This window comes from Drosophila ananassae, chromosome XR (assembly GCF_017639315.1).
Source record: "Drosophila ananassae strain 14024-0371.13 chromosome XR, ASM1763931v2, whole genome shotgun sequence".
NCBI lineage: Eukaryota > Metazoa > Arthropoda > Insecta > Diptera > Drosophilidae > Drosophila > Drosophila ananassae.
Window position 1 is genome coordinate 8,462,301 of NC_057932.1, and position 143,635 is coordinate 8,605,935.

The 143,635-nt window shown below is 35.7% G+C and overlaps 11 protein-coding genes and 4 long non-coding RNA genes across 29 annotated transcripts; 9 read left to right on the plus strand and 6 right to left on the minus strand.

The window, feature by feature from the left end:
• Positions 1-15,866: 15,866 nt before the first annotated feature.
• On the minus strand, positions 15,867-36,486 carry LOC6502391 (katanin p80 WD40 repeat-containing subunit B1). 4 transcript variants are annotated; one of them, XM_001967147.4, is made up of 11 exons: positions 36,116-36,482; positions 33,533-33,660; positions 33,258-33,475; positions 27,203-27,541; positions 26,987-27,122; positions 26,084-26,423; positions 25,353-25,996; positions 25,170-25,285; positions 18,943-19,032; positions 18,798-18,872; positions 15,867-18,739 (listed from the first exon to the last, which is right to left on the minus strand). In XM_001967147.4, exons 1-11 carry the CDS (start codon positions 36,147-36,149, stop codon positions 18,505-18,507), a joined length of 2,355 nt encoding a protein of 784 aa, XP_001967183.1. In that variant the 5' UTR covers positions 36,150-36,482; the 3' UTR covers positions 15,867-18,504. The 4 variants fall into 4 exon arrangements, with proteins under 4 accessions (XP_001967183.1, XP_014759387.1, XP_044573379.1 ...); XM_014903901.3 differs by having other exon boundaries at positions 25,353-26,423; XM_044717444.1 differs by lacking the exons at positions 33,258-33,475; positions 33,533-33,660; positions 36,116-36,482 and adding an exon at positions 27,814-27,930 and having other exon boundaries at positions 25,353-26,423.
• LOC6501789 (peroxisomal multifunctional enzyme type 2) lies at positions 28,563-31,516 on the plus strand. The gene is made up of 3 exons (XM_001967148.4): positions 28,563-28,706; positions 29,140-29,896; positions 30,263-31,516. The coding sequence occupies exons 2-3, from the start codon at positions 29,188-29,190 to the stop codon at positions 31,342-31,344; spliced, it is 1,791 nt and encodes a 596-aa protein (XP_001967184.1). The 5' UTR covers positions 28,563-28,706; positions 29,140-29,187; the 3' UTR covers positions 31,345-31,516.
• A 286-nt stretch (positions 36,487-36,772) lies between the features above and the next one.
• Positions 36,773-38,022, plus strand: LOC6501793 (proteasome subunit alpha type-7-1). The gene is made up of 3 exons (XM_001967146.4): positions 36,773-36,978; positions 37,043-37,272; positions 37,339-38,022. The coding sequence occupies exons 1-3, from the start codon at positions 36,877-36,879 to the stop codon at positions 37,754-37,756; spliced, it is 750 nt and encodes a 249-aa protein (XP_001967182.1). The 5' UTR covers positions 36,773-36,876; the 3' UTR covers positions 37,757-38,022.
• A 6,279-nt stretch (positions 38,023-44,301) lies between these two features.
• Positions 44,302-45,906, minus strand: LOC26513648. 3 transcript variants are annotated; one of them, XR_006507774.1, is made up of 4 exons: positions 45,742-45,905; positions 45,498-45,630; positions 45,166-45,443; positions 44,302-45,106 (listed from the first exon to the last, which is right to left on the minus strand). It is a non-coding gene; the product is annotated as an uncharacterized LOC26513648 (long non-coding RNA). The 3 variants fall into 3 exon arrangements; XR_001408253.3 differs by having other exon boundaries at positions 44,302-45,443; positions 45,502-45,630; positions 45,742-45,906; XR_001408251.3 differs by having other exon boundaries at positions 44,302-45,443.
• A 413-nt stretch (positions 45,907-46,319) lies between these two features.
• LOC6501795 (ethanolamine kinase) lies at positions 46,320-61,339 on the plus strand. Of its 4 annotated transcripts, XR_006507772.1 has the most exons (6): positions 46,320-46,588; positions 51,940-52,273; positions 53,736-54,286; positions 54,352-54,801; positions 55,416-55,556; positions 61,109-61,242. XR_006507772.1 is itself a non-coding variant. In XM_014903879.3 (5 exons), the coding sequence occupies exons 2-5, from the start codon at positions 51,941-51,943 to the stop codon at positions 61,209-61,211; spliced, it is 1,437 nt and encodes a 478-aa protein (XP_014759365.1). In that variant the 5' UTR covers positions 46,321-46,650; position 51,940; the 3' UTR covers positions 61,212-61,339. The 4 variants fall into 4 exon arrangements, 3 of the variants coding, with proteins under 3 accessions (XP_014759365.1, XP_014759364.1, XP_001967181.1); XM_014903879.3 differs by lacking the exon at positions 55,416-55,556 and having other exon boundaries at positions 46,321-46,650; positions 61,109-61,339; XM_014903878.3 differs by lacking the exon at positions 55,416-55,556 and having other exon boundaries at positions 46,321-46,588; positions 61,109-61,339.
• Positions 61,340-63,119: 1,780 nt separating this feature from the next.
• Positions 63,120-64,183, minus strand: LOC26514609. Of its 2 annotated transcripts, none has more exons than XM_044717514.1 (2): positions 63,819-63,901; positions 63,120-63,642 (listed from the first exon to the last, which is right to left on the minus strand). In XM_044717514.1, exons 1-2 carry the CDS (start codon positions 63,835-63,837, stop codon positions 63,191-63,193), a joined length of 471 nt encoding a protein of 156 aa, XP_044573449.1. In that variant the 5' UTR covers positions 63,838-63,901; the 3' UTR covers positions 63,120-63,190. The 2 variants fall into 2 exon arrangements, 1 of the variants encoding a protein (XP_044573449.1); XR_006507773.1 differs by lacking the exon at positions 63,819-63,901 and adding an exon at positions 63,913-64,183.
• Positions 64,184-64,258: 75 nt separating this feature from the next.
• On the plus strand, positions 64,259-67,122 carry LOC6501796 (vesicle transport protein GOT1B). Its single transcript, XM_001967143.4, has 5 exons — positions 64,259-64,483; positions 64,540-64,631; positions 64,691-64,869; positions 65,912-65,993; positions 66,939-67,122. The coding sequence occupies exons 1-5, from the start codon at positions 64,459-64,461 to the stop codon at positions 66,981-66,983; spliced, it is 423 nt and encodes a 140-aa protein (XP_001967179.1). The 5' UTR covers positions 64,259-64,458; the 3' UTR covers positions 66,984-67,122.
• LOC6502386 (cytochrome b-c1 complex subunit 7) lies at positions 66,116-66,802 on the minus strand. The gene is made up of 3 exons (XM_001967144.4): positions 66,644-66,802; positions 66,499-66,546; positions 66,116-66,427 (listed from the first exon to the last, which is right to left on the minus strand). Exons 1-3 carry the CDS (start codon positions 66,681-66,683, stop codon positions 66,180-66,182), a joined length of 336 nt encoding a protein of 111 aa, XP_001967180.1. The 5' UTR covers positions 66,684-66,802; the 3' UTR covers positions 66,116-66,179.
• Positions 67,123-70,692: 3,570 nt separating the features above from the next.
• On the plus strand, positions 70,693-72,198 carry LOC116656450. The gene is made up of 2 exons (XR_004311401.2): positions 70,693-70,893; positions 71,180-72,198. It is a non-coding gene; the product is annotated as an uncharacterized LOC116656450 (long non-coding RNA).
• A 4,690-nt stretch (positions 72,199-76,888) lies between these two features.
• Positions 76,889-97,549, plus strand: LOC6501798 (RNA-binding protein cabeza). The gene is made up of 7 exons (XM_001967142.4): positions 76,889-77,050; positions 77,114-77,245; positions 77,304-77,382; positions 92,470-92,504; positions 93,208-93,350; positions 93,416-93,849; positions 96,996-97,549. The coding sequence occupies exons 1-7, from the start codon at positions 77,044-77,046 to the stop codon at positions 97,288-97,290; spliced, it is 1,125 nt and encodes a 374-aa protein (XP_001967178.1). The 5' UTR covers positions 76,889-77,043; the 3' UTR covers positions 97,291-97,549.
• A 1,389-nt stretch (positions 97,550-98,938) lies between these two features.
• On the plus strand, positions 98,939-99,947 carry LOC116656442. The gene is made up of 3 exons (XR_004311399.2): positions 98,939-99,128; positions 99,214-99,368; positions 99,453-99,947. It is a non-coding gene; the product is annotated as an uncharacterized LOC116656442 (long non-coding RNA).
• Positions 99,948-102,340: 2,393 nt separating this feature from the next.
• Positions 102,341-110,075, minus strand: LOC6502382 (endoplasmic reticulum resident protein 44). The gene is made up of 7 exons (XM_001967141.4): positions 109,850-110,075; positions 109,558-109,639; positions 103,704-103,795; positions 103,202-103,595; positions 102,858-103,124; positions 102,590-102,788; positions 102,341-102,532 (listed from the first exon to the last, which is right to left on the minus strand). The coding sequence occupies exons 1-7, from the start codon at positions 109,898-109,900 to the stop codon at positions 102,388-102,390; spliced, it is 1,230 nt and encodes a 409-aa protein (XP_001967177.1). The 5' UTR covers positions 109,901-110,075; the 3' UTR covers positions 102,341-102,387.
• Positions 105,104-107,339, plus strand: LOC116656433 (E3 SUMO-protein ligase ZBED1-like). 2 transcript variants are annotated; one of them, XM_032456030.2, is made up of 3 exons: positions 105,104-105,294; positions 105,377-106,751; positions 106,810-107,339. In XM_032456030.2, the coding sequence occupies exons 1-2, from the start codon at positions 105,261-105,263 to the stop codon at positions 106,225-106,227; spliced, it is 885 nt and encodes a 294-aa protein (XP_032311921.1). In that variant the 5' UTR covers positions 105,104-105,260; the 3' UTR covers positions 106,228-106,751; positions 106,810-107,339. The 2 variants fall into 2 exon arrangements, with proteins under 2 accessions (XP_032311921.1, XP_032311922.1); XM_032456031.2 differs by having other exon boundaries at positions 105,119-105,294; positions 106,294-106,751.
• Positions 110,076-112,341: 2,266 nt separating the features above from the next.
• On the plus strand, positions 112,342-135,228 carry LOC6501799 (myotubularin-related protein 4). 5 transcript variants are annotated; one of them, XM_032456006.2, is made up of 15 exons: positions 112,342-112,433; positions 113,118-113,241; positions 113,298-114,226; positions 118,135-118,325; positions 118,387-118,582; positions 122,392-122,577; positions 122,630-122,794; positions 122,866-122,995; positions 123,050-123,155; positions 123,223-123,551; positions 125,184-125,733; positions 126,983-127,139; positions 127,196-127,300; positions 133,862-134,064; positions 134,885-135,228. In XM_032456006.2, the coding sequence occupies exons 2-15, from the start codon at positions 113,130-113,132 to the stop codon at positions 135,072-135,074; spliced, it is 3,549 nt and encodes a 1,182-aa protein (XP_032311897.1). In that variant the 5' UTR covers positions 112,342-112,433; positions 113,118-113,129; the 3' UTR covers positions 135,075-135,228. The 5 variants fall into 5 exon arrangements, with proteins under 5 accessions (XP_032311897.1, XP_032311901.1, XP_032311898.1 ...); XM_032456007.2 differs by having other exon boundaries at positions 112,363-112,433; positions 113,108-113,241; XM_032456008.2 differs by having other exon boundaries at positions 112,386-112,740; positions 113,108-113,241.
• On the minus strand, positions 123,584-125,538 carry LOC116656429. Its single transcript, XR_004311389.2, has 2 exons — positions 125,400-125,538; positions 123,584-125,334 (listed from the first exon to the last, which is right to left on the minus strand). It is a non-coding gene; the product is annotated as an uncharacterized LOC116656429 (long non-coding RNA).
• Positions 135,229-143,635: the final 8,407 nt, after the last annotated feature.

A 143,635-nucleotide genomic window follows, 5' to 3' on the forward strand; every position in this document is an offset into this window, starting at 1 on the left:
AATTTTCTTTAGAGAGCTTCTGACTTCCGGGAATTCACCAAAAATTGATCGTAACAGTGTGATCATAATAAAAAAGTATAGTTTTCCCATAATATGTTATGTTTATATCAATTAAAATCGATATCCTCAAAAAAAAAAATTCACACCTATTATTTTGTCCATGAGTGTATGTGGAAAGTCCCAACCCAACTTAAAAAACAACGAAGTTATGGCATTTCCGATTAATCAGTTATATGGCAGCTATAGGATATAGTCGACCGATCCCGGCCGTTCCGACTTATATACTACCTGCAGGGAAAAAAAAGATGTGTGCAAAGTTTCAACTCGATAGCTCCAAAACTGAGAGACTAGTTTGCGTAGAAACCGACAGACAGACAGACAGACAGACGGACAGACAGACGGACAGACGGACATGCTCATATCGACTCAGAAGGTGATCCTGATCAAGAATATATATACTTTATAGGGTCGGAGATGTCTCCTTCACTGCGTTGCACACTTTTGACCAAAATTATAATACCCTCTGCAAGGGTATAAAAAGGCAAATGTTAACTTTTTGATTTTTTTATATTTGGCGCCAAGGTACTAAGTTTAGATTGCCGATTAGGTAAACTAAGATTTGCCATCTGAGATGCAGCCTCTTATCAGCTGTTACAGCTATGCACTGGAAATCTGCATTTACCTATCATGGCGAATTTAACGTAGATTTCCGCTCTGGATGTTAAAGTTCTTTTCGATCGAACCACCAGAGAAGGAAGACTTACCCAAGTAAGTTCCTTGCCCTGGCATGTGGGCGTCATTGCTCACTAGGGTTAAATATTTTATTTGGGTTATTTTTATTTTTACCCAGATTAACCCGCCAGTTATATTCCGCCAACCCATTCCCGCGGAATTTGAAGAAGGAAGACAGGGATAATAGGAACCCATTGGAGACACCGGCTTTATCTTGGAGAACCCACCTCTACGTGGATCATCCATCGGCCCGGCGTTCAGGCAGAGCAAGCCCTAAGCCGGCCCAGCGACCCGCTAGTGTCCCGCGGAGCGCCCAATCATTCCCATCGAGGGATCGGCAACTCCGCGGGCCAACAAATTTTGTTTCGGATGTGAAAGTGGCCAAAAAGCCCAGTGAAGAAATGTGAAAATTTAACCTAAAGCCCCAAACCACGTGCACTCTGAAAGAAAATATCTAAGACGAGAATGTATAGTGGAAAACATATCAAATAATAAAGATCAATGCGAGTTCTAAAAAAAAACCGAAATACATTTTTTTTTTGGTTATATATAAAATTTTTTCCGAGTGATATACACTGCGAACAACGAAGTGAACTTTTAAAAAAATAAACCTTAAAATATAATGTAGCGAGAACAGTGCTAAAATTATCAATGCTCAAAATTATAATACCCTCTGCAAGGGTATAAAAACTGCGATATAATTACACAGTGCTACCAAACAAAAAAGTGAATGACATTTTAAAGATTTTTTTTTTTTTAAAGATATCACTGTGGACGGAAGTTTACGAGGTGACGACCTGCATGCCTTGGCGTGCGCGAGGAAACTCTACATATAGCCGAAGAATTAAAAATTTTCTGTAGGCAACCGATCTAAATGAATTATATACCAATCGAAAGGTATTGTTTCAATTAGACAATTTTTGTCGAAACATATTCCAAAAAGTTATTTGGTTTGGGAGAAATTAGGGTGAAAGTAAAAAAAATTTTATTCACTAAAGTGGGGCTGGTGGACACATTTTAGTCCCCAGATAGAATATTTTTATATATTCGCATTCTAGAGCTAAATACGCGTCGATTGGTACCTCAATCGACCCGACATTTCATTCAGAAGTTATTCGAAAAATTCGATTTTTTCTTCTTCTTCAAAATGAAGACAGTTGTCGGTTTGTCGGTTTGTCTGTTTGCACTATTTTTTTCTTAAAAATCCTGAAAAAAATTGGAAAATGTTTGTTACTATCATATGAGCAACTATTGTTCTACAACTTTTTCAAATACCTTAAGCTTACGTCAAAAAATTAAAAAAACTTTGTTAATGAAAAAATTCATAACTTTATAATTAAGAAAGATATTAAAAAGAGCTTTACACCGTTGAAAGGGTTTTTTAAATATCTATTTCACTTTATTTGGGACCAAACGTCTATATAGTACCCAAAAAAAACACACTGAAAATAAACTTGTTTTAAAAAAAAAAAATTATTTTTCAAAATTAGCTCGATTGATCCTTTTTACATTGCACGTGGAGATAGCTTTTGAGATGACGCAACTTTTTATATATCGCTCATATCTGGCGAAATCCGTTAACTCAAGATATAGTCCTGTAAGTGCAGCTACCAATTTTGTCCAGCCTCCTGTAAAGCTTGCATTTACTTATACATGTGTGTGTATTTGACTGGCAACTTTGCTTTTAGGAGTCTGCATATATTTGGTCAATACCCTAAGAAATATGGAGTATATCTTTTCAGATTTTAGTTTATTTATTTAAAAATAAAATCCAAATAAACAAGAAGGGAAAGCTAACTTCGGGCGGAGCCGAAGTTGATATACTCTTGCAGTTCAGTCGCAGTCCGCTAGGTGGCGCCACGCATCTCATATTATTAGATATATAGTGGATCGTATATAGTCGGCCGATCCTTATGAAATTTGGCAGATCGGATTGTTTTTCCCAAAATAGAATCTGTACCAAATACCATCTTTCTAACTTAAAAAACACCAAAGTTATGCCAATTCCGATCGTTGTATGAAAGCTATAGGATATAGTCGGCCGATCCTTATGAAATTTTGTACATAAGACATGTTGGTCAAATATAACATATGTGGAAGGTCCCAACCCTCTAACTTAAAAAACAACGAAGTTATGGCATTTCCAATTAATCAGTTATATGGCAGCTATAGGATATAGTCGACCGATCCCGGCCGTTCCGACTTATGTACTACCTGCAAGGAAAAGAAGGATGTGTGCAAAGTTTCAACTCGATAGCTCCAAAGCTGAGAGACTAGTTTGCGTAGAAACCGACAGACAGACGGACAGACGGACATGCTCATATCGACTCAGGAGGTGATCCTGATCAAGAATATATATACTTTATAGGGTCGGAGATGTCTCCTTTACTGCGTTGCACACTTTTGACCAAAATTATAATACCCTCTGCAAAGGTATAAAAAGTAAAACATAAAAACATTGCCTCAACTAGGACTCGAACCCAGGCCCTCCGTGAAAGGAATCACGACGCTCTCCACTCGGCCAACTTCGAACTTTGTTGCTTGATGGCAAATTTTGATGTAATTCTGCTTTGAGTTTCAGTGCCTCATGTCTTAATGAGAAGACTCACAAATGCACAATTTTACGAGTAAAAAGGTTTATATGCATATGCCCCCACTGAACATATAATGCATATAAATAAAACACTGCTTTACTTAAATTACAGCCACCAACCGTTTTTGGGCCAAATCATGGATTAAAGGCTAAAAAAAAAACTAGGCAAACCAATTCCGCCAATACTTTTCTAATATTTATTATACCCTTGCAGAGGGTATTATAATTTTGGTCAAAAGTGTGCAACGCAGTGAAGGAGACATCTCCGACCCTATAAAGTATATATATTTTTGATCAGGATCACCTCCTGAGTCGATATGAGCATGTCCGTCTGTCCGTCTGTCCGTCTGTCCGTCTGTCTGTCTGTCTGTCTGTTTCTACGCAAACTAGTCTCTCAGTTTTAAAGCTATCGAGTTGAAACTTTGCATACACCCTTCTTTCTGTTGCAGGCAGTACATAAGTCGGAACGGCCGGGATCGGTCGACTATATCCTATAGCTGCCATATAACTGATTGATCGGAAATGCCATAACTTTGGTGTTTTTTAAGTTAGAGGGTTGGGACTTTCCACACATGTTATGTTTGACCAAAATATCTTATGTACAAAATTTCATAAGGATCGGCCGACTATATCCTATAGCTGTCATAGAACGATCGAAATTGGCATAACTTTGGTGTTTTTTAAGTTAGAAAGATGGGATTTAGTACAGATTCTATTTTGGGAAAAACAATCTGATCTTTTCATAAGGATCGGCCGACTATATACGATCTTCTATATATCTAATAATATAAGATGCGTGGCGCCACCTAGCGGACTGCGACTGAACTGCAAGGGTATATTAACTTCGGCTCCGCCCGAAGTTAGCTTTCCTTTCTTGTTTTATTTTATATCGCACGCCCAAAATAAAGCGTTACATTCAACAATTGGTTTAACTAAACAAGAAATGAAAGCTAACTTCGGGCGGAGCCGAAGTTTATATACCCTTGCAGTTGAGTCGCAGTCCGCTAGGTTGCGCCACGCATCTTATATTATTAGATATATAGCGGATCGTATATAGTTGGCCGATCCATATGAAACTTGGCAAATCGAATTATTTTGCCAAAAGAGGAATCCATTGAAACTCCCATCCTTCTAACTTAAAAAACAACGAAGTTATAGCATTTCCGATCAATCAGTTATATGACAGCTATAGGATATAGACGGCCGATCCTGATGACATTTAGCAGATCATATAAGTTGGCCCAAATTAGAATGCACAGAAAGTCCCATCCTTCTAACTTGAAAAACAACGCAGTTATAGCATTTCCGATCAATCAGTTATATGGCAGCTATAGGATATAGTTGGCCGATCCTTATGAAATTCGACAAATCAGATTGCTTTTCCCAAAATAGAATCTCTACCAAATCCCATCTTTATAACTTAAAAAACACCAAAGTTATGCCAATGCCGATCCTTCTATGACAGCTATAGGATATAGTCGGCCGATCCTTATGAAATTTTGTAGATAAGATCTTTTGGCCAAATATAACATGTGTGGAACGTCCCAACTCTCTAACTTAAAAAACAACAAAGTTATGTCATTTCCGATCAATCAGTTATATGGCAGCTATAGGATATAGTCGACCGATCCCGGCCGTTCCGACTTATATACTGCCTGCAAAGAAAAGAAGGGTGTGTGCAAAGTTTCAACTCGATAGCTCTAAAACCGAGAGACTAGTTTGCGTAGAAACAGACAGACGGACCGACGGACAGACGGACAGACGGACAGACGGGCAGACGGACATGCTCATATCAACTCAGGAGGTGATCCTGATCAAGAATATATATACTTTATAGGGTCGGAGATGTCTCCTTCACTGCGTTGCACACTTTTGACCAAAATTATAATACCCTCTGCAAGGGTATAATAAAATCCAAATAAAACAAGAGAGGAAAGCTAACTTCGGGCGGATCCGAAGTTGATATACATACCCTTGCAGTTATATAATACCCTTGCAGTATATATAATAATATAAGCCACGCATCTTATATTATTATATATATAGAAGATCGTATATAGTCGGCCGATCCTTATGAAATTTGGCAAATCAGATTATTTTGTCCAAAATAGAATCTGTACCAAGTCCCATCTTTCGAACTTGAGTGCCATAACTTGGTTGTTTTTCAAGCTAGAATGATGGGAGTTGCAATGGATTCCTCGTTCGGCAAAATAATTCGAAATGCCAAATTTCATAAGGATCGGTCGACTATATATGATCCGCTATATATCTAAAATTATAAGATGTCGCCACCTAGCGGATCTATCGACTGCCGATAGCGATTTTGCCGAAAGAGGAATCCATTGCAACTCCCATCCTTCTAGCTTGAAAAACAACCAAGTTATGGCACTCAATATCAATCAGTTATATGACAGCTATAGAATATAGACGACCGATCCTTATTTGGCAGATCAGGTAAGTTTGCCCAAATTAGAATGCATAGAAAGTCCCATCCTTCTAACTTGGAAAACAACGAAGTTATGGCATTTCCGATCAATCAGTTATATGGATATAGGATATAGTCGACCGATCCCGGCCGTTCCGACTTATATACTGCCTGCAAAGGAAAGAAGGATGTGTGCAAAGTTTCAACTCGATAGCTTTAAAACTGAGAGACTAGTTTGCGTAGAAACGGACAGACAGACAGACGGACATGCTTATATCGACTCTGGAGGTGATCCTGATCAAGAATATATGTACTTTATAGGTTCAGAGATGTCTCCTTCACTGCGTTGCACACTATTGACCAAAATTATAATACCCTCTGCAAGGGTATAATTATGAAAATTGTTGAAGTTATAACGCTTTTCCCAAAAAAAGTCAATTCAACCTAGCACTGTGTGCACTGTGTTATTACATTAACAGGCAATTCTCGAAATTTAACGATGCATATAATAGAGCCGAGCGAAATATTGATATGCCTACTTTTCAACAAGAAACGAAACCCTAACAGTTATGTAGCAGCTTATATTATTATATATATTGTATATCCTTATGAAAGTTTAACCATCAAATCAGTTTACTAAAAAAAATATTGGAAACGGCCCCAATATCTTTAAAACTAGCAAGGTTGTGCCATTTTCAATCGTTCAGTTATATGGCATCTATGGGATATAGTCGGCCGATCCTTATGAAATTTGGCAGAACGGATTCCCAACGGATTTCCCAAAATGGAATCTATACCAAGTCCCATCTTTCTAACTTAAAAAACACCAAAGTTATGCCCATTCCGATCTTCCGTAGAAAGTCTCATCATTCTAGCTTAAAAAACGCCAAAGTTATGGCAATTCCGATCGTTCAGTTATATGTCAGCTATAGCATATAGTCGGCTGATCCTTATAAAATTTTGGAAATCGGATTACTTTGTCCAAAATGGAATCTGTAACAAGTCCCAAGTTTTTCTAACCTAAAAAACACCAAAGTTATGCCCATTCCGATCTTCCAATGAGAGCTATAGGATATAGTCGGCCGATCGTTATAAAATTTTGTCCATCAAATAATTTGGCCAAATATACTATGTGTGTAAAGTCATGTATGGAAAAAACACCAAAGCTACAGCATTGCCGATCAATCAGTTATATGGCAGCTTTAGGATATAGTCGAACGATCCCTGCCGTTCCGACTTGTAGTATCTAAGAAAATTAAGGATGTGAGCAAAGTTTCAACTCGATAGCTCCAAAACTGAGAGTCTAGTTTGCGAAGAAACCGACAGACAGACGGACAGACTGACATGCTTATAACGACTCAGGAGGTGATCTTGATCAAGGATATATATACTTTATCATATAAAAAAACCTCTTGACGAGGTAAAGTACTGGTGACGAACCTGCATGCGAAACCCAAAATATCTGATATCAATTTTAGTGACGAAAATATGCTATATAGGTGTACAAAATTGCATATAAAAAATATTCTTGTTCGGCACGTGCAAGAAAAACAAACAAAAAATCAGTCACGTGCCGAACAAGAATATTTTTTATATGCATTTTTGTACACCTATATAGCATATTTTCGTCACTAAAATTGATATCAGATATTTTGGGTTTCGCATGCAGGTTCTTCACCGGTACTTTACCTCGTCAAGAGGTTTTTATACCCTTGCAGAGGGTATTATAATTTTGGTCAAAAGTGTGCAACGCAGTGAAGGAGACATCTCCGACCCTATAAAGTATATATATTCTTGATCAGGATCACCTCCTGAGTCGATATGAGCATGTCCGTCTGTCCGTCTGTCCGTTTCTACGCAAACTAGTCTCTCAGTTTTAAAGCTATCGAGTTGAAACTTTGCACACACCCTTCTTTCCTTTTCAGGCAGTATATAAGTCGGAACGGCCGGGATCGGTCGACTATATCCTATAGCTGCCATATAACTGATTGATCGGAAATGCCATAACTTTGGTGTTTTTTAAGTTAGAAGGTTGGGACTTTATGCACATGTTATATTTGACGAAAATATGTTATGTACAAAATTTCATAAGGATCGGCCAACTATATCCTATAGCTGTCATAGAACGATCGGAATTGGCATAACTTTGGTGTTTTTTAAGTTAGAAAGATGAGACTTGGTACAGATTCTATTTTGGGAAAAACAATCTGATTTTCCAAATTTCATAAGGATCGGCCGCCTATATACGATCCGCTATATATTTAATAATATAAGATGCGTGGCGCCACCTAGCGGACTGCGACTGAACTGCAAGGGTATATCAACTTCGGCTCCGCCCGAAGTTAGCTTTCCTTTCTTGTTTTTCCTTAAGTTTGCCATAATAGTGATAAGTCGTCAAAACTAGGGTCAACCCAAAAAACAACATTTTTTTAATACTAAAAACAAATTTAAAATAAAAATTGGTATGCACTTTTATTAACATACCATCAGTTAACTTGTTAAAAAAAAATTGGGCGAATCCGCAATCATATAATGAAACCACAGGACCCGAAAGTTACAAATTCGTAAGCCTTCAAAGTGCGGCTTTTTTTGTGGCGCTGACTGTAATTAAGGCCGTTGCGACTGCGCTGGTGGAGTTGCAGCAGATGACGTAAAGCTGAGCGGATGTTTTGCCACAGCCGTTGCCCGCCCTTCCATGATCACCAGTTCCGCGAAATAATTACACTGTGCGACAAAAAAAAAACGATATACACTTGGGAAACGAGATAGTGTAGGTTGTTAATCTGGTCGAAGAAAACTCAAAAATATTTTTTTTATATTTTTGGAACCCTCCAATTTTTATTTATTTTAAAAAAAACCGTTTTTCGGGACTTTTTTGCGCTTAAAAATTCCTGAACCCGTTTTTTTCAACCGGTGTTTTTCAATAGTGAAATGTTGTAGCTTTTGACAAAACAAAAATATATCTTCGATTTTGTTGAACAAAAAGGACAAAATTTTTACACCTGAAACTAAAGTTTTCGACTTTTATTCGTGTTTTTCGGATTTTGATGCCAGTTTTTCGGTAAAACTTACTAAAATTCTGTCATTTTTGCCACATATCAATGTTGTCTCTGTCATTCTGAATAAAACGAGACAAATTTCATAAAAAAATAATGAAAATTGGTGAAGTTATAACGCTTTTCCCAAAAAAAGTCAATTCAACCTTGCGTGCGCTCCGCTTTGGTAATGGTATTTTAATGGAAAACCGTATGGTTCGATTTCACCGTTTGGGAACTAAAAATCTTTCAGGTAAAGCTTTTAGTACACTGAGAAAAATCGGCCTAACCACAAACACTTTTTAATTTGGGGTAGTGTGTGTTTTTTTTTCACTTAAATCGAGTTTATTTTCCACGTCCAAAAGATCTTTTGTCGGGTTGAGCGATAAATTTAGGGCTTAAAGGTTATTTTTATGTATGTATGTATCTATATATATATTCACCAAACTATTTAATATTTCCGAAAAATTCATTTTTAGTATTTAAGTACATAATTAAATAGGAAATACAAAATTAAGGGAACTGGAAACGTTATTTTCTTACATTATTAACGCCAAGCTCCAAAAAAATAAATACTACCAAAATAAAAATAACTAAATCAATTCAATAATTCCAGAAATCAATATGGGACAGGCGAAACTGTCTTGGGGCGATGAGTGACGTCATTGGACGGTGAGAATAATTCGGGTGCATATGCTGGCCATTGGCGGGTTTTAGTTAATGAGGGAAAATTATTGGCACATGCACCTTACTTCCAAAGAAAATGGTATCTCTCACACTAATTAATAATGCGTATGGCGCTGCGAGCCCTTCTTAGAGTAAAACTGGCTAGTTGGGGACTTATAAACTTTTTCCCAATGTAGGAACAATAAAAAATGGGTTCTTACTTGGTGCCAATTCGACCTAAACAAAATAAGTCGAATTAAACAAAAAAAACACGTGAGGCCGAAAACAAAGGTTTTATTTACCTTAAATTGGCACCACAAAAATGTAATTCACTTTTAATGCACTGAGCGCTGCTCACTTCCCTCGGCGTTTAAGTTTTGGGAAACTTATGTGGAAATTTCCCGCCACGTGTCTTTTTTTTCCGGGGATTAAATATGTATGTATATACTTGAGTTTACCCGCGAGCGATGCGCTTATCTTAGCAGCCACAAGAGAAAAGAACTTGGCCGCTGCTTATTCTATTCTTAGACCGATACTTAAATGATCAATTCTAGGTGGATAATTGATTATCAATAGATAAGGAACTTTAAGCTTAACCAACCTTTTTGTTTTTGTTTTGAATTTTTGCCAAAAAAAATTGTTTAGTTATTCCAAGCTTAACTAAATGGGGTTTACATTCAGGCATTTGGTTTTTTTTTTTTTTTATATAAGTTACAACAAGCGCATTACAAATTGGATACGTTTGTAAAAGGATTGTAGCGTTTTGAGTAAATTACAAACGCATTAAATCTTCAATTCTCCAATATCAATCTGATTGGTTGAATGAAATATGCGACCAATCATCATCAAAAAATCCTGACCGTGGATGACCCAAAGCAGATTTTAAAAAAGCTTCTAACCGGACAAACCGACATAAAATTGCTGAGCTGTAAAAACCCGGCAAGTCTATTGCTACTATATTACGCTCATGCTATTTATCTTAACAAACGCTTACAGAATTTTATGTACATAGATGAAGTCTTATTACTCTTTCTTGATATAAATATGAAATATTAAGAACATTAATATTTGCTTATTCGTAGTTTTGTTAATAGTAAGACTTCCTTCAACTTAATACCAAGTTACGTAAAACTTCTGGTTGGGATTACGGATGGGAATTATTTAGTCATTACAATTTAACCAACGTTTGTATTAAAAGGTCATACATTTAATTTAGTATTGAAACGAAAAATAATTTTATTAAAGGTCGCGCCATTTGTTTGTATGGAAACTATATGATACAATTTTTTTACAGTGTGTTTAGAATATTTTTATAGATATTTAGACAAAATTTCATTGCGACATCACTACTAAAAATATTTTTGGCCGCGACTCCATACAAACCCAACCACTGTGCGTTGTAGTTTCTAATACAGAGGGCCTCAGTTCTAGTCGTAGTTGAGCCAATTGTTTCTATTTTACTATTTAACCCTTTTTATACCCTTGCAGAGGGTATTATAATTTTGGTCAAAAGTGTGCAACGCAGTGAAGGAGACATCTCCGACCCTATAAAGTATATATATTCTTGATCAGGAGCACCTCCTGAGTCGATATAAGCATGTCCGTCTGTCTGTTTCTACGCAAACTAGTCTCTCAGTTTTAGAGCTATCGAGTGCAAACTTTGCACACATCCTTCTTTTCCTTGCAGGCAGTATATAAGTCGGAACGGGCGGGATCGGTCGACTATATCCTATAGCTGCCATATAACTGATTGATCGGAAATGCCATAACTTGTTGTTTTTTAAGTTAGAAGGATGGGACTTTCCACACATGTATTTATTTGACCAAAATATCTTATGTACAAAATTTCGTAAGGATCGGCTCACTATATCCTATAGCTGTCATAGAACGATCGGAATTGGCATAACTTTGGTGTTTTTTAAGTAAGAAAGATGGGACTTAGTACAGATTCCTCTTTGGGCAAAATAATTCAATATGCCAAATTTCATAAGGATCGGCCGACTATATACGATCCGCTATATATCTAATAATATAAGATATGTGGCGCCACCTAGCGGACTGCGACTCAACTGCAAGGGTATATCAACTTCGGCTCCGCCCGAAGTTAGCTTTCCTTTCTTGTTTTTTTTGTTTTTCTTGCACGTGCCGAACAAGAATATTTTTTATATGCAATTTTGTACACCTATATAGCATATTTTCGTCACTAAAATTGATATCAGATATTTGGGGCCGTCAAGAGGTTTTTTTATATGATTTTAAAAAGTTTTAATATTTGACATGTCTTTTGGCCACATTTATTTGCGGCCAAATTATGTGGCCAAATTATCAATTTTATTTGCGTGCAAAACAAGCCAATTTCGGCCGGAAAAGAAATAGCTTAACAAACGGACAGTCAAGAAAAAAAATAGTAATCCCACGTTACACACCCCTATATGATAATGGGGTGTCTTTAGCCCACCCTACCATGGCCAGTATGTTTCCTACGCGATCCTGCATCAAGCCCCTTTTTATTGAAGAGCCTACGGCGGCTCCTGGATCGGCATGGAGTTAAAACAGGGTATTTTACTCTGTCATTATAATGTTTACGTATTTATTAAACATAGGAAAGACATAAATTTTTAGAGTTAAAGCCTATATTTTTGTTTTCAAAACAACTGATTTATAGACTTAAATATATAAGGACAAAAGATAATAATTTTATATGTATTTAGGTGGGGGTTTTGAAGTATTTTCGGGATTCATTAACATTAATATTAATCAATAGAAATTTAGAAATATAAATATAATATTCATTTGTAGCATTTAATAAGAATTATTTTAAAATTTCATTATTCAAACCTTTTTTTTTGTGGTGCGATTATTTATTTTCCCTATTCATTGGCTTTCTTTTTTTCAACTTTATTTTCTTATTTGAGACGTTAATTTTATTCTTATTGTTTTGATTTCATTATACCCTTGCAGGGGGTATTATAATTTTGGTCAAAAGTGTGCAACGCAGTGAAGAAGACATCTCCGACTCTATAAAGTATATATATTCTTGATCAGGATCACTGTCTGTCTGTCTGTCTGTCTGTCTATCGGTTTCTACGCAAACTAGTCTCTCAGTTTTGGAGCTATCGAGTTGAAACTTTGCACACATCCTTCTTTTCCTTGCAGGCAGTATATAAGTCGGAACGGGGGATCGGGATCGGTCAACTATATCCTATAGCTGCCATATAACTGATTGATCGGAAATGCCATAACTTGTTGTTTTTTAAGTTAGAAGGATGGGACTTTCTATGCATTCTAATTTGGGCAAACTTATATGATCTGCCATTTCGTAAAGATAGGCCGTCTATATCCTATAGCTGCCATATAACTGATTGATCGGAAATGCCATAACTTTGGTGTTTTTTAAGTTAGAAAGATGGGATTTGGTACAGATTCTATTTTGGGAAAAACAATTCAATATGCCAAATTTCATAAGGATCGGCCGACTATATACGATCCGCTACATATCTAATAATATAAGATGCGTGGCGCCACCTAGCGGACTGCGACTGAACTGCAAGGGTATATCAACTTCGGCTCCGCCCGAAGTTAGCTTTCCTTTCTTGTTTTTATTTGAATTTTATTTATTTAAAGAAACTAAAAGCTGAAAAGATTTACTCGATATTTTCTAGGGTATTGCCCAAATACATGCAGACTCTAAAAAGCAAAGTTGCCAAGTAAATACACACTCATGTGTACATAACGCCAAGCTTGACAAGCGACTTTTTTTAAATGTTTGGACAAAATTTATCTAAAGAAAACAATACCTTTCGATTGGTATAAAATTCATTCAGATTAGATGCAGTGGCGTAGATAGCTTTTTGATATGGGGGGGATATGACTCAGAATAATATCCTGTTTTTTTGTAAGTTTTATTTCACACTGCGATAATAATCCGCAATCTGCGATAATAATAATAATAATGCTGTACTGCACAGTCAATCAAATGGTCGCAAAATTTAGTGGATTTAAAGAAAAACTCGAAATAATTTTATTGAATTTATTATAGTTAAACAAAACTCATATTTTCAAAAAGTCAGGGCTATCTACAATTTCTGTAAAGCTATACTAAACCAGCTGAGCCTGCAATAGATACGATTTGAACATAGAAACAGTTTTAGATAGCTATGACTTTTTGAAAATATCAGATTAAAAACACCAATTTAATTGACGAAAATATTGTTTAACCACCTATAATAAATTCAATAAAATTATTTGGAGTTTTCCCTTAAATCCAAAATAAAAACATGGTATGATCTACTGATTTCAATAAGAAAACAAGAAAGGAAAGCTAACTTCGGGCGGAGCCGAAGTTTATATACCCTTGCAGTTCAGTCGCAGTCCGCTAGGTGGCGCCACGCATCTTATATTATTAGATATATAGCGGATCGTATATAGTCGGCCGATCCTTATGAAATTTGGCATATTGAATTATTTTGCCCAAAGAGTAATCAGTACCAAGTCCCATCTTTCTAACTTAAAAAACACCAAAGTTATGCCAAGTCCGAGCGTTCTATGACAGCTATAGGATATAGTCGGCCGATCCTTATGAAATTTTGTCAAATATAAAGAAACATATTTTGGTCAAATATAACATGTGTGGAAAGTCTCAACCCTCTAACTTAAAAAACACCAAAGATATGGCATTTCCGATCAATCAGTTATATGGCAGCTATAGGATATAGTCAACCGATCCCGGCCGTTCCGGACGGACAGACGGACATGCTCATATCGACTCAGGAGGTGATCCTGATCAAGAATATATACACTTTATAGGGTCGGAGATGTCTCCTTCACTGCGTTGCACACTTTTGACCAAAATTATAATACCCTCTGCAAGGGTATAACAAGAAAGGAAAGCTAACTTCGGGCGGAGCTGAAGTTTATATATCCTTGCAGTTGAGTCGCAGTCCGCGCCACGCATCTTATATTATTAGATAATAGCGGATCGTATATAGTTGACCGATCCTTATGAAATTTGGCATATCGAATTATTTTGCCCAAAGAGGAATCCACTGAAACTCCCATCCTTCTAACTTGAAAATCAACCAAGTTATGGCATTTCCGATCAATCAGTTATATGGCAGCTATAGGATATAGTTGACCGATCCCGATCCCCCGTTCCGACTTATATACTGCCTGCAAAGGAAAGAAGGGTGTGTGCAAAGTTTCAACTCGATACCTTTAAAACTGAGAGACTAGTTTGCGTAGAAACAGACAGACGGACATGCTCATATCGACTCAGGAGGTGATCCTGATCAAGAATATATGGGGCCGATCAAGTATTACATGACACTCATGGTAGTGGGGGGTTTTCTCAAAATGATCATAAACTATCACACTGGGGGAGGGAGGGAGTCGAAGCCCATGGTCACGTGATATTATAATCCTTTCACAAAATAACTTTTTTCAATAAATTGACCTTTTATGTACTGTTCAAGAATTTCAAACAGCGCGGCAATGGGAATTTCGTTTGTTAAGTTGGCAGAATTTTATACCTTTGTGTATTTTTGTTCTGGAGTTTGGTTCAGGGGAGCTTAAAGGTTATGGAGCAGATGAAATTATGTGTGGAGATTTTTTGCTGTTGGCCTGTTTTATTTGTGCCCGAAACACAAATAAAGTTTCTTGACAACTCTACAATTGAAATTTTCAGACTGCTTTGTTAATATTAAAATACCATATTCCAGCTTAATGTCATCTGAATCAAAGCTTAATCACAGCTGAATCATACAGCTAAAAACTTCTACAGGGTGCGCCATCTAGACAGGACCTATTGAAATGTTTAATAACTCCGCAATTTTTTAGCCTATTTTGACAAGCCAGCCAGATTCTAAAACGTCAGTCTATGCCATTTTAGACATGGATCGACTCACAGCAAAAAATCGGGCTGAAATTGTAGCGCTGTACATCGAAAGCAATCGTTCAATTGTGGCCTCCTCGTTCGCCGGATTTGACGGCACCGTACTTTTTTCTGTGGGGCTACTTGAAGAGTAAGGTGTATGTCAGCAAACGGAAGACTATTGAACAACTAAAAGCTAATATCAAAGGGGAAATTGCTGCTATTACGCCCGAAATGTTGCGAAATGCCCAAAAAAGGGCCGCTTTTTGTGTTTCTAATGAAGGTGGTCATTTGATCGATATTGTATTCTGATTAAATTTTCACTAAATGACAATCTATACCCTAAATGAATCTTGTTTATTTTCCAAAATGGTCTAAAAAATGGAGGAGTTAGTCAACATTTCATTAGGTTCTGTCTAGATGGCGCATCCTTTAGGAGAAATTGGCTGTATCAGAACTGAAAGAAATTTATGAGTTTTCGAGTGGAACCCTTGATAATCAAGACACATGTTGCTTAAGTAATTTTATTTAAAAAATAATAAAAAATATGAAATAATAATTTATTAAAGATTAAAGAAACCCTAAACATTTCCTACGTACATTTCCTTCCTTACGTACCTACGCAAAACAGCAGATATTTTATATATTGTAATTATATTATTATTAGGCAGCATATAATATTGAAAGGTACAAGTTACAATATTGGCGCCCTTCAATGAAGTCGCTCAGAAATTTCTGTGATTGCCTGCCACTTCTTATGATAGATAAGATAATGTTTATGAATATAAATCACAATATTTTAATAATGTTTCGGAACTTTATAGAAAATGATCTCAGTTATAAGTTTGCTAAGTTATTTTTATGAGTTCATGATGTTTTTATGATGCCATACATCGATGTTTTTGCACCTCTACAGACGACTGCTCAAGTCACTCAAAAACACGCTCATTGACTTTTCTTTGACCTTTTGCATCGTTGTGCTGATGGAGGGCCCCTATGCTTGACAGTTTACACTCTTCAAAAGGTGTCCATGCTGATCCATGGGTCTTTTGTCATATGTAAGACCGACTCCTAATAGGAAAAGCACGCCCTCAATGGCTAATCTTTTTTGTGGAAAATTGAGATACAACTTCATCCAGAACCGAAGGTGAAATACCCTTGCAGTCAAGTAGCAGTACATATTATTGTCAAAAAAGTATTGCTGTATTTTTATTGAATTTTGAATTGTTCATAAAATTGGTTATAATAATGCGGTTTAAGTCAAATATGCGCCGTTTTGTTCGATGACGAGTTCCCAACGAGATGCCAACTTCATAATGCCTCGCTTATAGAAGCTCGGTTTCCTATAACTCGGAGAGCCAATTTTCAAAGGACTCTCTTGTGGCCAACTTCCGACTACCAAGCTCGTTTGCCATGGACAGAAATAGATGGTAATCACTTGGTGCGAGATCCGGACTATACGGTGGATGCAAAAGAACCTCCCATCCGAGCTCCCGGAGCTTCCTGCGTGTCATCAAAGATGTGTGTGCCCTGGCGTTGTCCTGATGGAAGACAATTCGGCCTCTGTTGATCAAAGATGGCCTCTTCTGCATGAGTGCTGCATTCAAGCGGTCCAGTTGTTGGGAGTACAGGTCCAAAGAACGAATACGTTGAAACCATCGTTGTGCGGTGGAAATGGAAACTGCATAAATGCAGCGGTGGGTCCATAAACTACACAAATTTTATTTTCAGAATGAGTTGCATTTTTGCCTTTATCATAGTAGTAATGTAAAATATGCCGTATTTTCTCTTTATTTTGCTCCATGTTTGCGACATTATAACTCACGAACGACTCAAAACAAACAAAATAAATAAAACACTTGTTAGCGTGAAAAGCTTTCCAAAAAGGTAATGCATGAACCAATGCGACGAATAGAACTGGAACTACGCGCTTGCAAAGACACCTATCGGAAATACCGCAAGACATTTTGGACAACCTTATATATATCGGATCGGATATCTGGCCGATCCTTATGAGAGTGTCACTAAATACTTAATTTTAAATAAAAAAAAATTGGTCAAGTCCCAAGCTTCTATCTTAAAAAATACCAAGGTTGTGGCATAGCAGTATATGGCAGGCATAGGATATAGTCCCGCACGGGTAATAATGCGTGCAAAAGAAAGAAGAAAGGGTGCAAGATTTGGCAGAAAAATTGAGGCAGACATAAAGAACGACAAACATGCTTATAGCGACTTAAGAGGTGATCCTGATCAAGAAAATATATTCTTTATAAGGTCCTTTATGCATTTACTACACTCTGCAAGGGTATAAAACCGGGAAAAATTTATTTCTTGAATAAATTCTGAACGAAATGTCTGATCGGGGTTAAGTCACAATTAAAAATATTAGGATAGTACATTTATTAGGATTAGTAAATTTAATCAAAGAAAAAAGAAAATATTTTTTCTGGTGACTAATGCTCGCAGTGCAAACATATATACGCTGAGTCCTTTATCAAATATATTATTTTCCAATTCCAAAATGAAATTGTTCATTATGCCAAATATATACAAATCTGTGGGGCTTTATAGAAAGAAAAAGCGTGTGGAGCCAAACAGAAAAGTACCGGGTATATGTATGTACATATATAGTCGAATGTGGTGGTCTTTTTTTTCATTCCAAACCAAAGACGTTTTAAGATTCCAATCTTTGTATTCTATCCTGAACGCAAAATTAGATTATGATATTCAATGGATTTCTATAGAATGACGGCCACCAAACAGGTGGATTTGGTCTTTCTAACTCTGATTGCCCCCATATTTCAAGATCAGTACACTAAAGCCCGAAAGATTCATTCCTCAGGTTAAAAACTGTCATAAATTGATAATTTTACAAGTATTTTTATAACTTTTTACTTATATAATAATTTTATAAATTAGTTGAATTCTATAAATCATTTAATGACTTAAATTTTTAGTGCTGACCAACAGGGTTCGGAAGAGTTCGCTTCCGAACAACTATTCTAAATCATTAATTGTTTTAAATTCTTTTTGGCAGCTTAGAGCGACAAATGAGGCAACTCCCTTTAACTCTGTTTCTACGCAGTTTACAGGAAGCTGGTGGTTTTCTTTTTTTGACTATTATTAAAATGATCAAATGCCCGAAGAACCCGAAGGATAATTCACAGATACATGTGCGTAGACCTTAAAAAATAATTATGTTTTGAAGCTGGGACAACGTAGTCCCCAAATGGATGCTTTCGGGCAAGTTTTTGATCTGAAGCAGCCACCGTTGGCACTCGACGCACTTTCGTTGACGATCCTCACGGGTCACATCGACACCAAGGCCATTTGCAGCCCAAGAATCTAAGTTTTCTTGGATGGTTGGCAAGAAATTTGAAAGAATTATGCGCAGTGCATCGCAGGCTCTTGTGAAGTGGCTAGAATTAATGGTTGAGTTAGTTGACTACGTTTTTTGCCACAGAACGGTATTCTTACAACTTATGTTGGCTTTGTAAAAGCTCATAAATCTCTGGTAACACAAACATGCAGAAATCTAAATTCCATGAGGATCTGAAAGAAATTTCGTATATTTAATTACATATGGTCATTAGATACTTTGTTATTTTACACAATATCTTACGGTTTTTCAAGAATGGCTCCAAGCAAATCTATAAAAATAGATCTTCCGGTATTCTTTGCTTGCCTCAAAGCACCCAGAACATCGTGGGACCTATAAAACAATTCAAAAATACACATTTAATTGATACACATTAATAGGTTTACTTTATATTCAATTAGAAGCTATTTTCATCAACTTCAATAGTGAAATATCCTTTTTTTGGGTCCTTCTTGCTGTCAATGTATAGCTACTCTATGAAAAAAATATGACAAGAAACTCATCAGATTTTAAAGACACAACTGAATTTGTGAGGCAACAGCTTATTCAGATTGTTTAAAATACAGCGCCATCTATACAAAACAATGTATTTTTTTTTTTTGTTTATGAAGCTTTAAGCTTTATTGTTATCACTGTGGAAGAGCCTTGGCGTGCGCGAGGAGACTCTATATGTATATAGCCAAAGAATTACAAATTTTCTGTAGGCAACCGGTTAAATGAATTACATACCCATCGAAAGGTATTGTTTTAATTAGATAATTTTTGTCCAAACATTTTTTAAATGTTATTTGGTTTGGGAGAAATTGGGGTGAAAGTAAAAAATTTTGAATCATTAAATTGGAGCTGGTGGCTGGTGGAATATTCGTATTCTAATGCTAAATACGCGTCGATTGGTACCTCAACCGACCCGATCCGATTTTTCGATTCAAAATTCAATTTTTAAAGCTTTTTCAAAATGAAGCCAATGTGTCTGTTTTTCTGGTTGTCTATTTGCACTATTTTTTTCTTGGCAATCCTGAAAAAAATTGGAGATGTTTGTTATCATATGAACAACTATTGTTATACAACTTTTTGAAACACCTTAAGCTTACGTAAAAAAAAATTTGGTAATTAAAAAAATCATAACTTTATAATCAAGAAAGATATTAAAACGTACTTTACTCTGTTGAGAAGGTTTTTTATATATCTATTTCACTTTCTTTAAGACCAAACGTCTTAATAGTACACAACAAAAAAAAAACTGAAAATAAATTTTTGTTTTAAGAAAAAAAATTATTTTTAAAAATTTGCTCATTTGATCCTTTTTATATTGCACGTGGAGATAGTCCTTGAGATGACGCAACTTTTGATATATAGCTTATATCTGGCAAAATTCGTCAACTTAAGATATAGTCCTATAAGTGTAGCTACCAATTTTGTGCAGCCACTTGTGAAGCTTAAGCTTGGTGGTGTAACACCACTTGGTGTTACGTACACATACATACAGTGTACATACATATGTACATATGTGGATGTCCATATTTGATGGGGAATATTTTTTTGAGCTTGTTCATGTATGTGTGCAATAAACTTGAAAATATAGAGTAAATTCTTTCAACTTTTACTTTATTTGTCTATCGGACGACTATAGCCTATAGCTGCCATATAACTGATTGATCGGAAATGCCATAACTTTGGTGTTTTTTAAGTTGGAGGGTTGGGACTTTCCACACATGTTATATTTGGCCAAAACATCTTGTGGGCAAACTTCATAAGAATCGGTCGGCTATATCCTATAGCTGTCATATGTTGGGCATGTTTTTTTAAGTTAGAAAGATGCGACTTAGTACAGATTGCATTTTGGGCAATCTTATCCGATTTGCAAAATTTTATTAGGATAATTGGCTTAACTTAGTTGTTTTTGAAGCTATAATGATGAAACTATCTGCGGTTTCCGTTTTAGGCAATCTAATCCTATGTTTCATAAGGATCGGCCGACTATATCCTATACCTGCCATATAACTGATCGATCGGAAATGACAAAACCTTGCTATTGTTAAAGATGCTTGGGGCTGTTTTCAATATTTTTATTAGACATTTTTTTGAAGGAGAAATTTTCATAAGGATATACATAATATATATATAATAATAATATATATATAATAATAAAAAAAGTATAATATATATATAATAATAATATATATATAATAATAATATAAGCTTCTGCTTAACTGCAAGAGTATATCAACATCGGCTCTGCTCGAAGTTAGCTTTCCTTTCTTGTTTTTTTTTTGATAATTTATTATATAGTGAAATTCTAATAAGGATAGATAGGAAGGATAAGGACCTCTCATCTGTTAATTTGTTTAAACAATTTGGTTTCCCACAACTACGAAACAATTTTGGATTTTAAATAGAATTTTGGGAAAATTTTTAATTAACATTTTTAAACTAACAAAATTTCAAAACCTTTGTAAATTAAAAATACGTATAACTTCAGAACAACTGAAGCTATCGAAAAGTACTGGTGACGAACCTGCATGCGAAACTCAAAATATCTGATATCAATTTTAGTGACGAAAATATGCTATATAGGTGTACAGAATTGCATATAAAAAATATTCTTGTTCGGCACGTGCAAGGAAAACAAAACAAAAAATTCAGAGGAACAAAGGATTAAGGATTAGATTGCCCAAAACGGAAACCGTAGATAGTCTCATCATTCTAGCTTCAAAAACAACAAAGTTAAGTCAATTTTCCTAATAAAATTTTGCAAATCGGATAAGATTGCCTTATGCAGATTGCCAAAATGCAATCTGTACTAACAAAGTTTGAGGTTGGCCGAGTGGAGAGCGTCGTGGTTCCTAACACGGAGGGCCTGAGTTCTAGTCTTAGTTGATTTAATGTTTATGTTTTACTTTTTAAGCCCTTTTTTATTTGGATTTTATTTTAAAATAAATAAACTAAAAGCTGAAAAGATATACTCCTTATTTTTTAGGGTATTGACCAAATATATGCAGACTCCAAAAAGCAAAGTTTGCAATCAAATACACACACATATATAAGTAAATGCAAGCTTCACAGGAGGCTGCCCAAAATGGGTAGCTGCACTTACTTGAGTTAAAGGATTTTGCTAGATATGAGCAATATATCAAAAGTTGCGTCATCTCAAAAGCTATCTCCACGTGCAATATAAAAAGGATCAATCGAGCAAATTTTGAAAAATAATTTTAATATCTTTCTTAATTATAAAGTTATGAATTTTTTAATTAACAAAGTCTTTTTAATTTTTTGACGTAAGCTTAAGGTATTTCAAAAAGTTGTAGAACAATAGTTGCTCATGACAGTAACAAAAATTTTCAAATTTTTTTCAGGATTGTTAAGAAAACAAGAAAGGAAAGCTAACTTCGGGTGTAGCCGAAGTTGATATACCCTTGCAGTTGAGTCCCAGTCCGCTAGGTGGCGCCACGCATCTTATATTATTAGATATATAGCGGATCGTATATAGTCGGTTGATCCTTATGAAATTTGGCATATCGAATTATTTTGCCAAAAGAAGAATCCATTGAAACTCCCATGCTTCTAACTTGAAAAACAACGAAGTTATAGCATTTCCGATCAATCAGTTATATGACAGCTATAGGATATAGTTGGCCGATCCTTATGAAATTCGACAAATCAGATTGTTTTTTTCCAAAATAGAATCTGTACCAAATCCCATCTTTCTAACTTAAAAAACAACAAAGTAATGCCAATTTCGATCGTTCTATGACGCTATAGGAGCTATAGGATATAGTCGGCCGATCCTCATGAAATTTTGAGGATTATGCCAATTCTGGACGCTTCTGGTCGATCGCCTGCTTCAAGCGGTCCAGTTGTTCGCAGTAGATGGTAGAATTAAGCGTCTGGCCATATGGGAGCAGCTCATAGTGGATGATTCCCTTCCAATCCCACAAAACACACAGCAAAACCTTCCTGGCCGTCAATCCCGGCTTGGCCACTGTATGGGACGATTCACCGGCCTTCGACCACGACCGTTTTCGCTTGATATTGTCGTATGTGATCTATTTTTCGTCGCCAGTCACCATCCGCTTCAAGAATGGGTCGAGTTCGTTCCGTTTCAGCAGCATATCGCAGGCGTTGATTCGGTCCAGAAGGTTTTTTTGCGTCAAATCATGCGGCACCCAAACATCAAGCTTTTTTTTGTATCCAGCCTTCTGCAGATGGTTTAAAATGGTTTGGTGACTAAATCCCATCTCCTGGGCGATGTCACGAGATGCCAAATGCCGGTCTAACTCGATGTATTCCATGATTTGATCGGTATTTGTCGTCACAAAAAGGCGGAAGGGAGATATTTGACAACCTTATATATATAAATGAATTGCTGTTCGTTAGTCTCACTAAAACTCGAGAACGGCTGAACGGATTTATCTTATCTTGGTCTTGAATTATTCGTGGAGATCAAGAGAAGGTTTAAAAGGTGAAAAAAATTCGAATAATTGCCGGGAAAATCCTCAAATAGCATTTTTCTATTTCCCATAGAAACGTTTTCTAAATAAAATGGAGAGTCAATTTGTAATTTATTACCGCTGCATGAAGTTCAAATTTGCGTGCGCGTTAGAGGATCTAATATTACGTTCCGAAACTCAATCTATATATATAAAAATGTTGTGTCCGTATCTCCGACCTCTATACATTAAAAAAGTACTGAACTATTCAAGCTCCAATTTTGACACACTATAGAGTCAGGTTTGGGCTTGGTTTTAATCCAATTTTCATGGTAATTATATACCCGCGATGGCGAATAAAATAATTTTTACGATTCTCTATGCATCGACCGCAGTATGCTTTTTATATTTAAAAATATTATTGACAGTTTTTGTCCTAAAGTCCTAGTCACAAACGAAATACTGCCTCCCAAAAAATCCAAATCGGGTCGTCGTACTCACAACGCAGTAACAATAAGAAGGAAGGTTTCTAATAGGACTGAGCAACAGCAGAAATTGGTGCGAGAGACGGATCGGTTGAGACAAAGGCAGAGGAATATCATGGAACCAGCAGAAAGGCGTGGATTTAGGCTTGAGGATCAACGATTGCGAACACGACAGTCGCGTTCGGCAGCAACAGATTTAATTCGCTCGCAACGATATGAACACGATAGAGCAAGGTCTGTTGAATTCTGTACACAGATAACAGTAGATCGAAATCAGCAATACAATCGTCTTGCATTTCGATATGATCCAGCTGTTGATTATAGCTCCAATCGCCATGTCGTCATTGGCCAGATGAGCCATGTCTGCACTTGATCTGAAGTTCAATAATGAAACGAAAGGAATGTGTTGTTCTGGCGGAAAAATCCAATTACCTCAACTTGAAACACCACCAGAGCCACTGCGAACTCTGCTCACTGGAACCACTGCTGAATCGATGCATTTTCTATCAAGCATTATGTAATAAATAATTCTTCCAAATGACGTAATTTGGTGTGAAAATTGTAACTCACCAATTCATGCCAACTTTCAAAATCAAAGGGAAAATCTATCACAAAGCTGGCGCCCTGCTCCCGTTTCCAGACAGTGAACATAAATATCTTCAAATGTACTTCAGCATCAGGTATAGGAAAAATCCTGCGAGCATGTAAACTCATTGTTTGGGATGAATGTACCACACAACGGCACACAAAAAAGCGTGTCTGTCGTGTTCTTCATTTCTTGAACGTCCAACCACAATACGCCACAGAGAAGCGCGGCAGGGTACATCTAGATTTCTAATAAAAATGTTGAAAACAGCCCCAAGCATCTTTAAAAAAATAGCAAGGTTGTGCCATTTCCCATCGTTCAGTTACATGGCAGCTATAGGATATAGTCAGTCGATCCTTATGATCCTTATTTGGTAGATCGGATTACGTTGTTCAAAATCAGTCAATAGAAAGTTTTATCTATCTAGCTTAAAAAACAACAAAGGGCCAATTCCGATCGTTAAGTTATATGACAGCTATTGGATACACATTTAGAATATAAAATATAAACATTTTTAATGTCTAAATTTTTTATACATATATTGCAGTTTTTTGTCACCAAAATCGATATTTTGAGCGTGGCATGCGGGTTCGCCAACGTTATGTTACCTCGTCAACAAGTTTTTTTTATTTGATTATATTTAGCCGTATTTTTTTACTTTTCTTCAAAAAATATAAAATCATAAAGGAACAGGAAAGATAGCAAACTCTGTGCAAATTAAAAAAAACTGCAAGGTTATAATAACTTTAGCTGTGGCCGATGTTATCTTACCCATTACAAAACTTGACTTATGTCAAAATAGAAGCGAGAAACGAATGCGAGAAAAGTGATAAGACAAAATAGAGCGAATGCTTAGTCCTTGTGTTTTTCTCACGTTTGTCCGCTTTTCACTTTCATTCTGATAAGACCCTTAGTATATTTTTTGTTGGCTTAATTGACTTTACGTCGTTAGGAGATGAACTGCGAACATACCGTGTGGAATTGCGCAGCCTATCCAGACTGGTCTGGCGGTAGCTGAGTTCCTGCAGTACAGCATCGTGGGATCTCGAAAGCATATCAAAGTCATTATGATCGTGGCTTAATGTCGACTAGGAATATAATAAATTATAATTAGTTAAGAAAATTAGTAGAGTAAAACCGTGCTAGGATACTTACACTAATATGCTTTTCCAGAGCTTTGTTTGGACGTGGCGCGCGCATGTCGAAAGTGGTGCGAGACCGGATCGGTTTCGTGATAATTTCCTCGTTTATGTTCTTTTGCTGACTATTTTCCTTATACAGTTGAGAGCCTATTGAACGCTTGTTTCTATTGACCACGCTCGACGAAGAAGACTTCTTTAGGACCATGTTGTCGTCTAGTTTATGCAACTCCATCGAACTAACCGATGATACTTGACTAAGCTTGTTGCCACCAAAAATACCTGTAGTCGTCTGCTTGTTGCTGACCATACTGTTTGTTGTTCTTTTGTGAAAATTATTCGTGCTTTTCTTAATAGACTTTGACGATGCATTAATGGTTGAGGTGGTAGACCCGGGTTTGCAATTGTTGCTGTTTAGATTTTGGTTGACCGGAAAGTCTTCGACTATATCATAGTTATCATAGTTAAAGAGTATTGGAGGGTTGCTCTCGTTCAAGTTGATTTCCACATGCTGTTCTTCTGCCTCAGTCTCAACTTTTTTTCCAAGGGAGTATATATTGTAGTTATCTGGTGCATGAAGGGAGTTTGGTCCGGCCATTCTTAAATATCGACTGGATCCACCAACTTCCATACCATAGTTGTCGTTGTGCGGCAGGCTATCTGAAAAATGAGTCAGTTTTCCGTGCCTTAATGAAGAGTCTATCCCGCCGCAGAAAGCATGTGGATGTGCGAGGTCCGATGACGTACCCACAGGCAGAGGCAAATTAACAGGAGGAAGCGAATACATCGGCGACGTCTCTCCAGACTCTAACACTGTCTCACTTACCACCTCAAGACTCAAAGTAGGCGACAAAAGCCCGTCAAAGCCTTGCTCTTTGATGCCCTCATGCTCTTCTTGAACCGGTTCGGTCTTTGAGCCTCCTTGGAGAGACAGCAGAATCTTTTGGTTCCCACGTGAAAAACTCTTTCTGTTAGTCGAGCTATGCTTAAATGTGGGAATCGCCTTCGCCGATTGATAAAACGGATTCAAACGATCTAAGCTGATGGTGTTGACTGAAACTATGTCTTCCTCATGACATCCGGTAATCTTTAACGGCAATAAATAAGGATTATAACAGTTAAAAAAAGAAAGAAAAGCTAACTTCGTGCGGAGTCGAAGTTTATATACCCTTGCAGTTAGGTAGCAGCTTATATTATTATATATATATCGGATCGTATATAGTAGGCCGATCATTGTGAGAATTTAACATCGAATAAATTTTCAAATAAAAATGTTGAAAACCACCCCAATCATCTTTAAAAATAGCAAAGTTGTGCCATTTCCGATCAATCAGTTATATGGCAGCTATAGGATATAGTCGACCCATCCCGGCCGTTCCGACTTATATACTACCTGCAAGAAAATACATTACTGACGCATTACATTACATTAAGCATTACAGACACACAGATGGACATGGTTTAAACGAATATGGTCTGGTTGTCGTCTTCACTCCCTCTCCCAAATTTGTATCCACCTAATGGTAGAATTCAAAATTAAAATTTCCTTAGCAAGGGTACAAAAATAAGATTTAAGCTCTGCAGATTTGTATGTTAGGTGTTTGCATATTGAAATTAAGTGTTATTTTGTATAAAAAGTATTCTTCTTACGAGCTTATTGTTAACCACTTTCATGTCACCCAAAGATGTCCAAATGCTCTTAATATGATCTAGCTCACGATCAGGCTCCCAACCAATGACTGAAATGCCTGAAGCACTGCCGACAAAAAGGCATTCTCCATCTTCACTACAATATAAAAATATAATATTTAATAAAATACATGATAAACACTCCATAAATTCTTTGAAAACATTTCATAAGCTTACCTAAAGGTTATGCATTTAATAGACTCGCCGAATTGTGAAGTTTGCGACACAAGCTGTTGATGTTCAAGGTCATAGATGGACACAGTACCATCCACTCGTCCAGCAGCCAAGAGAAATTCAAATGGATGAAATTGAATGCAGGTAATAGCCTTGACCGGCGGCTCAGCTAGGAATTCCATGATCTGTTTGCTCTTTCGTATGTCCCAGATAATTATGGATCCCTCCAAGCCCGCTGAGGCGATCCATAGTCCATCCGGAGAGAACTTTACTGAGTTAACATACGATATGTGTCCCCTGCACACCTTGATGCAATTATTTTCATTCTGCACGTCCCAAAGTCTGAGAATATTTAAAAATACACAAAACACAATTATATACGCTAGAAAAATTATTCAAAATTTTAAAAAGAAATTAATAGTGGAATTTTTTGCAAATCTCTGTTCAGGGTTGACACCCTGACACAAAAAAAATCTATTCTATAAGAATATAAATTAGAATAATAAATAAAAAATTAATTTACACAAAATATTATTATTTTTTTAAAATATATATTTAATATGAAATCGATAAAATTTAATAATATTTTTGCAAAAATATCTTCCTATACATACATATACATACGAGAAAAACTCGTTTAATGATGTAGTTTAAAATTGATAACACAGTGTAACAGTGATTCTGAACTTTTGAAGTGACATGGTAGGAATTGTTCATTGGGTCGAGTATATCACAAAACCATTTTTGAAATATTTCTAACACCCTCAAAAACTTGATTTATGGTTAAAAACCCGTTTTTCGGGACTTGTTTGCGCTTAAGAATTCCTGTACGCGTTTTTTTCAACCGATTTAAAAATTTTTGGTGTTTTTTAATAGTGAAATGTTGTAGCTTTTGAAAAAAAAATATATCTTCGATTTTGTTAAACAAAAAGAACAAAATTTTTACATCTGAAACTGAAGTTTTCGACTTTTGTTCGTGTTTTTCGGATTTTAATGCCAGTTTTTCGGTACAACTTACAAAAATTCTGTCATTTTTGCCACATATCAATGTCGTCTCATTAATTCTGAATAAAATGAGACAAATTTCATCAAAAAATAATGAAAATTGGTGAAGTTATAACGCTTTTCCCAAAAAAAGTCAATTCAACCTAGCGAACGCTCCGGAGTAACAATAAATCAAGATTTTGAGGGTTTTAGAAATATTTCAAAAATGGTTTTGTGATATACTCGACCCATAGAACAATTCCCACTATGTCACTTCAAAAGTTCATTCACTTTTGTCATTTTTGTAACACTGTGTAATCAGTTCACGGTTTAACGCATCGAATATTGTAAACAATGAATTAGAGTGACCGTTGGTGTTTAGTACAAAAGATACCACCAGCTCCTCAGCTAATATTTTGTTTCGCATACTTGCTTCGGAATTGTATTTTTTTAGGCTTAACAGTTTATGGTCACACAACATTGACTTCACTCGTTCGCTCTTATCTGGATCAAAAAAAGGGGGGTATGTACTTTGCACCTAAGATACAAAGAAATCGATTTTGTTTATTTGCTTTTGGAGAAACTACTTGCACATGGAGACCTCACAAAAGAACACATTCACAAATTCAGATGCCAAATTTACTGTTCTATGGAATAAAGTTGATAATCTTTTGTGGTGCACCTTCTGATGCATTGTGGCTGTGTTCGAGTTGGTGCCATTTGCACCAAGTATTGAACCTGAACCCTTGGACTCCGATCGGACCGCACCACACCAGCTAAACTCTCTTGAATCTCGATTCTCTCTCTACTCTAAGTCCGCTATCGTGGTTCACTCGAGATTACCATGATTGCAACGCTGTTGTCGGCCAACTATTAACAGACGGACCACTTATCAGTTTATTTCATTCCTTAACCACAAGCGGTACAGTAACAACGAAATTTTTAACTTTTTTCAGCCATCAACTACGTTTGTGCAATAAAACCTGTTCTAAGCTGAACCAGTCATGTCCTCATCTGACAGAAAACTGCGCTTCGATAATCGCGTGGCGGTGGTAACTGGAGCCGGCGCTGGATTAGGGCGTGAATACGCTCTTTTACTGGCTGAACGCGGCGCCAAGGTTGTAGTTAACGACTTGGGAGGATCCCACTCAGGGGAAGGTGCTTCCCAACGCGCTGCCGATATCGTGGTCGAGGAGATCCGACGTGCTGGAGGAGAGGCGGTTGCCGACTATAATTCGGTTATTGATGGGGCAATGGTCATCGAAACAGCCCTAAAGGCATTTGGCCGCGTCGATATTTTGATCAATAATGCCGGCATCCTCCGTGATCGTAGCCTGGCTAAGACCAGTGAGCAAGACTGGAACCTGGTGAACGATGTTCACTTAAAGGGTAGCTTCAAGTGCACTCAAGCCGCGTTCCCGCACATGAAGGCTCAGAGGTATGGTCGCATCATCATGACTTCATCTAATTCTGGCATTTACGGGAACTTTGGCCAGGCCAATTATTCAGCGGCCAAGATGGGTCTCGTCGGCCTGGCCAATACAGTGGCCATTGAAGGCGCTCGGAACAACGTTTTGTGTAATGTGATCATCCCTACGGCGGCCAGTCGCATGACTGAGGGTATTCTTCCAGACATACTTTTCAACGAACTAAAACCTAAACTTATCGCTCCAGTTGTGGCTTATTTGTGTCATGAGTCCTGCCAGGATAATGGTGAGTGATCGAAACTATTAGAAAAGCAAATTATAAAAGGTTCACGCTTTATTTTTATTTATTTATTTTTTTTTTTATCGTAACACTGAAGCTTTTTTAGAGCTATGTAGATGAATTTTGATTATTTCCTTATAAAAAAAATAATCAATGCATTGAAAGGGTTAGAATCAGTAAATTCGCACACCATATGCAATATAAATATGTTCCTCCATTTTCAATTTTCAAGTTTATTAAGCGCCTTTTTACTTTTCCCTCACTTGGTTTAAGATTAAACTTATTTAGCCTTATCGGTATTGCTTATCTGTACCGTTATCTTTTCACGACTTTGCTCTTTAATTAACTCTCTTCTCCATTTGCGTTCCACAGGAAGCTATATTGAGAGTGCCGCCGGTTGGGCCACGAAAGTACACACTGTGCGAGGAAAAGGAGCCGTTCTACGCCCCTCGCTGATAGACACCGTAACCCCAGAGTACGTTAAAAATGTCTGGTCTAATGTGACGGATATGTCCAAGGCTAAACACTTAAACGCCATCGGAGAGGCTTCCGGTTACCTCCTGGAAGTGCTCGAGAAGATGAAGGAAGGCGACACAATAGAGGACTACTTTGAATTTGACAACAAGCAGCTCATCTTGTACGCACTTGGCATCGGTGCATCAGTGAAAAACACTGAAGAAATGCGATTCCTTTACGAAAATGATTCGAATTTCGCACCCATTCCATCTTTTTTCGTTCTACCTGGCTTATTACTCCAAATGTCCTCCGATAAACTGATCAGCAAAGCCCTACCCGGCAAGCAAGTGGACTTTTCAAACATTTTGCACGGCGAGCAGTACCTTGAAATCGTCGACGAATTGCCTACCAGCGGCACTCTGCTCACAACTGGCAAAGTGTTTGACGTAATGGATAAGGGCTCCGGAGCCGTGGTCGTCACGAACACCGAATCCTTTGATGAAAATGGTCGATTGCTGGTTCGCAACCAGAGCAGCACCTTTGTCGTCGGTGCTGGAAAATTTGGAGGCAAAAAGGATCCGATTGCTGGAGTTTTCCCATTGCAGCCAAATCCCAAAGGCGAGCCAGACGCTTTTGTACAGTATGTCACAAACTATGATCAAGCCGTACTCTATCGCCTTTCTGGCGACCGAAACCCACTGCACATCGATCCCCAAATGGCTCTTTTGGCTGGATTTAAGACACCTATTTTGCACGGACTATGCACTTTGGGCTACTCTGTGCGCGCTGTACTTTCCCAGTATGCAGAAAATAATCCAACTCTTTTTAAGGCTGTAAAAGTTCGCTTTTCGGGACCCGTACTCCCAGGCCAGACTTTGCGAGTGGACATGTGGCTAAGGGGCACAAGAGTCCACTTCCGCACTGTCGTCGTTGAAACAGGCAAAGAGGTTATCTCGGGCGCCTACTTGGATCTTAAAAGCACTAAAGCCAAACTATAAGCGCATCTTAGGGTCTTCAGACTATGAAGTACCTCAACATGAGGAATTAACTTTGTACAGCTGTTACGATTTGGTAATCAAATTTTATTTGAAAACTGTGCAATAGCTACGGTGGTAGTTTAGTTTTACTGTATATTTTTATATTCATCAATAAATATTTCCACAAAATTAACTTGAAGTTTTGCAGTAGTACAGCAGATATCGGATATAGGCCGATCATTGTGGTATTTTTAATTTCAGACAAATTTCTTACACGTATCTGTAGTTATGGCATCACGGGGGTAACGAAATTTCCGATAGATCAATTATTTGGCAGCCATAGGACATATAGAAATTTGTAAAGTGGATCACTTGACCAGAAGTGGAAGCCGTGAAAAGTTTCAGCCTTATAGTGAAACTTTACACTTTAGAGTCTTTTGCTTCAATTAGTAAGCGCAGCAACAGAAAGACGGTCTGACGGACATGCTTATACATATCGTTTTAGAAGGTTATTCTGCTCAAGAATGTATGACCTATATAGGATTTGAGATTTTTCCTTCAATTATTTAAAATTAGGCTTTGTTACAGTAATTTGTCGTGAAGAATCTTTTATGGCAAAAATAAATTTAAAACAAGAAAGGAAAGCTAACTTCGGGCGGAGCCGAAGTTGATATACCCTTGCAGTTGTGCCAATTCCGATCGTTCAGTTATATGGCAGCTATAGAATATAGTCGGCCGATCCTTATGAAATTTGGCAAATCAAATTATTTTTTTCAAAATAGAACTGTACCAAGTCCCATCCTTCTATCTTTTAAAACACCAAAGTTATGCCAATTCCAATCGCTCTAAGACAGCTATAGGATATAGTCAGCCGATCCTTATGAAATTTTGTACACAAGATATTTTGGTCAAACATAACATGTGTGGAAAGTCCCAACCTCTAACTTAAACAAGAAAGGAAAGCTAACTTCGGGCAGAGCCGAAGTTGATATACCCTTGCAGTTCAGTCGCAGTCCGCTAGGTGGCGCCACGCATCTTATATTATTAGATATATAGAAGATCGTATATAGTCGGCCGATCCTTATGAAATTTGGCAAATCAGATTACTTTGTCCAAAATAGAATCTGTACCAAGTCCCATCTTTCTAACTTAAAAAGCACCAAAGTTATGCCAATTTCGATCGTTCTATGACAGCTATAGGATATAGTCGGCCAAACATAACATGTGTGTAAAGTCCCAACCCTCTAACTTAAAAAACACCAAGTTTTTTAAGTTAAACACCAAGTTTTTTAAGTTAGTTACAACACCAGTTATGGCATTTCCGATCAATCAGTTATATGGCAGCTATAGGATATAGTCGACCGATCCCGGCCGTTCCGACTTATGTACTGCCTGCAAATAAAATAAGGATGTGTGCAAAGTTTCAACTCGATAGCTTTAAAACTGAGAGACTAGTTTGCGTAGAAACAGACAGACAGACAGACAGACAGACAGACGGACAGACGGACATGCTCATATCGACTCAGGAGGTGATCCTGATCAAGAATATATATACTTTATAGGGTCGGAGATGTCTCCTTCACTGCGTTGCACACTTTTGACCAAAATTATAATACCCTCTGCAAGGGTATAATAATGGAGAAAATTTTTATGTTAGTAGTTGATGTAAAAGTAACAACTAAAATAGTTATAATTTTTAGAACTTACGTTTTTTAGAATTTTTATCTAAACCTATTTTTTGTAGATATGTAAATGTTTCTAAAGATGTTCTGGTTCACATATTTCCCTAAAATGAATATGCCCTCATTACCCACAATGATAAAGGCAAAACTGTAAAGGTTGGGAAATCTTTTTGAAAAAGAGAGATCAAATAATATTGCCATCTTTCTTTAATCCAAAAGAGTGCTTTCAAACACTATCGCATCTTAGCTTACCTGACAGTTGTATCATTGCTGCCGGATACCACGTACTCCCCAGATGGGTTGAAATCTAAGGTACGAACACTTTTCATGTGCCCGTTAAGCGTGGAGTAGATTTTTTGGGCATTTAAGTCCCATCTTCGAATAATTCCGATGTCGTCTGCTGAGTAGACGAAATTATCCTTATAGGCGAAGCGAACGCAGTCAATGGACCGGTTGTGTCCCGTCAAAGACTGCAAAAAAAAGGCATAAAAATATTTTGATCCGTTATTCAACACCTTGCCACTCACCATAAAGCACTCATTCTGGCCAATTGCCCACAAGTTGACATTGCGATCCTCGCCCCCGGTAACCAGCACGCGTCCCGTTTCGCCCAAATCAAGGCTTGTGACTCTGCCATCGTGTGCCTTAATGTCATCTACAAAGGAAACAACAGCTCGTTAATATTTTACGCCAAGCAATGACTATTATGCAGCTTTATGCTTATTTAAATAAGATATTATCTGCGTATTTATATAATTTTAAAATTGGTTGTGGCAATTTTAGAGTTCTAACTCTATAGACACATACTCTATATGTACATACAGTTGCGAAAAAAATAATAGATATTTTATCAATATCTGCTTCGTATCTGTACCTTGGAAACTGTGGGTGATGAACCCCATGTTTGTTCTGGACTTTGGTTTAGGGGACCCTAAAGGTTATGGAGCAGTTGAAATTTTTCGTGAAGGAAAAAAAATTGGAAATTGTCGGCCGTGTTATTGTAGTCAACAGAGTAGTGCGTCAAGGCAAGGTCGTTAGCTAAAGTCAGCTTCAAGCTTGAAAATTGTTTTATCACTGTGGACGGCAGTCCGAGGTGACGACCTGCATGCCTTGGTGTGCACGAGGAGATTCTATATAGGCATCCGATCTGAATGAATTATATACCAATCAAAAGGTATTGTTTTAATTAGATAATTTTTTTTCAAAAAGTTTTCCAAAAGTCGTTTGGTTTGGAGACATTAGGGTGAAAGTCAAAAAAATTTTGAATCACTAAATTGGGGCTGGTGGAGACATTCTTTCAACTTTTACTTTATTTGAATAAATAAAATCGAAAGTTTGGCGGAGGAATTTTTAGATTATTTATATATATTTATACCCTTGCAGAGGGTATTATAATTTTGGGTCAAAAGTGTGCAACGCAGTGAAGGAGACATCTCCGACCCTATAAAGTATATATATTCTTGATCAGGATCACCTCCTGAGTCGATATGAGCATGTCCGTCTGTCCGTCTGTCTGTCGGTTTCTACGCAAACTAGTCTCTCAGCTTTGGAGCTATCGAGTTGAAACTTTGCACACATCCTTATATTCCTTGCATGTTGTATATAAGTAGAAGCGGTCGACTGTATCCTATAGCTGCCATATAACTGATTGATCGGAAATGCCATAACATTGGTGTTTTTCAAGTTAGAGGGTTGGGACTTTCCACACATGTTATATTTGGCCAAATATGTACAAAATTTCATAAGGATCGGCCGACTATATCGTATAGCTGTCATAGAACGATCGGAAATGGCATATCTTTGGTGTTTTTTAAGCTAGAATAATGGGACTTTCTACGGATTCTATTTTGGGCAATATACTTTCAAATTATATAATGCAAAATTTCATAAGGATCAGCCGACTATATCCTATAGACCTATGTATATCCAAGGGTATATCATATTCGGCTCCGTCCGAAGTAAACTTCCCTATCTTGTTTTTCTTAAAAATGTCTTACAGTTTCTTAAATGTATTGAGTGTTCTCAAAAGGTAATGTTACGGTATAATAAAACGGTGACCATTTAAACATCCCTAGTGCTAGTGATGCTATATTAATTTGTTCATGTATACATATCTGAAAATTTGTATATTATTGTAAACCACAAGCTTGTCATCTCTACTTGGTCTAAATTATACCGCTTATTTAAAACTAAACAATTTATAGTATCTCTCATCAAATAATCTTTTATTATATTTAGTAGTATTATATTTAGTTTTCCATTTAATAAATATTTAATAAGCGGTCTATTTACAAGACACCAACGTCTTGTAAGAGATTCAAAATATATTACGTACATATAACACAACAGTTCGCATTTATTTACTAACCAAGAAAGATAAGCTAACCCAAAGTAGCGTTATTTCAGATCATTCAGTTAAGAAATTGAGTGGATCGGATCAATTGGTCCAAATTGAATCCGTAGAAACTGAAAAATCACCAAAGTTATGGCTTTCCCGATCAATCAGTTGTATGGCAGCTATACGTATTAGTTAATCGATCCTCGCCGCTACGCCTGATATACAACTGAACGCAGGATGTGCGCAAAGTTTGAATTCAATAGCTTTAAGACTGGGAGACAAGCTTGCGTAGAAATAGAAAGACAAACAGACGAATATCGACTCAGGTGATCCTGATATAGAATATATATACTTTATAAGGTCGAAGATGTCTCCTCCACTGCACACTGCACTGCCGTTTCCCAATTTTCACCCGAGTTATAATACCCTCTGCAAGGGTATGAAAACTATAATAATCATATTGTTTCGGCTGGTACAGGCCGAGCAGTCTAGCTATTTTTTTACTTTAATGGTAACCACAATATCTGTAGAGTCAGTTGTTCTGACCAATAGGCTAAAAAATTATCAGATAATATCTCTTGAATTCATCTCTCGTATGTATACATCTTTATTCTTCGTATGTCCGAAATTCTACATGTAAAAAAAGTACAACAAAAACATTTTACATATGTATGTATAAACATCCATACATACATAGATCTATGCACATCAAAATCTTTCCAAATATGTAAGAAAAATTCTACGGTACTTTAAAGCATATCGGTGTACTTACAGATCTTTGATATAAGATTTCTGGGCAACGCCATTATCAAATTCGGTTTATATGAAAAGGCTTACAGCAATAAAAATGTCTTCTCAACCCACTTTGATAAATAATTCTCTATTATTCGAAGCAGGTGTGAGGCAGTCAGTGATCAGCTGTCTGGGGTTTTTTTATAATCCAGCTGAACAGTAATTTCTTGCTTCCAACCAAAAACGAATATGAAAATGAAGCGATTTCACGGAAGCTTTACATTCTTGCAAGTACGATCACGTTAAAGAAAGGAAATAAATAGCTTCCAACGCTGACAAATCTTATAGACAAAAACAAATGCACATTAAAGTTCCATTCACGACGAGGGGTGCGTAAACTATGCCCACGGTTTTTAGGGCTGAAAGCAAAATGAAATAAAAAATGTGAATCCAATTTTTGATCGTTAATATTTAATTAACAACATTCTAAAAAAAATTTGCTATATGAAACTAAATTTTATTTTTTTTTGAATTTTCAATATATGTATATTTTGTTCGTAATTTACGAAAAAGCAAGCCTTATATTACAGTTTCTGTTTTAAGTACAGTATTATAGTATTGTACGATATATACTGAACTGGCAGTACAAAAAATACTAATATGATGGAATTGGAAATCTCACCGTCTTTTAGCTGGTCATACTATCATTAAAAAAGCATCATCATTGCCCCATTGAGACGAAAAGCGAAAAGTTTGTATTTCAAAACTAGAGGTTGACATTGCTTAGCGAATTTTTTAAAGATGTCATCGCGGTACGATCGGGCTGTTACCATTTTCTCGCCGGACGGCCACTTACTTCAGGTGGAGTACGCCCAGGAAGCCGTTCGCAAAGGCTCGACTGCGGTAAGACTTTTGAAGATTGAAAAGCCGCACAACTTACATACTAAAAACCCCGGTTACTATATAGGTTGGTGTTCGCGGTTCTAACTGTGTCGTTTTGGGTGTGGAGAAAAAATCGGTGGCAAAATTACAGGAAGATCGTACAGTGCGTAAGATTTGCATGCTCGACCACCACGTTGTAATGGCCTTTGCCGGTCTAACAGCCGACGCTCGCATTTTAATAAACCGCGCTCAAGTTGAATGCCAGAGCCATCGTTTAAATGTTGAGGACCCTGTGACCCTTGAGTACATAACTAGGTATGGATCGTGAAGCTTGTCTTCTTTCGTACCTTTTAAAATTCATCTTTGCTTTCCGACTTCTAGGTACATAGCTCAGCTAAAACAGAAATACACGCAGAGCAATGGTCGTCGTCCCTTTGGTATTTCCTGCCTTATTGGAGGCTTTGACGCGGATGGGTCTCCTCACCTGTTCCAAACGGAGCCATCTGGTATATTTTACGAGTACAAAGCAAACGCCACTGGACGTTCGGCCAAGACGGTACGCGAGTTTTTCGAGAAATCGTATTCCGCCAATGAAGTGAGCACCCAGAATGGAACTGTCAAGCTTGCTATTCGTGCCCTCCTTGAGGTGGCGCAGTCTGGCCAAAACAATTTAGAGGTAGCTATCATGGAAAACGACAAGCCTCTAAAAATGCTTGACAGCAAAGACATTGCCGAGTATGTGAAAATCATTGAAAAGGAGAAGGAGGAAGAACTTGAGAAGAAGAAGCAGAAAAAGTAACCCGCAGAAACACAATATAATTTTTGAAACTTTTTCTTGATTGGGACTGTAGGACAGTCTCACTTAATTTTTCCGATCCTTAGTTAATAGCTCTTTAATAGCTGTAACTTCTACGTTTTAACGGCTTCGTTTCGAAAAAGCTTCAAAAATTAGCTTCGGTCAACCGAATGTTCAATATTAATAATCATTTTATATAAATCATTCTTCGGAATGTTAAAGGGATTGAAAATAATTCTTTGTATAAAATACATGGCCACTGAAACACACTTAATTTATTTTTAATTTTACACGATATTGTAGAATTGGAACTCGATAAATATTATTTAAAGGTATAAAGGGTCTTACTTGATTGCCTTTGAAGGAATATACAGTGGGTCGCAGCTTATTTCATGCAGGGGAATAAAAAATGTTTAAGTCGCTATTGCCGCTAAACGAATGAGGATATTTCAAAAATTTAAACGCAATATTTTCGTTAGGGATATTAACATATTTAATAACTACAAAATAAGTTCATAAACATAAAAACAAAAAAGTTACATACCAAAAACCAAATTAACAGTCATTTTCGAGGCCGCAGCTTATTTCGTGCAGCATATTTATATACCAAAAATATTGAATTTTAAGCCAAACTCCCTATTTTCTTTTTTTGCTTTTTGGTATTATATAACTTTAACTATTTATATAATCTACATCTCGGGAATTGATCACTCTAAATGCAGAAGATTATGGGGAAAAACTGAAATGGCACCAGGTACAACAATAGAGCAGCTAGAACTCGTCCTGCACCACTTCAAAATGGCAAAAGTGGCGTGCCATTGATGAGATCGTATCCTTAAGTCCTAGTAGTGTACAGTATATCATCCAGCGATTTGTTCGGAAGGATAGGATAGAGGACAAGGGCCGAAATGCGCCAAACAAATTTTTTACGAACACGAGGAGCGCCGGATAGTTCTAAAAATTAAGGAGAGCCCGAAGTTATGCGCCTCAAAAATTGTGGCTGAAGTTGCCCAAGAAATGAGGAAAAAGTTCAGTGCTGATACGGTGCGCCGCGTGTTACTCGATCACAACTTTAATGGTCGTGTAGCACGGAAGAAGCCCTTAATTAGTAAGAAGAATATAGCGGCTCGGTTAAAATGTTCGAAGGAGCATCTCCTTCATCCCATTTCCTTTTGGGATGACGTTATATTCGCGGACGAATCCAAATTCAATCTGTTTGGATCGGATGGGAGACAATTTGATTGGCGGCGACCGAATACGGAGCTCGACAATAAGCCCCTAAAAGCTACCACGGAGCATGGTGGAGGTTATGTTATGGTTTGGGCCTGTATGGCAGCCTTAGGAGCCGGAAACTTAGTTTTCATCGACGGCATTATGGATGCCAAAATGTATTTAAGCATCTTGAAGGAAATTCTGCTTCAAAGTGCTGATAATTTGGGCATACGGGACAGATTTAGATAGTACCAGGACAATGATCCGAAGCATTCAGCCAGCATTGTGAAGACTTGGCTCGTCTGGGATTGTTCCCAAGTGGTTATAACACCAGCCCAATCCCCAGACTTAAACGTTATAGAAAATTTGTGAGAAATATTGGACCAGGATATCCGTAAAAGGAAGATTTCCAATAAAAATGACTTAAAAACGGCGCTGTTGGAAGAATGGGGAAAATTTCCCGTGGAAATGACAAAAAAATATTTTTTTTTCATGGCCAACCCGACTGACTGCTGTCCAGAACCAGAAGGGAGGACATACTAAATATTAAATTATAAAATAAGAGTTTTATGTTAAGCCTAATTAAGTGCACGAAATAAGCTGCGGCCTCGAAAATGACTGTTAATTTGGTTTTTGGTATGTAACTTTTTTGTTTTTATTATTTGAACTTATTTGAACTTATTTTTTAGTTATTAAATGTGTTAATATCCCTAACGAAAATATTGCGTTTAAATTTTTGAAATATCCCTATTCATTTAGCGGCAATAGCGACTTAAACATTTTTTATTCCCATACACGAAATAAGCTGCGACCCACTGTATATACACAAAATGTCTTGACATGAATCTGCAGAAAAATATGTTTATTCAAAAAATGTTCTATTTTCACATAATTTTTATTGGGTATCGATCATTTAAATTATTTTTCTCTGTTGATGTCCTGTGGAAAGAACCAAGGATAATAAGCAATATATAATACAATAATACATTTCTGCGCATTTTAATTGCTTCCGATTAGTCTACTGAAGATTGGACGAATGCGGTTCATCACTGTGGACGGTAGTCCACGGGGTGACGAACCGCATACCTTAGTATGCTTGTTGGGCTAAGCAGCCACCAGATAGGCTAATTAGAATATTGATAATTTTTTTATCTGCAGCAGTTTTTAATTTTCTCTTTTGTCTCCCAGAGTCGCAAGCACTTTGTTGTCATTTGTAGCGCATGCGCTTTTGGGAGCTTTGGAAGAGCTTCTGCGCCAAAGATGTTCTTCTTCTTGTTATATTTTTGCGAGTTGTTGACGGGCCGCTATTTTGTTTTACTGCGCGGAATTAGCTCTCAATAAATTGAATATAAAAATTGAATCTCGTCTTATTAATTCGGTCGCTATCAAAACGCATGATAGCTCAACATTTGGTGACCCCGACGTGATCGCGCCCGAAGTTCAATCAGTTTAATTGACCCAGAAACTGAAAAAACTGCGGTACTAAAAACAAACAAAACAAACATCTCTTGGTTTTCGATTTGCATCACTCGCGCTGGAAATTCACGGGATGGTGTCTGGATGTGGGACTATTGGATCTGCTGTCGCAAGACGGGAAAGGATGCTGCGGAGAAGAGCAGAGGTGACCTGCCAGGAGATGGAGGCTCTGCATCATAAGGTGAAGGCTGCAGCGCGGAATGAGGATGGCACCATTATGGTGCTGGAGTCAGTGGAGAAGCTTTTGCGTGAGCGGTTCACCGCGCTTCAAGAAGAGTTGGAGGAGCTTAATTTCAGCGAGATCGGGAGTGAGCAACTCATGTGCAGGTTGACATTCAGGTGGAGGTTGCCAAGCACTCCATGAGAATCGCTGCCCACTCGACGGTGCCGGTGTCTCACCCATGCCATACACGCCAGCCCCCTCCTCGCCACCGTTGCCGATTCCAACATTTATGCCGGATGCCGGATTTCTTCGCCCTTTTTAAGACCACGATTGACAGCCATCCTCACCTAACAAAAATAGAAAAGCTCCGGTGGCTCATTTTATGCCTGCGGGAGACAGCCTTGGAGACGGTAAGAGCGCTGGAAATTACTGACGCGAACTACGACGTGGACCTTGACCTATTGCGCAATCGTTTTAGTAATCGGCGTTTAATTTTCCAGTCTCACATCAACGAGATCCTGCAGCTTCGTGTGGTCGAGCCAGGGTCTGTTGCTACGTTGCGGGAGCTATCGGATCGGTTCAATGGGCATATGCGGGCTCTCATGAGTTCCGGATCAGCTGCCAAGATCCAAGGATGCTTGCTCATGCAGATTGTCCTTCAAAAGTTGGATCCTGATACAAAAACCAAGTGGGAAGACACTCTCTCCGGAAACAACGACAGCCTTCTTGGGAGTCCATGGCACAATTCTTGGAGCAAAGGTGCCCGACTCTTGAATACGTCGACTTTTCTTTGGCTGCGTATCCACCAGCTAACCAAGTGGGCCGAGGGAGATCTTCGCAAAACCGATCTTCGTGCATGAATATCAACGCACGTCCAGCTCTATGCGCCCTGTGTGGTGTTTTGGCGCACGCGCTTCCTACTTGTCCAAGCTTCATTGCCTTGCCAATTAGTCAACGGTACGACGAATCCACCAGCTAACCGACGGCTGACCCACTGTTTTGTATGTTTTGGAGGCTGGTTATTTTGCACGCGGATGTTCAGCTTCCCGTTGCCCAACGTGCAATCGCCGACATCATGCCTTGTTGCACCATTGCGGGCAGCTGTCCAGCCCTATCAATTCCCCACCACTACGAGGCTTGGTTTCCGCCGCTGGTGTTGCCGTTGCTACCCCACCTTCCCTCATCTATGGTCGATCAGATGCCTTTCTGCCTTGCAGAGTGTTATTGGACTCTGGTTCACAAGTTCACCTTATCTCACCGCGGCTGGCAACTTCAGCTTCGTCGCACCAAAAGCTGTGTAGCGGTCGCCGGTCTCAGCGGCATTGAATTTGCTACGGTTGGAATTTCCGTTAATATGTGTGTGAAGTCTCGACTAAGCACATATTGTGCGAATCTAGAGGCGATTATTGTGTCTCATATTGCGGACTGTCAGCCCAGCCTTGAAATTTCGAAATGGAAGATTCCTCACGAATAGCACGGAGGCTGGACTACCACGGGAGGCTGGATTACCCTATGCAGAAGAAGTAGTTTCATTAAGAAGATTAAGAACTCGTGCAGGGCGAAAAGCGCACACTAATTTCTTCCGAACCTTTGACCCTGCATTGCTCCCCCCAATAGACCAATGCGGGAATCGAGATCTTCTAACGAGTGCAGATCTCCCTGTGCAGATCTCCCTGTGCAGATCTCCCTGCACTCGTTAGAAGATCTCGATTCCCGCATTGGTCTATTGGGGGGAGCAATGCAGGGTCAAAGGTTCGGAAGAAATTAGTGTGCGCTTTTCGCCCTGCACGAGTTCTTAATCTTCTTAATGAAACTACGCAACCCGTGGAATAATCCATTACAAGATGTGTCTGCTGCCCTTCCAGAATTGTTATTGAAGGCCCACCCTTCAATAGGTGGGAGGATGTTGGGCTAAGCAGCCACCAGATAGGCTAATTAGAATATTGATAATTTTTTTATCTGCAGCAGTTTTTAATTTTCTCTTTTGTCTCCCAGATTCGCATGCACTTTGTTGTCATTTGTAGCGCATGCGCTTATGGGAGCTTTGGAAGAGTTTCTGCGCCAAAGATGTTCTTCTTCTTGTTATATTTTTGGGAGTTGTTATTGACGGGCCGCTATTTTTTTTTATTGCGCGGAATTAGCTCTCAATAAATTGAATATAAAAATTGAACCTCGTCTTATTAATTCGGTCGCTATCAAAACGCTGATAGCTCAACAATTCTTAAGGAGGCTACTTTTTATTTTATGCTGCAGTATTTTAATGAATCTTCTCCTTTGGAGACTAAAAATAATTTTAAAAATCAATTTTTTTTTTATTTTTTTCAAATTTTCAGAATAGGCGCATCTTGGCTAATTCCGAAAAAAAAATTAAATTACCCGAACATTATTTTTTTTAGAAAACCGGTAATAACCGTTACATTTTCATGTTGACCCTTACAGTAGAAGTAATTGATAATCGATACAAGAGATTGAATTATTTGGTAAATTTTGAGTTAAAGGTACAAACACCATAGAAACACCTGTTTTATTTAAACTGCTGTGAATTTAAAATGCTGTAGAATTATTATCGATATATATCGCCCCCTGTTGTTTTATTTTAAAAATATGTATTTTTAAGGGTTTAACGGTTTTTTCCCAGAGAACTTTTTTTGCAGATATTTTAAATATTTTTCCAGGAACCAGCACCCAAAACACGTATAACCTGTAAGGTTGTGCCAAGTCGAGAGTGGGTGCTTTTCAGACGTTTATCCATCAGCTCTATCCATCAATTTCATCAAGTTGGTTGAAAACTAGGCGGCAATTTGCTAAATAAATAACATTTTGATGCACATTTTATCGGGCCGATGTAGATTTTTACGCAAACTAGTCTCTCAATTTTAAAGCTATCGGCTTCAAACTATAATATCGGATTATTAGGTATATATTGGATCGTATATAGTTGGCCAGTACGACAATAATACAACAATAATTCCAAGGTTGTGTCATTTACAATGGTTCAGATATATGACAGCTTCAGGATATAGTCGGCCGACCCTTATAAAATTGGACCATTCCGACTTAGGCTTCAAAACTGAAATCCCGAAGTTTCGTAGTCGAAGCTTTCGTAGTCGTTTGTGTTCAACTGACAAAGCAGATTGACACTAGAACCATGGTACAACAATTTGAGTAAACTCACAAAAATTCGTTCAAACGGGGAAGAATAAACTCGTTTGCTCGTCAAACATGTTTTCCGATCGTTCAGATATATGGCGTCTATTGGATATAGTCGGCCGATCCTTATAAAATTTGGTAGATCGGATTACATTGCCTAAAATAGAATCCGTAGAAAGTCCCTTCATTCTAGCTTAAAAAACAGCAAAGTTATGCCAATTCCGATCGTTTTATGACAGCTATAGGATAAAGTCGGCCGATCCTAATGAAATTTTGTACATAAGATATTTTGGTCAAATATAACATGTGTTCCAACCTTTTAACTTAAAAAAACACCAAAATTATGGCATTTCCGATCAATCAGTTATATGGCAGCTATAGGATATAGTCGACCGATCCCCGCTGTTCCGACTTATATACTACCTGCAAGGAAAAGAAGGATGTGTGCAAAGTTTCAACTCGATAGCTCTAAAACTGAGAGACTAGTTTGCGTAGAAACCGACGACAAAAAATTCCAGACGAAAAAAAAAAAACATTTAAACCAAGATAATTTTAATTATTTATTTGTTCGTAATTTTTCTTGATAAACATTAGTTTACGTAGTAGTTTAAACATTTAAACATCGGTCAAAAAATCATTGCACATCATCACTAAAACGCATAATCAAAAAAAGTAATAGGATTTGCGATTAACTAATCATGGAAATAACCATTGAAATCCAGAAAACATATCCCGATAACCGAAAATCTTCTTAGTCGCTTCATCCAAAGAATGCAGTAATGTGCAGAGGTATCCTAAAAAAGGTACAAGTGCTTTAGCAGTGCCCAATAAAGCAAAGTGCATCCTTTGTAGAAAAAATTCCATCGAGATGATTCATATGCACTGTAACTTTTTGCAGGAACCTCTTTATGAGCTTCCTTAAATTAGGCCACTGTTGTAGAACTTTGCTTTATAAAAGCAACGATTGCCTTGCACTTAACCATAATAGGTTGAAAAATATCCATTTTGAGGATTTCCCGCACCAGCAGATTGATTGTGTACCCAAAATACGAAAAATTTTTAATATTCACATCCTCACACGCATTTTTCATAGTCGCATCGTTATAGATAACAATACTAATTAATATTTTCGAAAGAGTTTCAGCTACGTTTGCTATCGAGTTACTTCTGGGCGTTACTGCAAAAATGACCGGGAATTGTAACTGTTATATATGTATGCTTCATTTGCCGGGAAGTCTGCCTGAGCTCACAGACAAGATGTTCGTACATTCTCAGAAGCATTACGTCTCGAAAAAACGAGCGGCTCGACAGTTGTATTTTGCGTTGTATATATTGGAACTCATCAAGAAATCCTTCGTCGAAGACTGTGATGAAAGGTTGTACATTCTTTGCAATAATAGGCATTACATACTTGTTCAATGTTTGTTTTTGTTGGGAATCTAGTTCATATTCCACAGTGCGTTACATCCAACATCGAAAAATGTTGAGTTAATTTCATCATCTCTGCCGATTTGGATCGATCCATTTAAGATGATCCATCAAATTTGCGGTATTTTCTCTTTCTTAAAATAGTTCCGCAATGAGCAACTGCATTGGAATTATCTGTTAATTTTTTTAATTGCTACCACATACTAGATGTTTTTTTCTAGTTTTTTGAAGGAGGAGCACCGCAGGTTTCCTTTTTTGTTCCTGAAATATAACAATGTATTTAAGGAACAACAATATATGCATATATGTACGTACATACGTCGCAATAAGATCCGCAGTGAGCATATTCATTTGACTGCTATTGCAGTGAAGTTTTGTAAAATACTACCGCAAGAAAAATTAGTCTTCCTACCGTTTTTGCCTTCACCACCAATTGAATATTTTTTTACTGCAAAAAAATAATTTTAAAAATATATTTATTTAAAGAATATGTCGAAAATAAGCATAGATATATTAGAAAATTAAAAAAAAAAAAATGGATGCATCGATGTTTGTACACCTCTATCAAATGTAGCTGCATCATCATCATCAAAGAAAAAAAAGGAGTGATTATTTCACGGATAAAGACTATGTGACAGAAAATACAATATTTTATTGACAAATATTGTAGTTCGATAAAAATAAATATTTTCGCCTAGATGTGGCAAATTTGCAAACCCTATCGATGTTTTTGAGTTTTTTTTTTTACGGAAATAACGTTACTATTACGATAGTATCGCACTAAATCAAAATCAATTTTTTTTTTTAAATTTTTAATTTTTCTGTGGTTTGTTGTAATATGTCTTAGTAAAATTGTTACTCCTAAAATTCTTTAAAAACAAGAAAATACGACCATGATATAAACAAAAAATTATATAAATCATTGGTTCCCAACAATGTGTCCTTTTAAATTCAAATCAAAATCAATTAGTCAACAAGCGTAGTTCAGGGCTTAAAGCGTAGATCTGAGATCTAAAATTGTAATCTAAAATTTTGGCGATATAATGGTGATAGGTTTAATACTATCGATTGTGCAAGCTGGCTTCGGATCATCGATACCAGTAATGGTACCATCGATATTTTTCCAGCTCCACGACATCCCTCATCCCTACTTAAAGCTGTGGCCAAGAACAGATGGGAATAGAACACAATTATTGGCACTTTGTACCAGGCACTCGCATATTCATCGCTTTGCTTACTTTATACCCAAAAGCAAATCGTTTAATCGTTGCTTATACCGCCCAGTGGCCAGTCCCTACCTTGTTTCCATTTAAGTGTCTGCCAAACAGCCAAAATCAATATCTACTTGTGCGGTTTTCGCGGTTTTTTTTTTTGTGATTTCTTTTAAAAACAATCAATACCCGAAGGTAACGTGTGTAGATAAATAACAGTTCATCTCAGTGTGCGTTCGTTGACGCTTGACATATTGGTACACATTTTATTTTACTTTATTTTACCTTGTTTGCCATTTTCAATTGCATGCAAATCCAAACCAGAACATCAAAATCGCGATTTATCCTTTCAACAACCCTATAAGCTCATTCAGCAGTGTGATGGTCAGAGACGGGATCTGTAGCATGTGTTGAGTGGGGTGGTTAAGAGAGGGGACGGCACTCCGAACACACTAACACAAAGAATGCACGCATGCAGTGTACGTATTTTGCGTTTGCATATGTTGTATATAAACATTTCCTGACCCACTAATATAAAGGAAAATTAGAAAAATATAGCATAGAATTGACAAAACAAACACTTCAGTCGCGTGCGACTCCTGAAAAGGAGTCAAAGTTCTCCTGAACTTTGCGAACAAATATGCACTTCTCGACACATTACTGAGTACTCAGAGTACGTTGCAATCATAATTAGATTTTTTTTATATGGATACGAGTGTCTCTGAACTTATCTGTATCTGCGCTTTCTAGAGCTTCGGCTGAATTACGTCCCCGATCTTTCTGCTTAAGATTGTTAGCTGAGATATGTTTAGCTGATTCCTGGTGATCCTATCCTAGGGCGACCTCCGGCGTTCTTTGCTCATTGGAACAATTTCTTGCATATGCTTCTCTGAAGGATATCCAAATTAGTGGCGGATACAGTTCCGAAACTATAAACTAGAGGGACCAATTAGGTAAATCACTCAATTCGGATTAGTGCTATCAAATCAGTCTGACAAATCAACGTAAGATATTTCTTGTGAGTGTCTTCGATAATTTGTATATAATATGAATGAAAGGATGGTGTAATTCGATTGTATCTCGTATTTTAATCAGTTGAATTTTTACGATTACCTCTCGTACTTATTTATATATACATATATATATATACATTTTTTTTGTTTTAATTCTACTTTCTAATGTCTATGTTCAATGTTCTTAAATGTTCTACAAATTTAAAATGATTAGAAAAAATATTTTCCAAGACTAGTCTGATCCGCGAGGGCCATTCAAGATGGAGTTACGCTACATAAATAATATTTAAGTTGTGAAAAAACCTACATATGGTAAAAATCATTAACACACAATGCAATGCTTCCAAACAAACACTAAAACCTGGCATTGGGCGGGGCTGACTCTTGTACATAACCATTCCGTTTAAGGGTTATAACATACATACACATACATACATACATATGTACACTCCCAAAGTGTTTTTCGTGAATTTTTTGGCTATTTGCGCCGAAAAGATGTTAGTCGAATGAGGTTTTTTGATTATTCCACTATAAATGAATCATTTATTTTAATAATAAATATTAGGTGTGGCGAGGACTCCATAAAACGTAACCTATCTAGGTGTACTTAATTCAATAAAATAAAAAAACATCTTCACGATTAAAAATACCAGTGACGATTACCCATGCCACGCCCAAAAATATCTTTATAGGTATGTATAAAAAAATTACAAATGAAAAAGTACACTGGAGACTCCAATGTCCCTACTAGTTCCAATTTAGCGAACCAAAAGTGACTTTTTGTCCTTTTACCATAATTTCTCCGAAACCAAACGACTTGTGGAAAATTTTTATCTAATTATTTTTATCAAATGAACTAATTAAAACAATACGTTTTTTTTTGTGTCTCACTGATTCTAATCGAACGCACACGGTAAATTATACCCTTGCAGAGAGTATATTGATTTTGGTTTAAAGTATGCAACGCAGTGAAGGAGACATCTCCGACCCTATAAAGAATATATATTCTTGATCAGGATCACCTCCTGAGTCGATATGAGCATGTCCGTCTGTCCGTTTCTACGCAAACTAGTCTCTCAGTTTTAAAGCTATCGAGTTGAAACTTTGCACACACCCTTCTTTCCTTTGCAGGCAGTATATAAGTCGGAACGGGATCGGTCGACTATATTCTATAGCTGCCAAATAACTGATTGATCGGAAATGCCATAACTTTGTTGTTTTCCAAGTTAGAAGGATGGGAGTTTCAGTGGATTCCTCTTTGGGCAAAATAATTCGATACTTTCATAAGGATCGGCTGACTATATGCGATCTGAAGAAAATTATTATTTAACTTTCAATTCATTTCACATAGCTTTAATTTGAAAAAACTATGGTCCAAACTGAACATTTCAATATGGTAACATTAGATTTCAATGTTACTGGCATTCACTTTAGAATTTTTGTGGGGTCGAGTTCGATTTTTGTTTTATAAGTTTAATTTTTAAACGTTTCGGAAGCTCTAAAATCCACGAGAGCAACTTTTTACCCATCCCTGATTTATTCAGAACGGATTAACACAAAAGAGTCTACGGTTATACATACATATATAGTAGTCTCCTCGGACTACTGTCCAACTGTTTTTTATTATATTGATTGACTCTCTAAGAAGCTACATATATATTTCTTTCAGATAAATTAAATATTTGAATTTTGACACGCTTCCATCCGCCCCATATGACATTTTAATTCTGCAAGAATAATATTCATTCTTTATTTTTTTTTTAATTCGCATTTAAGCACCTGAATTAAAGTCTCAAAGATCACCACAAAATATTTCAAAGGCCATGTGCTGTTAATTGCAACAGCAGACTTTACAACTGTTAATCTCATAATGGAATGTTATTATTAACACTTTAGGGTTGGGGTATAATAGTTGGATGTTTTCTTTACCGTTTCTAACGTTTAAAAATGGCCTCAATGCCGGAAAATATGGTCATAATTACCATAATACAGGATTGAAATTTGTAGCGAAATGGTAGAGCGTATCTATGTGCAAAAGTGCATTACACAGTGCAAAAGTGATTCTGAACTTTTAAAGCGACATAGTAGGAATTGTTTATATGGTCGAGTATAACACAAAACCGTGTATGAAATATTTTTAACACCCTAAAAATATTGATTTATAGTTAAAAACCCGGTTTTCGGGACTTTTTTGCGCTTAAAAATTCCTGAACGCGTTTTTTTAAACCGATTTCAAAAGTGCCGGTGTTTTTCAATAGTTAAGGTTTGTAGCTTTTAAGGTTGTAACAAAAATTACAACATTTTTACGCAAGAAACTGAAATTTTCGCCTTTTATTCATGTCTTGGGGGTTTTGCGCCAGTTTTTCGGTACAACTTACAAAAGTTCTGCCATTCATGCCACATATCAATGTTGTCTCATTAATACTGAATAAAACGAGACAAATTTCATTAAAAAATTATGAAAATTGTTGAAGTTATAACGCTTTTCCAAAAAAAAGTCAATTCTACCTAGAGAGCACTAGAGAGCATCTTCCTTTCTTATACACACTGTTACTCCGGAGCGCTCGCAAGGTCGGTTTTGAAATCGGTTTTAAAAAACGCGTTCAGGAATTTTTAAGCGCAAAAAAGTCCCGAAACCCGAGTCCTGAAGCTTCTGAACTTCTGCAGCGTGAGCTAAGCCTAATTGAAGACTGGTTCCTTCGATGGAAAATTAGAATTACCTTCCTAAAATCTGTCCAAATAACCTTTTCATTGAGACCAGATGTGAAATTTGCCCAAATGTGTTACTTAACGGCTCGCCAATTCCACCAAGTACCTGTGTCAAGTATCTGGGCTTGCATCTCGACCGCAGATTATCGTGGAAAAATCACATAAAAGCCAAATGTCAGCAACTCAGACTTAAAACACTAAAAATATCCTGGTTGATAAGTCGAAAATCGGAAACCTCACTGGAAAACAAAATTCGCCTCTACAATGCTATATTAAAGCCTGTTTGGTCTTACGCTATACAGCTTTGGGGAACTGCTAGAAACTCAAATATTGAGATACTACAGCGCTACCAGTCAAAAACTTTGCGACAAATTGTCAATGTTCCTTTTTATGTAACTAATGCAAATATCCACAAGGATCTCAATATCCCAACCATAAGAGAAGAAATAAATAAAATTAGTAAAAAATATATCGACAGACTCCATAATCATGAATATAATTTGGCCTTAAGTCTAGTGATAACCGCTTATCATTAAGAAAACTAAAAAGATACCGCATACTAGATCTCCCCGATAGATATTTAATATTAATTATAAAATTTAATTATTGTTTATAAAAACAGATTGTAAATAAATAAAGAGTTAAAAAAAAAAATAAAATAAAAAAATACACGGTTTTGTGTTATACTTGACCAGATAAACAATTCCTACTATGTCACTTTAAAAGTTCATTCACTTTTCTTTGTTAATGAAATTTTTTTAATAGAAAAAGAAAACCATTTTTATATTAAATATACGGACCCTTAATATGAGCAATATGAAACTATTAAAGCCATAAGAATAAACTATTTATGTACTTCAATGCACGTTCCCATATCTCTTCATTATACCCTTGCAGATGGTATTATAATTTTGGTCAAAAATATCCAACGTAACAGAAGAGACATCTCGTGCCTTTAAGAGATATATTTTATATTCTTGATCATAATCACATTCGGAGTCGGTGTGAAAGTAGTGTCGTTTTAGTTCTAAAAAGCAGCATTCGTTTTAAAGCTGTCGAATCAAAAATGTGAACACAGCCGTCTTTCCTTTGCACGCAGTATATAAGTCGGAAGGGGGTCGGTCGATATGGGATATCAATGCAATCTACATGATTGTTCTGCAATGCCAATACTTTGGTGTTTTTTTAAGTTAGACGAATGATGCTTTTTATTGCTTAACCTACTCCGATAATCTAATATTCGATCCGATGAAATTTCATAAGGATCCGCCGACTATAACCTATAGATGCTCAGATATAGTAAACATACAGATAATGTATGTCCTACAGCTCCTATATGGTTCACCTATATGGTTCACTTACTTATATGGACCCTACTTTGGTAGTACACTGGTTGATATAAGTCTAGGCTGGCCTAACATTTTAAAATTTTTTTGTAAGAATTATTAAGAAGGTATAATCGGCGAACTATATCCGACTTTTGCAATTTATGTCGGATCCTATATATTTTGAATAACATAAACTTCCACTTAACTGCAAGGGTATATTAACTACGGCTCCCCCGAAGTTAGCGTTTGAGTTTTTAGACCTCTTTAAATTGTATGAAAAAATATTTAGTTAAGCTGAGGGCTATAACATGTTTGCTGTTTGAAAATGTGTGGGGAAAGTGGGAAGGATAGGCATCAGGCTGGTTTGGTTTATATTTTTGTGTTTGGCTTAAGTGCTACCGCTCCTAACGTTAACTTTATACTTGCTGTACCTATCGTTGTTGTACGTGTTTGACCCGACCTGACACTTTCGTATTTCACATATATAATACAATAGAATGGGCACTGAAACCAAGAGCAACAGTTACACAGGACAGATATCAACAAGTGGCGGCAACCCCAAAGTGATGAAAGATTCTTTATCCTTAGTTCGTCAGGCGGTCAAGCAGCATTCGCAATTGAACTCTGTGCAGAATAACTGCACGTCAAATTCAGAAATCGACAACGAACGCAAAACAAGTGATATTCGACCAAAGCAAAAGGATCAATCCACAAACGAGCTTGTGCCCTTTGTTCCCATATTTGTTGAAGAGGCCGATGTAATTCAAGGGGCCAAGGAACTGTTAAAGGTTATTAGACCGACCTGGGACCTCAGCCACGTCGAGTTTAAGGTAATGTAAACTCCATTCATTCAAAAACTTCTTGCCAATTATCACTCCATAATCTCCAAATCATGATCCCATTCAATCAAAAACCACCAAAACCACTATCAATGCCATATTCTCTACTCCATTAGATAAGAGTAGTTCGAAGGTCGCTCGCTATCCGGCCAGTTTCCCAGAATCGATGACGATGATGATGTACGTTTTTATATATTTTGTTACGATCACCAACTGGTGTACGGACTGGAGATATAGATGCTAACACGGCTTGGGCAGGGTTATTGCGCAACCAACCAAGTTTTCAATAATAATCAAAAACATACACATACATACATATGTATATACAATGTGCACGCTCTAACCTTGAGTATTGTAAATACGCGTTGTTATATTACTCCGAGTTATTGAATCGTTGTTGGAAATTAACATTTTTATTGCTGGTATTAGTGTTAAGGTCGCTGTAGTTTAAAATTGTGAGTGCCCACTCGATGGCACTACAAACAAGTTTTTAATCTAGCTTTCGACATAAACGAAAACAGCCGACTGGCAAAAGGTAAAGTAAAATCATAATATTCTCAGCTGCATGGACTAAGGAAGTTCATAAAGAGTTTAGTCGGATGGCACAAATTAGAGAGATATCGTCACCATTACCGTTCTGCTGTTTTTTGCTGTCACGATTGTGAATTGCCCGGATTAATAATAGTTGAAAATTACGGTGCATATATGTATATATTGTGTACATATGTATATATTGTGAAGAGGAATTAAATTATTATTTCGTTCATTTCTTCTTATCGGAACCCACTCATACTCCTTGACCTCATATGTCGCAATGACGTGTATAAAGTCTATTAAATTTTCCCAGTTTTTATTTTGATTTCACTAAAGTGGCGTATCAGAACAATACATATAAAGTTATTTTTTTAGACATGTGTACACTAATCCGCACTAGCCGCACTTTACACGCACTTTAAGATGATTATAAAATAGTTTAAATGTGCTATCATGATAAAAGGATGGTCCTACAGATTCATTATTTGTAAATATCACTGTGTTTGACTATTCAAAGACACCAAGGTTACAAATGGCTAAAGTCAAAAAGTTTATCACCAAAGTGTACACAAGTTTACCGCCTATACGAATGTATTTTTATATAAACGCATGTAGAGCGATAACGATGGCGAGTTGAGTGTCTCTTGCTGTAGTTTTTGTGGACGGGTTCCGGGCTACAACATTTTGGTTTCTTGTTTTTATTAGTGTTTCATTGGAAATTTTCCACTGCCTGTACCTAACTTAACGCTTTTATCCTGATTGATACTACCTCTTATATAAAACTTACACATATACATACTTACAGCCAATCATATCACGTAGAAGACAACTGACCGACAATAGTCTTAAAACTATCCATTTAACTCATTAACGAAGATTACGACTTTACAAGTAACGCTCTGAGCCTTGATAATTTTAGAGTTTTACCGATGGCATCACGAACAAACTGGTTGGATGTTTCCACAAAGAAAATAAAAAGTTAAAGCATGGGGACAGTGGATCGTATTTGCCGATTAAAACTTTGGGCCTGTCGCCAGTGCATGGCGAGAACCCTGTTATCATTGAAAAGGAAGAATTCTCCAATTGTACACCGTCAGGCGATGCACCTGTACAGTACTCCGATAACGTAGTGCTGGTCAGAATATATGGCAACAAAACGGACCTGTTGATTGATCGCAAGGCGGAAACGCAAAACTTTTTATTACTGCATACCTACGGCTTGGCGCCATCGCTCTATGCCACGTTCAAGAACGGCCTCGTCTATGAATATGTACCTGGAACCACCCTGAATACCGAAAGTGTGCTCGGTCCAGAGATTTGGCCCTTGGTCGCTCGCCGCATGGCTGAGATGCACCGCAAAGTGAAGAAAACTGGGGACACGTCTAAACCATTGCCCATGATATGGAAAAAGACGCAGAGCTTTCTTGATTTAGTACCTGAACGTTTTACTGATGCTGAAAAACACAAAAGGTAAGTTTAAAAAGACCTCGCTTGTATAACAATCAAACTTCATATTAAGGTTTTTCAATTTGAAGAGTGAAAGACACGTTTCTACCTATTGCTCGCTTGCGGGAGGAGTTCAACAAGCTGTACGAATACCTTGAGGCCCTTGACAGTCCCATTGTATTCTCCCACAATGATCTTCTTCTGGGCAACGTTATCTACACAAAGAGCCTAAACACGGTAAATTTTATTGACTACGAGTACGCAGACTATAATTTTCAAGCCTTCGATATCGGGAATCATTTCGCCGAGATGTGCGGGGTAGACGAAGTGGACTATACTCGTTATCCGAAACTCGATTTTCAACTGCAATGGTTGCGAGTCTATCTTGAAGAATACCTTCAGCGCAGTCACATTAAAAATGAGGAGGTCAATCTGCTATACGTCCAGGTGAACCAGTTTGCGCTGGCATCTCATATTTTCTGGACCGTTTGGTCATTATTGCAAGCTGAACACTCCACCATCGATTTTGATTATGTTGGGTAAGTGTTACTAGCAATTTTTATTACAATTCACCTAACTTACCAATCAACATTGGCTGATATATTTCACTTTTAAATGCATTGCTCATAAAAATATTATAAAAATATTCTCCATCCATTAGGCCAAAAATGAAGAATCAAATTGATCTTATGTGCCAGTACTTTTTTCGTTAATATCCTTATCCTTTAGGCTCCCCTGAACCAAAGTCCAGAACAAACATAGGTTCTATGACAGTTTCCGCGGTACACCTAAGAGAAGAAATTGATCAAATTTTACCATATATTAAATTATGTAGGCCGTGCAATGGCGATGACCATCATTGTTTCTAGTACATATCATTTTTGAAATGTATGTGTACCAACTAAAATTAAAAAATGGTATCTAGCAGTTACCATATCTTTGGAATACTCATCCAAAGTTGAAATCTCAGATTTTCTACATTAATTTTTGGTCTTCTATGATTTTTCCCCTAACAATTTCCTATGAAACATTTTTTTTCTTGTTGAAATCAGCAGATCATACCATGTTTTAATTTTAGATGTATGGGAAAACTCGAAATAATTTTCTTGAATTTGTTACAGTTAGTTAAACAATATTTTCTTCAATTAAATAGGAGTTTTTAATCTCATATTTTCAATAAGTCATGGCTATAACAATGGTCAATAAATCAAAGGTTTCCCGCTAATCGACCGAGGGGCGCTGCCACATAAAGTACAGCTCGAATTACGGGGATAGATCCGAGATAGTAAAAATAGTAAGTATCACGAGGAAGAGTTTTGCAAATATAAAGCGTTAAGGATAAGCGTTAAGGATACTGATAAGATATGGTAGATACCATTGTAATTCGAACACGATACCCTAAAGAGGTGGGACAATATCGTCACAATACCACAAAGGGATGACGAAGTTCATTGGGTAAAAAGTGGAGGACGAAAGTTTCTAGTCCTTCTACTAGGAACGTTAAATTTTATGCGTGTTAGTAAATACTGGCTGTCTACATTCCATTAATAAGATTATATAGAAACACAACATCCAGCATCGTTCTACGGTTTGTTAGTGATGGTAAGTTGATTAATAAGTCTACTATGGTAAAATGGAAGGTGAATTTTGCATCCCAATTAAGTCCTCTAAGGGCGAAAATCAGAAAGTTTTTTTTTTGTACAGATTCTATGTGATCTCGGTGTAATCCGTATTGAGGACTCCAGAAACTGATCCATACTCAAGAATCGGACGGACCAATGATGTATATAACGTTTTTGTTAAGTACGGGTCATTAAATTCTTTTGACCATCTTTTAATAAAACCAAGCACATCCATTGCCATGTGGGTATTGCCATATTAACCATGGTGGATATATGGTCGGTAAATTGAAGCTAGCTATTAAGATATTAAATTAACCTGAGTTAATCGTGCCAAGGCGTACCTATACAGAAATTAAGTAGCCTGGTAAGGGCTATGTCGATAAAATGACCTGAGTTTACATTTCGATTCATTAAGGTTTAGGCTATTTGCTAAACACCAATTTTAAAATTTAGTCAAATCGGATTTAAGTCTAGATTGGGGAATAGTGAATTTATACTGAAGACAAAGTTTAACGTCATCAGCGTGCATCAGCGTTGAGAATCCCAAAAGACTAAGTTTACTTATAAGAAGCGAATGGTTACCAGAGTCAAATGCTTTACTGAAGCCAGTTTAAATGACGTCTGTTTGTAGGCCATTACGGAACCCATCCGTGACGAAAGATGTTAGCTGCAATAAGTTGGTAGTGGTAGAGAGACGCTTCATAAAGTCATACTAGCACGGTGATATTAATAAACTATATAGGTGTTGCAAATGTGTGGTGATTAATTTTTCAAAAAGCTTGGAATAGCTGACAATTTATAAATGCCTCTATAATTGGTAGCTTTGGATTTTTTCCCTTTTTTATGCAGAGGAATAATGAAAGATTCCTTTCATAGAAAGGGAAAGATCAAAGTCTCCAGCGATAGATTAAAGAGAAGCAGTTTGCACAGTGCTTTTGCGCAGTTCTTCAGAACACAGTCTGGTTCTCTATCAGGGCCTGGCGAATACACGCTTAAACGTTTAACCTTAAGAAGATCCTATATCACATTACTTTTATCAAAAGATGGGCAAAATATAAGGTTGGCTGATTGGATATTATAGGTGTAAGGCTGAGCTGGAATGCTGCTAGGTGAATACATTGTTAAAAAAACTGTGCAAAGAGATTAGCCATTGCCTGATCACTGTTCGCTGATGTATTTTTAAACGTAAGCAAAGGGGAAAAAGATACATGTTTACGCTTGTTACTTACAAAGTTATAAAACTGCTTCGGATCCTGAGTCAGGTGAATTCGGCAGCGCCGAATATAACTCCTATATTATTCTGCGTTATGCACTGTGAAATTGGACCGAGCTACTAAGTATCTTGAAAAACTAACTGTACAGCCAGATGATTTATGTTTATTTAAAAGTCTATTCATGATGTTCTTAAAATTTAATGTTTAAATTTAAATTTTAATTTATTTTGAGCGGACGGATACCACGGCACGCAAGTGTCGAAAAATGTATTCAAAGCGAAATAAAATTTATGTAAGGTAATGTTTATACAGTCAGCGCCACAGAAAAAGCCGCACTTTGAAGGCTTACGAATTTGTAACTTTCAGGTCCTGTGGTTTCATTATATGATTGTGGATTCGCCCAATTTTTTTTTTAACAAGTTAACTGATGGTATGTTAATAAAAGTGCATACCAATTTTTATTTTAAATTTTTTTTAATATTAAAAAAATTTTGTTTTTTGGGTTCACCCTAGTTTTAACGACTTATTATTATAACTTATAAAAGTTATAATAATGAAAAAATTCAACAAAAACTATTTTTTTTCAATTAAACACCTTATTACCTATACAAAAAATTTTTAATCTAGGCAATTTAACAATAGACATTATTAATTTAGCTTAATACTTAGTAATGCCGCCTTTGGCCTTAATTACAGCTTTTACCCTCTCGGTCATAGAATCGTTAATGGAACACAAATATTCCTTCGTTATCTCGTATATCCATACTTTTTCTATAGTTTGTTTTAGCTCTTCCATAGTTTTGGGCTTTCGCTTTCTTATTTTGGCACCCATATATGTAGGCCCAAACATTCTGAATTGGATTAAGGTTTGGGCTGTTTCCTGGCCAATCTAAGGACTTAATGCCCAATTCCTCCTTTAAATTTGTTATCTTTAGATAGAAAAATGTTAAATTTAACTGAATAAGTCGCGCTCTATAGCATAGAAAAATGGGGTTTCTTCTTCTTCACTTATGGACTCAATGCTAGGCACAACTCCACTTAAAATTATTTCTTTGTATTTTTCTGCATTGACCATACCCTGAACCATTAAAATTGATTCATACCATAACATACGGTGAATGCTTTACTGTGGCTATGCAGCAATTTGCAGAATAACGTTCCCACGTCTACGGCGCACCTTGAGGATTCCATCAGATCCAATGAGATTAAATTTTGACTCATCTGAAAATAGCACTCTTGACTAGAGGTGGGCATGGGCTGAATTTTTCGACACGGCCCAACACGACACGACAGCTTAGTTTTTTTAGCACGCACGCACACGCACGGCCAAAAATTTTGCCAACACGGCCCAACACGAAAAATAATATTTACATTACAAAAATTTTTTTTTTTCTCGAAATTTCTAGAAAATACAAAATTTTTAATGCTTCGTGTTTTGTCGTGTTTTGGAAGGTCGGCACGAAAACGCACGCACGCGTGTTAAATTTTAATTTTCAACACGAACACGCGTGGCCACGCGTGCGCACGCGTGCCACGACGAAAACACGAGCCCATGCCCACCTCTACTCTTGACCAATCAGAAGCAGTCAATTTTCCTTGTCCTTGGCTCAGTTTAGACGATTTTTTTCATTCGCAGATTCAAAAGTGGCTTTTTTTGCAGGTGATCGTGCTAGCATTCCCATAGAGTTAAGCCGACGTTGAACCGTTCCCTCCGAAATATCTTTTGAAAACTATTCATGTACCTCAGATCTTATCTGCACTGCAGTTTTGAAACGATCCTGCAGGCTCGTTCTCATAATAAAGCGATCTTCACGTGGCGTGGTGCATTTTTTTCACCTGTTCCTTTTCACTTCAGCTATCTAACGATATTTTTTTAAAAAACGACGCACTGAGCTTTTATTGAACTGTGTTTCAGCCGCTATTTGCCGATTTGACACATTTTGTTCAACCAATAAAATAATTATACCCTTGCAGAGGGTATTATAATTTTGGTCAAAAGTGTGCAACGCAGTGAAGGAGACATCTCCGACCCTATAAAGTATATATATTCTTGATCAGGATCACCTCCTGAGTCGATATGAGCATGTCCGTCTGTCCGTCTGTCCGTCTGTCCGTCTGTCCGTTTCTACGCAAACTAGTCTCTCAGTTTTAAAGCTATCGAGTTGAAACTTTGCACACACCCTTCTTTCCTTTGCAGGCAGTATATAAGTCGGAACGGCCGGGATCGGTCGACTATATCCTATAGCTGCCATATAACTGATTGATCGGAAATGCCATAACTTTGGTGTTTTTTAAGTTAGAGGGTTGGGCCTTTCCACACATGTTATATTTGACCAAAATATCTTGTGTACAAAATTTCATAAGGATCGGCCGACTATATCCTATAGCTGTCATACAACGATCGGAATTGGCATAACTTTGGTGTTTTTTAAGTTAGAAAGATGGGACTTGGTACAGATTCTATTTTGGACAAAATAATCTGATTTGCCAAATTTCATAAGGATCGGCCGACTATATACGATCTTCTATATATCTAATAATATAAGATGCGTGGCGCCACCTAGCGGACTGCGACTGAACTGCAAGGGTATATCAACTTCGGCTCCGCCCGAAGTTAGCTTTCCTTTCTTGTTTTTTCTTTAACGCGATCAGTGAACTGCTTTTGCTTCGGCATGATTTGACACCTATACGCTCCTAATACAAAAAAAATTCTACCAAAAGCAACTTAAACACTAGCGCTCTTCAAATGATGAAAATTTGTCGAAAATAGTCAAGGGAAACCACCCTAAAAAAATACTGCCCAGAAAATAAAATGTAGGGGAACCCCAGCATAGTGACTGCACCATTTCAAAATTTGTTTAAGTGCGGCTTTTTTTGTGGCGCTGACTATATTCATATGCCAGTAGAACGGACCAGTCAAAATCAAAAATTAATTTATTCAGTTTCGTAAAGTCTGCCTTACGAAAGAAACGAACTTTAAGAGATTTAAGTAGTGGAACGATTATGGATCCTACGTATTAAAAAGGAGCAAAGTTCTGGAAATAGTCATTTGAAAAGAGATTGTCCTTGGTTTTATTAAACGATTGCTTAAAAAAGAATTTCATGACCACTATTGAACAAAAACATTCTAAATATCATTGGTTCGTTCGATACTAGAGTACGTATTGTGTGTCTAAAGTGCTCAGTACGAAGTACACTGATATCACATCGAATCTGTACAAAGAAAACTTTCTGATTTACACCCTAAGATGAATACATTTGGATGCAAATCGTCACCTTTCTTCCTACCATAGTATACTTTTATTATTTACCTTGCCTTCATAAACAAACCGTTGAACTATGCTAGACGTCGTTTTCCTACCTTACCTTATCAATGGTAGATAGCCAGCATTTACCAAAACGCTTAAAATTTAACCTTCCTTCATAGCTATTGCAGTTTGACATTTGCCCAACATAATCCCTTTAGGGTATTATGTTCGGACTACATTGGTAATTCGATTGTAGTCCAGACTAAATCTTTTCGCTTTGCTCTACTTTCAACTTTAAATCTTAACACGTTATCTGAGCAACACTCTTCCTCGTAATATTCTACACTATTCTTTACTCTCGGATTTGTCCTAGTGATTCTATAGCCGTACATTATACGGCAGCGCCAATCGGCAGGAGGAAATGCTTGGGCTGAAATGATTAATAGCATATCAGGTTTAAAATTTTTGTAAATCAAACGACTTGTATCCGCTTATGAGAAAAACATTCGCACTTACCAGTAGCTTGTCAGGAACTTTCTGCATACCATAAATCACAGTAACACGTATAATTTGTTAAAAATTTTGAAATTTTTGTATAGTATGTCTTATATTTAGTTATTTTAATCAGATTATTGTCAATTCAAAGTGTATAATAATTAACATAAACATATTCTCAATTTGAACTTTATACTTTATCAAAAGGTATATGTTAAACAAATCAAGCTTAATTAAAAATTGCCATACTTTTTTTTATTCTAATAGATATGCGTTTCTTCGCTACAATGAATACTTGGCCCGAAAGGAGGAATTTTTATCATTATCTGCAGCAGAGAGAATCGAGGGATACTCCCCGGCCACCCAGTGAATTTGGAAAATTTAATATGTGCCCAGTGATATATATGTAAACTAGGCCTGGAACGGATGCTTATGTTATACAATGTATATATAACGTGTGTTCACAAATCATTAAGAAAATAAAAAACTGAAAACCAATTTAAATTGGTGCATGTTCCAGCCTTTAGTCCATGTATATAAAGAATTTTTCTATTTTCTTTAATTTGTAAATAGCAATTTTTTACTCATATGTAAAAGAAAGTCCAAACTATTAAAATTGCCATCGTCTTTAAATTCTTTATTTACATATTGTTTCTTACATATTGTAAATTTATTTACATAAATTCTTTATTTACATATTGTTTGATTGTTTCTTTTAATTACCACACCGAATGCGTTTTAATACAACACTTAATAAATTGAGGTGAGCTTTAAATAAAATTGACGCTCTTTTGGGCATGGAGTTCATGGTTTTTCCTATTACCCTTACCCTGATCTCGATTGCAGAGAGTCCAAAAGTGTGCCACGCATCTCCCATGTACATTACAACTACATGTATGTACATTACTATGGGAGGACCAATTTATATTGACTAATAAAACAATCTTTGTCGAAATCGGTATTCATAAAGAATTCTAAGATTATTTCACAAAGAAAGTTTGGATTTAAAATTAATTCTTAACCCACGCCGAGAATGGTTTATATTTCAAACTAGTAATTTTAGCATTTTCTTTATTTTAAAATTATTAAAAATAAGAAAGAAAAGCAGAGAATTTTATTAGAAAGTCAATTTCCCATAATATGAATTTAAAACAAGAAAGGAAAGCTAAGTTGATATACCCTTACAGTTAACTAGCAGCTTAATATCGAAATATATATCGGATCGTATATAGTTGTCCGATCCTTATGAGAATTTCATCATTAAATTAATTGTCTAATAAAATTATTGGAAACAGCAATAATTTTAGAATCTTTAAAAGAATCTTTAAAAATAGTATGGTTGTGCCATTTCCGATCGTTCAGCTATAAGGCAGCTATAAGATATAGTCGGCCGATCCTTATAAAATTTCTCCTACTTTTCGCTTAACTATCTCGGATCTATTCCCGGGATTCAAGCCGTACGTCACGCAGCAGCGTCCCTCGGTCGGTTAGACGGGAGGTGGACTGTACGTATGCACCGCGCAAAATATGGCAGCTATAGGATATAGTCAGGCACTATATAAATATGTAAGTCGGAACACTTACATATATAGTGCCTGTAAACAATAGCTTTAAAGCTGAGAGGATAGTTTGCTTAGAAACAGACAGAGAGACGGTCAGACGAGCAAACGGTTATGCTTATATCGACTCAGGAGGTCGACTTTTCTCAGAGGGTGCAGGTTTCTTCTGTTTAATTGGCGATGTCACGCCGATCCTGTGCGTCACTCTTCGTCCTGTCCACTCGCTTACAGGCTTGTTTATGGTACGCGCTTGCTGCGCGGGTATTTTAGGGGTTTTAAATTTTAAAAGCTACAGAACTGAAACAATTTCGTAGGAGAGCATAATGAAAGCGGAAAAAATACAAGTATAAAAAAAAGACTGTCGATAAATTATCGTTTGCTGTCGATAAGTTATCGATAAAAACAGACTTAAAACCGGATCCAAAACGGTCCAATAATGGGATCCGGTCGAATGTTTCCAATGAAAATATTCGAAGGTCCGCACATTACGATAAATTTCTTAATATTTACCGTAGATATTTTAATTATATACAAAACATTTACCAGATGCAGCTGGCGACAATTTTTGTCTAACGACGTTGCACTACTATGCTCTGTGCGAAAACGTGCATAAAGCTATGTTTGTGACGTCGGGACACATTATATGTATGTAATATATTATTTGTTATATACATATACATATACATATACATATACATATACTAAAAAACTTCGCATAATAGAGTAGAAAAAAATTTCTTTTTAATTTTCAATCTGTATTCATCATCTTTTTGTATTTTTTCAATATAGTTCAAGCTTCAGTTAAAATTTTAGGGAGCCATCGTGCAGATTTTTTCGTGTATCCAAGATAATTTTGTAATATTCGTGATACAGCCATGGTATTCAAGCCCAGTTCTTCAGAAATTATTTCCTGGATCAATCTTGGATCTTCGTCAATTTTAGACTTCAACAGCGCAAAATTTACATCGTCAGTTGCAGATTTTGCACGGCCTTCTTGATATTCGTCCTCCACAGAAAAACGTCCTGTGTGAAATCTCCGGAACCACTTTGAAACAGTCGCAAGGGATGGCGCATGCACTCCAAATGCTGTTTGGCACTCACTAAATATTTCCACAGGCTTGAGCTTACACCGAAATCCAAAAAGAATAGCAAACCGAATTTCTTGCTGCGTTGGTACAGGGATATCCACTGAGACGGATTCACTAATTTTACGTTTTCTTGTCTCAATTTTGACCGATCCTTCTGAAAATTATAGTGATATAGCGTAAGATTATAACAAATAGTATGTAATTTTTTATTTATAAAAAAAATTATATGACAACTACTAGATTATCAACTAGCGAAATTTTGTTAGTCCCCGCGTATAGCCATAGAATTAAAAATTTTCTATGGGCGTTTAATCTGAATGAGTGATATACCAAATGAAAGGTCTACCATAAAATATACCACAAAATACCACAAAATAAAAAAGAAATACTCGAGCTATCTTTGAGTTATCGCTTTCATGCAGACCTCTTTTAAAAATTTAAATACATTTGGTTAAACAAACACAGCTGTTTGTCAGTGGGACCATAATCTCAAATAAGGAAAATCAAAAAAGGTTTTTACACTGAAAAGAATAATCTTTTTTGTTCATAAAATACTTTTCGATCTATGTACGAGGCTAACAGGACAAAAGAAAAATACGCGTGGCTTATTTTTATTTTATTTTTTAATATAATATGTTTTCTATCTCTTTGATTGATTTTAATAACACCATTTATTCTAAATGTCTTATTCTTTTTTGTCATTTGAGTCGATATTAACAAATTAAACAATTGAAAATAAATAAAACTGGCTGTATTTAACATTGAGCCTTTCCGTTGGGCGGATAAACATCGGCTAAAATCCAAAAGCATTTTCCAATACTCTTCGCGTTGCAGCCCTGCAGCAATTGTTTATTTCGAAACATTTGAATGGACATCAAATCAGCTGATCGTGATTTTAAATTGAGTTGGGTGTTTACGTGGAATTAATGCGTACCAAAATACACAGGACAAATAGAAACAGTAGGCCCCAATGATTGAAATAACGGATTCACAAAGTACGTTGCCCGACTTGGCTAAGACAAATAACTACTTTTCCGATGTGATTTTACAGAAATAGGCATCGGCCTGGCTGGCTTTGGAATATCGTTCCTTTTCCTCGGCATGCTTTTGCTTTTTGACAAGGGCCTTCTCGCTATTGGCAATGTACTAAAGCATTTAAAATGCACTTAGCCATGAAAACTATATCCTTTTTTCCCCCGTAGATATTGTTCATATCGGGTCTGGGTTGTGTGATTGGCGTGGAACGTACTTTGCGCTTCTTTTTTCAACGCCATAAAGTGAAGGGAACGACAGCATTCTTAGGAGGAATATTTATCGTCCTGTTAGGTTTTCCAATAATCGGTATGATTATTGAGTCTTATGGATTTTTCGCCCTGTTCAGGTTAGTATTTGTTCCATTATTATTCAAAACCTTTAGTACCCTTAAATAAGAAAAAAAAAAAAAAACAAGAAAGGAAAGCTAACTTCGGGCGGTGCCGAAGTTGATATACCCTTGCAGTTAGGGTTGTGCCATTTCCGATCGTTTAGTCATATGGCGGCTATAGGATCTAGTCGGCCGAACCTATGAAATTTGGCAGAACAAATAAGATTGCCCAAAATGGAATCCGCAGATTCTAGCCTTCTAGCTTAAAAGACACCAAAGTTATGTCAATTCTGATCGTTCAGTTATATGGCAACTATAGAATATAGTCGGGTGATCCTTATGAAATTCTGCAAATCAGATTATTTTGTCCAAAATAGAATCTGTACCAAGTCCCATCAATCTGACTTAAAAAACAACAAAGTTGTGCCTATTCCGATCGTTCTATGACAGCTAAGGGATATAGTCGGCCGATCCTTATGCAATTTTGTACATACTTGATATTTTGGCCAAATATGGGGTGAAAATCTCAACCCTCTAACTTAAAAAACAGCGAAGTTATGGCTTTTCCGATCAATCAGTTTTATGGCACCTATGGAATATAGTTGACCGATCCTGGCCGTTCCGACATATGTATATACTGCGTGCAAAGGAAAGAAGAATTTGTGCAGTTTGAATCAGAGTTTTAAACTTGATAGACTAGTTTGCTTAGAAACAGAAGACTGACTGCTAATATCGAATCTGGTGATACTGATCCAAAATATATATTCTTTGTAGGGTCGGAAATGTCCGCTTCACTGTGTTGCACCTTCTTAACTAAGTTATAATATCCTCTGCAAGGTTATAAAAGTGAAGAAATAGATACGAAACCAAAAAAACAACATAAATATTGTTGAAAACATATTTTCAACACACCCTAAAAACATGCAAACCTTGCAATATTTACACAGTAAACTATTTTCCACCTTTTAAATTTTCAATTAAACCATGTTTCTTATGGTTTATTGTGAAAAAGTTTATGTGTCCGACTATTCTACTACTCCGAATATTTTATTTCTTCCAGCGGGTTTTTTCCTGTGGCAATCAACTTCCTTGGAAGGGTGCCACTTTTAGGTCCACTCTTAAATATACCATTTATGCAAAAGGTAAGTTTTAAGTTTTTATTTGTTTGCGATGAACGTGACGAATTCGACTCTTTAAGTTAATTTCATTCATCCCAAGGCCTTTTGAAACCGCATCTACCCGCAACGACAATGCAATAACCGAGTTGACTGTAAATAGGTTTAATCTACTCTGTATTTTTACATTTACAAGTCCAGCTAGTGCCAAATTTAATGGTTTTTGTTCCAGTCTTCCCGCTCCTCGCGTTCCTTTACCACCTCGTTAAGATAGGGCTCCAGGTACTTAACATCATCTTCATACTTGGTCCACTGCTCCTTCGGTAGGATCGTCTTGGTCATAGACAGATGCAGGGCACGCATGATGCGGTAATTGCGCTCATCATACAGCTTGCGAGGCAATCGACGCACGGCCTCCTTCACGTCTTCGTTCTCATACAGACAATCATCACGATGAAGGCCTAAAGATTTTTTTTAGGCAATTGAAGTTAGGATTTACTACAGCGTAACTTTGGTTTTAATATAATCTTACCGTACTGGTTAAATCCGGACATGTTGTAGGCCCATCTTCCCAAGTTTGCTGGAATATTAACATTTTACGTAATCATTTTGATGAAGTGTGTGAGTGTCATTGATTTTCAGAAAAATCCCATTCGTTTCGCCGAAATCATACTCACAGAAAACGGCTGGTCCTTTTCTGGCAATATAACTGGACATAATTTTTTACTGTTTGAAATTTCAATAAAATCGGTCGTGTGCCTATTTAATTTAGGTATGACAGCAACTCTTCGTTAGAGATGTCAGTGTTCTCAAGGCTTAGTGAGGGCAGACATCGGTTCAAACTATCGATTGAAATATGTTAATGAATCGAACGTTCATTGCATTCTTCAAAAACATCATATTTTTAATTTAAAGTATTTAAAAGAAACTCCTCAACATATATATAGCGCGTACTTTTCTTTATTTGTTTAGATTGTGCAAAGACTTGGTGGAGATGGCAACCGAACGACGGTATAATATGTCTAAAAATGTATCTTAATTAAAAAAGGTTTTTTTTGTATTAAATTCTTTTAAAATTCTTGTAAATTAAACTGAGTTTTATCTAAGTAATTCCACCATAAAAATAAAAAAAATAAATAAAAATTAACAAACATCATATTGTTTTTTTTTTTATGTAGTAAACGTATGTATATGAATGCTTTTGTATATGAATGAAGTGGATGAAATGAACTATTGGACTGACAAAATAGGAGAAAATTGCAAAATCTTTATTTTACAGGTTATGTAAATTTTATTTATTATACCATATGAGTCGATATGAGCATGTCTGTCTGTCTGAATGTCTGTTTCTACGCAAACTAGTCTCTTATTTTTAGAGCCTTCTCCCTTCTTTTCCTTGCAGACAGTATATATGTCGAATCGGTCGACTATGTCCTAAAGCTGCCATATTCCGACTGACAATTTCACAAGGATCGGTTGACTATACCTTCCATGTAACTGAACGATCGGAATTGGCTTAACTTTGTTGCTTTTGAAGCTAAAATGATTGGAATTTCTGCTTATTCCATTCAGTCCGTCATATCTGTCATATTTCATAAGGATCGGCTGACTATATCCTATAGCTGCCATGTAAATAAACGATCGGAAATTGCACAACCTTGCTATTTTTAAAGATGCTTGGGGTTGTCTTCATGTATCCCCTTTAAAGGGGTTTGGTGGGTTTGCGCGGCAAAAAAATAACTATTTAAAAAAAAATTTGTTTAAAGAATGAAAAGTTTTATTGCAACTTTTATGTTTCTTAAATATATCTTAACATATTTAACATCTTAAACATATTTAAAGAAGACTGAAATTTTCATAAAAAAAATATTAAACAGTCCACCATTGAGACGTCGTTTCCCATGACAACCGACTTCGAAAACACAGTTTTGAGAAAAGCGCGTTTAAAGCTTTCGCTTTGCCTATACCTGACCTCGAGCGTCCACCTTTTCAGGTCTGTATCCCTGAAACTTTTATTGGAGTTGACTTGAATATTTGACTTAATAAAAAAAATCAATTTTTTTGAAGCCGCCAAACCCACTTTAAGATAAATATACCGTTTTGGAATAATTGTCCCAAATCGAACATTTTTGAATTTTATTACATTAAACTCAAAATCGACTTCTATTTTGTGTATCTTCGCATGATTTTTTTCAAATATAATTAGTTTCAATTAACTTCGAAAAACTCGATGAATGCTATTGTTGGGACTTGCGCCAACATTAAATATTGTAATTATCGCTAATTAGTTCTCTCAGTGTAGCTTTCCCAGATTCGCATGCGTTTTATTGTTCTTTTTTAGCACATGTACTTTGGTAGCTTCTGCGTAAGCTCTTAGTTATTCACTTGCATTTTTGGCATTGATTTGAGCGGCTGCTGTTTTAGGGTTAAATTGAACACCGAAATAAAATATTGAAAATCAGAACTGAAAATCGACTACTTATTCGGCCTCTATTAAAAGCTATTAATAGCGTTACATCTATTATTTTCTATAGAGCTTATTTGCATAACGCTAATGAAGTTGTTGAAAAAGTTTTGTTTTAATTTGTTATACCCTTGCAGAGGGTATTATAATTTTGGTAAAAAGTGTGCAACGCAGTGAAGGAGATATCTCCGACCCTATAAAGATATATCCTTGATCAGGATCACCTCCTGAGTCGATATAAGCATGCTCGTCTGTCCGTCTGTCTGTTTCTACGCAGACTAGTCTCTCAGTAGAGCTATCGAGTTGAAACTTTGCACACATCCTTCTTTTGTTTGCAGGCAGTATATAAGTCGGAACGGCCGGGATCGGTTGACTATATCCTATAGCTGCCATATAACTGATTGATCGGAAATGCAATAACTTTGGTGTTTTTTAAGTTTTGGGAGTTTAAGGGATTTTTTAAGGGTTGGGACTTTCCACACATATTATATTTGGCCAAAATATTGTATGTACAAAATTTCATAAGGATCGGCCGACTATATCCTATATCGGTCATAGAACGATCGGAATTGGCATAATTAGGATCGACCGACTATATCCTATAGCGGCCATATGACTAAACGATCGGAAATGGCACAACCTTAACTGCAAGGGTATATCAACTTCGGCTCCGCCCAAAGTTAGCTTTGCTTTCTTGTTTTTTATATTTTCCACCCAACCTTTATAAGAATTTATTTTCAAAAAAATGTTTGTGTTGTATACTTTGTATGTTTTGAAATAACCAACTTAAACAATCCAGTGATGGTTCGATGTGGCTAAATTTTGTTTTGTAGTTGTAAATTATTCATAATTAGGTTGGAAATTTTGAAACAATTGTCATTAAAATTTTATAAAAAATCTTTTCAGAGCTAGAGCTATATTAAGATTTTTTTTGAAAGGGGTAAACGGGGGCGTGCTTAAATGTTGACAAAAACTCCGAACGTATATCTCTGAGATCCGCGCGTCCAAAAGTATGAACGTAAAATCGTATAGTTCTATCTCTTATAGTATCTTAGATTCACGCGTACATACAGGTGGACGAACACGGCTATATCGACTCGGCTGTTGTAGCCCTGCAGTACCAGTGTTGAGGAGTTCCTTGTGGAACTCTCCATTACCTGCTCACCATACATGAGAATTCCCCAGTGCTGGTATATGAAATTCGTTAACGAATTTTTGTATGGGATGTCCTATGCATCGGTGACCTGGAGAATTTTCTCCCTAACTGGTTTGGGAATTTCCCCAGGAATTCCTGCAAAGAAATGGAAAGACATTTTGAAAAAAAATCATTGTCTATTTTTAGAAACCCACCACACCAATGTTTTTATGTATTAATTTGTTTTCGCAAATCGTAAACGAGTTTAAATGTTAAGAAACATTTTACAAATATCATAAACAAACTACATTGTACTAATTTTACTTACTTTCGCCTGGACTGGGATTCGAACCCCCGTGCTTTTGTTTAATAGACCAACATGCAAGCCTCTAAGCTATCAAGGAATCGCGCAAAGACTGCGACTGACAATAATATGACTCTACAAAGTTGTATATATCAATCATTCTCAATTATTTTTTAAATCCCCATTAAAAAAAAAAAGAATAAATGTAAAATTTTATATTGAGGTTGCGATATTAAAAAAAAAATAAAAGTAAACATAAAGAAAACTCATAATATTGAAAGTTTTCCGGTGGGAATCGAACCCACGATCTAAGATTAACAGTCAGACATCTTAACCACTGAACCATTGGGTTAAAGTTTCACGCGAAAAATATTTAGAAACACAAGAATATATGATTATACTCTCCCTCTCCGCTTACTTACTTTGCTGAGAGAATTTTTTTTCTCTCATCGTCTGTCTTTGCATTTTCTATTGTTTTAAAGACGTTGTTTTTTTTTTTTTTTTTTTTTTTTCGCGCGGTTCCCGCCCAACCGACCGAGGGGCGCCTGCCGCATAACGTACGCCTCGAATCGCGGGAATAAATTCGAGTTAGTATAATGAGTATAGTATATAAGTTTAAATAGAAGGATTATAAAGAAAACGAGGAAGAATTAGTATGCTCTTGTAGGTAATTTAAAATGGAGGTTTTCAAATTTGACAGGGAAGAAAGAGAAATAATATTATACAGACCATTGTAGTTCGAACATAAAATCCTGAGGGGATCATGCTGGGCATATGTCGATCTACAATGGCTTAAGAATAAAGGACTAAAGTTTCTGGTCCTTCTATTCGGAACGTTAAACTGTAAGCGTGTTAGTAAGTGCTGGCTATCTACATCACCACCCTGCAGTACCAAAAAATCACTAAGGAAAATATTCCTCAACGATAGAGAGGGACACACTGAGAAAAGAGTGAGATGCAACGTCTTTAAAAACAATAGAAAATGCAAAGACAGTCGATGAGAGAAAAAAATTCTCTCAGCAAAGTAAGTGAGCGGAGAGGGAGAGTATGATCACATATTCTTGGGTTTCTAAATATTTTTCGCGTGAAACTTTAACCCAATGGTTCAATGGTTAAGATGTCTGACTGTTAATCTTAGATCGTGGGTTCGATTCCCACCGGAAAACTTTCAATATTATGAGTTTTCTTTATGTTTACTTTTATTTATTTTTTAATATCGCAACCTCAATATAAAATTTTACATTTATTCTTTTTTTTTAAATGGGGATTTAAAAAATAATTGAGAATGATTGATATATACACCTTTGTAGAGTCATATTATTGTCAATCGCAGTCTACGCGCGATTCCTTGATAGCTTAGAGGCTTGCATGTTGGTCTATTAAACAAAAGCACGGAGGTTCGAATCCCAGTCCAGGCGAAAGTAAGTAAAAATAATACAATGTAGTTTATGATATTTGTAAAATGTTTCTTAACATTTAAACTCGTTTACGATTTGCGAAAACAAATTAATACATAAAAACATTGGTGTGGTGGGTTTCTAAAAATAGACAATGATTTTTTTTCAAAATGTCTTTCCAGGGATTTTTTTGCAAAAAATGACCAAGGAGTTCTTTGATGAGTTCTTTGCAAAGAATACCAAATACCTTCCCTAGGATTTCTTTGCAGGTATTCCTGGGGAAATTCCCTAACCAGTTAGGGAGAAAATTCCCCAGGTCACCGATGCATAGGACATCCCATACAAAAATTCCTTAACGAATTTCATATACCAGCACTGGGGAATTCCTAATGCATGGTGAGCAGGTAATGGAGAGTTCCACAAGGAACTCCTCAACACTGGAACTGCAGGGCATTAATAAGGTTGTTTAGGGTTGTCTCTCACTCTTTTCTCAGTGTGTCCCTCTCTAATGCTGAGGAATATTTTCCTTAGTGATTTTTTGGTACTGCAGGGAGCTGATCAAGAATATACATATAATTTTTTTCGCGCGGCTCTCCCTACATATGTACGTACAACCCACCTCCCGTTTAACCGACCGATGGGCGCTGCTGCATGGATCGATTCGCGGAGATAGAAAAGTTAATGGGAAAGAATTTCTGCGCTCTCGTAAGAAATTAAGAACCATCTGTTTAAGATTTAAAACAGAGAAATGCGATATAATGCGGTAGGGCATATACATACATAAGTCAGACTATTTTGGCTAAAGAACGGTGGGCTAAAATTTCTAGTCCTTCTAATATTGAATATATAGATATATGTATGTACATACATATATGATGAAGCATACGTATATACATTTACACGAATCTCGACCTAGTATTCAGATCGAAAAACATGTTTGGTGAGCAACAAAGTTTTTTAAACTATTACTTATATTTATTTTTAAATTTCCTCGCACAATTTTTTTATAAATCTTGCTATATTTTTACAATGCTCGCTTATTCAATATATATATTTATATAATGTTTTAACTACATTCTCAAAAATTTTGAATAGAAAATTTAAAAAAATGAACCGTTGAGAATGCTGACCACATTAAAAATAGTGCCCGGCGGTAGTTGTATTTTCTCCGCCAATTTACATATATCCAAATTTAAAATCCCAAGTTTTTCCTTTTAGTTTATGTGTTTGACTTTTCTTTAAAAGAAAGATCTTTTATTTATTATATCTACTGTTTTTTTTATTATTATATTTATTATTACTATTATTATATCTATAGATCTATTTTTTGTTAAAAATTTAATTTTTATAACATTTTTTATAAAAATTAATAAAAAATGTAATTGTTTGCGTACATTTTGACACAATTTCGGCCTATAAAATAAGTTGTAATTGAAAATAATAAAAATCCTTCGTTCAACGACAACAAAAACATGTCTAAAACATTGCACACTTCTGCAAAAGAAAATGTCGATCGATCCAACGCATTTTGGGAAAAACGCATTCAAAGTCTAAAAGTGGAATAACATTTTTAATTTTCCGAATTGAAATTTTTTGACAGCATTTCTGACACTTTTTACTATTATATAAACAATTTTGAACTAGTACTAGTGGTTAGCATCCCGAAGTAAATGTTGGTATTTTTTTCGAACTGAGTATTTGGTTGCAGACCCTGAGAAAAACTGTTTTTTTACCTATTTGCCTCTCGCTCACTTTCATAGTTGAAAATCAGTTTTTTTTTATCTGACGCTTGAGTTTTAATGTATTATCGATAGAAAATAAAAGAGGGCACAAATACTGGCGACACGAGAAGTTCGTTTGAAGTTTTAACTTTAAAATCTGAAATAGCCGACATAAATAAAGTTGATTACAACGATTAAAATATCATTCATGTCATAAATTTTTATTTGGTAGTTCTTGGATTTGAAACCACCTCTCCTCACCGGGGTGAGGCGAGTGTTGAAAAACGCATGCTCTATCCACTAGGTCACAAAATCCTTAGTAAACTCTCTGAAACTTAACTACTTTAATTAAAAAAAACTTTAAAAAATGTGTATAACAACATTTCTTTTTCTATTTGAATATTATTTGTACTATCAGAAAGGTTTAAATAAAGGATAAAATAAAAAAATACTAAAAATTACTCATACAAATGATTTTTTAATTTTTATTTTAATAATAAATAATATAAAAATAACATAAAATACAATGTATTAAATATATTTTTTAAATTTACGCTAAAAGCTTAAAATAGGGGTTTTAAAATTATTTTTGTTGTCGAATTTTTAAAAATTTTTAATAATAACCTTATATTACAAAAATTTTTAGTTCACATTGTAAGTTAGTCTTGACGAAGTTATGTTTTCAGCAATTTTTTCAAAGTCGGTGACCAACTACTGCACTCATTATACCCTTTCAGAGGAAATTATGATTTTGATCAAAAGTGTGCAACCCAGTGAAGGAGACATCTCCGACCCTATAAAGTATATATATTCTTGATTAGGATCACCTCCTGAGTCGATATGTGTATGTCCGTCTGTCCGTCGGTTTCTACGCAAACTAGACGCCTGGAGTTCGGTCACATGGCGAAACAATTCCAGAGCGCCATCGATTGCTCACGTATATGCCGGAGATGCGGCAAGGACGGGTATATGCCCAAAAGCTGCACGGAGGAACCCAAATACGCCTTCTGCAGCAACGCTGGGAAGGACGCGGGACACGTGGCTGGAAGTGGGAATTGTCCGATATTCAATTGTCCGCCCTCTCAAATACTGAAATATAATGAGACGCACACAGCTAAATCTCAACCATTGCCAAGCAGCACAATCGCTGCTAAGGCGGGCAGTCGTAGACGGGGGGACCCAGGTCGTTCTTATCTCGGAGCCGTACAGGAGCGGCCGTATGGTCGTCAGAGACGGCCCCTCAGGACATTAGAACATCCTGCGAAGGCTTCGTCCAAGCCAGAATTAAGAGTGTTACTTTTTAAAGCTGGTACTCCCCGCCGCGATGGGACATTTCGCGCTTCCTAAGAATGCTGAGAAGCCTGGTTTTGGAAGCAAGAGGTAGATCGCCTGTTGTCATTGGATGAGACTTCAATGCTTGGTCTTCGGAGTGGGGAAGCAGAGCATCCAACGAAAGAGGCACCAGCCTCTTGGAGCACTTCGCGACCCTGGATGTGGTCCTTGCCAATCGTGGTCAAAAGCTGACCTACAACAAAAAAGGGCGTGAGTCGATTATCGACATAACCTTTATAAGTAGCGCACTACTAAGAAAGTGCCTGGGAGGTTAGTAATTCTCTTAATTCCAGCGCCCATCCAGCCATACACTTCACCCATGGAGGGGTAAATAGGAAATAGGACAGGATAGGATAGTGACATAGACAGGAATAGGATAGTGACAGGACCGAAATGGAAAGTTAAGTCCCTGGATCGAGAAGCATTCTCGGTAACGCTCGGCTGGACCCCATCATCTTCCCCACAGGGGTCAACAACGACCTATCGAGGTCAATAGCAGCTGCCTGCAACTGCGCCATGCCTACGAGGACACGGTGCAGAAGAAGAGCTTCGGTATACTGGTGGAACCAGGACATCCTGTGATTAAGGACTGCCTGTCTACGTGCAAGGAGGCGAAACCTAAGGGCAAGGGCAACGAGGGAGTGCAAGGCATCCAAGATGGCCCTGAAACTGGCAATAAAAGCCAGCAAGCGCGAATGTTTCAGGAAGATATTCGACGAGGCAGAAGTGGACCCATGACTGGGGGGGACCGCCTACAAAGTGGTCATGAAGGAAATTAAAAGGCAGGAATTCCTTAGTCCAACATGACCCATTCTACTAAGAAAAATAGTAGAATCGCTGTTCCCAAAGCACCCGCCCAAGCGGAAAATACTAATGGGCGGCAACGCGGAGCCCTTCAATCCAGTTTCGGCCTGACGGAGTGTTAAACGCCGCCCTATAACAGAAAATGGAGGAAAAATCGGAGTTCTTCGCAGAGACCTTCAACAAGTCCCTCCAGCAAGGCACTTTTCCAAAAAACTGGATTCCAAAAAAAAGGAGCGCTCCTAGTGAACCAGTGTGGATTCCGGAAGGCACGTACTACGATTGACGTGATCAAGGCGATGACCGACATGACAGAAGCTGCCATCGCAGGAACTAGATGGAAATGGGCCGGTAGGGAGTACTGCGCGATGGTAACACTAAGACATCCGCAACGCCTTCAACTTGGCAAATTCGACACGCATCCACAGAGCTTCATTCGTGGCAGGAACCCGGGATATCATACCCGACAGGACACTGACTTATGAGACGGATGAAGGAACGAGAAGGTATGAGGTGACAGCGAGTGTTCCACAAGGATCGGTTCTCGGACCGCTCCTCCGAAACATCATGTACAACAATGTGCTCAGGATCGAGCTTCCTGAGGGATGCAAGCTCATTGCCAAGGAAACCAAGGAAGTGGAGACCAAGACGAACAAAGCGATGAAGTGCATATCGTCATGGATGGCGAACTCGGGATTAGATTTGGCGGCACACAAAACGGAGGCGGTCCTCTTTACAAGCAGAAAGAAGGTGGAACATATTACCACTCAGGGATTCAGCGACCAAAGCCAGATGGATGCATAGGTTAATCCCCAACCTACAGGAGTGGATCGAAAAAGACAAGTGCCAGGTGAGTTACCAAATTACCCAGTTTCTGCCACGGGGGGGTATAGAAAGTACCTCCACAGGATTGGACACGAGGAAAGGCAAAAATGCCTTAACTGCTCAGGAGCAGACGAGGACCCAGAGCCCATCCTCTATAATTGTAGGAGCTACCGTGCAAGAGCTGGAGCTCTACCAGCTTCGGAGCAGCTAATAATAGACATGTCTCAAAGGAGCATTGTAATCGGGTAAGCCAGGTTATAGGTTATACATAGGGCGACTTAAGAAGGCTAGAAAATGAACGTCGCTTGGTTCCGCGGGTCTGTGGTGTGCGAGGGGGGTTTTAGTACGTATGCGCTGTCTAGACACGCCGGTGAATCGTGCATACTATTGGAACTTGCCAATAGTATCTAGCATAGATTTCCACCTCAATGGCGCAATCCAAAAAAAAAAAGACGCACATGCTCATATTGACGCAGGAGGTGATCCTGATCGAGAATAAGTATACTTATTCTATACTATACTATAGATGTCTCCTTTACTGCGATGCACTCTTTGAAAATTATTAAATTGTATTATCATTGTATGTGTATATTTTGCAAATGTATCAATTTTTTAAATATACATTTTTCAAAACGTTTTTCACGAAAATTACAAAAATGTGCGGTTTTTTTTTTACGAATTTAACCTATTTCCTTATTAAGAGTATTCACAGTGTTCATATTATAATAAAACGCATCTGATAATAATACCTAATAAGCCGATTAATTACACATACGTTTCTGTAAATATTTTTCACATTTAAAGAATAATTGATTCAATGGAAGTCCCTAAAAATGTCACGACTGTGAATATATGACATTAACATCTTTTGGTGGGATTAGTTTGAAAAACGACTTTTTAGTATTTTCGATAAATTTCGTTTCATTTTTACTTGCATTTAACACATCTCTAACTTGTTCTCACACGCCATTTTTACAATAAAATTTTTGTAGCAGAGTGACGCTATATTCCCATAGGTAGCTTGTGCATAAGGAGTATTAATACTCCTGTTATTGTATTCATAAGAATAAAAAAAAACTGTTTTTGCATTAAGTTGCGATGGATCGTAAGTGTTGCCCGAATCTAAATTAATCTGAAAATAAAAACGAATTCAATGTGTGCGATTTAGGTGGCGGTTATGGTGGTGGTGCCGGGCAAGGCTACAACAATTTTGCTGTTCCCCCGCCAAACTATCAACAAATGCCAAATAAATCTGGAAACTATAATGAACCACCTCCAAACTACAGCAAGCAAGGTGGTGGTAAGCACTTAAATTTTATTTCCATTTTATGCTGGTAAACTGATCCGTTTGCTTTAAGGTTATGATTCCGGCCATCGTGGTTCTTCTAGTAGTGGTGGAAGCGGCTCCTGGAACGACAGAGGAGGAGATTCATATGGGTATGTTTATGAATTTTTTTTTAATTGTGTTTATTATGGCCAGTGGTCCACTGAGGTTAACATCTTTAAGAGTATAAGGTTAATTAAACATGAGTGAACAAATCCATCGAAGAAAATAATGATTCCTTATGTAGTGCCAACTTTTGCTTTCTAGCATTTCATAAAAAAAAGCATTTCATCAATCCAAAAATTCTGCCCTTTAGTGTATAATACATATTAAGAATTTCAAAAAGTACCAACTTACCCAAAATTATCCTAGACGTCAATTAAGATATCTTCCAAAAAGGCTCGGTTTGTAAAGAAAATGTGCTGCCCCTAATTGGAGATATAGTAGATATCCCAACAGTAAATATGTTGCTTACTACCAAAAATTTATTTAAGAAATGGTGCTTTAAAAAAAAAGAAATAAAAAGGAATGATTACTTCGGGCAGAGCCGAAGCTTATATACCCTTGCAGTTGAATGGCGGTTTATATTATAAGCTTATATCTGCAGATTCATAAAAGGAATGGAATTTCGGATTCTTAAGTTGTATAGCAGCTAGTTTGCTAATTTCGACCGATGCGACTGAGATTGGGCTGTATATTTATATATTTACAGCTGCGCAAATAAAAAGAGCTCCACTCTTCTTATATACATATGTATATATTTTGTATCTTTATATCTTCTTATATTTTAAACTTTAGAAACACACTAAATACCTTTTTGAAAATTTTACATCTTTATAAAAACTAAAAATGAAACAATTCTTTATAATACAATAGCACCACTTTTCAAAAATGGATTATTAATTAGAGGAATGACGAATTTTAAACAGATTTATTATTAAACAATATTTTACCAGTAAAACTGCGTCCATCTGCTTAACTAATGATTGCTTTATTTAGTATCCTTCATTGACAATTAGTGCTGCGCAACAGGCCCAGAAAGTTCTGATAATGTTCTAATAATTTATTAAAACGATGGAATGGTAGTAGCATATATCCAGAAACATCCTCTTTGTAGGGCCTTTTCTCATATTAAGTTGCAAAAATCATGTTGAACTTTTCTCTTATGTGGTCAAATAATTTAAACGGTGCTTGAGAGGTAATTGTTGAAATATTATTCAAACCCTGGAAATTTTTTGTTTTGTTTTTAGCGTTTAAATGTAAATAATTTTTTCTCAAGCTTAAAGCTTAAAATAGGTTTTTTTCCATTTTGATTTCGAATTTCATTTTAAATGAATGGCCAATATTACAAAATTGGTTGGTTTAAATAGTAAATCGGGTCAAAATTGACGAAATTATGATTAGTTGTAACGCGTCTTAAATGTGTTTCAGATTTCTTATGTTAGAATGCTTTTATTCTACGTATTGCGCTGTTCTTTCAATGCTAAATTATTTTGGTGTGTTGGATTAGGTTTGTAGAATTCTAAGTTAGGTCCTTTAAATAACACGCCATCAAAAAAACTAAGGGACCGTATTAATAATTTGTTTTACAATGAAACTCACATACGACGACCCACGTCACTCCAACATGTTCAAAGACTTTTTTCTGAACTATTCCTCTGCTACCTTTTGTATCATTGTCCTTTTAAAGGACGATATGAGTGCCACGATAAGATATAAGAAGACATTCATGCTTTTTTGCTGATCCATGATATTTACTGTGCCCTCAATAATTGGGTCTATGTAGGGTTGTATTTTAAGTTATTTGGAACTCTAAATAATATACCATTAAACATAACAACCTTGCGCCCTCGTTTGAAGGTAAGACATTGGGACAAAGACTTTTACATTAAGTTGCTTTTGATATTAAAAAACTGTTTGACCCGTCATTTTTATTTACTCCTTTTAAATCATAATAGCAGACTTTAGCCAAACCACCTCACCCTGACACAGTACTATAATGATTTAGGGTCACAGTACGACAAATATGAATTTGAATTTTATTAATTTTTTTTACAAAAATTTTAAAATTTAACTAAAATCTATAAAATTGGTTAAGCGGGTCAACTGCTTTAGAGCCCCAAGAAAAGGTGATTTTTCAACAATTTTTTTTTCAACAAGAAATAAAAGCTAACTTGGGACGGAGCCGAAGTTTATATACCCTTGCAGTTGAGTCGCAGTCCGCTAGGTGGCGACACGCATCTTATATTATTAGATATATAGCGGATCGAATATAGTCGGCCGATCCTTATGGCATATCGAATTATTTTGCCCAAAGAGGAATCCATTGAAACTCCCATCCTTCTAACTTGAAAAACAACGAAGTTATGGCATTTCCGATCAATCAGTTATATGGCAGCTATAGGATATAGTTAACCGATCCCGGCCGTTCCGACTTATATTCTGCAAGGAAAAGAAGGATATGAGAAAAGTTTCAACTCGATAGCTTTAAAATTGAGAGACTAGTTTGCATAGAAACAGACAGACGGACATGCTTATATCGACTCGGAAGCTGATCCTGATCAAGAATATATACACTTTATAGGGTCGGAGATGTCCCCTTCACTGCGTTGCACACTTTTGACCAAAATTATAATACCCTCTGCAAGGGTATAAAAACGGTTCGACTTAAACAATTAACGTGTTTATGTATATTTTATTTAACTTTAATACATCTTGTAAAATTAAAATGTTGGAAAATGGCGGAGTAATATATGGTGCAGTGTAAAATGTCACCGCTGACATCTTCTTACTGTGTACACGATTACGCAAAATCACAGAGGACGGCAGTACGCTAGGTGGCGACACGCATGCCCTAGCTTATAGCTAGCGCGTAAAGCTGGCCAAAATACAAAGTACACGCTCATAAGATTTCTTCTATGTCGCGTAAATCTTTTTCTCTTACCGTAACGAACCAATTCTAATTTCTTTTAGTTTTCTGGCATAATGTTGATTATAAAAATAGTTAACATAAGAATATTTCACAAAATTTGTAGAATTTATTGTCGATTAAACCTAAAAAACATAAAAAAAGGTTGGTCAAATAAATAAGTACAGCAATTCTTCAAAGCCTCTAACTTAAAAAGAAAAAACATTTTCTCAATTTTTTTTTTTTATAATAATTTTATGCTAATACTCAGTATATCCCCCCTTATTTTGTATAACTTTTGTTATCCGTTTCGGCATGCTGGGCCTTTAATTTACTGGACGTCTCCAAAGGCCTCTCATACCTTGTCTTCTCTTCGAATTGCTGCAATTCTTCTTTATTTTGAAATGTGTTTGTGTCAATCCGACGTTTAAGCTATTTTTGTACCCAAATCGGGTCATAGTATCTGTAATCCAATGAATCGGGACAACTCCATGCCAAGAAAAACAGTCCCAAATCATAATGTTCCCGCTTCCGAGTTTAACGGTCTATTTCGAGTACCGGGCGTCGAATTCTTTGCCTTTGGGTCGTCGTAAATTCTTTCTGGAGTCGTTATCAAATATATTTATTTTTGTTTCTTCGCTCTATAGGACGTTATTCTACTTTTTGGAACCCTCTGGTCCAGATCATGCCAAATGATTTTGAGCTAACTGTGTCCTCATCTTTAAATTATTCCCTCGAAGGAGAGGAACTTTTCTGGCTATACGTCTTTGTTAGCCAGCTTTAATAAGTCTACGACGAACTGATCTAGACGATATTTCATGGTCAATATGAGCAGCAATGGACTTGGGAGACATGAAGGGATCCTTCTTTGCAAGGATTCGAGTGTCCGTCGTTTGACAGAATTTCTTCTTCCGACCTCGAGTTTCGAATTGAACCTTGAATTTTAGGGCATTCTGGACCAAACATAATGACTGCCCAAGTCTTTTAGCGATTTCCCGAAGACTTTATCCTTCCTTTTGCTGAAGTAAAGCAATTTTTCTTTTTTCTGTAGTACAATGCTTTTTTTTGCCCAACTATAGAATTTTTTTTCCTGGGATATACTTAAATCTGCGAATCTAGCTTTAATCCTTTAAAATTTATCAAATACACAGGTGTACTTATTATTTTGACCAGACCAAAATCGCCCACCCAGCAGAAAATAAGCTTAGTATTGAAAACTCGGTTCCCATATTTCATTCTTGTTTTAGAAATTGTGTAACATTGTACCTTATGAATATATAAAATTTTGCGGGTGTGCATTGCATAAAAGTCGAGTTATATCGAAACAAATCTGTGTACTTATTATTTTGGCCAGTAGTGATGTATATCCGAAAAATTATAAATTTTCCGTGTGCGTTCAATCTGAATGAGTGATATACCAAATGAAAGGTATTGTTTTCATTAGATGGATTTTATCCAAACATTTGTTAAAAGTAGTTTGACTTAGGAGAAATTTGCAAAAATGTAAAACATTATAAACAAGAAAGAAAAGCTAACTTCGGGCGGAGCCGAAGTTAATATACCCTTGCAGTTGTGCCATTTCTGATCGTTCAGTTATATGGCGGCTATTGGATATAGTTGGCCGATCCCTATGAAATTTGTCAAATAAGATTATTTTGCCCAAAATGGAATCTGTGCCAAGTCCCTAAAATGGAATCCTGTGCTGTACCCTATAAAATTTGTCAAATAAGATTATTTTGCCCAAAATGGAATCTGTGCCAAGTCCCATCTTTCTAACTTAAAAAACAGCAAAGTTGTGCCAATTCCGATCGATCTATGACAGCTATAGGATATAGTCGGCCGATCCTTATGAAATTTTGCAGACAAGATATTTTAGCTAAATACAACATGTGGGAAAAGTCTCAACCCTCCAACTTAAAAAATACATAACATTGGCATTTCCAATCAATCAGTTATATGGCAGCTATAGGATATAGTTGACCGATCCCGGCCGTTCCGACTTATATACTACCTGCAAGGAAAAAAAGGATGTGTGCAAAGTTTCAACTCGATAGCTCCAAAACTGAGAGACTAGTTTGCGTAGAATCCGACAGACAGACAGACGGAAAGACGGACATGCTCATATCGACACAGGAGGTGATCCTGATCAAGAATATATATGCACACTTTTGACCAAAATTATAATACCCTCTGCAAGGGTATACAAATATTTTTATATAAATAGGTTCTGCTCGAAAATAAGCGTCGATTGGTACCTCAACCAAACTATTTTTAAAGAATTTCCCAAATAAAGATGTTTCTCAAATTTTCTTTTAAAATTTAAAAATATTTTTTTTTTTAAATGTGTTTAAGTACTTAAGGTTTCCTTCCTTTCCTAAAAAATTAAAAAGAATTAAACTTCAAAACTTTGCAGCCAATGCACCTAACTTCACATGCTATACTTCGATAGAAAGGTTTTTTAAATATCTTATTCACTTTCTTTAGGATTAAATTTCTAAATTGTAAGAAAAAAAATGCATTGCATTATAAAAACATAAACTATTGGGTTGCTGATTTGCTTTTTGTAGATTGCGAACATAAAAAACAAAAAAATGAATAGAAATATTTTATTTAATTCATTTTGTTTAAATAAGAAGTTCTTTATTTAAAACTAGACCCTGGCCGCGATCCCACTAGGAAAAAATAATCCCAAACCATTCACAAACAGCTGATGCCCTAGCTTCTAACTGGTATACATACACTGTATAATCATTGGATCATTTTCGCTTGAAATATAACGCCCAAAGTGAAAAATCTACGTTTGTATGTTACTCTGTAAAATGCTCTGTTATTATGCGTTACGCATAATAAATATCGATTAAAAATTTGTAGCAATCGATATTTTTTCCCCATAATAGTCAAGTGAGTGTTACCTGAAGCTATTTCAAATTCAAACTGGACAGGGGATATATGAGCAGGTGTACCTCGGAAACTGTGGGTGATAGAACCTACAGCGGGTCGCAGCTTATTTCGTGCAGGGGAATAAAAAATGTTTAAGTCGCTATTGCCGCTAAACGAATAGGGATATTTTAAAAATTTAAACGTAATATTTTCGTTAGGGATGTTAACATATTTAATAACTATAAAATAAGTTCATAGAAATAAAAACAAAAAAGTTACATACCAAAAACCAAATTAACAGTCATTTTCGAGGCCGCAGCTTATTTCGTGCAGCATATTTATATACCAAAAATATTACATTTTAAACCAAACTCCCAATTTTTTTTTGGCTTTTTGGTATTATACAACTTTAACTATTTATATAATCTACATCTCGGGGATTGATCACTCTAAATGCAAAAGATTAAGGGGAAAAACTGAAATGGCACCAGGTACAACAATAGAGCAGTGAGAACTCGTCCTGCATCACTTCAAAAGTGGCAAAAATGGCGTGCCATTGCTGAGATCGTATCCTTAAGTCCTAGTACTGTACAGTATATCACCCCGCGATTTGTTGGGGAGAATAGGATAGAGGACAAGGGCCGAAATGCGCCAAACAACATTTTTTACGAACACGAGGACCGCCGGATAGTTCGAAAAATTAAGGAGACCCCGAAGTTATCCGCCCCAAAAATTGTGGCTGAAGTTGCCCAAGAAATGAGGAAAAAGTTCAGTGCTGATACGGTGCGCCGCGTGTTACTCGATCACAACTTTAATGGTCGTGTAGCACGGAAGAAGCCCTTAATTAGTAAGAAGAATATAGCGGCTCGGTTAAAATGTTCGAAGGAGCATCTCCTTCATCCCATTTCCTTTTGGGATGACGTTATATTCGCGGACGAATCCAAATTCAATCTGTTTGGATCGGATGGGAGACAATTTGATTGGCGGCGACCGAATACGGAGCTCGACAATAAGGCCCTAAAAGCTACCACGAAGCATGGCGGAGGTTATGTTATGGTTTGGGCCTGTATGGCAGCCTCAAAAGTCGGAAACTTAGTTTTCATCGACAGCATTATGGATGCCAAAATGTATTTAAACCTCCTGAAGGAAAATCGGCTTCAAAGTTCTGATAAGTTGGGCATACGGGACAGATTTAGATACTACCAGGACAATGATACGAATCATTCAGCCAGCATTGTGAAGACTTGGCTCGTCTGGAATTGTTCCCACGTGGTTATAACACCAGCCCAATCCCCAGACTTAAACGTGATAGAAAATTTGTGTTAAATATTGGACCAGGATATCCGTAAAAGGAAGATTTCCAATAAAATTGACTTAAAAACGGACCTGTTGGAAGAATGGGGAAAATTTCCCGTGGAAATGACAAAAATTTTTTTTTTTTTCATTGCGAACCCGAGGGGGGGACATACTAAATATTAAGTTATAAAATAAGAGATTTATGTTAAGCCTAATTAAGTGCACGAAATAGGCTGCGGCCTCGAAAATGACTGTTAATTTGGTTTTTGGTATGTAACTTTTTTGTTTTTATTATTTGAAATTATTTGAACTTATTTTATAGTTATTAAATGTGTTAATATCCCTAACGAAAATATTGCGTTTAAATTTTTTAAATATCCCTATTCATTATATATCCCTATTCAGTCGCAATAGCGACTTAAAATTTTTTATTCCCCTGCACAAAATAAGCTGCGACCCACTGTATGTTTGTTTTGGACTTTGGTTCAGGGGAGCTTGAAGGTTATGCAGCAGGTGAAATTATGCGTGGAGATTTTTTGCTGTTGGATTTACTGTTTCAAATTAGAATTACGGACGCTGTCATGTGCACAGTTTGACGGTGTCAGCGTTGACATGTTCCACTGCACCATAGATTACTCCGCCATTTTCCAACGTTTTGATATATTTTGTTTTTTTAGTTTTATGAAGTTTTATGAAAGTAACTTTTTTTGGGGCTTTAAAGGAGTTGACCCCCTTAATTCTATCAAAGTAAATTACATAAATTGTGATGATTTCGATATGACAAGTGGAAGTAGTAATATTTTTTTGTTGCCTTAATTTTTTCGTTAAATTTTTATATAAAAAAATATCTTAAAAGAAACTTGAGTCCGTGAAAATACGTTTCATACTGAGATTATTGCACAAATATTTTGTTACAAAAACTAAATGATTTTGCTCTTTATGGCTCGGTAATGTGACGGAGTTGCACGCTTTTGACCAAAATTATGCCCTCTGCAAGGATATTACAAAAATCTTAAAGAAAAATATAATTAATGAAATAATCATAAAATAATTTAATAATGGAAAGCTATGGTTAAACGATTAAGATGCTTCAACAATACAAATTATTTTAAGTCTGGGAAAACTTCACAGGTGCGTCCATCAAATATAATGTCAAAAAAAAACTAGCGTTTGTAAAACCAAAATGATAAAAAAATGTTCGGTGTTAAAAAAAGTATACTATATATAAAGGTTTTTTTCCCCTATTAGGTTTACAAAAAAATCGTGCCCGATTTACTTATAATGTACGTTGCAGCATATTATTTGTTAATTACAATACAGAACACAAACGCAACTGTAAAAATTATCTGAGTAAAATATTATTATTTTTTTAATTAAGTTTAAAGTTAGATTATAATTTTATAATATTATTTAAAAAAATAGGACCGCAAAAAGAAACTGAAAACGATAAAAAAGTGTAAAATCGATATTTTTTACGTTTGATCCTTGAATATTGAATGTATGAACAGAATGTTAATGGAATAACACCACAGTAATCTATGTTTTGGGGCGTCGCGTTTTTGTTTTTATACCCATGCACAGGGTATTATAATTTTGGTCAAAAGTGTGCAACGCAGTGAAGGAGACATCTCCGACCCTATAAAGTATATATATTCTTGATCAGTATCACCTCTTGAGTCGATATGAGCATGTCCGTCCTCTGAGTCTTACAGCTATCGAGTTAAAACTTTGCACCCATCATTTTTTTGTTTGCAGGCAGTATTTAAGTCGGAATGGCCGGGATCGGTTGACTATATCCTATAGCTGCCATATAACTAATTGATCGAAAATGCCATAACTTTGGTGTTTTTTATGTAAGAGGGTTGGGATTTTCCACACATAGTATATTTGGCCAAAATATCTCATGTACAAAATCTCATAAGGATCGGCCGACTATATCCTATAGCTGTCATAGAACGATCGGAATTGGCAAACCTTTGTTGTTTTTTAAGTTAGAAAGATGGGACTTGGTACAGATTCTATTTTAGGCAAAACAATCTGATTTGCAGAATTTCATAAGGATCAGCCGACTATATTCTATAGATGTCATGTAACTGAACGATCGGAATTGACATAACTTTGGTGTCATTTAAGCTAGAATGATGGGACTTTCTACATATTCCATTTTGAGCAATCTTATTTGTTCTACCATATTTCATAAGGGTTGGCCGACTATATCCTGTAGCTGCCATATGACTGAACGATCGGAAACGGCACAACCTTAACTGCAAGGGTATATCAACTTCGGCTCCGCCCGAAGTTAGCTTTCCTTTCTTGCTTAACACTATCTCGCATATTAAATAAACGAATCTTGAATGGGTTGTTAAACATACAAATAAATGTACAAATACATTTTTTAATCAAAAAATAAATCAAAATGGCGGCGATTTGATCTCCGCCCTGAGACGTATTCCGCTGGGAAGCCTAAAATACTAAACGAATATACGATCATTGCAATTCGACTTCAGCTTAATCTGCTTAAAGAAAAAATCTACGAATTGGAACAGAATAAAAATTAAGCGATAAATATTATCTATTGTATTTAAAACAAGAAAGGAAAGCTAACTTCGGGCGGAGCCGAAGTTTATATACCCTTGCAGTTCAGTCGCAGTCCGATAGGTGGCGCCACGCATCTATATTATTAGATATACAGCGGATCGTATATAGTCGGCCGATCCTTATGAAATTTGGCATATCGAATTATTTTGACCAAAGAAGCATACATTGAAAATCCCATCCTTCTAACTTGAAAAACAACGAAGTTATGCCATTTCCGATCAATCAGTTATATGGCAGCTATAGGATATAGTCAACCGATCTTTATGAAATTTGGCAGATCGTATAAGTTGGACCAAATAAGAATCCATAGAAAGTCCCAACCTTCTAACTTGAAAAACAACGAAGTTATGCCATTTCCGATCAATCAGTTATATGGCAGCTATAGGATATAGTCGACCGATCCCGGCCGTTCCGACTTATGTACTACCTGCAAAGGAAAGAAGGGTGTGTGCAAAGTTTCAACTCGATAGCTTTAAAACTGAGAGACTAGTTTGCGTAGAAACAGACAGACAGACGGACAGACAGACAGACGGACAGACAGACAGACGGACAGACGGACAGACGGACATGCTTATATCGACTCAGGAGGTGATCCTGATCAAGAATATATATACTTTATAGGGTCGGAGATGTCTCCTTCACTGCGTTGCACACTTTTGACCAAAATTATAATACCCTCTGCAAGGGTATAAAAATTTAAATTTCTTCTTTAGTATATAAAAAATACAATGATTATACAGAATAATATGGGAATAAAAAATGTTTAAGTCGTTATTGCCGCTAAACGAATAGGGATATTTCAAAAATTTAAAAGCAATATTTTTGTTTGGGATATTAATATATTTAAAAAAACAAAAAAATAAATTTATAAACATAAAAACAAAAAAGTTACATACCAAAAACCAAATTAACAGTCATTTTCGAGGCCGCAGCCTATTTCGTGCACTTAATTAGACTTAACATAAAACTCTTATTTTATAACTTAATATTTAGTATGTCCCCCCCTCGGGTTCGCAATGAAAAAAAAAAAAATTTTTGTCATTTCCACGGGAAATTTTCCCCATTCTTCCAACAGGTCCGTTTTTAAGTCAATTTTATTGGAAATCTTCCTTTTACGGATATCCTGGTCCAATATTTAACACAAATTTTCTATCACGTTTAAGTCTGGGGATTGGGCTGGTGTTATAACCACGTGGGAACAATTCCAGACGAGCCAAGTCTTCACAATGCTGGCTGAATGATTCGTATCATTGTCCTGGTAGTATCTAAATCTGTCCCGTATGCCCAACTTATCAGCACTTTGAAGCCGATTTTCCTTCAGGAGGTTTAAATACATTTTGGCATCCATAATGCTGTCGATGAAAACTAAGTTTCCGACTTTTGAGGCTGCCATACAGGCCCAAACCATAACATAACCTCCGCCATGCTTCGTGGTAGCTTTTAGGGGCTTATTGTCGAGCTCCGTATTCGGTCGCCGCCAATCAAATTGTCTCCCATCCGATCCAAACAGATTGAATTTGGATTCGTCCGCGAATATAACGTCATCCCAAAAGGAAATGGGATGAAGGAGATGCTCCTTCGAACATTTTAACCGAGCCGCTATATTCTTCTTACTAATTAAGGGCTTCTTCCGTGCTACACGACCATTAAAGTTGTGATCGAGTAACACGCGGCGCACCGTATCAGCACTGAACTTTTTCCTCATTTCTTGGGCAACTTCAGCCACAATTTTTGGGGCGGATAACTTCGGGGTCTCCTTAATTTTTCGAACTATCCGGCGGTCCTCGTGTTCGTAAAAAATGTTGTTTGGCGCATTTCGGCCCTTGTCCTCTATCCTATTCTCCCCAACAAATCGCGGGGTGATATACTGTACAGTACTAGGACTTAAGGATACGATCTCAGCAATGGCACGCCATTTTTGCCACTTTTGAAGTGGTGCAGGACGAGTTCTCGCTGCTCTATTGTTGTACGTGGTACCATTTCAGTTTTTCCCCTTATTCTTTTGCATTTAGAGTGATCAATCCCCGAGATGTAGATTATATAAATAGTTAAAGTTGTATAATACCAAAAAGCAAAAAAAAAATTGGGAGTTTGGTTTAAAATGTAATATTTTTGGTATATAAATATGCTGCACGAAATAAGCTGCGGCCTCGAAAATGACTGTTAATTTGGTTTTTGGTATGTAACTTTTTTGTTTTTATTTCTATGAACTTATTTTATAGTTATTAAATATGTTAACATCCCTAACGAAAATATTACGTTTAAATTTTTAAAATATCCCTATTCGTTTAGCGGCAATAGCGACTTAAACATTTTTTATTCCCCTGCACGAAATAAGCTGCGACCCACTGTATATTGTTCATGGCCCTTGTAAATACCCTTGAAGTTGTTTATAAGCAGTCATCGAAGTATATGTCGCTTTGTCGCCGAATGGGCTAAGCTGTTGAGAATTTCTTCAGTTCTGGTTATTTTTTTTGTTAAATATTTTCGTAAAAAGGGAATAAATAAATAATTCATATTGTCATATTTAAAACAAAATATATATATATATTTCTCGTAGTTTTTTTTAAGCGATCAGTTTCCGATTTGAACCTAGCTCTACCGCCATTAGGCTTAAAGATCACTATTTATTAGTTTAAGATTTAAACATTTAATTATATATTTTATTTATACATTTAAGGACCCCCTTAGAATAGTCTTGCTCGAAGTTTAAGAAATTTCTTATAATGCATAAAAAACAAGAAAGGAAAGCTAACTAGCTAACTTAAAAAACAACAAAGTTATGCCAATTCCGATCATTCAGTTATATGACCGCTATAGGCAGATCCTTATGGAATTTTGAAGATATGTTGGCCAAAAATAATATATGTAGATAGTCCCAACTTTCTAACTTATGATTAATCAGATATATGGTAGCTATAGAATATAGTCGACCGATCCTGGCCTTTCCGACTCATATACTGCCTGCAAATAAAAGAAGGATGTGTGAACAGTTTCAAGTTGTTTAAAATTGACAGACTAGTTTGCTTAGAATCAAATAGATGCACAGACGGACGGACGGACGGGCTGACGGCATGCTTATATCGACTCAGGAGGTGATCCTAATCAAGAATATATATACTTTATGGGGTCGGAGATGTCTCCTTTACTGCGTTGCACACTTTTTACCAAAATTATAATACCCTCTACAAGGGTATAATAAGCGCTTGTGTTTAAGGGGGCAGGATGGTTTCAGAGGCTGAAAAAAACAGATTTTTGCGATTTTTTTTTTCATTTCTGAGTGAATATAATTATTTTATTTTTTTACACGATTGAATATAATTATTTTATTTTTTTACACGATACATGGGTATATTTTGAGAGTATCTAGGAATTTTTTTGTTAAGAAATAATTATCATTTATCCCGTGACAGGCAGTCGGCCGGAGTCGCTTCAAAAAATTATTATCTTGCGGTGCGTAAAGTCTGGCCTTACAGTGTTATCGGAAATAAAAAAATTGAATTGATTTACTTAAAATATTAGTTTCTTGTGCGGATGAACGAAACCATTTTGAAAAATATTCGATTTTGAATTTTTGGCGCGGTTGTAAATTCGGAGGTACCATTTTTACATAAAAATTAGCGTATTATTGCCCGTAAAAATGGTAAAAAAAAAAATTTTTTTTTTTAAAATGTTCGTTCATCCGAAAAGTATTTATTGTATTAAAGAATTGTGAAAAATTTTATTTAGATCCGAGCATTACTTTTTGAGTTACGTTACGCACCTACTTGAAAAAGTTGTTTTGAGAAAAACGTGTCTAAAGTTTTAAAAGCAATTAAAAGTATATGGAGAGAAAGATACTTGAAAATCGGTATCTCAACAAGCTTTTGTCCGATCGACATGAAACTTTCACAGGATATTCCTGAGATAATGTTCTATTATATAACAAATTTCTGAAAAAAATTTTTTGTTTTAAGTCTCAAACCATCCTGCCCCCTTAAGGATTATTCAAACTAAGTTGCAACAATTTTTTTTTTTTTCATGGAGATATGCAACCTCAAAGTAGTAATCAAGGCAGATTGGAACTTCAGATATCGTGCCAACCTTATCGATAAAGCACTTTTAAGAAAGGAGCGTTCAAAGATACCATCGGCCACTCAATTGGACTAATTTTTACAAAACTACTTCAAATAATTCCAAATTAAAAAAAATAAATAAAAATGAAAATATACCTAAACATCTTAATCATAAACATTTGTTTTTTAGATTTTTTTAAATTTATAGATTAGAATTAAAAGTACAAAATTACTAAAATTTGTCATCTTTATCCTTATCAGCTTTGTAGATTCCGGTTTCCGCATACAACGTTTTTTACAAATTTAACTTCCTAATACCTGTCTATAATATTAGTATAATTTTTAGGATCAAAGGTTCCTTTAGCATTAAAATCATCTGTAAAAATTACCATACTCTGCAAGGGTATAAAAAAGTGGCATTAAATATACAATTTTTAATGGAAACTTTATTAAATGGGTTAACTAAATTGCTTTCAAAACCATAAAAAATATCCGTTCGCAGTGGCTGTTAATTCATACAGCGCTCTAGTCTGTTTCTAATTCACATTTTAAAATTTACTTATACAGTAGTAAAAGATAATTCAATTTACCACTCTCTAAGATAATGATTTTTGAGATTGTAATATATGAATAATGATAGCATATAAAGGCCGTAAGTACTTATGTGAATTTATATTTTTAATTATTTTAATTGTATTCTGAACTTTATAACATTATTTTTTTTAAATAGACAGCATACAAATACTTGTATAAGTGTGCATTTTAATAGTTTAAATATGAACGACTTTATTCATAACTGAATAATGGTAAATGTGTTTCTATAGGTTAAAAGAAAACAATTTTCGACCAATCATTAGGAATTGCTTCATTGAATTTTCTCTTCCTTTGGAAGTTTTCAGTTTTTTTCAATTTAATTTAGTTTATTTAAACTAAACCGTATTGTTGTTGTGTTGCAATTGTTTTTATTCTCAATGCTAATACATTCATTCAAGTTTTCTTTCTAATGCACCTCTAGAAAGTGCGCTTTATCAAAAATACGCTATTTAATTTTGATATATTACCCTACCTCTTATTTCCTAAATAATTTTTTTTATATTAAAAAAAGAGAATTACTTTTTTTCGTTTTTATACTTTATTTTACAGTAAAATAAATTCGTTCAGCATTAACCATAGACTTAAAACGAACGTAGACATGTAAATACTAATATACAAGTATTCGTCTCCACCAGAGCACTTTGATCAATGCCTGTATCCGTATGAGAATAATGACTGATTAGTTTCAACTTTCAATGTTGTTATTGAACAAACTGTGCTGGTGATAGGACGTTTGGATATCCTACCATAGAATTGGCAAGGAATTAATTTGTTTGTTAGGGATTGCAGGTGTATAACTTACAATATTGAATTACAACCAAACAATCAAAATTAAAGCATTAAATAAGTTATTCAATATCCTCTTTTAGAAATGGAGGCGCCAGCAAGGACAGCTACAACAAAGGTAAAAATAATGCAAGCAATTTGCAAACATATCGAGTAATGTATAACAATATTTTTCTACATACTGAATGAAAAGACGCAAAAAAATGAAAAGAAACGAACTGATCAGAAAATAATACAAAGGAAAATTTAACTAAGAAAATCCCATAAAAAGGAAATTATTATTTTTTTTTTTTGTCTTAAATTTTTTAGGAACCAAGAATTGCTTATTCAAATTAAATGAGGTTCATATGACTAGATAGTGTGTATTTTTTTAAGGTACTTTGAACCTCATTAGATCGCTTAATTGTGGTTAAGGGTTGAATTTGTCTGCAAAGTTAATTGGGATTAGATTCCTGTTGTAATGAATTAAGTGTATTTACAAATATTAACATCGTTGGAGGGTTTTCCAACTTTATGCATATCAGGCTCATTGGTACTGGGCGCATAATCTGGCTCATAAAGAACCCCAAATTAAACGTCGCCCTTAGTGTTTTATAAGTGTTTTGATGTTTCTCAATATTCTGGTTCTAAGCACATGCGCCTTAGGCAATTTTCGTTTATATTAATAAGAAGTATACATAATGTGATCATCTGGCTTCGACTTCGTTGCATGTTGGGAATTTCTTTGAAAGGAAATTCTATTACTGAGTTTCAAATACGGAGGATTCAATTACTGATTTTTTACTTTGTCAGCGCTGTCTAAGGTGTTTTTTGTTTTATAGGATCTGGCGGATACTCCGGTGGTGGAGGAGGCAGTGGCGGCGACATGATCACTCAAGAGGACACGATTTTTGTATGTGGCATGGATCCGTCAACAACAGAGCAGGATATTGAGACTCATTTTGGAGCTATTGGAATCATAAAGGCAAGTATTATTTGGTTTTTATGGAATTATATTTCATAATGCAAAATATTACACCGTTATTTTAGAAAGACAAACGCACAATGAAGCCAAAGATTTGGCTCTATAAGAATAAAGAGACAGGGGCTTCCAAGGGCGAAGCCACTGTAACTTACGACGACACCAACGCGGCACAATCTGCAATTGAGTGGTTTGACGGGCGTGACTTTAACGGCTGCACCATTAAAGTGTCTTTAGCTCAACGTCAAAACAACTGGAGCAAGGGAGGCGGTGGTCGTGGCGGATTTGGTGGCCGACGTGGTGGTGGAGGCGGAAGCGGAGGAGGAGGCGGAGGCCGATTCGATCGTGGAGGCGGCGGCAGCGGTGGCGGCGGTGGCAACCGATTCGATCGCGGCGGTGGTGGAGGTGGCGGTGGAGCTGGCAATGTTCAGCCTCGTGATGGCGACTGGAAGTGCAACAGTTGCAACAATACCAACTTCGCTTGGCGTAACGAATGCAATCGGTAAGGAAAAGCATTATGGAAATTTATATTTTATAAAAGTATACATGGTGTATACACTCATGAGCATATTAATAGGTACACTTACCCTACTGAGATTATTTATTATTATCAGTTAAAAGTCCATTTGAATTATTTTAATAAACATAATATTAGGTTTTACTTATAGGGTATAGGGTCACCATTTTTTTTTTATAAAAATCAATATATATTTTTTCGAAATTTTTCTGAAAAATTTAGCTTATGTTCATATTGAATAATTTAGTAAAAGACAATACACAGGCCCATAATTAAATTTAATTTTTTCCACGCAAACAACTATTGGTTCCATCACCTACAGTTTATGCTGTACACCTAAGAGAAGAAATTGATCAAATTTTACCACATATTGAGTCATGTAGGCCTTGTATTTACGTTGACTATCATTATTTTTAAAACAAATCTTTTTTGTAATGTATGTACACCAACTCACTTTAACAAGAAAGAAAAGCTAATTTCGGGTGGAGCCGAAGTTGATACACCCTTGTAGTTAGGTAGCAGCGTTTATTATTATATATATATCGGATCGTATAGAGTTGGCGGATCCTCATGAAAATTTCTCTAACAAATCAATTTTTTAATACAAATTTTCGGAACCGCATTTCGTATCCGTAGAAAGTTCCATCCATCTAGCTTAAAAAACAACAAAGTTAAAGTTAAAAACATAGCTTGTAAATAACTGTTAACCGATTCGAGCGGTCTCAAAATAAGTGTTTGTCACTGAGACTTTGAGCAAAAAGTCTGAGAGCAACCGATTGAGTTGCTCGTATACACATTTTGCTCGCGCTCAGTCAAAGCACACTTTTTATACCCTTGCAGAGGGTATTATAATTTTGGTCAAAAGTGTGCAACGCAGTGAAGGAGACATCTCCGACCCTATAAAGTATATATATTCTTCATCAGGATCACCTCCTGAGTCGATATGAGCATGTCCGTCTGTCCGTCTGTCCGTCTGTCCGTTTCTACGCAAACTAGTCTCTCAGTTTTAAAGCTATCGAGTTGAAACTTTGCACACACCCTTCTTTCCTTTGCAGGCAGTATATAAGTCTGAACGGACGGGATCGGTCGACTATATCCTATAGCTGCCATATAACTGATTGATCGGAAATGCCATAACTTTGGTGTTTTTTAAGTTAGAAAGATGGGATTTGGTACAGATTCTATGTTGGGAAAAATAATTTAATATGCCATAATTCATAAGAATCGGCCGACTATATACGATCCGCTACATATCTAATAATTTAAGATGCGTGGCGCCACCTAGCGGACTGCGACTGAACTGCAAGGGTATATAAACTTCGGCTCCGCCCGAAGTTAGCTTTCCTTTCTTGTTTCTGTTTTCGTTTGGTCTGCTCATTCTAGGACCGTTTGCTTGCGTTCGACGATTCAAAAAGTCTTTTGTGCATGTATGTGTGTATATGAAGTTTAGTGGGCACAACTTGTCAATTTGCTTTGTAAATCTCTCGTGTAAACCGTGATTCATCAAATTTATTGAAAATGGGACGAGAACTTAATAAAAAAGTGCATCAATTTTTTATATTTAACAAAATGGACAGCAAAGTTGTCCAAAGTTTAGTTGTTAAGCTTAACTCAAAATAAATTAATTTAAAAGGCAACTATTCATTTTTTAATTAATATAATCAATATATTAGTTTGAAATTGGAAAATTCACGTTTAAAATTTTAATAAGTTTTTTCGTCAAATTTCATGTACCATGTGCCACTGTGCAGCAAAACGAAAACAAATTATTGAAAAGACTTTTTCAGTCAATCGGTCTTTTACTGAGTCTCTCTGTGCGAGTGTCACTCAAATCTCTCATTGAGCGATGTTCGGTAGATGAGAGTTTTATGATTTGCTCATTGTAATTCGTTCAACAGAAAACCGAAACAAAACAAAACAAAGCCTACTGCTCAGAGAGGAACCGAAATGGCATGCTTTGTTTCGGTTGCTCTCGCAAACAGAGCGTAAGCAAAAAAACGGTTAACAGTTATTTGCAAGCTATGGTTAAAAACAACAAACAATATGGAAGCTAGCAATTACCATATCTTTGGAATAATCATCTAAAGTTGAACTCTCCGATTTTCTATATTTATTTATGTGCCTCTATGATTTTTCCCCTCGTATGGAAGTTTTTATACCCATGCAGAAGGGTATCATAATTCTGGTCAAAAGTGTGCAACGCAGTGAAGGAGACATCTCCGACCCTATAAAGTATATCTATTCATGATCCGGATCACCTCCTGAGTCGATATAAGCATGTCCATCTGCCCGTCTGCCCATCTGTCTGTCGGTTTTCATAAGAATCGGCCGACTATATGCTATAGCTGCAATATAACTGAACGATCGGATTGGCATAGCTTTGGCGTTTTTTAAGCTTGAATAATTGGACTTTCTACGGATTCCCTTTTGGGCAATCGAATCCGATCTGCCAAATTTCATAAGGATCGGCTGATGGAACAACCTTGCTAATTTTAAAGATGCTTGGGGCTGTTTCCAACATTTTTTCCGGAAAACTGATTTGGTGGTAAAACTTTCATAAGGTTCAACTATATACGAGCTGCTACCTATCTGCAGGGGTATATCAACTTAGGCTCCGCCCGAAGTTAGCTTTCCTTTCTTGTTTTTAATTGTGTTAGTAGGTTAGATTGTTTAAGGTTTACAGATGGTGGTGCCAATATATGCAAACCTAGTTCGTGATTTAATGAGCTTCAAAGATTTAAATGTGTTTTCTCTACAATATATATAAATCTACACAAAATTTAAAATAACCTAACTCTGCACCTAATATTTTATCGATCAAAATATGTTGTTGGATAACAAGTTCAGTAAAATCACTGATATACAGTGGGTTTCCTCCAACATTTTTTTTGTTACAGAGCATAGCTCAAAATGCATTGATATACAAAAAGTAACAAAAAATTAACCATTATTTTGCTTGATAAAAATGCTAATTAAAAAAATGTTAAAATGTACCTATTAATATGATCATGTCTGTATATATTAAATGCCTAAAGTAAAGTCATAAATGAAACTGATTAAGCATTTATTTAATCATATGCAGTTAGTTTATATTATTAATAAAGAATAAATTGTATGTCGTTTTTTTTTAGCTGCAAAACTCCCAAAGTCGACGAGGATGGCTCTGGTGGTGGTGGTGGAGGCGGATATGGCGGAGGAGGAGGTGGTGGCGGATATGGTGGCGACCGTGGCAACGATCGCGGATCTGGCGGCGGCGGATATCAAAGCAGAGATCGTGGTGGCAATTCCGGAGGAGGCGGAGGTTACTCTCGCTACAATGATAACGGAGGAGGTGGTCGTGGTCGCGGAGGTGGTGGCAGTGGAAACCGGCGCGACGGGGGTGGTCCGATGCGAAGCGATGGGGGCATGCGTTCCAGACCCTACTAAATGCTTTTGGCAAGACGACACCTATTCTTTCACATTTACGTATTAATTGTAGCGAGTACTCTCTTTAAATTTACAACTCAGAGCAAAAAAGTAAAGCCAGCCTTCATTTTAACTGATTTCTCGTTAACACGGTGGACGCGGTTATCGCTCGTTTTGACTTAGACTATACATATATATGTAATCTAATTTAAAAAGTAACTGTAATATGGTACATACAAATAAAAGCGTATATATAAATATATATATACAACACGTAAAATACCCTTTTTCATTTATCCCTTTTTCCCTAGCCATTACCCTTTTTCGTAATGGCGTTAAAAATTTATCAAACTATTAAATGAAAGTGTCCCACCACTTGATAACTGGTATTTGTCCCGAAAAGTCCCCCTTTTTATATATTTAATTACGCCTTTTTTAGATTATTTATAATTTCAAAAAGCACATCGGCTTCCCTATGTGGCCAAGTGTACTAAGTTGATCACTTGGACCGATCGAAAGACAATTTTCTGCAGTATTAATTGGAACTAGAACAGGCAAGTCTTATATGTTTTTTATGGAATACGATTCCACCATGATAGCTGTTTTAATTAAAATATTCATGTTTTTCTCTTATTAATTTTAGAAGTACTAAGAAGGTTCAATTTGGCTCTTCAGAAATGGAGTAAACAGAAAAGTTGTTGGTATGGAGAAATGGAAAAGACAGAGAAAGAACAATACGTGAAAACAAGAAAGATAAGAAAGCTAACTTCGGGCAGAGCCGAAGTTTATATTCCCTTGCAGTTAGGTAGCAGCTTATATTATTATATGTATATATATTGGATCGAATATAGTTGTCTATAATTTTATCATCGAATCAATTTTCTAATAAAAATGTTGGAAACCCCCCCAAGCATCTTTAATAATAGCAAGGTTTCGCCATTTCCAATCTTTCAATTAAATCGGTCGGCCGATCCTTATGAAATTTGAGAAATCGGATAACTTTGTCCAAAATGAAATCTGTACCAAGTCCCATATTCTAACTTAAAACACCAAATTTATGCCAATTCCGATCTTTCTCCTTATGAAGGCCGATCCTTATTAAATTGTAGATAAGATATTTTGGCCAAATACAGGGTGACGCAAAAGTAATCCTCCTATCAGAAGATGCTATAAATTTTGCGAATGGCCTCTAATGTCAGTTCTGTTTTGACATTTGTGTAGTAAACACATGCGAAGTACACGGAAATAAACAATATTACGCTACACTACTCCAGAACGCAGGTTATTGGTAACTATTATGCTGAAGGATGCATTTTTCCAGGCCCCAAATCAGCCGTTTTGGCGATTAGCACTGACCAGCAAGATCGCCTGATTTGACCGCTCCAGACATATTTTTGTACGGTTTTTGAAGTCGCGGGTTTATGTTAACAAGCCTAAAACTCATGCGGCTCTTAAAGACAATATCCGTCAAGAATATGAGGACCTATCGGCGGAAGTTCTGGCCAAAATGATGGAAAATGCCATAAAAAGGGCACAAATGACAATCAACTGTGACGGCGGTCATTTACATGACATCATATTCTCGACTTGATGTAAAAAAATTAAAAGACCTATTGAAATTTGCGTATTAAAATATGCAAAAGTAACATAGAAAGTTATGCTGTATATTCACTTGAATGTAAGGATGTAGCAAGTGTATACACACTAAAAATGTGTTCCTTGTTTCTCGCCTATTTGTTGATATCTTGTCCTCTTGACATTTTACTTCACTTCGTTTCTGGCATCGAGAGCGAGTGGTTTATAAAATCTTAATTGTGTGTTTTATTTATTCATTGAGGGTTTCTGGTTAATACTTAATTGTAAGTATTAACAAAACCAATAAGACCAAATAAAAATAATCCACAAAAAGAATCAAAGTTTTTCATTTTTTTTTTTAAATTACAGCCAAAAAACATCGAAAGGTTACTTTTGCGCCACCCTGTATAACATGTGTGGATAGTGCCAACCCTCTAACTTAAAAAACACCAGAGCGAGTGGTTTATAAAATCTTAATTGTGTGTTTTATTTATTCATTGAGGGTTTCTGGTTAATACTTAATTGTAAGTATTAACAAAACCAATAAGACCAAATAAAAATAATCCACAAAAAGAATCAAAGTTTTTCATTTTTTTTTTAAATTACAGCCAAAAAACATCGAAAGGTTACTTTTGCGCCACCCTGTATAACATGTGTGGATAGTGCCAACCCTCTAACTTAAAAAACACCAATGTTATGACATTTTCGATCAATCAGTTATATGGCTGCTATAGGATATGTGGCCAAGTGTACTAAGTTGATCACTTGGACCATTCGAAAGACAATTTTCTGCAGTATTAATTGGAACTAGAACAGGCAAGTCTTATATGTTTTTTATGGAATACGATTCCACCATGATAGCTGTTTTAATTAAAATATTCATGTTTTTCTCTTATTAATTTTAGAAGTACTAAGAAGGTTCAATTTGGCTCTTCAGAAATGGAGTAAACAGAAAAGTTGTTGGTATGGAGAAATGGAAAAGACAGAGAAAGAACAATACGTGAAAACAAGAAAGATAAGAAAGCTAACTTCGGGCAGAGCCGAAGTTTATATTCCCTTGCAGTTAGGTAGCAGCTTATATTATTATATGTATATATATTGGATCGTATATAGTTGGCCGATCCTTATGAAAATTAATTTCTCTATCAAATCAATTAAAAATGTCGGAAACAGCCCCAAGCATTCTTAAAAATAGCAATGTTGTGTCATTTCCGATCTTTAAGTTACATGGCAGGAAGGAAATTGGAGTAGATCTACTTCGAAATTTTGGTAGATCGGATTAGTTTGCCCAAAATGAAATCCGTAGAAAGTCCCAACTTAAAACATCAAAGTTATGGTTAAAACACTTAAGTTATGAAATTTCCGATCAGTCAGATATATGGCAGCCATAGGATATAGCCGACCCATCCCGGCCGTTCTGACTTATATACTGCCTGCAATGCCTTGAAAATGCCATGAAAAATCAAGGTCAATTCGTTTTTTAGAGATCTTAAGAGCCAATTGAAAAAACTGATTTCAAGAAAAACGCGTTAAGGAAAAAAAATGTTTAGGAACTCCTTGCCGTTGGTTCAAATAAATTTCTTTTCAGCACCTTAACTTTGTAACGGAATATTGAAATATTTTCTGGCTCCAAAGACCTCGACCTCCACATCACTGTTGCAAAATAAGTTTTTAATATCGAACTCGATCGTATAATATTAAATGATTCAAGGCCTTAATTCTTAAACATCTCATCTTTAATCATCATTGTAATGAGCTAAGAATACGCGTCTGAACATAATAAAATGTAACATAATCATAATCATAACATAATCAAACGTAGTCGGATCATCCTATAACACTTATCCAAGCCGCGAATGAATTAATACTATAAAAAATTGACTAGGGGCTTCCTATATACGGATGGTGTGCTCAGTGGAACTTTAAAAAAATGTATGCCCCCAAACTACTCTGTCGTCAGTCGGAGAGAGGGACATTTTTAACTACTGAAATAAAATGTATGCTAGCTTTAGATTAGGTCGGAGCCCGGGAGTTTCAAAATAATTTATTATAATACAAATTTGGAAAGCCCTAGGTTTTTTTCGTGCTGCTCCCGTTGCATACAAAACGACCGGTCGGCGCTGCAGCATAATGTACGGATAGAATCGCTGAGATAGATCCGAGAGTAAAGGATAGAGTAAATATTACAAGAAAGAGTTCTGTTCAGATAAAGCGTTAAGAATAAAAGATTTAAGATTATAAGAACACCAAAGTGATAATACGTGGTAGGGCCCATTGTAGTCAAAACATAATGACCTAAAAGGATCATATTCGGAATATGTCGAACTAGAATGGCTAAGAATTAAAGGACTAAAGTTTCTAGTCCATCTACTAGGAAGGTTACTTTTTAAGCGCGTTAGTAAATGGTGGCTCATTTTGAAGATTCAGCGCCATCTTGGATAGGGACTGTTTGACATGATTCGAGAATTTTAAAAAACATTGGCATAAGTGAATACACATATACTAAACACTGTAGTATGACAAAGAAAGTCAATTCCAATAAGGTAGTGGTGGTGGACGGCCGCTTCATTACACCATGCTATCATGAAATGAGTGTAGTACAAAGTTTTTGCAAATGTAAAATAATTAATTTTTAAATAACTTAATAATTTCTTTTTTTTTTTTTAATTTTGAATTCAGAGATGCCTCCAGTTAACGCCATCGGATTTTTGCCATTTTTATGACATATGGCACACAGCCTCATAGTTCATCGGGAACCGGCAAGCTAACGTGTTGAACCCTATAAATATCTAATACATTACGGTTTTCTGAAGTTTTCGGACTGAAGATAAGATTGATTTGAATGGCTGATTGAATGGCCTAACAAGTTTAGCATTAAACGCAGAGCTTGCAAATTGCAGAGCTTTATATCAGAACTTAACCGAAAAAACAAGGTATGCTTGCTCTCTCTCAGACAGAAAAGCTTTTGATTTTAAATATTTACGTTTTCGGTTGAGCTTTAATAGATAAGTTAAATTTTATAGGGTCTGTCAATAATAACTCTCAGAGACCGAAGCAGAGACTTTAGTAGTAACACACAGAGAGTTTTCAAAAGACCGAAAAAAAAAAACTCAGTTCTAAAGGTCTTTTTTGTTTTGACTCAAAAACAAACAATTTTGCCTCAACTCAACTTTCAAATATATTCCCAAATAAAATAAGGTTGTGCCATTTCCTATCGTTTAGTTGCATGGCAGCTATAAGATATAGTCGGCAGATCCTTTCGGCAGATCGGATTAGTTTGCCCAAAATTAAATCCGTAGAAAGTCCCAACCATCTAACTTAAAACATCAAAGTTATGGCATTTCCGATCAATCAGATATATGGCAGCTATAGAATATAGTCGAGCGATCCCGGACGTTCCGACTTATATACTGCCTGCAAATAAAAGATGTCCCAACGGTTCCAAAATAATGAGCAATAATTAACTGTAAAATATATTAATAAAGGTTACGGCAGGTTATTTTTAAAAAATTGTAATTTTTTTTTTTAATACACATATTAATATTACAGTTCATCTTTTTCAAGCAAAGTGTAACGATGCTTAGAAGGACCCAGCTCCTTGAATTTTGACTCTGGGGGCGAGGTTCCTTTTCCGGTGTGGGAATCAGGTTGAACATCATTTGTGGGATCCGGCCCGTAATGAAACTCTCTGAAAAAAAAAAACATTAGCATTCTTATTAACCTTTTTTATTTTTGTGATTAATACCTATGCAGTTTTCCGCTGTAGAGATCTTGGAGAAATTGGTTAAGCTTGCCTGGCGTATACATATCGCTAAAGTGCGGGAACAAATACATGTGCTTAAATGAGTCGATTGCAATAAGGGGTAAGTCATCCTCTGATTTCCCCAAATGGTGTAGAGGATGGGCAAATCTTTTGCCATCGGCAGTCAAAAAGTTGACGTTCTCTGCAGCATTGAATTTAATGGTATCAATTTAATAAGACCTGTTTAAAAAATAAATATAATAAATCATACGTTTCTCATTCAGCAACTGTCTCTCAATAATTGATTTGTAATCCTTGATGGAGTTAAGATCGTCTGGCCGGTGAAATAATATTAAAAATGGCAAGCCCTCCTCAGTAAGTTCTTCCGCGTTTTCAAAGGTTATTTCCCGCACTAGCGGCACACATTTCTCTTGTATCCAAATTTTGAGTTCATCAAAGTTTTGTAGGCTTCCGGTATAGGTCTCATCATTTTCGTGCGATAGGGCCACGTCGGGTCTGAATACTATGATTGGCGTACCTTTAGCCACAAAAATTACAAAGATTCAATTTTGAAACCAACACTCGCAAAACAAATGTAAAGAAAATGTAGCTCACCTGGTGGATGCATAGCCTGGGCGGCGTCACCAAAGCCAACATGAAATTGGCAGTCTTCCTTAAGGTTAGTTGCAACCTTACGGAAAATGTCATATTCTGGTTGATCCCTGCGATCAAAATAACCCAGAATAAGGCGTTTCTTTGAGTCGAGATTCTCTAGGTCTTTCAAAGACTTAAACTCTTGAATAGGATCCTCTAGCTGCTTCTTGACAAACTCGAGAAACGCATCCGCCGATCGCTGCCCGCGGTATTCGCGTTTGCTGAGCTGCCCATTACGAACTATTTTTAGGGTAGGATACTTGTTTATGTGGAAGCGGGACGCTATCGCCGTTTCTTTATCGCAATCTACTTTACCAAGCACCACCTTGCCTGCTTCTGGAAACTCAGCTTTAATCTTTAAATAAGCTTGATTAATTATGTGTCTAATATTGTAAATAGTCAACCATTTTTTAGAATAGTTGACACAATAAGCATTTTTGTTAAACAGCTTTTAATAACTTACCTTATCTGCTGCTTCACTGAATATTGGCGCTAAAATATTACTAAAACGGCACCATTCAGCATAGAAATTAAGGAAAACCAATTCATTAGAGGCTGAAATACATAAAGGAAGTTTATTTGTAGCACATTATAAAAACATTAAGACCTACATACATCTAGTTGTAACATTCTCGAACTAAATTTTTAGAAAATAAGTGCCTGAAATTTCATCAAACCGTCTTTGCCAAAAATTTAATGCGCATACATACAACAAATCTTCGGAAGAGGAATATATATATAAATATTCATATGTATACTATTTTTTTCATAGTAAATCAAATAATAGGAAATATACATTGATATTAAACACTTTAATTAATTTTAATGTTTTTAAAAGCTCCCATATCCGGTATCAGTTGGTTTTAAGACTCACTAATTTGATAGTTTTGATAGTTTTTCAAACTCATAATTTGATTTTATTATTATTATTGTGGATTAATATTAATGCATGTATGTATTAAGCCATATAAAAGAATAAAAACTTGTGAAATGAATACAGAAAGGGAAATAATTCCTTCTATTGTATTAATACAAAAAACTTTAAATTTATACATATAATTGTACAATCTTCATGTAATACTTAGTATACTGATATGGCAATTTTGTCCGAAATCACTGTGGACGGAAGTCCACGAGGTGACGACCAGCATGCCTAGGCGTGCGTGAGGAAACTCTATATATAGCCGAAGAATTAAAAATTTTCTGTAGGCAACCGATCTAAATGAATGATATACCAATCGAAAGGTATTGTTTCAATTAGATAATTTTTGTCGAAACATATTCCAAAAATTATTTGGTTTGGGAGAAATTAGGGTGAAAGTAAAAAAATTTTTTATCACTAAAATGATAGAATATTTTTATATATTCGCATTCTAGAGCTAAATACGCGTCGATTGGTACCTCAATCCGACTTTTCATTCAGAAGTTATTCAAGAAATTCGATTTTTACAGTTTTTTCAAAATGAAGCCAGTGTGTCTGTGTCCTGAATAAAATTGGAGATTTTTGTTAATGTCATATGAATCATATGATATGAGCAATTATTGTTCTAAAACTTTTTGAAAAAGCTGTAAAAATCTAATTTCTTGAATAACTTCTGAAAGAAATGTCGGACGGGTCGGGTACCAATCTTGAGGTCCCAAAGAAAAACAAGAAAGGAAAGCTAACTTCGGGCGAAACCGAAGTTGATATACGCTTACAGTTGTGCCATTTCCGATCGTTCAGTTATATGGCGGCTATTGGATATAGTTGGCCGATCCCTATGAAATTTGGCCAATAAGATTATTTTGGCCCAAAATGGAATCTGTACCAAGTCCCATCTTTCTAACTTCAAAAACACCAAAGTAGAGCTGGGTCGGCCACTCACGATAGTATCGATATATCGAATATTTGGGTTTGCGAACCACTATCGATGTTTGAGTGCCGATAGTAAACGATAGTGGCAAGCTTGCACATCTTTACTTTTGGCGAACAACTGCGGAGATCTACACGTGAAAGTTAATATTGGTGTTGGCGGAGAAAATGGACAAATTTTTGCAAGGCGAATACGATAAAGGTAGGTATCTAAACTAGTGCATATCTGAGCATGTTTTGGACTCTTTCTCAATAACTAATTTCTGATATATAACTTTTTACAGGCATAAGTGCAAAGAGCAAGTCGGAGGAGAACCAGTACGATCGAGACTCGTCACGTAAAAAACTTATTGACAACGCTTTGGCTGTTCTTGTGTCGGCAGATATGCAACCTTTTTCAATTGTAGAGGATTCCGGATTTCGCGAGTTTGTCAGAGTTCTTGATCCACGATACACAGTTCCTTCGCGAAAGACTCTACAACATGTATACATGAAGAATATATTTGAAGACTTGAAAACAAAACTTTTTACAATATTGGACCGCGTTAACAGTTGCGCCATTACTGCAGACCTTTGGACTTCAAAAGCCAACGAGTCGTATATTACTGCAACTTGCCACTTTATAACAAAAGACTTCGTTTTGCGCTCAGTTGTATTGGCCACAAAGCCGTTATTGGATGACTCTAATCATTCGGCTCAAAACATTGCTTCTTCATTGCGTGGCATTTGTGACGAATGGAACATTTTTGACAAAATAGCAGCTATTACAACGGACAACGCTAACTCTATGATCAAAGCTTGTGAGTTTTTACAAAAAAGACATCTACCCTGTGTTGCTCACACCATAAACCTGGTTGTGCAAAGCTGTTTGGCGATCGATTGCTTACAAGACATTTTACTTAAATGCAAGCGAATTGTCACATACTTTAAAAGCAGCTCAATTGCACTTAGTAAGTTTAAAGCGTCGCAAGAAACGGACATTAAATATAGCTTGATACAAGAAGTGCCCACAAGATGGAACAGTGCCTATCACATGATAGAAAGAATACTACTTACAAATGAGGCCATCTCGAAAGTACTTTTAAGTACGTCTAAAGCACCAACACCATTCACTGCGGACGAATCGCAATATTAAAAGATATTGTTCAGTTACTATCTCCGTTTGATAACGCTACAAAACAGGTATCTTCCAGTACTTCAGTTACAGCATCGCTGATAGTTCCAATTGTTTGTGGATTATTGCACACTTTGGACAGCTTCAGATTGAAGTTAAATTCATTTGAAGGCATTGAAGCTCTAAATTGTTTAGTTGATCAAGTAAAAAAACGACTTTTGGGCTATGAAAAGCGCACCTTTCCAAAAATGTCAACTCTTCTGGATCCAAGATTTAAAAAGCAAGGTTTTCGTTCGCCCTTTAACGCCGATGATGGCCTTCATGCATTAGAAAACGAGCTAGCTGCCTTAAAAAAAGTTTCGCCATTGGATCCGCCAACACCAACAGAAAAGGAATCAGACTGCCAGCAGCCTCTTTTTGAATTTGTTGTTAAAAATATTTCTACTTTGGGGAGGACAAACCGGGTCGATGCCATTGTTGAACTTCAACAGTACATGCGAGCGGCACATTCACCTCAGCAAACAGATCCTTTAAAGTTTTGGAAGGTAATTTCTTTACAAATCTGCAGTTTAATTTGAACTTATTATCTTTTTTTAATTTCAGGGCGCTCCAGATGATTCTCTTCTTAAAACTACAGCTGAACGCCTTTTTTGTGTGCAAGCATCATCGACTGAGTCTGAGAGGAGTTTTAGTAAAACGGGACAAATTATTTCTGCTAGGAGAGCATCACTAAAGGCCAAAAACGTGGATATATTATCCTTTCTCAATAAAAATATGTGGATCTCAAACTATTCAATCAATGAATAGTTAGCTAGTTACACTGAAGACTAATACTGTAACATGAGTTCAATGCTATAGCCTCAACGGTTAGTATTTTCTGTTCTAAGTTATACCTGCTAAAACCTTAGACTAGGTTATAGCATGTGTAACTCAAAACAGAAGATACAAACCGTTGAGGCTATAGCATTGAACTCATATTACAATATTAGTCGTCAGTGTACAAATTTAGAATATATTAACCTATTCATAAGAATCTTTTGTGAATTATTTCATTTCTTCCTTTGTTATAAGCGACTTCATATGATTATGAGATTTTGTTATGTTTTGTTATTCGAATAAAGAATGGCCTTTAAGAAGTTTTTTTATTATTTACTCTAAATGCAACTTAAACTTGATTTATAATTTTTTTAGTTCGATACTATCGATACTATCGAATATTTGTATGAAAAACCTCGAAAACCTCGAATATGCCAACTATCGATGTTTTCCCAGCTCTACACCAAAGTTATGCCAATTCCGATCGTTCTATGACAGCTATAGGATATAGTCGGCCCATCCTTATGAAAGTTTGTACATAAGATATTTTCAAATATTTCAAAAATAAAATCCAAATAAATAAGGGCTTAAAAAGTAAAACATAAACATTGACTCAACTAGGATTAGAACTCAGGCCCTCCCGTGTTAGAAACCACAACGCTCTCCACTCTGCTAATCTCGAACTTCGTTGCATGATGGCAACTTTCGATGTAATTCTGCTTTGTGTTTTAGTGTCTCATGTCTTAATGAGAAGAATGCAAAATTTTATTAGTAGAAAGCATTATATGCATATGCCCCCACTGAGCATATAATGCATATAAATAAAACTCTGATTTACTTAAATTACAGCCACCACCGTTTTGGGCCAAATCATGAGTTAAAAGCTAAAAAAAAACCAGGCAATACTGTTCTAATATTTATTATTTTATATCGCACACCCAAAATAATTTTTTTTTTTTTATCTTTGCGCATTTATTTTAGATATAATACATGTTTATTATATGATTGATCGGATATGCAATAACTTTGTTTTTTTTTTTATAAGTTAGAAGGATGGGACTTAGTACAGATTGCATTTTGGGAAATCTTATCCGATTTGCAAAATTTTATTAGGATAATTGGCTTAATTTTGTTGTTTTTGAAGCTAGAATGATGGGACGGTTTCCGTTTTGGGCAATCTAATCCTATGTTCATAAGAATCGGCCAACTATATCCTATACCTGCCATATAACTGAACGATCGGAAATGGCACAACCTTTCTATTTTTAAAGATCCTTGGGGCTGTTTCCAATATTTTTATTAGAAATTTTGTTGATGGTGAAATTCTCATAAGGATCGGACAACTATATAGGATCCGATATATATAATAATAATATAAGCTTCTGCTTAACTGCAAGGTTATATCAACTTCGGCTCCGCTTGAAGTTAGCTTTCCTTTCTTGTGTTTTTTTTAATAATTTATTATATAGTGGAACTCTCATAAGGATAGGCCTCTCATCTGTTAATTTGTTAAAATAATTTGTTTTCCCACAACTACGAAACAATTTTGGATTTTAAATACATTTTTGGGCAAATTTTTAATTAAAATTTTTAAACTAACCAAATTCCAAAACCTTTGTAAATTAAAAATACGTATAACTTCAGAGCCACTGAAGCTATCGAAAAATTTCTTTACGTCTTTGGAAAGGTTTTTAATTATTCCACCTTCTTGAATGTCAAAATCTATAGAGTTAAAAAAAAAGAGTTTTGATGTTTATCCTTACAATTAAAGTATTGCTAACTGTGGGAATCGCCTGTCCAGAGGTTACTTCCATATATATATATATTCTATATATTATGCGTTCTGTTTTAAATAATTGAAGATCAATATATACAAAAAAACAACTGATATCATATAAAAAAACCTCTTGACGAGGTAAAGTACCGGTGACGAACCTGCATGCGAAACCCAAAATATCTGATATCAATTCTAGTGACGATAATATGCTATATAGGTGTACAAAATTGCATATAAAAATATTCTTGTTCGGCACGTGCAAGAAAAACAAAAAAAAAATCTGTCACGTGCAGAACAAGAATATTTTTTATATGCAATTTTGTACACCTATATAGCATATTATCGTCACTAGAATTGATATCAGATATTTTGGGTTTCGCATGCAGGTTCGTCACCGGTACTTTACCTCGTCAAGAGGTTTTTTTATATGATAAATATTAATCAAAAATGAGATAAAGCTATTTCTCCTTTTCCTACAAGTATTTAACTGAAACGATACGTCTTAGGTACTTATGTCTAAAGTCTCATTCATCGTGGACAAACAAAAATTGAGCATTATATCTGTTTACAGAAAAGGTAAATAGCTCCCTTTGAAAATTAAGTTCGTCCCAAAAAATATCAATATACCACGTTGGCATAGTCGAATACTACTGCCACAGATTTGTGACACGTCAATAAACAAGAAGGTAATTGATTATATGCACTCCATGTCTACAGCGCTATCTGTGGATATGGGCAAAGAGCAGTATTAGTCTTACCTAGTGTCATGTCGATGTTGTCACTGGTCATGGCCACGGCCCCCGCATCTACTGTCGATGGCTGCTGAAGGAGTTGCAGAACCTAAGATGGAACAGAAAGAAGAGAGGGACTTAGTAGTAGGAGCAAACGCAAAGCAGTGTAGGGGGAAGTTCCCGACAGCCGTAGCAGATCAGAAAACAATGTCTTGAATGCCAATTTTTACATTTTTTAATTATGACCGCTGCATGCCGCCACTGGCGGCTGCTGATTCAACTTCGCCTAAAATCGCAAAAACGGAACACGTCGACTTACCGCAACAAGGGCCACACAGGGTCCGAGCTTTCGGATTCTCGCCTCGATCATTTTTAGATGTGGGGAAGGGCTAAGCCGAGTTGCGTTCACTGGTGGAAAATCCCAGAAAAGAAAATAAACTTAGTTCGCATTAGCTTATATGGAATGTGCAGTGCAAACGTATTCCAGAACACAAGTTCAGGCAATTTTTAGGGTTGTTGATAATATAGCAAAATATAATATATCGATACTTTTTCATAAATATGGTATATTTATATCAAGTGCTATCGTTATATTGAAAATATATTTGTTTTGGTATTTTATGATATTTTTGTCGATTTGATTTTGACATACTGATAGTCATCGGTTTGTGACAATACATTTTACTCAGTCCATGGCATATGTTACTTTTTTAATTTTTTTTATATCGATTAGTATTTAAAAAAAAAATTAATTTTTACAATTATTTTTAAAAAATTGTAGAAAAAAAGGATTTCAGTATCAAACATTCACAACTTTTTCAAAACTGTAATAAATCAAACAAAAAAACTAGATAAATTTTCGCATAATCGTGAGTTTGTTTAACAATGGCCGTCTCTGTATGGGTTTAAATAGCTAATATTTGTTAGCATACATTCTCGGGAGATTTCGGCAAAAAGAAAATCTGTAGTAAAAACCAAATGTTTTAGAGAATTAAGAAAGTAATAAGTCACTGAAACTGACCTATAATTGTCATCTTATGGATTCGACTAAAAGGGACAATCCCTCCCAAATTAATGAAAAAAAATTTTAAAAAGATTTCTACTCTGGAAGTCTTAGTTATAATCACATATAGAGCCTTGGTAAAATATTCAATTTGAATCGACCTGTTTGAAATATTCAGGAAAAGTATGATTTGGAAGGATCAATGCTTCAAATTACACCGGTCAAAAAAAAAAAAATTTTTTTTTGCGCATGGGTTTTAGTTAATTTACATTGATTATATAAACAAAAATATGTAAAAAAATGCGATTAAAATTCGAAAATATTTGCTTTTTGAGAAGTTATAGCGATTTATTATTAATGTATTTTCATTGATGTGATTATAAATTATATTACACATAAAAGCAAATTCAGAACATTTTGTTGTTCTTATTCTAATTTCTATGTGTATAAGAAATAAAAATAAGATATGTATAACCCGTGCGCAAAAATGCTGTAGACCGGTGTTATGGGAGTAGCGATCTGGCGAAGACTCTATTTCGTAGTTCGGCTCTAAACGTAAAATCATGATCATTTATTTTAATTATACAACCTTGCTATTTTTAAAGGTAGTAAGCGATTTGTAAAATTTTGGGGTCATTTTTGTATAGTCTCAGGACTATAGTCTGTTAACCAGATTGACCCCCTTTTTTTGTTATTTATAGTATGTAAAAGAATCCGAAAAAAGTAAAAAAAATATATATATATTCAATTCTTATTGAATAATAAATAAGAAATAATTTAATAAGAAATTTAAGAAGAAATAATTTAAAAACATAACAATTGTTTTCCGTGTTTTAATCCCACTGTACAATTGGTTCCATTACACTGTGCGACAAAATTTAACAAAAAACTTTGTTTAAGTTACTTTTTTGATTTTTTTTCGGGTAAGATGCACCAAATTATCTATGCCACCTTTTAAGTATAAGATTAAGATTAAATATAAGGAAAGATTTATTTTTTTATGATAAATTTTATAAAATTACTTTTTTTTTCTGTTATATAAATCGTTTTTAGCTACTGACACAAACTTTTATTCTTTTTTTTTTTTAAATAAACTATTATTTGCTTAAAAGTGAATTTTTTTCTCGAGATGTCCTCGAAGGGTATCCTCGCGTAACAAGTTCCATACTTAGTCGCTTTTTGTATAGAGCTGGGGGAAAAAAGTTTAAAGCATTGCCATAAAAGCCTAACGGTATATTTTCTTATTTTCGTAAAAGCTATTGGCTATTGATATTAACAAATCCATAAACTTATATTATTATTTTGATTAGTAGAAATAAAAAATAAAAAAAATCAACTTTAACATTTTTTTGTTGCACAGTGTTGTTATTATAAAAGTGTTAATGTGACCATTTGAAGTATTTTCATTTTGAAAAGCCGTTAAACTGGTAGGTTTTTCCTATTCTTGATTTAATTTTTGAATATCACTGTGGACGGAAGTCCACGAGGTGACGACCTGCATGCCTAGGCGTTTTCTATTATAATAAATTTGTTATTTTCGAAAAAACCACATAAGTTTAACATGTTTTACAAAAAGCGAATAGTTTATTAATTATATTCGCAAAAAATAATGCTTATAGATATATAACTTATTTATATATATCTTATTTATTTAAATATATCTTATTTATATATTTATCTATAAAAATTTCATTTCCAGTAGTGTTAAGTTAATTATGTCACCTATCTAATATGCATCATGTATTTTTTACTTCGTGATTTTCGATCAGGATAGTTTTCGTTACCCACTATCAGACCAATGATCTATTGATAAACAAGTACAAATTTTGGTTTTCTTCAACACTGGCACTCGATAACAATAGCGATGACAACTAAACTAAAAGTATCTAAATATTTATATGTATGTGAAAAAATATTTGTCAATCTTTGTTTATAATATTTTTCTCTTTAGTATAGTCGAAAATAAAGTTAAGAATATAAAAGAAAAGGGGAATTTTAATTTCGGACAACATAAATGTTAAATACAACAAAATTCTAGATTACGCGTTAGTTTGCTAACACATGTGAAGTTTTATGTTTCTTATTGTTGCTTCTAAAATATCGGAATATGTGCACAAAGCTATACGTGTAAATGGCCTTATACATTATATGTGGCAATATAATCCCGTGTTTACTAGAGGCACAAACAACCTATTAAGCTTTAAAAAGTATGTTTTTTGATGTTTTTGAACTATTGAGATTGCAATAATAGTCTAAAATATATTAATCCGTATGTAAATACACACGTAGGGTCACAAATTGCGCACCTTCTGCCACTGCAGCTGTATACTTTCATAAATACGTGCATATGCATTATCTTTATTGCCACTACACACTCAAAATTGACTTTTATTTATTTTGAATTTATTGGCTGTTAGAGTGCAAACAATATTCGTTATATTAAGCATTAAATAGTCGTTAAAAAAAAAATAAAATATGTGCATAGGTTAATACCAATGTGTCCACCATTATTTATAAAACATAATTTTTAAAATAAGCTACCTACTTATGCACAAAAAAAAATTCACAATGTAGTCTTTTTTAGTAAATTCAAAAAATGTCAGATGGATCGCCGCCTCCATCGATTTGCTTTATTCGTGCCGCTGAATCCTACCCGAAATCACAGATGGAAAAAGAAGACTCCCAGTTGCTGGTGCCCTTTCAGGAGCGTGAGTATTGCCCGGATATATTCTCTATAAAGTCTTAACGTTAAACCTTTGACTAGTGCTTGGTGAATCTATCAAGTACCTAGGCCGAACGGACGACGGGATTCTAGCCTTATCAAATTACCGCATATTTCTCTCAAAAAAGTCAACTGCCTTTGAGACGTACGTGCCCTTGGGCCTCATTGAATCTGTGCAAGGACGTGACCTGTTTCAGTTAATTATTAATTGCAAGGACGCCAGCACTGTGCGATGCTCTTTCCAGTCTACGGAACAATGTGTGGATTGGCAACGACGAATTAATTTGCTTATAGGCGTTCCTCAAACACTGGAAAACCTTTTCGCATTTGGTTTTTACTCCTGGACCTGCGATATATTTGGCAGTAGTAATGAGAATGCAAGTACAAATGGCTATCGAGGCAAGGATCGCTCTACCTTACACACACCTCAGGCTCCTTTAAACGTTGAGGCTGTACCCTCGGCTAGCATTCGTTTGCAACGAGCCATGAGTTATGATAGCGACTTTAAAAACGAAGTCGTCCGTTTAGGATTTGACCTCAAAGGATCTTGGCGAATCTCCACGGCCAACGCTGACTTCAAACTGTGCCCCTCGTACCCACCCAAACTGCTTGTACCTTTTTGCATCACCGATGAAATGCTCCACAACGTAGCTAACTTCCGTGGATCGCGCCGGCTGCCAGCGGTTGTCTGGCGCCATCAAAAGTCTGGCGCCATTTTAGCTCGCTGTAGCCAGCCGGAGGTCGGTTGGCTTGGCTGGCGAAATACCAAAGATGAGCAGCTCCTCAAGGCGCTGACCGATGCCTGTGCCTTTGACAGGGGTGAGCACTCAAGACGATTAACATATGCCCATGCAAGCGCTCATCAACCGAAAGATACAAAAGATTTGAACGGCCAATCTTCTTCATCTGGAAAGAGTTCACCTTCATTAGAGGATTCTTCGCACGAGGAACTTACCTTAGACGAAGTTCGGGTATGTTTTTAAAAAATGACAAATATCCTTGAAAAAAATTTAGAATAATAGCTTCAAACGGATTTAAACTAAACATAAACGTACCAAAAATTACAATAAAATTGGGATTAATTTAATGATTTAGTTAGTATAAAAGCAAAAACTCCAACCTAGCATATTATAACATAATTTTATATTATTTGAAAGAAATCAGGGACCTTAAATAATGAAATTCTGACCCAGGTCAACACAAAAATACCTTTTCTAATGGAAGATTCGGTTCTTATGGATTTTGTTGAATCGTTGCCCCATACTCAGAATTATTAATCACGTCAAACTTTCTTTCTCAAAGTTGCCTAATAAACCAAAAAAGGTCGTTATCTAGTAGTTGTAGCTCTTTATTTTGACAGCTTTTATAGTTTGATAGTTCCATACTTTAGACTTAGAAGATGTATTCATAATTAATTTTTGAGAAGGTGCACCCATTTAATATATGAGCGCGATAAAAACAAACTAAAAATGGGCTTGACAAATATATGGCGCAATTTTAGAAGAATTAAAATATGTGCGCCCTAAAAACGAGAATATCACGAAAAAACAAGAAAGGAAAGCTAACTTCGGACTGAGCCACCCTTAATAATATACCCTTGCAGTTAAGGTTGTTCCATTTCCGATCGTTCATTCATATGGCGGCTATAGGATATAGTTAGCCGATCCTTATGAAATTTCGATCGAATCGATAGATATAATTCGATTGCCCAAAATAGAATCCGTAGAAAGACCCATCTTTCTATCTTAAAAATCATCAAAGTTTTGCCAATACCAATCGTTTACCAATAGTTGGCCGATCCTTATGAAATATAACATGTGTGGAAAGTAACAACCCTCTAACTTAAAAAACACCAATGTTATGGCATTTCTAGGCAGCTATAGGATATAGTCGACCTATCCCGGCCGTTCCGACTTATATACTGCCTGCAAACAAAAAAAGGATGTGTGCAAAGTTTCAACTCGATAGCTTTAAAACTGAGTAGTTTGCGTAGAAACAGACAGACAGACGGATATGCTCATATATATACATACTTTATAGGGTCGGAGATGTCTCCTTCAATGCGTTGCACACTTTTGACCAAAATTACCCTCTGCAAGGGTATATAAAAAATACCCACGCGCCCCCCCAAAAAAATATACCCCATATCCATTAATAACTTTTCAATTTTTATAAACTTTTAAGAAATTTTTATAAACTTTTATTTAAATTGGCTAAAAATTGGCCATATATACGATTAAACAATGTGTATTGTAGAGAAGACAAATCCATGTCGTCATTACCAAAATCATGAAAAGATTTCGTAATTTCATTGCAAGTACATGAAAGAATACAATTGATAAGGAATCTTGTCAATAGCCGCATAAAACATCAAAGTGGACATTAAAATGTTCTTTTAAAAAAATTGAAGTCTTCGAAGTCTCATAAATCTATAACTAGAAGTTCAGACATTCAACCATCTGTAAACTTTACAACGATAAAAAATACCAAGCCTTTTGAATAGGTCCCATTTCTGCGCCAAAAAATAAAATCATAGGGCAATCGTTTAATAAATTCATTGGTACGATAATATTTAATGGTTTAACCAAACAAAAATTTTTTTTAAATGAACTTGAAAGGAACTATATGGATTTAAAAGAAGGGTATTCCGCAGATTACAAAAAAATCCATCAAAGAGTGAGGTTCGATTAAAATTATATGGTAGTTCCTTCCCTTTGTTTGGTGTAGGTCCAGTTTTTCAGTTGGAGTATATACATACATATACTCCAGTTCAAACTGGAAGTTCAACTTCTATACCTAAAAGTTTCTAGTAAAATTTTCGAGGACCCAAAAATAAATTTATATTACTGTTTGAACCAACTTAATGCTTGGAGGCGTAAAAAAGAAATTAAACAGTTTTCCAATTTCGAATAAGCCAAAAATATGGGTGGATGTCTAGAAATTGTAGAAATACAAAATTTAATGAGATTGTGCAAAAATTAAAAAAATTGAAATAATTATGGATACATCATATCAGGAAAGTACAAAATTTGGAAAAAAAAAACTCAAAAATAAATGTGGTAAATTATTTTCTCAAAAACAAATATCCAAAACGAAGTGTACCTATTATTATGGTCTGCTAATTTTTTAGTTGTAACAAAAATTAATATCCTGTATTTTAGAATATTATTCAATATAAATAAAAACAATATTTTTTTTTAGAAACAAATAGTAAACCTATTATTTGAATATATTTTTTTGATTAATTTAATAATTAAAATGGTCTTTTGTTATTTGACAGTCTCAGTAGGGTAAGTGTACCTTTTAATATTATCATGTGTGTACATATACCTATATATCAATAATATTAAAGACTCCATTTGTGGTAAATTCACTTAATTCGGAATTTGGAAAAGAAAAAACAACATTCGATATATTTTATTGCTTTTTCAAAAAATTCATGGGCCCTGGCCATGTTTCCGTATTTAAAACAATTCTCTTGAAAAGTTGGTTCAGTTAAGCTTTAGAGATTTTGTAGATTAAAAGGACTTGTAGATTTTTGGTCAAATAACACAGGCCAACAGCAAAAAATCTCCACGCATAATTCCACCTGCTCCATAACCTTTAAGCTCCCCTGAACCAAAGTCCAGAACAAACATAGGTTCTTTCACCCACATTTTCCGCTGCACACCTAAAAGAAGGAAATTGATCAAATTTTACCACATATTGAGTTATGAAGGCCGTGTAATGGCGATGACCATCATTGTTTCTAGTACATATCATTTTTGAAATGTATGTGTACAAACTAAAATTAAAAAATGTCATCTAGCAGTTACCATATCTTTGGAATACTCATCCAAAGTTGAAATCTCAGATTTTCTACATTAATGATTTTTCCCCGAAAATTTTTCTATGGAAGATTTTTATTTTCTTATTGAAATCAGTAGATCATAACATGTTTTAATTTTGGATTTAAGGAAAAACTCGAAATAATTTTATTGAATTTATTATAGTTAGTTAAACAAAGTTTTCTTCAATTAAAAAGGAGTTTTTAATCTTATATTTTCAAAAAGTCATGGCTATCTAGAAAATCTGTAATGTTTTAGTGAACCTGCGGAAACTTTAAGAAATTTTTTTCAACAGAGAAACAGTTCTAGATAGCCATGACTTTTTGAAAATATGAGATTAAAAACTCTTTTTTAATTCCTCCTGAGTCGATATAAGCATGTCCGTCTGTTTGTTTCTACGCAAACTAGTCTCTCAGTTTTAAAGCTATCGAGTTGAAACTTTGCACACATCCTTCTTTTGTTTGCAGGCTATATCCTATAGCTGCCATATAACTGATTGATCGGAAATGCGATAACTTTGACGTTTTTTAAGTTAGAGAGAGACTTTCCACACATGTTATATTTGGCCAATATATCTTATCCACAAAATTTCATAAGGATCGGCCGACTATATCCTATAGCTGATATAGAACGATCGGAATTAGCATAACCTTGTTGTTTTTTAAGTTAGAAAGATGGGACTTGGTACAGATTCTATGGACAAAATAATCAGATTTGCCGAATTTCATAAGGATCGGCCGACTATATCCTACACCTGCCATATAACTGAACGATCGGAATTGGCATAACTTTGGTATCTTTTAAGCTAGAATGATGGGACTTTCTGCCAAATTTCATAAGGTCCGGCTGACTATATCCCATATCCGCCATTGACCTGAACGTCGGAAACGGCACAACCTTAACTGCAAGGGTATATCAACTTCGGCTCCGCCCGAAGTTAGCTTTCCTTTCTTGTTTTAATAAAACTTAATGATCTGGTCGCTAATAAAATTCGTATGCGAAAGTAAAAGTTTCATCATTGTACATTGTAACAACAATTAATTTCTTTTCAGAAAATTTTAATAGTAGATGCCAGAAGCTATACTTCTGCCGTTACAAATCGGGCACGCGGTGGAGGCTGTGAATGCATTGAGTACTATCCATGCGCCGAAATTGAATTCATGAATTTAGGTAATATTCACGCGATTCGTAAAAGTTTTCATGCTGTCCGCCTGCTTTGTGCCTCATCCCCAGATGACCCAAAGTGAGTATGACACTTATTTTAATACCTTTAGAGTTATTTTACGTCTACCTTTTATACATAGTTGGTTTGGTCAACTGGAAAAAACTATGTGGATGCAACACCTGTCAGGTTTATTGGGAGCCGCAATGACTGTTGTTCATACCATCGAAAAGAATGGCCGCCCTGTACTTGTGCACTGTTCTGATGGCTGGGACCGTACGCCTCAAATTGTGGCAACAGCTCAACTCTGTTTGGATCCTTACTACAGAACTGTTGAAGTATGAAAAGATTAGTTTGTGCTTATTGTATGAAATTAAGTTTAAAATCGGCGGTGTAGTAAGGGGTTAACCTTTCTTAAATTAATGCAATTTATAAAACAGCTAGCATCGACGGATTCCAAGTTAATATTATCTTGCAGTAAAGTTGCACTTTATATTAAAAGATATACCGTATTTGATATATATTGGAAATATTAGATAAAGTTGGCAAATCCTTCTTAGAATTTCATTATCAAACCAAATTGATAAAAAAGTTTTTTTACTCACTCGTGTCTCGTGTCGTGTTTTTTTTGCCATACACGGCTTTGTGATATTCTTTTAACATTTGTGATTAAACAATAATGTTATACACGCGTCGCTACGCGTTAGTCCAGTGCCTTATTTGGGTGAGCATTTTATTAATTTCGAAAAAATTTGCAATCAAAACATTGTGCTGCTTCCTTGATCTATCTGTTTCTTATTTTATTTCCAGTACATTTTTTGCAATCTATTTCCATTCATCTGTTAATACTTATGCTATTTGGTTTAAATATTCCTACTCTAGGCGCATGTCATCCTTCACGATACGTGCCCTTGTGGGGCGCTATGTTCGCCAGGATTTGGCCAGAGTATCATTCTTTCCAGAACTTTTTTCCTCTCAACCCATCTATAGGAGGATTCATATCAACCCACGCTTTTCTTTTCCTCCTCTGATTACGTTTACAAACTTATCTGCGAGCTCTGATCTAGCTATTAACAATTTATTTTCAAAATTTCAACTAGCCTTAACTGAACTTACATCAGTTGAGTAAATTGAGTCTTTTGGGATTTCCTACAGATGTGGCTTTTCAGCTACCTAGATGGAAAATTTACATCAGGAGCCCCCAAGGCCAAGATACCCCGTTACTGTTTTCTCTTTTTATTACTGGCTGGCCTAGCTTTAAATAACTCGATGGTACTCGTGTTCGCAAACGATGTTAAGCTTTGTCTGCAATAAAAATCCTGTTAAGCCCAATGCAAACTTAAGTCCGATCTCGATAATTTTCAAAAGTGGTGTTTAGCTAATGATTTAATACTAAATGGATTAAAATTCAAAATTATCTTTTCATTGGTCTAGTCCTCTTCACGCTACATACCATCTTAATGGGATTGACTTAGAAAAATTAAATCAGGTAAATGATCTTGGTGTCCAATTAGGTGTAAAACTAAAATTTGCCGACCATATTTTCACAATGGTTAAAAAAGCTAAAGTGTTCTTGCTTTTATTATTAGATGTGAAACAAATTGAATTACCCATATATTTCTAAAAGCTTATTAATATTTTTGGTCCATCCGATACTGGAGTACGGTTCATGTGCTTGGTGTCCCCAATATGAGGCTCATCAAGACCGCATAGAATCTGCAAAATAATTTCTTACTATTTGTTTTAAAAGGACTTAACTGGGATGACATTTTTCACATTCCTTCGTATCATAGCAGGCTCTTTTTAATACAATTCTCCCTTAAGGGGGCTGGATGGTTTGTACCTAAAAAAAATGTGTTTTTCAAAAATTTTTTATATAATAGAACATCAAAACAACTTTTTCAAGTCGCTGCGTAACGTAACTCTAAAAGTAATGCTCGGATCGAAATAAAATTTTTCACAAATCTTTTATACAATAAATACTTGCGGATGAACGAACGCTTTTTTGTTTTTAAATTTTTTTTTACCATTTTTACGGGCAATAATGGGCTGATTTTTATGTAAAAATGGTACCTCCGACTTTACAACCGCGCCAAAAATTCAAAATCAAATATTTTTCAAAATGGTTTCGTTCATCCGCACAAGAAACTAATATTTTAAGTAAATCAATTCAATTTTTTTTATTTCCGATAACACTGTAAGGCTAGACTTAACGCACCGCAAAATAACAATTTTTTGAAGCGACTCCGGCCGACTGCCCGTCACAGGATAAATAAAATTATTTCTTAACAAAAAAATGTCTAGATACTCTCCAAATATAGCCATGTATCGTGTAAAAAAAATTAAATAACTATAATCACTCAGAAATGAAAAAAAAAATCGAAAAAATCTGTTTTTTCAGCCTCTGAAACCATCTTGCCCCCTTAACAATTCTGGGTGTCGTTTTCATACACAAATTTATTAAGGGTGGTGTAGAAGCCGGCATTTACTAACACGCTTAATTTTTAACGTTCTTAAAAGAAGGACTAGAAATTATAGCCCTTTGTTCCTTAGCCGTTGTAGTTCGACTCATCCTCTTCATAACTTCAGGGCCCTACAGGATTTTATGTTTGACCTACAATGGCCTCTTCCGCATTGTATTTTAAATCTAAAAACATACACGTATATGCTTAATTTCTTACAAGGAGCACAGTAATTCCTCCTCGCTAGCTTTCTAACGAATGTATCAATTTATTAACTTGAATCTATCCCCTCGATTCGAGCCGTACGTCATGCGGCAGGTGCTGCTCGGTCGGTGGGGTAGGAGGTAGGCTTGAGGTATTCAAAAACACCAAACTCATTGAATTATAAGAAACGATATGGGATTAGTTCCATAAAGTTCCTCATGAACTTTTGTAGGATGGATTAGTTGGCCAAAAATAGAATCTGTAAAAACTAGTTTGCGTAGCTTATAGAAGGTGACTCAGGGAGGTAATCGTGATTAAGAATATTATATAGGATCGGTTATATGCAAGTAGCATTGTGCATTGCTCAAAGCCGATCAATCTATTTATGTTTGTTCATCTAAATAGACACATTTCCGTGAAATACTTAAATTTGAACTTACTCTAGGAAAGATTAACCACTTAAAATACATATTTTCAATGAATAACACAGGCCAACAGCAAAAAATCTCCACGCATAATTTCACCTGCTCCATAACCTTTATGCTCCCCTGAACCAAAGTCCAAAACAAACTAGGTTCCATCACCTACAGCTTCCGCGGTACACCTAAGAGAAGAAATTCATCAAATTATACCATATATTGAATTATGTAGACCATGTAATTGGGTTGACCATCATTTTTATACCCTTGCAGAGGGTATTATAATTTTGGTCAAAAGTGTGCAACGCAGTGAAGGAGACATCTCCGACCCTATAAAGTATATATATTCATGATCAGGATCACCTCCTGAGTCGATATAAGCATGTCCGTCTGTCTGTCTCTCAGTTTTAGAGCTATCGAGTTGAAACTTTGCACACATCCTTCTTTTTCTTGCAGGTAGTACATAAGTCGGAACGGCCGGGATCGGTCGACTATATCCTATAGCTGCCATATAACTGATTGATCGGAAATGCCATAACTTCGTTGTTTTTTAAGATAGAGGGTTGGGACTCCATACATGTTATATTTGACCAACATATCTTATGTACAAAATTTCATAAGGATCGGCCAACTATATCCTATAGCTGTCATACAACGATCGGAATTGGCATAACTTAGGTGTTTTTTAAGTTAGAGAGATGGGACTTGGTACAGATTCTATTTTGGACAAAATAATCTGATTTGCCAAATTTCATAAGGATCGGCCGACTATATACGATCTTCTATAAATGTAATAATATAAGATGCGTGGCGCCACCTAGCGGACTGCGACTGAACTGCAAGGGTATATCAACTTCGGCTCCGCCCGAAGTTAGCTTTCCTTTCTAGTTTATTTTATTTTTTTTTTATGTTTGTTTTGGACTTTGGTAACAGGGCAACAGGTAATGGAGCAGTTAAAATTTTTTATGGAGGAAAAAAAATTGGAAATTGCCAGCATGTGTAATTAATATCACTAAGTTAATAAGTCATAAAAGTTGATTTATAATAAATTATTTCGCTCAGGGATTTCGCGTTCTGGTTGAACGTGAGTGGTTGAATTTCGGTCACAAATTCGCTGATCGCTCTGGAAATGGGCCCCATTCCGACGAAGTGAATGAGCGGTGTCCAGTTTTTTTGCAGTGGCTTGATCTGGTTCATCAAATACAGCGGCAATATCCTTGTTCTTTTGAGTTCAGCGTAGGCTACCTGGTAAGTTATAGGAAGCCTACAAAACCACTTAAATAGCATCATTTTTTTTTAGATTAAAATGGCGCAACATTCGCTTTCCTGTCTCTTCGGAACTTTTCTTTGCAACTCGCTTAAAGAACGCCTTGATAATTCCGTATTTGACCGAACATTTTCAGTGTGGCCATTTTTAGCGGACACTATGTACAGAAATCCTCTGTATAAGCATGAGACTGAAAAGGTAATCGAATTTATAAAAAAAAACCAAGGTTCTAGTAGTCCAGATTTTATAGCTAACTTTTTTATTCTCAGGTTCTGTGGCCTGCACACAGTGTAAGATTTTTACATTTTTGGTCCGACGTTTACCTTGGTAGTTTAGGTAACAAAAACGGAATTGATCTGCCGCTACTTAGTAACGAACGCCCAAACGCTCATTATCAGGGTCAGTTAATAAAATATTCCCAATTTTTTGATTTTAGAAAATTTGTTTATTTAGATGTGATGGCAAAAACGAGATCTTCTGAAAATCTGAAAACGAATGAGCTGGGACAAAGCACTATATCAAGGAGATCTAGTGATCCAAATCTAGCAGTGGAATCCATGTAGGTCCATTGCCATAATAAAACTATTCCAAAATAATCAATGTTATATGTTTCTCTTAACCATCAGTATTACAGAATGCCTTAATATTAATAGCAACTCCATGTTCGACATACGATCTGAAACAAACAATAGTGTTAGAAAAAATGTCCAAGATCGTGTTGAACACTCCAAAGACTTAGAGGTAGACGTAACGGATGCAAAAAAAGAAGGCCAAATTTGCCCTGAAAATAAATTATGTAAATCCTATAACGACCAAACTAAAGCTTCGAAACGTGATATATTAAATGTAGCATCACCATTGCTATCGCAAAATAGTCTGATGTGCTCACAGAACTTGATTCATAGTCCACGTTGCATAGAAAGCAATGTCCACGTTTTACGTAACTCTGCAAATGGTAAGAAATAATTAAAGTTCCATAAAAGCTGATTCTTTATGGCTTCTAAAGTTTATTTTAACCGATTTTGTTTCTACTAAATTAAATCTGAAATAGTATCTTAATTGGAGTCACTAAACAGTCATTTTTATTGTCCTTTAATATTTTATAGTTTAAATTCATTTATTCACATTCAATTTTTTGCCGTGATGCAGTGATAACTACAAATTATATTATATATAATCAGGGACCGTAAATAATTTTTATTTTAAAAATCCCAAAATAATCATTATTTTCTAAGCCAAAAAAATAAAAATCATAAATTAAAAAAAAAATAAAAAAAGAATAATAATTATGTTTTGAGCGAAAAATAAAAACTGATCATTCTTTGAAAAAATAAATCATTCATTCAAGCGAAAAAATAAAAATCAAAAATAATCATGATCTCTGAGCAAAAAAATTAAAAATAACACAGGCCAACAGCAAAAAATCTCCACGCATAATTTCAACTGCTCCATAACCTTTAAGCCCCCCCGGAACGGGCAAGATGGTTTCAGAGGCTGAAAAAAAAACTGATTTTTGCGATTTTTTTTTTCATATCTGAGTGATTAAAACTACACAGGCCAACTCCACGCATAATTTTACCTGCTCCATAACCTTTAGGCTCCCCTGAACCAAAGTCCAGAACAAGCATAGGTTCTATCACCCACAGTTTCCGCGGTACACCTAAGAGCAGAAATTGATCAAATTTTACCATATATTGAATTATGTATGCCGTGTAATGGCGATGACCATCATTGTTTCTAGTACATATCATTTTTGAAATGTATGTGTACCAACTAAAATTTAAAAATGGTATCTAGCAGTTACCATATCTTTGAAAGACTCATCCAAAGTTAAAATCTCCGATTTTCTCCATTAATTGCACGTTTCCGTTTATATGTTTCGTTTCCGGCAAATTGTTGCTTGCTTATATTGCATGACGACAAATTTTTTTCAATATTGAAAATATACTAAAAAGGATTGCCGATTTTCTGTTTTTTTCTAATTTTTGAGCGGAGGAGGAGTGATTGCGGAAAATCATAGTGTAAATTTGGACCTACATATATACCTAGTCTATAGAGATATGCAATCATATGTCCAAAAAATTTAATACATACATAGCCCGCAAACATGAATTAAGTGATATTTTTCTGAGAATAATGAATTTTATAGATTTTTATTTTTTCGCTCAGAAATCAATAATTATTTTGTGATTTTTAAAATAAAACTCATGATTACGGTGCCTGTATATAATACTTTTGTTACTTCGACTGCTCGTTTTCAAATACTCAATAAAATTATGTAAATAAATATTTTTTTTGTAACAAAGTATCATAAAGTAAATTCCAGAAACTATAAGAAAACCAGGTTTCACATTTTTTTTTTTACTCTTTCGTATTATTGTGGCTTAATTTTAAAAATTCGCCGACTATGCCTTGCCCTGACATATAGGACCATAAAGATCCACTCGCCCTTCATATATACATACATATAACTTTTTAAACTTAAAAGATTCTCTTCCATCCTCGTACTTTTAAGCATTGAGGCTTCTAAGCCTTTGAAATATTTGAAAAGGTATATTGGCAATGTCCTATCGATTTTTTTTTACAGATCAAAGCCCCCCTTTAATTGATAATCAAATCAGTGATACAAGTCCAGCTATCAGGCATGGACAATGCGATGTTAGTTCCGATTCTCCGATTTCCAGAAAGTTTACACAAAAAAACGAGGTGGACAGTAATAGCAGGAACTTAGGTCTCGACTATAATCGGAAAAATATAGATGCAGCTCCAAGCAGTAAAATAAATTTAAGCTTTAATATTTTACCAAAAGTTCATTTAAATCCGAATGTGGCGCGACGTTTAAAAACAGACGACATGTTTCCGCATCACCTTGACCTGCATGTGCCAAGGGATACTGGTGGTAGTATATATAAACGAACGCAAGATAACTTTTCTAAAAACGCAAGCGTAAATGGCTCCGCGTTAGCTGCCGATACCAGCAACTTCGAAGAAAACCAATACACGACGACTGAAAGAATCGTTGAAAAGTCATCGATAGTCTGTCCATCTGGAGCTCGATTACGAAGGAACACATTTGGGTCAAGCTATAGTCGAGATATTGGACATCTGAAAATCACAACGGAAAATGGGAACGGAAGGTTAGTACGCAAATAAACACATAATCCTATATATAGGTACATTTTAAAAATTTTCAATTTAAACTTCAAATTTTGAAGCAATTTTTGTCAAAATTCTTTTTATTTTTTGTTCCTTTTTGATGTCAATGTATGTAACTACACTGGAACAAAAATGTGACTTAGGAAACCCAGAGTATATCAGAGAATTTACTGAATTTTTGAGCTTTTAACATATTTAGATTAATGAAAATAATTGGCACAGCATAAGTTACTTTTAAATATAAAGGAAAATACTAATTCACGAACGTACGTTTATATGCATTTATCACAAACGAAAATTGGTAAACATTTTTTTTACTAGCTCTACTCTTAATGCAAATGATAGCGTTAATCGACTTTTCGTTTTCTTAATATGTAAATGAAAAAACATGCGATATAAGTCGAAAGTAATGAGAAATGCCATAAATGATGGGACTTTCTGTGGATTGTAGGCCAGCTAATCCCTTCATGAAGATCGGACCACTATATCCGATCATATATATATCATAATATAAAATGCTACTTAACTGCAGTAGTATATCAACTTTTGATCCACCCCAAGTTAGATTTCCTTTCTTGTTTTAATTGAATTAAGTTTCTGTCGCGAAAGTACAGGTGGGGAAAGTACGATTTTACCTACAGTCAATTTCAGCTACCAACTTGCATTCCAGGTGAAATAGGTACAACAGGTGGTCGCGAAATTACTAATAAACTTTAATCTAGTAAATTTAAATAATCTAGTAAATAAGCAGTTATTTTATTTTTTTACAATTTTCTCTTGTGATACCCCAATTACGTGATTTGGCTCTTACCATATCATAGATTTTGCAAATTAAATAAATAAACTTTAAACTGTCTTAAAAAGTAGCTAATAACCAAGAAGTTACATTTTTAAATAAAATTAAAAGCCAATATTGCCGTGAAAACAATTGAGATATTTTATAAAACCAAGTGTTCTGAAATTTGTTGATAGTTTTCGATATTGCACACAAAAATCAAAGGTTTGCAACATTCCATTTTTCTATCATGGGTGTCAAATGCCCATTTATAACTAAATAATGTGCTTTTGTTTTGAATGGGTCTGAACTATTATTGTAGTGAAGACAAAGCCTTATTGTCTCTTAGACTGCATTAAAATGGCAAACATTTTATTTTTTGAAATTTTATTTATTGAAATTTAAAGTTCCTTTAAAACTTTTTTTTTTACCTATACTTCACTTCTTCCTTTTAGCGGAAACCATGTCAGCTCTTACGGACTTATACCGATGCCGCCCACTCCGCAAAGTAACCAAGAACGAATGCAATTTACTATTCCCTGCCCTGATGGTCTTGGCCATGGCCTGAGCGAACAAAATATAAGACTCCATCAGATAGTACAAGAACATAAAGTATCTTTTTGTCTTACATTATTTATATTCTTAAAATATAAAAAAATTTATTACAGTTGCGAGAGGAAGCACTTGTTCGAGAAATACATAGCATGCGACTGGCTTTGTTGGAAAAAGGATGTCCCAGCTGCAATAGTATCGTTTCGGTCAATATGGAACATGTAAATATACCCATTTTTATACCCTTTCAGAGGGTATTATAATTTTGGTCAAAAGTGTGCAACGCAGTAAAGGATACATCTCCGATCCTATAATAAAGAATATATATTCTTGATCAGGATCACCACCTGAGTCGATATAAGCATGTCCGTCTGTCTGTCTGTTTGTCTGTCCGTCTGTCTGTCGGTTTCTATGCAAACTAGTCTCTCAGTTTTAAAGCTATCGAGTTGAAACTTTGCACACATCCTTATTTTATTTGCAGGCAGTATATAAGTCGGAACGGCCGGGATCGGTCGACTATATCCTATAGCTGCCATATAACTGATTCATCGGAGACGCCACAACTGTGGTGTTTTTTAAGTTAGTGGGTTGCGACTTACCCACACTTGTTATATTTGGCCGAAATATCTTATGTACAAAATTTCATAAGGCTGACTATATCCTATAGCTGTCATAGAACGATCGGAATTGGCATAACTTTGTTGTTTTTTAGGTTAGAAAGATGGGACTTGGTAAACATTTTATTGGAAACATTTTATTTGGATTCTGATGTCTCTCGTTTTAACGTGAAGGAAAAATCCTGTTTTGACCCATTTAGAGTGCCCCAATCGAGTCCAAATGTATGAACGACCCCCACTAACTTTGGAGGGTCGACCCACCCATGCTTGTGGTACTCCCCTAGGATCCCACAGGAGGGATTCTCCCTTACAAAAATATCACAAAATCACTGCACCTAAAAGTATGCTATGAAAATGTAACTCAAAACCTGTTTCTCCGCCCACCGCCTCTCCTCCTTTTCGTCCCTTGGTAGCCCCAGGGGGGTACCACAGGGAGGTATGGGTGGGTCGACCCTCCAAAGTTAGTGGGGGTCGTTCATACATTTGGACTCGATTGGGGCACTCTAAATGGGTCAAAACAAGATTTTTCCTTCACGTTAAAACGAGGGACGTCAGAATTCATTTTAGAGGTATGGTCTCTTGATCAAAGTTTCTTATTTTGATCCCTAGAATCCAAAAATCATATGTGCCTAAGCGATTTTTCAATCGACCCACCCTAATAGATACAGTTTCGATTTACTTCCAATTGTAAAGTATTTATTATTATTATTATTATTTCGCTAATGAACTTATTTTTACATGGCTACTGCAGAATCTAACTTACATACTACTTAAGAAATGCCTAACCAGTAAGCTTCTAAAAGCATGTTTTTCTGAGCCCCACTTTTTTGGAGGCGGTAATGAATTAAATTAGCCCTACGACACGCAAGTCGAAAAGGAGGAAACGCGCGAAGATCCCACGGAGGCACGTTAAAGTTGATAAACCCCAATATATAGGGCAATAAATGTTGTAAGAGACAATATTATTGACAAACATCCATGCTGCCACTGTGCGTCGATCCTCCTGTGTACAGATATGGAGGAGAAGGCACCGGTTAAGTATGGCTATGGTAAGGGGGTAGAGGATCCACACACCTTAAAGGGAGAAGTGCCAATTTTAAAAATGTCTTCCGCAGCCGCTCAACTCTGTTAGAGCTTATTTTGTTTGCAGAGCTCCAAATAATAGAGGCATATTCCAGCCTCGGCCGGACGAATGCGGCATACACACTGAGCCTCGAGTACGGGATCTTGAACTGATCTGTGAGCCTCTTTACAAAGCCCAGCAAGGCATACGCATTAGGCATTATAAAATCTAAATGGCTGGAAAATTTTAATTTTTTATCAAAAAGTGCGCCTTGATTAACCACTGCATCAACCGATGCATAGACAGTACAAATATGTAGCAAATATTGTAGCGAACATTATTTAGATGCCAGATATTGCTGGAAAATGCTTGTAAACAACCAATTGCATTTTCAGATTTCGCTGCACTTTATAGTCCAAACCAACTTGAAGCAATACCTGACCAGAAGGTCCCCGTTACTACAATACCCTTTAGGCTGCACTGCAGCTTCGTTTTCATAAAATGAAATGCGGCGTAGGCTTTTATATGTGAAGTTTCTTCCTCGTTTAATTGGGTATTTAGCCCTACTCCGCTTTTTACCTGAAACTACCGAAGCATGAAAAAGAAGCATGAAAGTTTCTTTTTTAGCCTTGATCTTGCGTTTTTGTTACAGCTATAAATGTATTTTCATTCTGAAGATTTGTAATAAAACCTCCAAAATTGCTAATATTGTTGAGCAATTTTCCTTTTCTTATCAAAGGTCAATATGTTCTTAATGATCCGGTGGTAGAGTACAAATGGCATATTAAACATAGTCACCTTGGTCCGTTGCTTTTTGTTCTTTTTGTAAAAGATTTACCGAACGTCCTCATAAAGCTATGTTTTAAGGTAGACCTCGAATAACCCTTTTTTATGGAGTTCAAATAATCCCTATAACTAAAACTGCTTGCTGCGACTACCGATTCGCAAATCTTATTATCATATAAAAAAACCTCTTGACGAGGTAAAGTACCGGTGACGAACCTGCATGCGAAACCCAAAATATCTGATATCAATTTTAGTGACGAAAATATGCTATATAGGTGTAAAAAATTGCATATAAAAAATATGTGCCGAACAAGAATATTTTTTTTATATGCAATTTTGTACACCTATATAGCATATTTTCGTCACTAAAATTGATATCAGATATTTTGGGTTTCGCATGCAGGTTCGTCACCAGTACTTTACCTCGTCAAGAGGTTTTTTTATATGATATCAGTTGTTTTTTTTGTATATATTGATCTTCAATTATTTAAAACAGAACGCATAATATATAGAATATATATACATATATGGAAGTAACCTCTGGACAGGCGATTCACACAGTTAGCAATACTTTAATTGTAAGGATAAACATCAAAACTCTTTTTTTTTAACTCTATAGATTTTGACATTCAAGAAGGTGGAATAATTCAAAACCTTTCCAAAGACGTAAAGAAATTTTTCGATAGCTTCAGTGGCTCTGAAGTTATACGTATTTTTAATTTACAAAGGTTTTGGAATTTGGTTAGTTTAAAAATTTTAATTAAAAATTTGCCCAAAAATGTAAATTAAATCCAAAATTGTTTCGTAGTTGTGGGAAACCAAATTATTTTAACAAATTAACAGATGAGACGCCTATCCTTATGAGAGTTCCACTATATAATAAATTATAAAAAAAAACAAGAAAGGAAAGCTAACTTCAAGCGGAGCCGAAGTTGATAAACCCTTGCAGTTAAGCAGAAGCTTATATTATTATTATATATATCGGATCGTGTATAGTTGTCCGATCCTTATGAGAATTTTACCACCAACAAAATTTCTAATAAAAATATTGGAAACAGCCCCAAGCATCTTTAAAAATAGAAAGGTTGTGTCATTCTCGGTCGTTCAGATATATGGCAGGTATAGGATATAGTTGGCCGATTCTTATGAAACATAGGATTAGATTGCCCAAAACGGAAACCGTAGATAGTCCCATCATTCTAGCTTCAAAAACAACAAAGTTAAGCCAATTATCCTAATAAAATTTTGCAAATCGGATAAGATTGCCCAAAATGCAATCTGTACTAAGTTCCATCCTTCTAACTTATAAAAAAAAAACAAAGTTATGGCATATCCGATCAATCATATAATAAACGTGTATTATATCTAAAAAAAATGCGCAAAGATAAAAAATTAAAAAAAACTGGAAATTACGTTTTTCCAGTTTTTCTAGTTAAACCGATTGTTGAATGTAACAATTTATTTTGGTTGTGCGATATAAGATAATAAATATTAGAAAAGTATTGGCGGAGTTGGTTTGCCTGGTTTTTTTTTTTAGCTTTTAATTCATGATTTGGCCCAAAACGGTGGTGGCTGTAATTTAGGTAAAGCAGAGTTTTTTTAATTTATATGCATTATATGCTCAGAGGGGGCATATGCATATAAAGCTTTCTACTCATAAAATTTTGCATTTTTCTCATTAAGACATGAGACACTGAAAAACAAAGCAGAATTACACCAAAATTTGCCTTCAAGTAACGAAGTTTGAGATTAGCCGAATGGAGAGCGTTGTGGTTTCAAACACGGGAAGGCCTGAGTTCTAATCCTAGTTGAGTCCAATGTTTATGTTTTACTTTTTAAGCCCTTTTTTATTTGGATTTTATTTTTGAAATATTTGAAAATATCTTATGTACAAAATTTCATAAGGATGGGCCGACTATATCCTATAGCTATCATAGAACGATCGGAATTGGCATAACTTTGGTGTTTTTAAGTTAGAAAGATGGGACTTGGTACAGATTCCATTTTGGGCAAAATAATCTTATTGGCCAAATTTCATAGGGATCGGCCAACTATATCCAATAGCCGCCATATAACTGAACGATCGGAAATGGCACAACTGTAAGCGTATATCAACTTCGGTTTCGCCCGAAGTTAGCTTTCCTTTCTTGTTTTTCTTTGGGACCTCAAGATTGGTACCTCAACCGACCCGTCCGACATTTCTTTCAGAAGTTATTCAAGAAATTAGATTTTTACAGCTTTTTCAAAAAGTTGTAGAACAATAATTGCTCATATGACAATAACAAAAATCTCCAATTTTATTCAGGATTGCCAAGATAAAAATACAGACAAACAGACAAACTGGCTTAATTTTGAAAAAACTGTAAAAATCAAATTTCTTGAATAATTTCTGAAAGAAATGTCGGACCGGGTCGGTTGAAGTACCAATCTTGTGAGTCTTCTCATTAAGACATGAGACACTGAAACACAAAGCAGAATTACAACAAAAGTTGCCATCAAGCAACAAAGTTCGAGGTTAGCCGAGTGGAGAGCGTCGTGGTTCCTAACACGGAGGGCCTGGGTTCGAGTCCAAGTTGAGTCAATGTTTACGTTTTACTTTTTATAAGCCCTTTTTTATTTGGATTTTATTTTTAAATAAATAAACTAAAATCTGAAAAGATATACTCCATATTTTTTAGGGTATTGACCAAATATATGCAGACTCCAAAAAGCAAAGTTGCCAATCAAATACACACACATGTATAAGTAAATGCAAGCTTCACAGGAGGCTGTACAAAATGGGTAGCTGCACTTACAGGACTATATCTTGAGTTAACGGATTTTGCCAGATATGAGCGATATATCAAAAGTTGCGTCATCTCAAAAGCTATCTACACGTGCAATATAAAAAGAATCAGTCGACCAAATTTTGAAAAATAATTTTTTTTCTTAAAAAAAAAGTTTATTTTCAGTGTATTTTTTTTTTTTTTACTATATAGACGTTTGGTCTCAAAGAAAGTGGAATTTATATTTAAAAAACCATTTCAACGGTGTAAAGCTCTTTTTAATATCTTTCTTAATTATAAAGTTATGAATTTTTTCATTAACAAGGTTTTTTTAATTTTTTGACGTAAGCTTAAGGTATTTCAAAAAGCTGTAGAACAATAGTTGCTCATATGATAGTAACAAATATTTTCCAATTTTTTTCACGATTTTTAAGGAAAAAATAGTGCAAACAGACAAACCGACAACTGGCTTCATTTTGAAGAAGAAGAAAAAATCGAATTTTTCGAATAACTTCTGAATGAAATGTCGGATCGGGTCGATTGAGGTACCAATTTTTTACTTTCACCCTAATTTCTCCCAAACCAAATAACTTTTGGAATATGTTTTAACAAAAATTATCTAATTGAAACAATACCTTTCGATTGGTATATCATTCATTTAGATCGGTTGCCTACAGAATTTTTAATTCTTCGGCTATATATAGAGTTTCCTCGCGCACGCCTAGGCATGCAGGTCGTCACCTCGTGGACTTCCGTCCACAGTGATTCGCAAAAAAAAAACAGTCGAGTTTCAGAAAACATCCAATTAATTTATCATTATTGTTCACTCATAATTAAGAATTTCTATTCAAAAATATGATATTTTTACTCGACTTAATTTTTATTTCGACCTAATGCAAAAAAATCTACTTCTGGGACATACATATTTGAAAGGGTATGTCGACGCATTTCCGCGAAATAAAATACGATACGCAAAACAAAAACATTACAATTAAAGATTAAATTTACTCGATGAAAATAAATATTTTTTTAGTTTTATTTTTTTTAAGATTATTTTATGATTTTTTTTTTCAATAAAACTAATAAAGACTATTTATTATTGAGCAAAAAATATAAAAAAAAGTAAAAATTTGTACATTTGTACAAAAAAAAGATTAATGATTTTTTCGATTAAAAATAATGAAATCATTTTTTGGAGACCTTGTTAAAATCTAAATTTCGATCAAATCAAACACTCTGCTTATGTCAAGAAGCTTTTAAACCAATTTTTCATTTCTGGACATATGATACTTTCGCAGAAATGCGTCGAATCTATGGGGTCCGATATGGTTCCTTCTCTCTGTTACACACATTCACACAAATATAATATACTCTTTTACCGGATAAAAATATATTCTTCATTTTTGAAAACATTTATATTTTAAGGTATTAAAAATATTTGGCCAAATTATATTGACCTCTAAAATAAAAATTATAATAAAATATATTTTATAGTTCGTAATATTAATTACGAAAAAAAATTAGTTGTCTAATCATTTAACCTTTCTTTAGGAAAATGGATCAGATATCGTTGAGAACGCTTCAACTTGTTCCTGGGAAGCCGTAGAAGAGCGTAGTGATCCTCCGTCATTTGTCCCTACATTAAACCAAGAAAAAAAGGCCTCCAGTGTTCTTTGGGTTCCAGACCATGCAGTTTCACGTTGCTCTAGTTGCCAAACTGAGTTCTGGCTCGGACGAAGAAGACATCATTGTCGGTGCGCATCTAAAAATGTTTATTTTTTTTAGATTTCAAACACTTCTTGGATTTCTAGGTCCAATATATGCTATTAAAAATTCACGTATATTTTACATGTATGCGTTTTTTTCAAACAATTTATGTTTTCTACTCTTAACATAGTCAATATAGCTGTTACGTTTTGGGCTGACATAAATAACTTTTTTTATTAACCGAAAAAACCTCGATTTAATAATGCAGGTATATCCACCGTGAAAAATAATATATCATTTAAATTGCTAATCAAAATAATGTATATTCTTATATTTCAATGTTAATGGTTAATCCACGACTGGCTTGGATTGCACTTTAAGGATTCTTGTTAATGCTTAAAGTTTATTTGTAATTTTCCAAAGAATATATATTTTTATAATTATATATATTTTTATAATATAATTATATTTAAAATTAGGATTAACATTACAGCCACATGAAAGTCCTTTTCGTTTTTATGTCTCTTTTTATTTAAATGTTATCAGTGTTAAGGTAGTAGTCTACTTCAGAAAATGAGAATAAAAAAACTGTAACATATCCTACAGCTGCCACGCCCACCAGAATCAAAGACCCATAACTTTTGCATTTAAATCAACTGGTCTGGGATCACAGATTCACAGATTCCGCGGTACACTTAAAAGAAGACATTAATCAAATATTACAGTCCCTGATATTCATTTTATTATTTCCTAATAAAAGTTGTTTAAAATATTTCAATAATTTTTTCAAAGACTAATCAAAATTATTTGGTGACTTCGAAAGTAAAAATATTAACCGATTCGCATTTCTGTTTATTACAATTACAGATCCTGTGGCGAAATTTTTTGTGCTGACTGTTCGGAATATTGGGCGCCGTTACCTTACGAAAAGCTTTTCAATCCAGTCAGGCTATGTGGTTCTTGCTACGCAACCGTCACAACCAATGTTCATGAAAATGTTGCGGTACCCTTGGAGCTCTCAATAAACGAAGCAACGCAATGTTCTGCAAACTCCTGAAAATGTTCCCAATAAAATTAAGGCTCTTTTGTTGTATCATTATGTTAATTTAATTATATATACTCAAACATATTAATTGCATATGTTTTATAGTATGATAGAATATTTCTGTGCGAATCTATAGAACTTGGAATTATAATTTATTTTGAAGGCATGCATATGGGAAATTCTATGAAAAGGACAAACATGATCGAAAAAATTAAATGTTGAAATGAAATGAAAATTAAATGTTTTTTTATACCCTTGCATAGGCTATTATAATTTTGGTCAAAAGTGTGCAACGCAGTGAAGGAGACATCTCCGACCCTATTAGGTACATATATTCTTAATCAGGATTACAACCTAAGTCGATATAAGCATATAAATATGTCCGTCTGTCTGTCTGTTTCTACGCAAACTAGTCTCTCAGTTTTAAAGTTATAGAGTTAAAACTTAGCACACATACTTCTTTTGTTTGCAGGCAGTATATAAGTCGGAACGGGATCGGTCGATTATATCCTATAGCTGCCATATAACTGAACAATTTGAAATGGCACAGCCTTGCTATTTTTGAAGATTATTGGGTGGTTTCCAACATTTTTATTAGAAAATAAATTAGATTGTGAAATTCTTATAAGGATAGGCCAACTATATACGATCCGATATATATATAATAATGTAAGCTGCTACTTAACTGCAAGGGTATATAAACTTCGGCTCCGCCCGAAGTTAGCTTTCCTTTCTAGTTTTCGGTAGGACCTTACTAATTCTACTAATTTTTCTAAAAAAATTTAAAAAAAAAGGCACAAGCATCTTTAAAAATACCAAGTCGGTCGATCCTGAAATCCCGAATATGATTGGAGATCCAATTTGTTAAACAAGAAACTACGGTTATACTATATAGGGCCGTCAGCCAACGGGTACTACAGGGGGAATACCTCGTGAATCCCCACGTGTACATCGCTGGTAGTGCGACTCTCATCGTGAGGGCGGCTGGTAACAGGACCCGGTAAGGTCAAGTCTCTGCCGAGGATGCTGGCTAATTTTTGTCGGGCGGGGAGAAGAATACTCCCTTCCTCAAATCACCCCAACCCAAGGTAGAACAGCATATACCGAGGGATGCATGTCCGGTGGAGTGCACGGACGTTAAATATGAATTCAAAAAACTACAAAAAAAAAACATTGGAGAACGGAACTCCCTAATAAAGTACGAAAATGGGATCATTGATCCGTCGATCTCTATGGCGGAGAGAGGCCAAGGAGAGGCCGGTGTAGGAGGGATGCCAAGGCATTGACCTCAAACAACGGGGCCCACTATGGGACCACCGAACGGTGTGGGGGGGAAGATCCTAGGATCGAGTCCTTTACTAGCCTGCGGTGTCCCCAAGGAAAGCCCCGGTCCGGCTGCAAACCATTCCTTACAACGGAAGGGCTCCTACAAAAATAGGAAGAGAGCGGCCTTCATTCTGATGAGGGCGATCCCGTCGGCGGAATCCAACCCGAACCATTGACATTGGACCCGAAGACATTGGATCCTAAAATTGAAAAAGCCGATGAGGAGTCTTTCTTATTAATCAAGAAAGGATAAATTCAAAGTTTTAAGGCTTCAAAAATAATATATCATTTAAATTTTTTAAATTTGAAAAAATTATGTCGCTAATCAAAATAATGTATATTCTTATATTTCAATGTTAATGGTTAATCCACGACTGCCTTGGATTGCACTTTAAGGATTCTTGTTAATGCTTAAAGTTTATTTGTAATTTTCCAAAGAATATATATTTTTATAATTATATATATTTTTATAATATAATTATATTTAAAATTAGGATTAACATTACAGCCACATGAAAGTCCTTTTCGTTTTTATGTCTCTTTTTATTTAAATGTTATCAGTGTTAAGGTATCTACTTCAGAAAATGAGAATAAAAAAACTGTAACATATCCTACAGCTGCCACGCCCACCAGAATCAAAGACCCATAACTTTTGCATTTAAATCAACTGGTCTGGGATCACAGATTCACAGATTCCGCGGTACACTTAAAAGAAGACATTAATCAAATATTACAGTCCCTGATATTCATTTTATTATTTCCTAATAAAAGTTGTTTAAAATATTTCAATAATTTTTTCAAAGACTAATCAAAATTATTTGGTGACTTCGAAAGTAAAAATATTAACCGATTCGCATTTCTGTTTATTACAATTACAGATCCTGTGGCGAAATTTTTTGTGCTGACTGTTCGGAATATTGGGCGCCGTTACCTTACGAAAAGCTTTTCAATCCAGTCAGGCTATGTGGTTCTTGCTACGCAACCGTCACAACCAATGTTCATGAAAATGTTGCGGTACCCTTGGAGCTCTCAATAAACGAAGCAACGCAATGTTCTGCAAACTCCTGAAAATGTTCCCAATAAAATTAAGGCTCTTTTGTTGTATCATTATGTTAATTTAATTATATATACTCAAACATATTAATTGCATATGTTTTATAGTATGATAGAATATTTCTGTGCGAATCTATAGAACTTGGAATTATAATTTATTTTGAAGGCATGCATATGGGAAATTCTATGAAAAGGACAAACATGATCGAAAAAATTAAATGTTGAAATGAAATGAAAATTAAATGTTTTTTTATACCCTTGCATAGGCTATTATAATTTTGGTCAAAAGTGTGCAACGCAGTGAAGGAGACATCTCCGACCCTATTAGGTACATATATTCTTAATCAGGATTACAACCTAAGTCGATATAAGCATATAAATATGTCCGTCTGTCTGTCTGTTTCTACGCAAACTAGTCTCTCAGTTTTAAAGCTATCGAGTTAAAACTTTGCACACATCCTTCTTTTCCTTGCAGGTAGTATATAAGTCGGAACGGCCGAGATCGGTCGACTATATCCTATAGCTGCCATTTAACTGATTGATCGGAAATGCCATAACTTTGGTGTTTCTTTAGTTAGAGAATTGGTTATATTTGACCACACATGTTATATTTGACCAAAATATCCTATGTAAAAAATTTCATAAGGATCGACCGACTATATCCTATAGCTGTCATAGAACGATCGGAATTGGCATAACTTTGATGTTTTTTAAGTTAGAAAGATGGGACTTGATACAGATCTCATCTCAAAATAATCTGATTTGCCAAATTTCGTAGGGATCGGCCAACTATATCCAATAGCCGCCGTATAACTGAACGATCGGAAATGGCACAACTGCAAGGATATATCAACTTCGGCTCCGGCCGAAGTTAGCTTTCCTTTCTTGTTTTTGTTAAATTTTTAAGTTTTAAGGGATGGGCATAGATTTTTTTATAAAATTTGTAAGTTTTAAGATGTGGGCAATGATGGGCATAGACTTTTTTGTACAAATTTTAAGTTTCAAGGGATGGGCAATGATGGGTACAGATTTTTTTGTAAAATTTTTAAGTTTTAAGATGACGACCTGCGATCCCTTGGCGTGTTAATAATGGGCAACTTTTTTAAGTTTTAAGATATGGGCAATGATGGGCAATGATGGGCATAAATTTATTTGCTACTTTTTTAACTTTTACGATATGGGCAATGATGGGCATGATTTTTTTGTTACATTTTTAAGTTTTAAGGGATGGGCAATGATGGGCATAGATTTTTTTGGAATTTTTTTGGGTTTTAAGGCATGGGCAATGATGGGCATAGATGTTTTTGTAAAATTTGTAAGTTTTAAGATGTGGGCCATGATGGGCATAGATTTTTTTGGTAAATTTTTAAGTTTTAAGGGATGGGCAATGATGGGGATCATCATCATTTTCACAATGTTCAACTTTAAATAATTTCAAACTACCGATCATTAAAAAATATTGATGGTCATTGTTTATCACACTATTAAAAAACGATTTCAGTTTTTCTTTTTTTTTAATTTTGTTTTACCTTTGCAAAAAATGACCAAAACTAAACACACATATATTTTAAAAACTAAAAGTTTTTTCAAAATTCTATAAGATGAACATTGGTGGTCAATTGCCTTTATTTCGATATTAAAAAAAAATTCAAAAAGTATCATTTTAAAATTTTCGAAAATTTTTCAAAAATTTTAATTTTTGAATATTTTTCAAACGGGAGGTGGTCATTTCAAAATATTGATGGTTATTTGTGGTCATTTGATGGGCAATCGATTCCACCGTTTTTTCAAAAAAATTTCATATCACCCCACTCAACTTCTCATAGCTGGAGAGTACACCTCCTTGCCGTGTGCCCCTCTTGATGAATCTTCGAATAGACGATCCTCCAAGATTCGCCTCGATACTCCTGTTGACTAGGATCTGACATATTAGGTGAACAGATCGATCTTCTATTCCAAGTCTCATCAGTGCGTCGATGATTGAGCATGGAAGGGTGTTGTTAAAGGCACCTACGATGTATTAAAAAGGCAATTAGTGAAAATTCTTTGTTACCGAGCGCTTTTCGGCGATCGTGGTAATCTTGTGTAAGACTGTCTTTTTGTATCGGCCCTTCCTATAAGCATGCTGTAAGAATGATATGTCTTTTGGGTTTATGGTAAAGTGGAGATGGAGACTTAAGAGCCTCTCCATTGTCTTAAGAAGGAAGGACGGGAGACTTATAGGTCTATATTTCTTGAGGGTGCAGAGGTTTCCCTGCCATGAAAACAATAGAGAAAAACAATAGGAAAAACATCGATGTTCGGTGACATGTTTTAAGGGGAAAAAATCGATTATAATCGATTACGCAGTGTTACAAAAAAAAACAAAAGTGAATGAACTTTTGAAGTGACATAGTAGGAATTGTTTATTGGGTCGAGTAAATCACAAAACCATGTTTGAAATATTTGTAACACCCTCAAAATCTTGATTTATGGTTAAAAAACCGTTTTTTCGGGACTTTTTTGCGCTTAAAAATTCCTGAACGCGTTTTTTTCAACCGATTTCAAAATTTTCGGTGTTTTTCAATAGATAAATGTTGTAGCTTTTGAAAAAAAAATATATCTTCGATTTTGTTAAACAAAAAGGACAAAATTTTTACACCTGAAACTGAAGTGTTCGACTTTTATTCGTGTTTTTCGGATTTTTATGCCAGTTTTTCGATGCCAGAATTATTAACATCGGGCGGAGCCGAAGTTGATATACCCTTGCAGTTGAGTAGCAGTCCGCTAGGTGGCGCCACGTTATATAAATTTGGCGCCACGTCTAATAAATATTATTAGATATATAGCGGATCGTATATAGTCGGCCAATCCTTATGAACTTTGGCATATTGAATTATTTTGCCCAAAGAGTAATCATTACCAAGTTCCATCTTTCTAACTTAAAAAACACCAAAGTTATGCCAATTCCGATCGTTCTATGACAGCTATAGGATATAGTCGGCCGATCCTTATGAAATTTTGTACATAAGATATTTGGGTCAAATATAACATGTGTGGAAAGTCCCAACTTAACTTAAAAAACACCAAAGTTATGGCATATCCGATCAATCAGTTATATGGCAGCTATAGGATATAGTCGACCGATCCCGGCCGTTCCGACTTATATACTACCTGCAAAGCAAAGAAGGGTGTGTGCAAAGTTTGAACTCGATAGCTCCAAAACTGAGAGACTAGTTTGCGTAGAAACCGACAGACAGACAGACGGACAGACGGACATGCTCATATCAACTCAGGAGGTGATCCTGATCAAGAATATATATACTTTGTAGGGTCGGAGATGTCTCCTTCACTGCGTTGCATACTTTTGACCAAAATTATAATACCCTCTGCAAGGGTATAAAGATGGGACTTGGTACAGATTCCATTTTGGGCAAAATAATCTTTTTGAAAATATAAGATTAAAAACTCCAATTTAATTGAAGAAAATATTGTTTAACCACCTATAATAAATTCAATAAAATTATTTCGAGTTCCTTTCCTTAAATCCAAAATTAAAACATGGTATGATCTACTGATTTCAATAAGAAAATACAAATCTTCCATAGAAAAAGGTTTGGGGAAAAATCATAGAAGACCAAAAATTAATGTAGAAAATCTGAGATTTCAACTTTGGATGAGTATTCCAAAGATATGGTAACTGCTAGATACTATTTTCTAATTTTAGTTGGTACACATACATTTCAAAAATGATATGTACTAGAAACAATGGTCATCGCCATTACACGGCCTACATAATTCAATATATGGTAAAATTTGATCAATTTCTTCTCTTAGGTGTACCGCGGAAACTGTAGGTGATAGAACCTATGTTTGTTCTGGACTTTGGTTCAGGGGAGCTTAAAGGTTATGGAGCAGGTAAAATTATTCGTAGAGGAAAAAAAAGTTGGAAATTGTCGGCCTGTGTAATTGAAGGTCAATATATGTATACAAAAAACAACTGATATCATATAAAAAAAACCTCTTGACGAGGTAAAGTACCGGTGACGCACCTGCATGCGAACCCAAATATCTGATATCAATTTTAGTGACGAAAATATGCTATATAGGTGTACAAAATTGCATATAAAAAATATTCTTGTTCAAGAAAAACAAAAAAAAAATCAGTCACGTGCCGAACAAGAAAAATACAACAAATTTTAAAATAAACCAAGCAAACTGGGACAAATTTGCAACCCACACCAACAACAACAATAACCTATATCCCCCCTCAACCAACATAAACAAAGAAACTGCCCAAATCAACAATATTTTTATGAAAAGTGCACACCTTGCAATACCACAAACCTTACCCCATAGACACACACACACAGTTCCTTGGTGGAACAAAGACCTAGCAGACTATACAACAGACTATAACAGACTATTGCAAACAGACTATAGTGGTACCTAAACAGCAATAAACTCCTACACCCACACCAATATGGGTTCAAAAAAGGTAAGTCGACCTCAGATAACCTGCTCTATGCAGATCACATCATTACGAAGTCGCTTAATAACCAGGAAACATACCTCACTCATCTCTCTTGACTTTGTAAGAGCTTTTGACCGAGTAGGTATCCACTCAATAGTGGACCAACTAATCGAATGGAAATGTAGCCACAAAATAATAAACTACATCATAAATTTCACGAAAAATAGAAAGATAGCTGTCCGAATAGGGTCAAGAATCTCAAACTTCTACCCCTTAGAAAATGGAATGCTACAAGGATCGCCAATCTCGGTAGTCCTATTCTTAATATCATTTAATAAACTTGCCAATATCCTAACAATATACAAAGAAATTAAATTCAGCGTATATGCCGACGACTTTCTTTTATTAGTCAATCTAAAAAATCAAAAAACACTACCATAAATCTTACCCATATTTTTATGAAAATATATGATTGGGGAAGCTATTCAGGCGCATCTCTATCTCAAACAAAATGCCAACACCTACAAATTTGTAGAAAACACAGATGCAACTGCACAATCACAACACAAAACTCAAGCTAACAATAGGTACAACTGAAGCTCACACATAAATTCTCTCATATCATCTCTGTACAATAAACATAACATTATTAAATGCCTAGCCAGCCACAAATTTAACTGCAACATAAGCATCCTACTTACCATTACTAAATCAATACTCATATCTAAAATCGACTACGCTCTTCACATATATGGATACACCCCGAAAAACTTTCTAAACAAATTAAAAACCACATTAAACGCAGCACTCAGAACAGTCCTAGGCGCCTTTCGCACCACACCAACACACAACCTACTTCATGAGGCCAAAATCTCGACAAACGAGCAACGACGCGACCACCTCACAACCAAACTATTCACAAACCTTACCCGCTCCAAAGATACACCATTACACAAGCACATCCAACCAAAAACCAACAACAAAAAATGGACCTCAACACTAGAACGAACTATAGAGAATTGTCAACTCCATAACATCCCATTCAAACCTACGAAACTATACAAAACCAAACCACCATGGCAACTACCCCAAAATATAATCAACACCTCTCTGCACAACTACATAAAAACAAACACGTCATCTGATACGTTCCAGAAACTTTTCTTTGAATTCAAAGAAACCTACAAAAACCACACCTTTATCTACACGGACGGATCTAAAATAAATTTAAACACTGCCTTCGCTGTAACCACAGAAGTTTTGCGGTACGGAATTCTACCGCCCTGCTCATCCATCCTAACAGGCGAAATGATCGGAATCCTTGAAGCCATTAAGATCTCAACCACCAAAAGAGGGAAATCGGTAATCTGCTGTGACTCCCTTGGAGCGATCGAAGCCATTCAAAACCTACTTAATTAAACAAATACCCTGCATATATTCGAACACTACTACATACTGAACAACAAAAAATAAAAATATTATGGATCCCAGGACTCTCCAATATTAAAGGAATCTTGCAGATAGAACTGCAAAAGAGGCAACAAAAATACCGGACGGACATTAATAAAATGCTAAAAAAAAAACTTATACCAGAAAAAGAAACTTTAATAAATAAATGCAACACATGGTACAAAAACATTACCACAACACTAACAACACTCACATATCAGCACTTTCTAAAATACAACAAGAAGAAATCAGCAGAATTGACCAAATTAAATTTATAAGACTTCGGCTAGGA

Bases quoted from the DNA above. Each gene is read 5' to 3' on its own strand.
- LOC6501789 (XM_001967148.4), top strand. From the start codon at position 29,188: ATGTCCTCATCTGACAGAAAACTGCGCTTCGATAATCGCGTGGCGGTG. The intron at 29,897-30,262 runs GTGAGTGATCGA...TGCGTTCCACAG, and splicing joins TGAGTCCTGCCAGGATAATG to GAAGCTATATTGAGAGTGCC.
- LOC6502391 (XM_014903901.3), bottom strand. From the start codon at position 36,149: ATGGCGTTGCCCAGAAATCTTATATCAAAGATCT. The intron at 33,476-33,532 runs GTGAGTGGCAAG...TTTTTTTTGCAG, and splicing joins GCCAGAATGAGTGCTTTATG to TCTTTGACGGGACACAACCG. The intron at 18,740-18,797 runs GTAAGAATACCG...CATTAATTCTAG, and splicing joins TTACAAAGCCAACATAAGTT to CCACTTCACAAGAGCCTGCG.
- LOC6501793 (XM_001967146.4), top strand. From the start codon at position 36,877: ATGTCATCGCGGTACGATCGGGCTGTTACCATTTTCTCGCCGGACGGC. The intron at 36,979-37,042 runs GTAAGACTTTTG...GTTACTATATAG, and splicing joins TTCGCAAAGGCTCGACTGCG to GTTGGTGTTCGCGGTTCTAA. The intron at 37,273-37,338 runs GTATGGATCGTG...TCCGACTTCTAG, and splicing joins ACCCTTGAGTACATAACTAG to GTACATAGCTCAGCTAAAAC.
- LOC6501795 (XM_014903879.3), top strand. From the start codon at position 51,941: ATGGGCACTGAAACCAAGAGCAACAGTTACACAGGACAGATATCAACA. The intron at 52,274-53,735 runs GTAATGTAAACT...TGATAATTTTAG, and splicing joins TCAGCCACGTCGAGTTTAAG to AGTTTTACCGATGGCATCAC. The intron at 54,287-54,351 runs GTAAGTTTAAAA...TTCAATTTGAAG, and splicing joins GATGCTGAAAAACACAAAAG to AGTGAAAGACACGTTTCTAC.
- LOC6501796 (XM_001967143.4), top strand. From the start codon at position 64,459: ATGATTGAAATAACGGATTCACAAA. The intron at 64,870-65,911 runs GTTAGTATTTGT...TATTTCTTCCAG, and splicing joins GGATTTTTCGCCCTGTTCAG to CGGGTTTTTTCCTGTGGCAA. The intron at 65,994-66,938 runs GTAAGTTTTAAG...TTATTTGTTTAG, and splicing joins ATATACCATTTATGCAAAAG to ATTGTGCAAAGACTTGGTGG.
- LOC6502386 (XM_001967144.4), bottom strand. From the start codon at position 66,683: ATGTCCAGTTATATTGCCAGAAAAGGACCAGCCGTTTTCT. The intron at 66,547-66,643 runs GTGAGTATGATT...TTAATATTCCAG, and splicing joins AAAAGGACCAGCCGTTTTCT to CAAACTTGGGAAGATGGGCC. The intron at 66,428-66,498 runs GTAAGATTATAT...AAAAATCTTTAG, and splicing joins GTCCGGATTTAACCAGTACG to GCCTTCATCGTGATGATTGT.
- LOC6501798 (XM_001967142.4), top strand. The intron at 77,383-92,469 runs GTATGTTTATGA...ATCCTCTTTTAG, and splicing joins AGAGGAGGAGATTCATATGG to AAATGGAGGCGCCAGCAAGG. The intron at 92,505-93,207 runs GTAAAAATAATG...TTTGTTTTATAG, and splicing joins CAAGGACAGCTACAACAAAG to GATCTGGCGGATACTCCGGT.
- LOC116656433 (XM_032456030.2), top strand. From the start codon at position 105,261: ATGGACAAATTTTTGCAAGGCGAATACGATAAAG. The intron at 105,295-105,376 runs GTAGGTATCTAA...AACTTTTTACAG, and splicing joins GCAAGGCGAATACGATAAAG to GCATAAGTGCAAAGAGCAAG.
- LOC6502382 (XM_001967141.4), bottom strand. From the start codon at position 109,900: ATGATCGAGGCGAGAATCCGAAAGCTCGGACCCTGTGTGGCCCTTGTT. The intron at 103,796-109,557 runs GTAAGACTAATA...TATGTATTTCAG, and splicing joins CAACATCGACATGACACTAG to CCTCTAATGAATTGGTTTTC. The intron at 102,533-102,589 runs GTATTAATCACA...TTTTTTTTTCAG, and splicing joins TACAGCGGAAAACTGCATAG to AGAGTTTCATTACGGGCCGG.
- LOC6501799 (XM_032456006.2), top strand. From the start codon at position 113,130: ATGTCAGATGGATCGCCGCCTCCATCGATTTGCTTTATTCGTGCCGCT. The intron at 122,795-122,865 runs GTAATCGAATTT...TTTTATTCTCAG, and splicing joins ATAAGCATGAGACTGAAAAG to GTTCTGTGGCCTGCACACAG. The intron at 127,301-133,861 runs GTAAATATACCC...ACCTTTCTTTAG, and splicing joins TTTCGGTCAATATGGAACAT to GAAAATGGATCAGATATCGT.